Below are 144,179 nucleotides of genomic sequence, written 5' to 3'. Positions count from 1 at the left end.
TACTTGAATGGTGAGATAATAGCTAATTGAAGAGAGATTGCAGACCAGGATAGCACTCAGGAATCACACACTCTCAGAGTAAATCAGTGAGTCACAGACAAACACACACAGTCCCCTTTCTTCTGGTTAATTTCCTTTTGCTACCGTGAAAATGGTTCAAGCGTCCATGTGCCTCCACTGGGATTGTATTTGACGTTCATGACTTGCATATATTTAATTGTACACCTTAACTCACTTTTTTATCTCTCAGGTTGCTGCAAGTTACCTTTATCACTTGACTGCATTCAACTGCTCTCTTAATTTGCTGATTTGATTCAGTTTCATGTTCCACTTGTGTTTGGACCTTGATGTAATTCTGTCATTTTTTTAAAGCAAGATTTCTTAAAAAGGGCTTTCATGTTGTAATCCTTAGGGACTGCATTTGGCTACACACAACAAGCATCAGCTATCATAGTTAAATTTTCTTGGAGTCCAGAGCTGAGTAATTCTGTTACAACACAAATGTCTCAGTTTCTGTCATCTTTATGCTTATCCTTAATAATTACTTTCATCTTTATTGCTTCTTCATAAATGCATAATTGAAGTTAGTTGTGACTTTCTACCTACATACCCAGTAGGACAAAGAAGAAAGAAATAATGAGTGGATACTTTAGGATACTAAGATTTCCCTCACATTTCACAATGTCATTTTTACAGATCTTTGACTATAACTGCTTTTACTCTTGTAGTTTACCCTTATCTTCCTTTCTGTGAGATTACATATATGTAATATATGTGCTATATATATATATATATATATATATAATATATATTATATACTTTTACCCACACATATATGTTGGTGCTGTCTCCGGTTCCTGGCACAGAGTTTCTAAAACCCTAGTAGTTTCCTGAGTGGTAAGAATATTAGGATCATCTTTTGTTCTAATGAGGTCACTCTGGTTGGGCTCCTGGATGGCTCCTAAATGAGGGCTTTCCAACAACAATAACAAAAAAACCAAATAATTATTAGAGGCATGGAATTTTTAGCTCCATACCCCCATCTTCTAGAGAGAGGAGAGGGGTTGGGAATAAAGAGTAGAGTTGATCATCCCCATGTGATGAAGCCTCCATAAAATTCCAATAGTATGGGTTTCAGAGAGCTTCCACGTTGGTGAGCATGTTCAAACTAGGAGGGTGATGCACCCCACCTTGTCAACTGAAAATAAAACACAACATGAAATTGTGAGTTAAGTTTTTTCTGAGGCAAAATGAAGATTATAGCCTGGGAGACAACTTTCAGACAGCTCTGAGAAACTGCTCCAAAGAGGTAGGGGGGAGATCTTTAGTACATATGATTTTAGTGAAGGGAGATGCATGCAGTCAAGCACACATTTTGACAGCGATTTGCTGCTAGTCATGAGGAGCAGATGTCACTGTTAATGATTATAGCGTAGTGCTTTTCTAGACATGAGAAGATTCAGAAATTGGGCTCTTAAAATTGTCTTCTGAAAATATCTTCCTATCTGAAGGCCTGTTCTGCCAGTATTTTCCAGGGCACAGTGTCTCATTCATGATCTATACCCTGAGCTCCTTTCAGAATGTGCTGAAGGCCAATGGCTTCAGCGGCTAGTGACCTAATCCATGTAGAGGCAAATGGCAAGTGAAAATTTTTAGTTGGCAATCTCCACATGGACAGAAGTTCATGTGCTCAGGACCCTCCTAGGACTTGCCCTACGTATCTCTTTTTCTGGTTGTTCATTGTATTCTCTATCATATCCTTTAGCAATAATCATAAATGTAAGTATTTCCTTGAGTTCTGTGAGCTGCTGTAACAAATAAATAAAATACAAAGAGGGGGGTGGGGGTTGTTAATATATCTGACTTATAGCCAGTTGGTCAGAAGAACAGTGACAATCTGGAATGGTTTTTTGAGTGATGGGGTAGGGAGTAGTGTTGTGGGACTGAGCCCTTCACCTATGGGATTTGACAATGCCTCCAGGTAAATAGTGTTAGAATTAAGTTATGGGATGTCCAAATGGTGTCTCAAAGAATTGCTTGTTGTAGGGGAAAAAACCCTCACATGTGGTGACCAGAAGTGTCAAAAGTGTGTAAGTATTTTGTGTGAGTAATAAAGGAGACACTCAGGTGAAAGAAAAACACAGCATAGGAGACCTGGGTTTACTTCTATATAGGAGGGAAAACCTGCAATTTTTCCTGTATGCTTTCTATCCCTTATATAGTGACCAAAGCTATCATTCTAAAATAGATATTTTTCTATACAAATCCCTTGTTTAAAATCTTTAAAAGTTTCTCTTTGCTTATAATAAGAGGCATTAGTTTCTTAGAGGTCCAATAATGCCTTTATATGATGACCATATTCCCAACATCCTGCTAGAATTTTCTAGCTCCCTTAGAATATCATGCGCTGGGTTCATTACTATTGCCTTATGTTACAATTATATGTGAACTTGACATTTCTCTTGCTGCTTTTCCTGCCTGGGAGAACCTACCTTCATTCTCCTTAGTTTATTTGACAAATGATACAGTAACTAACCTTTTTGTGAAGGCTTGACTTCTTGACTTTGTTCTTTAGAAAAATTCTTCACATATTCTTCTGATTCACATAACATCCTTATTCTTTAATTTTTCTTTGTACTTAGGGCATTGCCACTATATCAAAATAGGCTATAGTTGTGTTTTTAAAAGCTCACTTTATTGCAATATTTTCTGCATATTTCATTGTAAGTGGTTAACAAATTTATTAGTTGAGTGAAATGGAAAATAGAGTAGTTTTAATTATTCTATGATATATGATGAATAACTTTAAGAAGAAATATAACTTTACCTTTGATAAAGGTGGCAAAAATACACAATAGGTAAGATCATCTTTTTAACAGGTGGTGCTGGGAAAACTGGTCAATTACTTATAAAATAATAAAACTAGTACACTTTCTAAAACCATACACAAAAATAAACTCAAAATGGGTTAAAGATTTAAATGTAAGACCAGAAACTATAAAACTCTAAGAGGAAAACATAGGCAGAACACTGTCTGACATAAATCACAACAAGATCTTCTATGACTCACCTCAGAGTAATGGAAATAAAAACAAAAATAACAAATGGGGCTTAATTAAACTTAAAATGTTTTGCACAACTAAGGAAACTATAAGTGAGGTGAAAAGGCAACCTTCAGAATGGGAGAGAATGATAGCAAATGAAACAACTGACAAAGAAATAATCTCCGAAATATACAAGCAGCTCATGCAGCTCAATACTAGAAAAACAAAAGCCCTATAAAAAAGTGGGAAAAAGACCTAAACAGACATTTCTCCAGAGAAGACATACAGATGGCTAGCAAACACATGAAAAGATGCTCAACATCACTCATTATCAGAGAAATGCAAATCAAAACCACAATGAGGTACCATCTCACGCCAGTCAGAGTGACTGCTATCCAAAAGTCTACAAACAATAAATGCTGGAGAGGGTGTGGAGAAAAGGGAATGCTCTTACATTGTTGGTAGGAATGCAAACTGGTACAGCCACTATGGAGAACAGTGTAGAGATTCCTTAAGAAACAGAAAATAGAACTGCCATATGATGCAGCAATCCCACTGCTGGGCATATACACCAAGTAAACCTGAATTAAAGGAGATATATGTACTCCAATGTACACTGCAGCACTGTTTATAATAGCTAGGACATGGAAGCAACCTAGACGTCCATCAGCAAACGAATGGACAAGGAAGTTGTGGTACATATACACAATGGAATATTACTCAACTGTAAAGATAGAGTGCTTTTGAGTCCGTTCTAATGATGTGGATGAAACTGGAGCCTATTATACAGAGTGAGGTAAGTCAGAAAGAGAAGCACCAATATAGTATATTAATGCATACATGTGGAATTTAGAAAGATGATGATGATGACTCTATATGCAAAACAGCAAAAGAGACACAGATGTAAAGAACAGACTTTTGGTCTATGTGGGAGAAGCTGAGGGTGGGGTGATTTGAGAGAATAATATTGAAACATGTATATTACCATGTGTAAAAGAGATGACCAGTGCAAGTTCAATGCATGAAGCAGGGCACTCAAAGCCATTGCTCTGGGATGATATGGGGAAGAAGGTGGGAGGGAGGGTTCAGGATGAAGGGACACATGTACACCTGTGGCTGATTCATATCAATGTATGACAAAAACCACCACAATATTTTAATTAGCCTCCAATTAAAATAAATAAATTACTTTATTTTAGAAAAGAAATATTGCTTGCCTTTCACAAAAAATAGATAAGAAACACTTTGAGAAGTGAAGTAGAAAATGATAATTAAAGCAAACCAGGTCACTTTTTTATAATGGAAAATATTTACTTCAAATATACCAATTATAGAAAGGAATATCCTCAACAAATTGTATAGACATCATTAACACTTGGAGAAAGAGCTGTTTCTTTGAGAAGACAAACAAAATTGACAAACCACTAGCTAGACTCATTAAGAGAAAAGGGAGAAGACTCAAATCAATAAAATTAGAAGTGAAAAAGGAGAAGTTACAATAGACAACGCATAAAAAATACAAAGGAATGTAAGAGGCTACTATGACCAACTATATTCCAATTAAATGGACAACCTTGAAGAAAAGGACAAATTCTTAGAAAAGTATAACATTAAAAACTGAACTAGGAAGAAATAGAATATATGAACAGAGCAATCACAAGGACAGAAACCATTCCAATAAACAAATACGCAGGGCCAGATGGCTTCACAGGAAAATTCTACCGAAAGTTTAGAGAAGAGCTAACACTTCTACTGCTCAAATTCTTCCAGAAAATTGCAGAGGAAGAAAACTCCCAAACACATTCTATGAGGCCACCATACCGAAACGAGTCAGAGATGTCACAGAAAAAGAAAATTAGAGGCCAATATCTTGGTGATGAATGTAGATACCGAAATCCTCAACAATATGATAGCAAAGAGAATCCAATAACATATTATTATTATTATTAATAGTCCAATCCAAATTACTAAAAGGATAATACATCATGATCAAGTGGACTTTATTCAAGGGATGCAAGTATTCTTCAATATATGCAAATCAATAAATATGATACACTATAATAACAAACTGAAAGATATAAACCATATGATCATCTCAATAGATGCAGAGAAAGTCTTTGACAAAATGAAACATTTATTTATGATAAAAACTCTCCAGAAAGTAGGCATAGAAAGATCATACCTCAACATAATAAAGGCCAAATATGACAAACCCACAGCAAACATTATTCTCAATGGTGAAAAGTTGAAAGCATTTCCTCTAAGATTGGGAACAAGACAAGAGTGCACACTCTCACTATTATTATTCAACATAGTTTTGGAACTCTCAGTCACAGCAATAAGAGAAGAAAAAGAAGTAAAAGGAATCCAGATTGGAAAGAAGAAGCAAAAATCTTACTGTTTGCAGATGACATGATACTATACATAGAAAATCCTAAAGATGTTAGCAGAAAATTACTAGAGCTAATCAATGAATATAGTAAATTTTCAGGATATAAAATTGATATACAGAAATCCCTTGAATTCCTACACACTAACATTAAAAATCAGGAAGAGAAATTAAGAAAAAAATACCATTCACCATTGTGACAAAAAGAATAAATACTTAGGAATAAGCCTACTTTCTACAAAGAGCTCTATATGCAGAAAACTGTAAGACATTGATGAAAGAAATCAAAGACTATACAAGCAGATGGAAAGATAAACCATGTTCTTGGATTGGAAAATCAGAATTGTGAAAACTATACTACCCACAGTAATCTACAGATTCAATGCAATCTCTAACAAACTACCAATGGATTTTTTCATAGAACTAGAGCAAAAAAAATTCACAATTTGTATGGAAACACAAAGGATTCTCCAGTAGCCAAAACAATCTTGAGAAAGAAAAACAGACCTGGATAAATCAATTTTCCTGACTTCAGACTATTTTACAAAGCTACAGTGTAGTACTATATAGTATTATAGTATAGTATAGTACAGTAAGTATAGTTTTGTACTATAGTATGTGCCAGTATAGTTCTGGCCCAAAAACAGAAATATAGACCAATGGAACTAGATAGAAAGCTCAGAGATAAACCCATGCACCTATGGGCACTTTATCTTTGACAAAGAAATGGAGAAAAGACAGGTACATGTAAAAGAGTGAAACTAGAACACTTCTTAACACCATACAAACAAACACAAAATGGATTAAAGACTTAAATGTAAGGGCAGAAACTATAAAACTCCTAGAGGAAAACATAGGCAGCACACTCCTTAACATAAATCAGAGTGAGATTGTCTTTGATCCACATCCTAGAATAATAGAAATAAAAACAAATATAAACAAGTGGGGCCTAATTCAACTTACAGGCTTCTGCACAGCAAAAGAAGCTATAAATGAGGTGAAAAGACAACACTTAGAATGGAAGAAAATAGTAGCAAATGAAACAATAGACAAAGGATTGATCTCCAAAATATAAAAGCAGCTCAATACTGGGAAAAAAAAAAAAAAAAAAAAAAAAAAGTGGGCAGGCAACCTAACCAGACATTTGTCCAAAGAAGACATACAGATTGCTAATAAACACATGAAACGATGCTCAGCACCACTCATTATTAGAGAAATGCAAACCAAAACTACAGTGAGGTAATGGCCATCATCAAAAAATCTGCAAACAATAAATACTGGAGAGGGTGTGGAGAAAAGGTAAACCACTTACACTGTTGGAGGGAATGTAAATTGATACAGCCACTATGGAGAACAGTATGACTCAGCAATCCCACTACTGGGCATATACCCTGAGGAAACCAGAATTGGACAAGACATATGTACCCCAATGTTCTATGCAGCACTATTTACAATAGCTAGGATATGGAAGCAACCTAGATATCCATCGACAGATGAATGAATAAGAAATTGCAGTACATGTATATAATGGAATGTTGCTCAGCCATAATGAGTGCGTTTGAGTTCATTCTAATGAGGTGGATGAACCTAGAGCCTATTATACAGAATGAAGCAAGAGAGAAAAACAAATATCATATTAATTAAAGCATATATATGGAATCTAGAAAGATGGTAGTGCCGAATCTATTTATTTGCAGGACAGTAATGGAGATATAGACATAGAGAACAGCGTTGTAGATGCAGTTGGGGAAGGAGAAAGTGAAGTCGCTCAGTCATGTCTGACTCTTTGCGACCCCATGGACTGTAGTCTACCAGGCTTCTCAGTCCATGGGAGTTTTCCAGGCAAGAGTGCTGGAGTGGGTTGCCAATTGAAAGGGTAACATTGAAACATATACATTACCATATGCAAAATAGGTAGCCAGTGGGAATCTGCATTTGATACAGGAAGCTCAAACCCAACCCAGTGCTCATTGACAAACTATTGGGGTGGGGGCGAGTGGGAGTGGAGAGGAATGTTCAAGAGGAAGGGGACTTACGTATACCTATGGCTGATTCATACTGATGTATAACAGAAGCTAACAGAATATTGTAAAGCAGCTATCCTCCAATTAAAACTTTCAAAAATTACTAAAGAGATTTGGAAAAATAAATTGACCATAAAGGTAAAGTTACTCATCTGTGTTTCCCCCTCCCCCCAGGTGCAGTAATGCTTAGGCCTGATAATCAACAATTTTTAAAAAGCAAACAAAAAGGAGAAAGAGTTGGGAGAGAAAAGATATGTAAATGAGATCATGACACTTTACTGGGGAGAAACTACAGCTAAAGGGTATAGTAGATTGTCAGGAAGCATTTAACAAGAGACTTCCTGTGTGCTGTTTTGGATCTGTCGGGAACCCTCTAGCCCTTATTGATTCCTGAATATTCAGGAATTAAGAGGAGAGGCACGCCTTTCCAGGGACTGAGGAATCCAGGCATTTCTCATTACAGTGATAAGTACCCTCTTCCTTTTTATGAGCCATACGGTAAAAGGTGATTGTTTGCAACTCTGTCTCTTTGATAGGGATCCTCTTATGTTTTGTAAGTCTGGAATTTTAATGTTTATCTTTGCTGAGAATTACTACAGTATATATGCCCACGCCATGTTGATTAAAACACCTTTGCTCCATCAGAGCTTTGGTCCCCATATCTTTCTTTCTTTCCTTCTTTCTTTCTATTCCTTCTCTCTTTCTCTCTCTCTCTATTTCTGGCTAATTCCTTGGAGCGCGGAGGCCCGCTGAGCTCACTTTCTTGCCCGGGCTTCTAAGACCCTCTCAAGAAGGCGCACTGTGCCTTCACCCACTGGAGAGGGCGCCTGGTGCCTACCTGCAGCAGCTCGAGCCCTAAGAACAGGACTATTGGCTTTCCGCGTAAACCAGGGGATATCAGCCTCTTTCTCTCTCTTACTCTCAGAACCACCAGGTTCCGGCCCATTAAAGGACCAACAAGCACTATCAGCCTCTTTCTGTCTCTTACTTTCTTATCGTCGACTCTGGACCACCAGGTTCCGGTCCATTAAAGGACCAACAGTAGATAAACCAAGAAAAGGTAACACATTTGAAGTTTTCTTAAAGTGAGCTTCTTCTTGCATTGACTCATCAAGTTGTTAGACTAACATTCTATCATTTTCCACCATTGACTGAGTCCCACCAGTTGGACTCAGTCTTACAAAAAGGCTGTAAAGTTTGTTCCCAAACCCTATCTTACCAGTTTCAAGTGTTACTGTAACTCTGTAATTTAATTAAATATTATCCAATCTGAGAAATAAAGGGAAAGATACTTTTCAACCTGTAGACATATGTTTCAAAAGTAATAGTAATGTAAAATAAAATTTCCTGATAAATTACATGAAAAATTCTCACCTTAAGGGCATTAAGAGGTTTACTTTTTAATGGAATCTGTGACAAATCTATGTTGAATGGATTGGTTTCTTTTTTTGAGATGTAAATAACGGCCTGATAATACAGTTATGGGTTTTGAGTAAAAGATTTTCTTAAAGGCTGTTGTATATACTTCCTCTGTGGTTCAGTGTGTCTACCCTATAACTTGAAAATCCTCTTGACAGGCATGGTGAGTTTCCATTTGTTCCATGCTGTCTGAGCTATTTAAAATTTCCCCCAAAAGAGGCAGTTAAAGTGCTGCACTCAATATGTCAGCAAATTTGGAAAACTCAGCAGTGGCCATGGAACTGGAAAAGGTTAGCTTTCATTCCAATCCCCGAAAAGGGCAGAACCAAAGAATGTTCAAGATGCCCGACAATTGCACTCATTTCTCATCCTAGTAAGTTTATGCTCAAAATCCTTCAAGCTAGGCTTCAATAGTACATGAACTGAGAATTTCCAGGTGTACAAGCTGAGTTTAGAAAAGGCAGAGGAACCAGATATCAAATTGCCAACATATACTGGATCATAGAGAAAGCAAAGAAATTCCAGAAAAACATCTACTTCTGCTTCATTGACTATGCTAAAGACTTTAACAGTGTGGATCACAACAAACTGTGGAAAATTCTTAAAAGGATGGAAATATTACACCACCTCACCTGTCTCCTGAGAAACCTGTATGCAGGTTAAGAAGCAACAGTTAAAACACACATGAGCAACAGTTAAAACAATACATAGAACAACTGATGTCCAAAATTGGGAAAAGAATAAGAAAAGGCTATATATTGTCACCCTGTTTATTTAATTATATGCAGAGTACATCATGTGAAATGCTGGGCTGGATGAATCACAAGCTAGAATCAAGTTTCCTGGGAGAAATATTAATCTCAGATATACAGATGGTACCACTCTAATGGCAGAAAGTGAAGAGAAACTAAAGCACCTGTTGATGAAAGTGAAAGAGGAGAGTGAAAAAGCTGGCTCAAAACTTAACATTAAAAAAAACTAAGATCCTGGCATCCAGTCTCATCACTTCACGGCAAATAGAGGGGGGAAACGTTGATACTGTGACAGATCTTATTTTCTTTTGCTCCAAAATCACTGTGGATGGTGACTGCAGCCATGAAATTAAAAGACACTGGTTCCTTGAAAGGAAAGCTTTAACAAACCTAGGCAGTATATTAAAAAGCAGAGCCATCACTTTGCCAACAAAGATCCATATAGTCAAAGCTATGGTTTTTCCAATAGTCCTGTATGGTTGTCAGATATAGATCATAAAGAAAGCTGAGCGCTGAAGAACTGATGGTTTTGAACTGTGGTAACTTGAGAGGACTCTTGACAGTACCTTGAACAAGAAGTAGATCAGACCAGTCAATCCTAAAGGATGGATATCCAATCCTGAATATTCATTGAAAGGACTGATGCTGAATCTGAAACCCAAATCATTTGACCCCTTGATGCTAAGAGACAACTCATTGGTAAAGACCCTGATACCGGGAAAGACTGAGGTCAAAAGAAGAGAGCAGCAGAGGACGAGTTGATTAGATAATATCATTGACTCAGTGGACATGAATTTGAGCAAACTTTGGGAGACAGTGAAGGACAGGGAAGCCTTGCATGTTGCAGTCCATGGGGTTGCAAATAGTTGGATATGACTTAGTGATTGAACAACAAAAATGCTGTTTCCATAGTTACCTTTTCTATGATTCCCACATGGACTCCCTGTGCTCTAAAGAAGTCAAACTATTTACTCCTGAGAAATTTCTCTCTTTTCTAGCCTATTCTTGGTGTATGTGCAGTTTGTTCTTCCTTGGGGGGGGAGGGGGGAGATTATCTGCAATTTTCTACATAGGAAATTATACTCCTGTTTCAGCATATTTATCAATTGGTGTCTGATAAAAAGTTCCTTCTGAGTGCTCTTAGAGAACACTTAAATAAATCTATTATAGCATTTACCCTTGTTTGGTGCTATGGACTGACTATTAGTACCCCCTTCAAATTCATCAGCTGAAATCTAATCTTCAATTTAATGGTATCTGGAGATGGGGAGGCTAAAATCTCATCTCCAGTTTGAAGGCATTTGGAGATGGGGCCTTTGAGGGAGTAATTAGGTCATGAGTGTGAAGTTCTCATGATGGGATTTGTGACCTTATGAGACATGAGAGCTCTTGTTTCACTCTCTCTACTCTCTGCTATGACAGAATAAGAAGAGAAGACAGCCATCTGCAAACCCAGATGAGGGCTTGCATCAGATGGTATTAACCATCACCTTGATCTTGAACTTCCCATCTTTGAGAACTGTAGGTCATAAATACAATCTTAAATGAGTCAAACCTGATCAGCACTAGTGGGGTACTCTGCCTGATAGATCTGTACAATCCCCGAAAATATTGACCCTGCTATGACCAATCCAATTTTTTGATCCACTTTTTAAAAATCTCTTTCTTCACATTCCCTTCTACCAATAAGGTTGCATTTTTTACAGCTCCTGGGTACTCCTTTCTACCTGCTATATTGGATGAAAGCTGATTCATGAATCACTGAATAAAGCCAATAAGACCTTTAAAGTTTACTTACTTGAATTATGTTTTTTAACACTTTATCTGTTAACTATTCTCTGAGTACATCAAATAATCTCAGATATGCAGATAATACCACTCTTATGGCCGAAAGCAAAGAGGAACTAAAGAGCCTCTTGATGAAGGTGAAAGAGGAGAATAAAAAAGCTGGCTTAAAACTCAACATTCAAAAAAATGAAGATCATGGCATGTGGTCCCATCACTTCATGGCAAATAGATGGGATAACAAAGGAAACAGTGATAGACTTTCTTCCCTGGGCTCCAAAATCACTGCAGATGGTGACTCTAGCCATGAAATTAAAATATGCTTGCTCCTTGAAAGGAAAGTTATGACCAACCTAGGCAATCTGTTAAAAAGCAGAGACATTACTTTGACAACAAAGGTCCTTACAGTCTAAGCTATGGTTTTTCCAATAATCATGTATGGATTGTGAGAGTTGGACCATAAAGAAGGCTGATTTTGGAGCCCAGAAAAATAAAGTCAGCCACTGTTTCCACTTTTTCTCCATCTATTTGTCATGAAGTGATGGGACCGGATGCCATGATCTTAGTTTTCTGAATGTCGAGCTTTAAGCCAACTTTTCACTCTCCTCTTTCACCTTCATCAAGAGGCTCTTTAGTTCTTTTCCATTTTCTGCCATAAGGGTGGTATCATTTGCATATCTGAAGTTATTGATATTTCTCCCAGCAATATTAATTACACCCTGTGCTTCATTCAGTCCAGCATTTCTCATGTTTCTCTACATATAAGTTAATTAAGCAGGGTGACAATATACAACCTTGATGTACTCCTTTTCCTACTTGGAACCAGTCTGTTGTTCCATGTCCACTTCTAACTGTTTCTTCCTGACCTGCATACAGATTTCTCAGGAGGCAGGTCAGGTGGTCTGGTATTCCCATCTCTTTCAGAATTTTCCACAGTTTATTGTGATCCATACAGTCAAAGGCTTTGGCATAGTCAATAAAGCAGAAATAGATGTTTTTCTGGAATTCTCTTGCTTTTTTGATGATCCAGTGGATGTTTGCAATTTGATTTCTGGTTCCTCTGCCTTTTTCTAAAACCAGCTTGAATGTCTGGAAGTTCACGATTCATGTATTGCTGAAGCCTGGTTTGGAAAATTTTGAGCATTACCTTACTAGTGTGTGAGATGAGTGTAATTGTGTGGTAGTTTAAGCATTCAGGTTTGACCTAAATCAAGTCCCTTATGGTTATACAGTGGAAGTTACAAAGATATTCAAGGGATTAGATCTGATAGAGTGCCAGAAAAATGTATGGGCAGAAGTTTGTGACATTGTCAGGAGGCAGTGATCAAAATCATCCTCAAGAAAAAGAAATTCAAGAAGGTTGTCCGAGGAGGCCTTACAAATAGCTGAGAAAAGAAGAAAAGCAAAAGGCAAAGGAGAAAAGCAAAGATATATCCATTTGAATGCAGAGTTCCAAAGAATATCAAGGAGAGATAAGAAAGCCTTCCTAAGTGAACAATGCAAAGAAATAGAGAAAAACAATAGAATGGGAACAACTAGAGATCTCTTCAAGATAATTAGAGATACCAAGGGAACATTTCATGCAAAGATGGGCACAATAAAAGACAGAAAGTTTATGGACCTCATTGAAGCCAAAGATATTAAGAGGTGACAAAAGTACAAAAAAGAACTATACAAAAAAGGTCTTAATAACCCAGATAGCCACAATGGTGTGGTCAGTCACCTCGAGACATCTTGGAATATGAAGTCAAGTGGTTCTTAGGAAGCATCATGACGAAAAAAGCTAGTGGAGGTGATTGAATTCCAGTTGAGCAATTTCAAATCCTAAAAGATGATGCTGTTAGAATGCTGCACTCAATATGCCAGCAAATTTGGAAAATTCAGCATTGGCCACAGAACTGGAAAAGGTCAGTTTTCTTTCCAATCACAAGGAAAGGCAATGGCAAGGTATGTTCAAATTACCACACAATTGCACTTATCTCACATGCTAGCAAAATAATCCTCAAAATTCTCCAAGCTAGGCTTCAACAGTCCATGAACCAAGAATTCCCAGATATTCAAGCTGGATTTAGAAAAGGCAGAGGAACCAGAGATCAAATTGCCAACATCTGTTGGATCATATAAAAAGCAAGAGAATTCCAGAAAAACATCTACTTCTGCTTCATTGACTACACTGAAGCCTTTGACAGTGTGGATCACAACAACTGTGGAAAATGCTTCAAGAGATGGGAATAACATACCACCTCACCTGCCTCCTGAGAAATCTTGTATGCAGGTCAAGAAGCAACAGTTAAAACTGCACATGGAATAACAGACTGGTTCCAAATTGGGAAAGGAGTAAGTAAAGGCTGTATATTGTCAACCTGCTTATTTAACTTATATGCAGCAAACAATATGTGAAATGCTGGGCTGGACAAAGCACAAGCTGGAATCAAGATTGCTGGGAGAAACATAAATAACCTCAGATATGTAGATGACACCACCCTTATGGAATAAAATGAAGAGAATCTAAAGAGCCTTTTGATGAAAGTGAAAGAAGAGAGTGAAAAAGCTGACTTAAAACTCAACATTCAAGAAATGAAGATCATGGTATCTAGTCCCATCACTTCATGGCAAATAGATTGGGAGACAGTGCAAAACATTAACAGACTTTATTTTCTTGAGCTCTACCATCACTGAAGATAGTGACTGCAGCCATGAATTTAAAAGATTCTTGCTCCTTGGAAGAAAATTTATGACAAACCTAGACAGTCTGTTAAAAATCAGAGACGTTACTTTGCCAGCAAAGGTCTGCCTAGTCAAAACTATGGCTTTCCAGTAGTCATGCATGGATGTGAGAGAGGACTGTAAAGAAAGCTGAGCACCAAAGAATTGATGCTTTAGAACTGTGGTGTTGGAGAAGACTCTTGTGAGTCCCTTGGACTGCAAGGAGATGAAATCAGTCAATCCTAAGGGAAATCAGTCCTAAATATTCATTGGAAGTACTGATGCTGAAGCTGAAACTCCAATACTCTGGCCACCTGATGCAAAGAACTGACTAACTAGAAAAGACCCTGATGCTGGAAAAGATTGAAGGCAGGAGGAGAGGGGGATGAGAGAGCATCAGATGGTTGGATGGCAGCACCGGCTTGTTGGACATGAGTTTGAGCAGGATCCGGCAGTTGGTTATGGACAGGGAAGCATGGCTTCCTGCAGTCCACGGGATCACAAAGAGTCAGACAGGACTGAGTGACTGAACTGAACCATACTGAAGAAGAATGGACAAAACTAATTTAAGTGATTCAAGTCCAGATAATTATTGAACTTGGGTCAAGCATACTGTCAGTTGGATGCACAAGGAGGACTTCTAGTATTTGGTAATGTTTTGTTTTTCTGCTACAGATACTGGTTCAGTTTTTTTTAAAAAAAAATCATCAAACTCAAGTATATTCTTTACTGTATGTACATCCTACTGTAGTGAAAAGCACAAAGTGTACTTATGGAGGGATGCACACTTATATATCCAGAACCTAGTTTAAGATCATATATATCTGTGGTTCTTAGTATTACACACATTGTACAACAACATATATTTATTTTTTAAAGCTCAGTAAACTAACACACACACCAAGGACTTGATGGTTTTATATCTTTTATCTAATGACAGCTACAATGCACTAAGAGCATCCTCTATGTAAGGACTACTTTAGAATCAGTGAGATTAAGTCAAAGGATAAAGGACCTTGAATGGCAGGCTTAATATCCACACCTAGATCTGATTCCAAGGCCCATACCATATGAAATAACTTCTGTAGATCACCTACATTTATTTTCTAGAAGAAACAGTTTTTTCTTGTTTATGAAGATATTTAATTTTCCAACAACTGGAGGTGACCAACATTACTATAGTTGCTGATATCTCAATTAGCCTCTGACAAAATTTAAAATATATCTTTTTCCTCCTTATTACTAACTGACTGGTTCCAAGTTGGAGAAGGAGTACAAAGTTGTACATTGTCTTATTTAACTTATATGCAGAGTATATCATATGAAATGTCAGCCTGGATGAATCACAAGCTGGAATCAAGCTTTCCGGGAGAAATATCAACCTCAAATATGCAGATGATACTACCCTAATGGAAGTAAGTGAAGAGAAACTAAACAGCCTCTTGATGAAAGTGAAAGAGGAGAGTGAAAGAGCTGGTTTAAAATTCAGCATAAAAAAAAAAAAAAAAACCCACTAAGATCATGGCATTTAGTCCCATCACTTCATGACAAATAGAAGGGTAAACCTTTGAAGTAGTGACAGATTTTATTCCCTTGGGCTCCAAAATTACTGCAAACAGTGACTGCAGTCATGAAATTAAAAGATGCTTACTGTTTGGAAAAAAAGCTCTGACCAACCTAGACAGTGTATTAAAGGCAGAGACGTTACTTTGCCAACAAAGGTCTGTAAAGTCAAAGTTATGGTTTTTCCAGTAGTCATGTACGGTTGTGAAAGTTGGACCATAAAGTAGAATGAGCCCAAAGAATTGATGGTTTTGAATTGTGGTGCTGGAGAAGACTCTTGAGAGTCCCTTTGGACTGCAAGGAGATCAAATCAATCATTCCTAAAGGAAATCAGCCCTGAATATTCATTGAAGGACGGCTACTGAAGTTGAAGCTTCAGTCCTTTGGCCACATGATGTGGTGAGTCAGATGATTGGAAAAGACCCTGATGCTAGAAAAGATTGAGAGCAACAGGAGGGGACAGGAGACGGGGACAACAGAGGATGAGATGGTTAAATAGCATCACTGACTCAATGAACATGAATTTGAGCAAACTCTAGAAGACAGTGAAGAATAAAGGAGCCTGGCATGCTGCAGTCCTTGGGGTTGCAAAGTCAGACATGATTTAGCAACTGAACAACAGGAACAGTAATGCTAAGTATAGAGTGTGTTTTTTTTTTTTTTTTTTGAAACCATTATTCCTTGAATTATGCTTCAAACAATTGGAGGATCTCAGTTCTCCCAAATTAATGAGTTTAAGTCTTACTCATGGGCCATATGAGCTCTGGATCTTTCATTTCTCGTTATCTTAGACCTAGAAAGAAAGATCAGTTTCTATCCAGGACATTGTCATGCTCATGGTCAAGGGTACATATAACAGACACGCAAATGACTCCTCACCCCTCTTTCAGTGTAGTATAATAATTTTTGCCCTCATTTCATTGGTCAAAGCAAGTCTTGTTACCAAACCCGACTTTGGTGGGATGGGCTCTTGAAATCTCCCCATGGGAAAATGCATCTCAAAATAATAGGCCTCAAGTAGATACTAGCATTAGCTACCACATAAGGAAGTTTGATCCTCCTACACAAAGGGTCAGAAAAAATTTGAAAAGAACGCCACATGCTACAGCAAGCCTTTTTAAGTGCTATTTAACTTCCACTGTATGAATAAGATTACTTATTATCTATTAACCAATAAAGAGACAACTGTATTGTTTTTTTACTTTATTGCTGTTGCAAATAGTGGTTACAAATGTTTCCATAAAGTCGTTTGTACAAGTTTCTCTAAGGTAGACAGCTGGAGATGAATTTTTTGGGTAGTAGTTTCATAGGCAAGTTCCACTTCACTAGATCTTTACAAAGTTTTCTCTAAAAATTACAAATTCACTTTCTTACAAGCAATGTATAGAAGTTTCAGATTCTCCACATATTGTTACCCTATGCAGTAATGCAATATTCCACATGTTGTTATCAGGTATCTTTGGAAACATTGTTCAGTCACTCAGCCATGCCCAACTCTTTGCAATCCCATGGACTGCAGCATGCCAGGCTTCCCTGTTCTTCACCATCTCCTGCAGTTTGCTCAAACTCGTGTTCACTGAGTCAGTGATGCCATTCAACCATCTCACCCTCTGTCATCCCCTTCTCCTCCTGCCTTCAATCCTTCCCAGCATTTGGGTCTTTGGAAACATTACAACACATCAAATCTGAGTGACAATAACATATTTATTATTTGTTCTGATATTTCTTTGTACAATTGAAACATTTCCTAATTCTTAATTAATTAGCATTTTACAAGAATATTATTAAAATAATGAAAAGCAAAAAGAAGGCTTGCAGAAGCAGATTGATGCAAAAACAATTCCCACATCTATTTTTATTACTTTGGAAAACAGTATAGATATAGAATTTATATAGAGAATGATATAGAAGTTTCCTTCTGAATATTCACACATAACTTTCAGTTATTTCCTTCTCTAGCCACTAAGTATTTCTACAAGTACAAATAGCTGATGAAAAGAAAATTTCTCTGTTGACTTTCAAATACTACTGGATAGGAAAGATATTATTAATTGCCTCATATCCCATGTTCCTCGACCCTCTGGAGCTCCTTGAAATCATAAACAATTCCCATACATGCCAGTGTTTTTGTCTTCCATTAAATGCTTGCTTCTCTCTGCCTGAAGGCTGCCTCTGGTTCTAGAAGGATGCCTGACTCACAAGTAGTAACAGGAAGTGCCAGGATGTTGATGTCCCCTAGAGCCACCATTCAGCTAACATGGGGTAAGTTTTCCTGGACTCTTGAACTTTGCAAGGACTGAGTTCTCCAGAGTGTTTGTTGGAGGATTCTCAAACAAAGTGGCAGGGACTGAGCCCCAGTTGTCCCCATGCTTACCTGCCCCATGAATACACCATTGTTGGTCTCCTGCTCATCCTGTCTCACTCTTCCCCTTGCCATGGTTTCTATGAATCACTCAAATAAACCACTTGTGTATGAAGTCTAGTCTCAGTCCTGCGTTGGGGTTATGTGGGAGTAAAAAGGAATTTTTCCTCTGGTTTGGGGCTTATAAATTGGATGAACAAAATGAGGATTAGCAAGAGAAAAATAAACAGAAATTAACACCTGCATGGCACATACATATGGGAGAACTCAGTGATGAGGAACTCAAAGTGATTATAACTTAAACTTATATGATATCTTCAGTTGAATTCAGTTCAGTTCAGTCGCTCAGTCGTGTCCGACTCTTTGCGACCCCATGAATCGCAGCACGCCATGCCTCCCTGTCCATCACAAACTCCCAGAGTTTACTCAAACTCATGTCCATCAAGTCGGTGATTCCATCCAGCCATCTCATCCTCTGTCGTCCTCTTCTCCTCCTGCCCCCAATCCCTCCCAGCATCAGGGTCTTTTTCAATGAGTCAGCTCTTCCCATGAGGTGGCCAAAGTATTGGAGTTTCAGCTTCAACATCAGTCCTTCTAATGAACACCCAGGACTGATCTCCTTTAAGATGGACTGGTTGGATCTCCTTGCAGTCCAAGGGACTCTCAAGAGTCTTCTCCAACACCATAGTTCAAAAGTATCATCTTTTCGGCGCTCAGCTTTCTTCACAGCCCAACTCTTACATCCATACAAGACCACTGGAAAAGCCATAGCCTTGACTAGACGGACCTTTGTTGGCAAAGTAATGTTTCTGCTTTTTAATATGCTATCTAGGTTTGTCATAAATTTCCTTCCAAGGAATAAGCGTCTTTTAATTTCATGGCTGCAATCACCATCTGCAGTGATTTTGGAGCCCCAAAATATAGTCTGCCACTGTTTCCACTGTTTCCCCAACTATTTCCCATGAGGTGATGGGACCAGAGGCCATGATCTTAGTTTTCTGAATGTTGAGCTTTAAGCCAACTTTTTCACTCTCCTCTTTCACTTTCATCAAGAGGCTTTTTAGTTCCTCTTCACTTTCTGCCATAAGGGTGGTGTCATCTGCATATCTGATGTTATTGATATTTCTCCCGGCAATAGCAAAGAATAATAAATTTGTGAAGTATTGATAAGACAATGGAAAAGGACTTTGAGCTTTAAGATTGAAGTTGTAGGAAGGTAAAGATAATGCAGGAGAAGGAAATATAACATCCTCAGACACACCAGAGTCCATAGGATGAATGGCTACTTGAGGGTCCCTGGCTTCACAGAGGTAGGAATTAAAGAGTGAGCAGAAGTAGAGTGAGAACAGGTTTACTCAGGGAGGCATACACTCTATAGACAGAATATAGTTCATCTCAGAAGGCAAGAGCAGCTCTGGGTGTGGGGTTGTTGATTTTTATGGACTGGGTCGTTTCATATGCTAATGAGTGGGAGGAATATTCTTGCTGAGGTGAAGGGACTTCTAGGGTTTAGGTCACTGTCCACTTTTTGGCCTTTTATGGTCAGCCCTGGAACTGTCATGGTGTAAATGGGAGTGTTTCTTTAGGATTCTAATGAAGACACTATGACCATACTATGTTCAAACCATGCTTTATGCCCTCTTGGTTCTAGCTGGTTTGGGCCAGTTTTTGTTGTATTATGTTTTTCTCAAATGCTGTCACCTCCCATTCTTTTAACAGCTGTGCCTGGCTCACTTCCTTCCTGTCTCAAATATGTGAGGAAACTAATGGAAGAAGTTCTTTTAGCAAAGTTTGTTATGTAGATTCCACTAGTGCCAACTCTGGGCTTAGAGTTCACAGTTGTTTCCAGTAACTAATTTTGTCTTTCTTGGTTGAGAAGAGAGAGAGGATGTCTTTATAAATTTATGTTCCTTTTTAGACAAATAGAAGGGCAGAGAGCTTTTTTTGTATCTGCCTCTTCTCAAATGTCTTCAGGTCCAAATATAAGCACACCTCATTGCACTGTGCTTCACTTTATTCACTTTATCGCACATGTGGAAGAAATCTATCAGCCCCATTTTCCCAAGAGCATTATTTTTTAATTAAGGTATAGTTGTTTTAAACATAATGCTTTTCAATTTAGTAAACTACAGTATAGTATAAATAAAACTTTTACATGTAATGGTAAATAAATGAACAAAAAATCCATGTGAGTTGTTTTATTGTGAAATTTTTTTTTTTTATTGCTGTGGTCAGCAACTGAACCTGCAGTATCTCTGAGGTATGCCTATAATAAACATGTAAGCGTATTTTGAGATGGTATGTCTTGCTACTCTTCAAGGATTACCCCATTTAAGAAAGCAAAGAAATTTAACTCTTGGTGAAACTGATGCCTTCCCCCAATTCCCACCAAGTCCTCCACCTTTTCAGAATTATTCTGTTTCATCTGCTGAAAAATGTTTCTGAGGATTTCTGAAGGAGCAGGGGGCTTGCAGCCGTCTGAGTCAGTGTGCCCTGTAGCCTAAATCCCTATCACCGGCTCAACACAAGCTTTTAGGTCCTCTGGCCACAATCTTTTCTCACCAGCTGGCTCTGCCCACAATGGTCAACACCCCAACAATTCATCTTTCCTGAAGAACTCATCACATAAGCTTCTTTCATTTAACAGTCTTTTACTGAAACTTGAAGTTAATGCAGTGGATTATATAAAAGAACAAGAAATTCCTTAAAATTGAGCACTGGACTTTCCTGTCCTAAAGAAATCCATTAATTCTTTCCAGTCATGGGAAAATCTTGTAGGTTACATTTGTCTTAATCTTATAAGTCCTTACTCCAGACCTTTCCCCCCTGTTTTTTATTTGCTTGATTCCAAAACCAAATTCCTGCTATTTACTTTGATTAGAAGTTTAGCCCAGCCCCTAATTTAAGTCTTCTGTTTTTCTTGTATTGCACCAACTCCTTAAAGTATTTTTCCAAACAAAAGGCTGTCTAATCATGTTCTTTGCCCCTGAGCCACACAAAGCACAGGCAGGACTTTTAAAATGGCATGTTTTTCTTAATATAATTCAAATTATTCTGCCAATTTCACCCTTTGTTTGGAGAAGAGGTACAGCCTAAATATTCATTCTCCTCTATTTCAACCTAGAGTTTGAGAGTTGATATTTATTTTTATCTTTTAGTTGTATTGAACTGCAGCAATACCATGGGGTATTCTAGTGCTTCATATCTTTATGATCTCCATGATTCAGGACAATTTCAGTTTCAAGTGTTGGAAACCAAACCCAATATTTCTTAAAGGAGAAGAGGCACAGTCTTAGCTCACACAAAACCTAGGGACAGACTTCGGGTACAGCTAGATCTAGGATGTTATGTATTTCTAGGACACAGTGTTTCTTTATCTTAGTCTCTCAATTTTCTTTCTTCTGTGTTGATTTCATTTTCATTCATGTCCTTCCAACGTTTTGGCAAGATGATGATGAGGCTGTATCCTGTCAATTTGGAAATCTTGGAGAAAAGAGCGCTCCTTCCAGATATCACCAAAAAAGTCCTGGTATTTTCTCTAATTATTCAAAATGAATCATATGTAAATTTAGAAATCAATGACTGTGGCCAGGGGGATCCAAATAGTTCTCATTTCTGGAAGTATTTTCAGGGTGGGAAAGATATTGTTCTCCATAAGATGCTATTGTTCTTATAAATGAGGGATGGATACTGAACAAGGTAATGCAACCCATAGAAGGGTTTAATGGAGAGTTTTAAAGTTTGCTCAGAAAACCTAACTGCATTTTCCATTATTTCTTCAGAAGAGAAAGGAAAAACATGAGAGTTATTATCAAACAAAAACATTTAGAATGGAAGCTTATTTTAATTGGAGGCTCATTACTAGAAGTCAGTTAATCACAGTTCAGGATGTGGAATTTATCTCTTTTTCTTTTTTTAAATATAGGGATTCCCATAGTATTACTTATATGTCTTTTGCCATCCTTTGATATCTATTTGCTAGCAGAAAGGAGTACTTTCCATTTTAAATTTTAATTCTAAATTCACATTTTGTACATTCAGCCAGAAACTGATTTAAAAAAATATGTATTTTTCATAGGTTACATTTAGGATGTTCCTGGGGTGAAAAAGCAGAATTATTTCTTAACCAATTCTCTGGAGAGGGATTTATTTAAAAATAATGTGTGAGACTGTGCTTGACTATATTCTTCACAGTGTAGGAGAGAGAAATTGCTATGGCTTTGAGATGTTAGGGAAGATTCAATGGAAAGGACAGTTCCTGCCTTTGAAAGTAGGTAGAATTTTATAAAGCAAAGGATAAAAATACGAGTTTGAAGTTTACATTAAATAATTATCTAGGAACTAATTTCAGAGCTAAATGTGTAAAGTAATAATAAGATTTTTTAAATTTATTTATTTTAATTGGAGGCTAATTACTTTACAATATTGTAGTGATTTTGCCATACATTGACATGAATGAGCCATGAATATACATGTGATCCCCATCCTGAACTCCCCTTCCACCTCCCGCCCCATCGCATCCCTCAGGGTCATCCCAGGTCACCAGCCCTGAGCACCCTGTTTCATGCATCAAACCTGGACTGGTGATCTGTTTCACATATGATAATATGCATGTTTCAATGCTATTCTCTCAAATTATCCCCCCCAGCCTTCTCCCACAGAGTCCAAAAGACTGTTCTATACATCTGTGTCTCTTTTGCTGTCTCACATTTAAGCAGTGATTTCAAACTTTATAATGAATTTTGATGATATATTTCTGTATTATCTTGCCTAAGTATTTATCAAAGTGAATTGAATAAAATAAATATTAATTTATTTTATTAATAAAATATTAATTTACTATTAATTTACAAGCTTTCAGGCTGCATTATTTTGCTGATGATTAAAAAGTAGAATATTTTAAAACACATATTACTTGAATAGTTTTTCATATGACTCTGGATTGGCATCTCTATAATTTTGTCCTCAGAAGGTCTCAACCAATGACATGTCTTTTAACTTTCTATTCTTGATCATGAATGTTATTTCTTGCCTGGCTATTTGGTTCTTTGGAAAACATAGAACACAAAGTGAAAAGTAACTGAAAGATTAAAGCAAATCCTAATCACTGGGTTAGCTATAGGGTCAAACAATTTAGGATATGCCTACTTTAGGGCAACCTACTTTAAGACAAACTCCATAAAGTAGAAAAATATATCATAACCACTGGATTAAATCATATAATAACTGGGCCTGCATATATCTAGCTATCAGTGGTTCTGATAATGTTGTTAGTAAATCCACCTAATACCAGTTTCAAAAGATGGTGGTCTCTTTCTCAAATATTTCTGTTGTTCTTTAGTCATCAAGTCATTTAATCATCCAAGATCCCATGGATTGTAGCATGCCAGGTTTCCCTGTCCATCACCATCTCCTAGAATTTGCCCTAGTTCACATCCATTGAATCAGTTATGCCATCCAACTGTCTCATCTCTCATGCACTCATCTCCCATGGGTTTCAAGTTGGGTTTAGAAAAGGCAGAGGAACCAGAGACTAAATTGCCAACATTCACTGGATCATAGAGAAATACAAAAAAAAAAAAAAAAATTCTACCTCTTTTTCATTGGCTAAATTAAATTCTACCTCTCTTTGATTGCTAGAGTCTTGCTTTATCAGCAGCAGAGCTTCCTAAAGCTCACTTGACTTCACACTCTAGGATGTCTACCCCTTCATGAATCACTGCCTTGTCGTGGTGAAGGGGCTTGCATAACTCAATGAAGCTATGAACTATGCTATGTAGGACCACTAAAGATGCATCCGTCATTGTGGAGAGTTCTGACAAAACATGATCTGCTGGAGGAGGGAATGGCAAACTACTCCGGTATACTAGGCATTAGAATCCCATGGATTATATAAAAAGGCAAAATGATATGACACTGGACAGAGTCACCCAGGTTGCAAGATGTATGATATAATACTGGGGAAGAGCTAAGGACAACTGATAGTTCCAGAAAGAATGAAGTGGCTGAGCCAAAGCAGAAACAATGCTCAATTGTGGATGAGTCTGGTGATGAAAGTAAAACCTGATGCTATAAAGAACAGTATAGCATAGGAACCTGGAATGCTAGATCCATGAATCGAGGTAAATTGGACATGGTCAAGCAGGAGACTGCAAGACTAAACATTGACATCTCAGGAATCAGTGAACTAAAATGGATAGGAATGGGTGAATTTAACTCAGATGACCACTAAATCTACCAATGTGGGCAAGAATGCCATAGAAGAAACGGAGTAGCCCTCATAATCAACAAAAGAGTCTGAAATTCAGTACTTGGGTGCACCCTCAAAAGCAACAGAATGATCTTGGTACATTTCCAAGGCAAACCATTCAGCATCACAGTAATCCAAGTCTATGCCCCAACCACTAATGACAAAGAAGCTGAAGTTGATCAGTTCAATGAAGACCTAGAAGACCTCCTTGAACTAGCATTAAAAAAAAAAAAAAAAAAAAGTTGTCCTCTTTATCATAGGGGATTGGATTGCAAAAGTAGGAAGTCAAGAGACCCCTGGAGTAACAGGCAAGTTTGGCCTTGGAGTACAAAACTAAGCAGGCCAAAGGCAAACAATTCTGCCAACTGAAGGCACTGTCATAGCAAAAACCTTTTTCAACAACAGAAGAGACAGCTTTACACATGGACATCACCAAATGGTCAATACCAAAACCAGATTGATTACATTCCTTGCAGCAGAAAGTGTAGAAACTGTATACAGACAGTAAAAACAAAACCTGGAGCTGATTGTGGCTCAGATCATCGGCTTCTCATAGCAAAATTCAGCCTTAAATTAAAGAAAGCAGGGAAAACCACTAGGCCAGTCAGGTGCAAGTTAAATCAAATCTCCTACAAATATACAGTGGAGGTGATGAATAGATTCAGGGGATTAGATCTAGTAAGGAGAGTGTCTGAAGAACTATGGACAAGGTCCATAATATTGTACAGGAAGCAGCGAACAAAACCATTCCAAAGAAAAGGAAATGCAAGTAGGCAAAGTGGTTGTCTGAGGAAGCTTTGCAAATAGCTGAGGAAAGAAGAGAAGCGAAAAGCAAAGGAGAAAGGGAAAGATACACCCTATTAAATGCAGAGTTCCAGAGAATAGCAAGAGAGGCAAGAAGGCCTTCCTCAATGAACAATGCAAAGAAATAGAGGAAAACTATAGAAAGTGTAAGACTAGATATCTCTTCAAGAAAATTGGAAATATCAAAGGTACATTTCATCCAAAGGTGGGCACAATAAAGGACAGATTTCTAACTTCCTTTAAAATGCTTTGATGTAAACCTTATCCTTGACTTTGTCTAAATATTTATGTCCAGAGAGAGTATCTATTCTACCAGAATAGATACTATCAAGAGTAGCTTATTACAAAGAAATCCAATAGAAAAATTGGTAGGGTGAATGCCATCATTGGAGATGAATAGATCTACAAAGGTTAGCCCACAGTGATAAACAGTGTAAGGTTTGAGTATATATGTATGTATATAAGTATATAAGTTTGAGTATATACATATATATGTGTGTGTGTATATATATATATGTCAGGTCTTATATAGTTCATGTATATAAAAAATATTTTGTTATTGCATGTTTTTCCTACTTATTAAGTTTAGAATGAAATTGTCAACTACACTGAAAGGATATGTAATCCCTTTGAAAAATTAACTTTTATTCTAGCATATTGCTTTTCCTTATTTATTTTAGGAAAAAAAAATTGAATTCCAGAAAATCAAGCAGAAATTTTGGCTTTGCTTTCTATTCAAAGATCTATTTGGGTGAAAATTTTACAATAAAACTTTTTCCTATCTTAAAATAATTTTTTTCCCATAAAACTGTGCATAATTTTCTGATTAGTTGAAAATTTCAGTTTGAATAGTTACAGGTCATTTTTTATTTTCTTTGCAAATGGTGTTTTTCATTACATTTTCTAATCATTTCTGCTTAGTGCTTTCTAATCATTTCATGTGTGTTTTGTTCTTATGTCTCATCACTTTACAAAATTATTTATTACTTCTAATAACTAATAATTGATCCTTTTGAATAAACATATTTACTCTGAAATATTTTAAATATACAAATATTAATAGAAAGCAACATAATAAAAATGTCCATTAATTCACTTCATAAAGTCTTAACATTGTAACTTTTTTCTTTAGAATTTTTTATTAAAGGAAATATTGTAAGCCTTATGCATATCAAAATTAAATTCCATCAGTCTGTCAGTAGCATTTACTATCAAGAAATTGGGAGTCATAATTTTTATTCATTTTTATACTACTACAAAAATGTATAAATACGTGTGTGTAATCATATATATAATAAGATTTTTTACAAATGATATCATTTGTACATATTATGCTATTTTAACTAAAATATGTTTAATGACATATCTACATTATAACATTTATCTATTGTGTTTCATATTGTTGCTTAAATGTATCAATGTGTATAATCTCCGCTTGAGGGACCAGTATTTTAGTACCACACATAGAGCTGTAATGGGCATCATTGTGATAGTCTTTTATCACTTTGGCAATGCTTGCAAATCTTTATGTATTCTATTCATGTTTTTCATTCCTTCTTGAATACATTTAGGTAATATTTTCATAAAAATCAAAATCCAGATTTTCAAAATTTTAGTTTGTATATTATTTTGAATTGTATATATCATTTTGTTGTAAAAATGCTAATTTCATTTGTATCTGATATTGCATCATTTTAACCTATTTAATATCTTTCACTTTGAATTATCTTAAGGTTTCAACTTGTATATTTTTGTCTAGAAGTGTATTTTGAAATGTACCTCTTGTAAACAGCATATATAGATACATTTAGTTGGTTTACTTTGCTCATGTGTTGGCATGTCAGAGTTCTATCTTTGCTAGGTAAAACCCATAAATTTGTTGTCGTTACTGACATATCTTAGACTTTGTACTCACTAGAAGTTACATGAGGCTGATAGAAACAAATGTCAAAAAATGGCTCAAACAAGTCAGATTTTTATTTTTCTTATGTAACAATAATTATTGAGGTAGCATCATTTTTGATGAGAGTCTTACTCATTCCTTCCTCTATTTTTTTCTGTTTTGGTTTTGACAGACCTTCATAACCCAGTTATGTTTCCTATTAAAAATAATATTTTTCTTTGCCCAATGGATGTTTCAGTATCTTATTATTCATGTCTGTTAACTCTCATAAATTCCATTCCCATTCCTCACTCCTTAAGAATAACCCTACTGGTCAACCCCACTGTCACTTCTGCAACTTAATACATATATTATTCTGTAATAAGATACATAATTCCTAAGAATACTGATGGCTTATTACTTTGCCATAATGTGTCTGTTCCTGATGGATGCAAGATGATTTTGTAGAGACTTAATTGAAGTTGATACCTTTCTTTGATAGTATCTTTGCTTTATTCTAATGTTTACCTATTCTTGGATCAAATACCTATTTGAGAATTAAATTGAAATTTTTAGCAAGTTTGTTCTTTCTCAACTCAAAGAATATCTTTATGTGTTTTTTGGTGAATTCAGGTTCTCGTTTTAGTGAATTCACTGGGGACATGTGTGTGCTAAGTCACTTCAATTGTGTCCCACTCTTTGAGACTGTATCCCACCAGGTTCCTCTCTGTCCATGGGATTCTCCAGGCAAGAATACTAGAGTAGGTTGTCATGCCTTCCTCCAAAATATCTTCAGGATCCATGGAATGGACCTGTGTCTCCTGTGTCTTCTGCATTGGCAGGAGGGTTCTTTACCACTAGTGACACCTTGGAAGCTTCACTGAGGACAGGCAGGGCCTACTGAAGCTTCCCCTGTAGCTTACCTGGTAAGGAATCTGCCTACAATGTAGGAGACTCTGGTTCCATCCCTGGGTCAGGAAGTTTCCCTGGAGGAGTAATAGGCTACCCACTCCAGTATTCACAGGTTTTGTTGGTGGCTCAGATGGTAAAGAATCACCTGCAATGTAGGAGACATGGGTTCAGTTCCTGGGTTGGGAAGATCCCCTGGAGGAGGGCATGGCAACCCACTCCAGTATTCTTGCCTGGAGAATCCCCGTAAGCAGAGGAGCCCAGTGGGCTACAGTCCATGGGGTTGCAACGAGTTGGACATGACTGAGCGACTAAGCATAGCATAGCATAGGACCTACCACAGAATACTGGATGCCCAAAGATTTGGTTTCTAGAGGTGAGCACTCTGGACCCTCCCAATGGCCTGGCCATACATTAACTGTGCTCTAGTCCAGCACCCACTCTAATATTCTGTGTCAGATCCATCAAATTGAGATTTGTAGTAAGAATTTAATCCTGAAGGAAGAAAGCTGTCTGATTCACATTCTGCTCAGCATTTCAGCCCCCAGTTCATGGCAAAGGCCTGACTTAGGTTGATACTTATATTCTTATTCTTGTTTAGATGTTCTTTTCTTTTCTTTATTTTTTGTACTGTGGCAAGTTTGGGAGGGGCGGTGGTAGGGAGAGGTTAGTGCTGCTTCTAAACACTCCCTGGGTCTAAGCAGAAAAGGGACATTTCTTTTCAAAGTTAGCTTTTAATTAAGTGCCTGGATGATGACCCCTGGACCTTTCTTGTTCCTGTTAAATTTTAGGGTTTCCTCTAATGCTTTGTTAGAAAGAACTGTTCTCACTGACTCCATGTCTTTTTGCTCACTATAGTTTGGATTATGTTTTACTTGTTTGGTTGTCTCCTTCCAGTCTCAAGACATCCTCTATCTATTAGAAAGCTCAAAAAAATTTTTCTTTTCTATACCTATGGTTCATTTTCCCCCCCTTTTACATCTTTTTCTGTCTTTTCAATAGTGTGGGGGAAGAGAAAGGAAACACAATTTATCCCCATGTTCCAGACACATTTCATTACTAGATACTCTTTCCTCTTGAATTCCATTGACATTGAAAGCTTTCCCAATCCACTCCATCCAGACAATTGCTACCTGGGTTTGGTCAAGATGCAGTTTATAGTCTTACATCCTTAACCTTCTATAATGATTTTGCTCTAGTTGTTATTTTGCTCTAGTTGTGTGTCTATTGACGTGATACCTTAAGCTCTATAATATGTTTATGTAGCACTAGATGATAATAATAATGTTTAACATGCATCCATGCTTATTAGGTGCCAGGCATTTTGCTGTTTTATTTGCTAATTTTCTTGAAATTTTTGAGAAATATAAACTGCCCTAATTATTCATTTTACAAATGAGAAAACTGAAATTGAGAGCAGGATCCAGGATTGCACATAGGATTCCAGAACCAGCACTTGTTAAATCTCTGTAATTTTGCTGCTCATGTACATTTACAATTATTTACCCAGGCTATATTTCACTCAAGTATCAAAAAATGAGCTGAAACACAAAAACTTTTGAAGTTTTCTGCACTAAATAGCCAAACATTAAGTGATAAAGAAAATCGCATGTGGGAAAAATTCCAGTAACTCAGAGTGAACAATAAATTGCAAATTGCCACATGGAAATATATCATAATTTCTGACAACTGGGATGATTTTTCTAGTGATTTTCATGAGAAAAAGTGTCATCCTTTTTTCTTTTGTTTATCTGGATCATTCCCTGATATCATGCTTAGATATCAGGACAAAATATCATGGCTTTTCTTTTAAATTTAGAAATATGCATCAAGCTAGGTTTCCCTTCTCATACTCTCCAGTCTCTTAGGGTCTCTCACAAGTTCTTTGGCCACTTGGAAGCTCTGAAACAACTTTTCTAGGTTACTGACTTAGAAAGTGAATAATTCCCTGTCCTCTTCCCTGCCTAAAATTAACCTAACCCAATTATCTTTAACCAATGTTCCCCTGATGAAACAAAGTTCCTACAGATTACTGTCTTAGTTTTCTCAGTCAAAATAAAGTAAAACCAACAAATGAACTAAAAGTCAGGAGCAACAGACTTGGAAGCAAAACTGTGTTCAAATCTTGTATCATCATTTATGTGTCTCTGATTATGTTTTACAATGATGTCATATCTCTGAGTTTTGTTTTCTCAATTTTTAAAAATGATAGTTAATATACTTAAGATTCTGACATTTTAACTTAAATGATAACACATGTAAGCTTCACACCAGAAACATTGGCTTAAGTCTAAAATAGAGTATCTTCCCTGCAAAGGAAATATGGGATATGAAAGTGTTTCATAAAGTAAGGTGTGACAAACACATACTAAGATAGTGGAAAACCAGCAACTTTGAGAACAGACAGTTTGACCCAAATATGTTCATAAAAGCATTGTAGCCTGGACAAGTCTCTGGCTTTTCTTCAAATCTTATTTATTTATTTATTGATGAATTGTTGTAATAAAACCACTTCAAAATCTAGATGGAGAGGAAAATATGATAGCATGTGCAAATGTTGAGTTATATGTCATTCTTGTTAAATCATGTAACTTTCTCTTATTAAAACTTTTTGTGTTGCTCCTATACAACTATCCAGAAGTTAAAAACATATGGTTGCATATGCATATATTTATACACACACATGATTAGAGAGCGAGAGAGAGAGGAAGAGAGAGAGAAAAATAACCTTTTCCCGTATTGCTGTATATACTGGAAAAACCAATAGCAAGTGTCAGTGAAGATGTTAAGTTGTGACTTCCACATTTTCTTCTTATGGGAATGCAAATAGTATAAATATTTAGAAAGCAGTATGGCAATTTCTAAAAACAGGTACAAAGAAGCATATAGCCTATGATGAAGGAATTTCACTTCAAGTTATGTCTTGTTAAAAATACCTCTAAACACATGCTCAAGAATGCCAGTTTAAAGGTATGCTTTAAATCATTATTTAAAAGAGAATATTGAGTGAATAAAATGAATTGCCCAAGAATTCATAAGGATGCTAACATATGTGTACATTTCTAAAGTGCATGGAAAATACAGACCGGACATAGGTTGTAAACTCTAAAAGCCTAAATGGGATTGATATTCACGAGTTTCACTATAGAAGTCTGGAAAGAAATGGAAATATAAATTTGATGATGACATCAAATTTATCTATAACATTGTATTATTTAAGAGACCAGAAGGTGGCATGAAAGCAAATATGTCCAAATGTCAGCATCATTTATTATATCTGGCGATTAGGTGTATGATGTTGACAATATTGGTCTCTGCATTCACCTGTTTAATGGCACAATCATGAAAACATACAAATAAACTATCTTTTAAAAAAACTGTGAAAAACCTTCAGTTGCCTTAAATTCTTTCTGGACTATGGCATGTAGGTGGCGGGGCGGTGGCGGAGTGGGGGGGGGCATGGTTACATTTACTACATACGCAATTGTTGTTCAGTCACTAAGTCATGTCCAACTCTTTGCCACCCCATAGACTGCAGCATGCCAGGCTTCACTGTCCTTCACTGTCTCCCAGAGTTTGCTCAAACTCATGTCCATTGAGTTGATGATGCCATCCAACACATGCAGTATGATTGTAGAAAGGCCGTGATATACATAGGCACACATAGTATGCATATATATGCCATATATATTGTGTATGTATATGTAATACACAGAGGACACTCATAGCATTCATACCATATGTACAGTGAATTGTGCCTGCCCTTCCTTCTAACTGCTAATTACTTTGAATTTTTACAAAAGGCAAAGTTACATTAATTTAGAGAAGTCTTTGGTCTTATTCTTGGCATCACAAAGTCACTTAATTCTTTTAACGGATTTTATTGACTTTTCTTACATAGTGTTATACTTTTTTCTCCAGCCACTGGCCAATGCAGGTCTATGATTATGCTTCAGTCTGCTTTGCTTCATTATTTTCTGTAAAAATAGGCTGGATACACTTTAATAACATTTGCTATTAACATATTTTAAGTTAAATCTGTTAACTAAGATATAGTGTATTCAGGGTATACTTGGGCCCTAAAAAGACCAGAAATCTGTCTTTATATCTCATGGAAATGTCTTATGAAATGTCTAAAAGTACACCCATCTAATTGCAATTTCCTGTAACTTAAGGGTGGCTTTTAGTAAACCTTATTCTTTTTATATTTTATTACAGCTTGACTTCTGGATTCTGTGATTTTACATCAGAAATAACAGATGAGATTATTTCCTTGAATTTTAACTCTCAGGATATGTGCAGTCACATTCTTTTTCATAATGAAAAATTAATAAAACACTCAAGAAACAAGTGGAACACAATTCCACTAATTCAAAATAATTACAAGGAGAATTAGTCTGAATCAGGAAACAAAGCAAAAGTTAAAAGAGACACCATATGCTTACTTTCAGCTAGGGGCAGTAATGGGAACCCACTTACAACAATGTGCCTAAGCAGAGCTCCTGCTGAGCCCATTATAATGAACAGAAAATGCTTTCATAGAACTCTGTTAATTATTGATCGTACAGCTGAGATTTTTAAAGTGTGTAAGAACAGTGGGTTACTAAGCAAGTTAAAGACTCCTTTCCTGCCCCCCAAATCTGATTTAAACCAAGAGTGTCTTTAAAAAGTACATTTCTCCTCTAGATGTTATGAATTCTGAAACATTTTTGTCAGGTACATAAAATCACCCACGTTCAAGAATCCACATGGAATGTTTGAGGTGTTTTTCTGTAAATCTAAAAGTATCAGGTTAGGTCACACAGAGAAGGCAGGAAAAACTAACCTAATGTTTTAGGGAACATTTTTTTTCCTTCATCTTTTATCACTGTGAAACACGTGTGGAATGTAGAAAAGAGTGCATAAAAGATAATCCTTTCTGAGTCATAGAATATCTAAAAATCTCCACTTTTGCACTGATCAAAACTTAAGCTGATTTTAGAATTTAGGTAAAAAATATTTTCTTTTTTTTTAAGGCCAGTGGAAATATTATTGAAACATTTCTTTCTGAGATCCAGAGTTAGTTAAGTATGATTTCAGTCTGATTCTTGTTTAACGATAAGAGGTCAGTATTTTGTTTCTGGAAATTTTAATGCTTTCTGCATATCCTTGGTATTCTGATAATTCATTAATTACTAAGGCATTTAAAAATATGTATATTTTGTCCAGCAGTTTATGGCCACCTTAAATCTTAAGACTTCTGCCATTCAGTATTCAGATCTACAGAGATTAGTTTTTAAACATAATTTCCTTGATTATTATTATCTCCATGTTTTGCTCTATTTCTTTTTTCAGAGATTCCTTTTATCAAATGTTGGGATGCCTATATAAATCATATTTTGTCTGTTTTAGGTCATCTGCCCCGTCCTCTCTCTCTCACACACATACACACCCACACAAAGGTAGACTTGCTCAAATTTATTTTTCATTTCTTCTGTAGAATTACTCTTCTTTTCCTTTGAAGAGTCATATTTTAAATTTCTAAGATCACTTTCTTGCTCTCTGGGTTTTCTTTTGCTCACATTATTAAGGAACTGTTGACGAAACTCTCTTCTGCCTGGTCAGACACAATAATAGCTTCTTGCATGAGTTGTCTCACAACAGGAGGCCCCACTGAAAACTAACTAGGAGAATTTAGGAGGGGCCAAAAAGGAGGGACAAACTGCCAGTCCATAATATGTCCTGCCAACCTCCCAGAAACCCTCGCACTAGAATCCATCTTGGTTGAGAGATGCGAGCACCACCAGAAAGGACCCTGAGTCAGACCAAATATGTGCACAAGCCAAAGACAGAAAGCTAGGTTGTCTCTGGCCAACAGAGAAGGCTAAATCCACTACCATAAAACTTGAGACTGTGAGCCATGTGTCAGAGCAGTTCTCCTGACTTCCCTTACCTTGCTGCTCTCCACTAGGATACCCCTTCTAAATAAAGTCTCTTTCTTTGTCAGGATGTGTATCTCCTTGGACAGTTCATTTCTGAGTGTTAGATAAGAGCCTACTCTCAGGCCCAGGATGATGTCCCCCTTCTGGAGCAATATCACATCACGTGCTTTTTCCTGCTTTTAAGTGAAAAGATTATCTTTCTCAGACAGTCATACATTACATTTTGTTTTCTTTTAATATTTTCAGCAATTAAATGCTTCACACATGTCAGGTTTTATTTGTTTGTTTTTGGATTTAAATAGTCTTTCCTATAGAGGAATGGGCTTCCCTGGTGGCTCAGATGGTAAAGAATCCACCTGCAATGAGGGAGACCTGAGTTCAACCCTGGGTTGGAAAGATCGCCAGGAGAATGAAATCGCTACCCACTCTTGTATTCTTGCCTGGAGAATTACATGGACAGTGGAGCCCGGCAGGCTACAGTCCATGGGGTCACACAGAGTTGGACATGACTGAGCAGCTTTCTCTCCACTTCACTTTGTAGAGGAGTAATTCTATATCCGATAAGTTATGGTTGTGGTGAATTGCATACCTGATTCATATCTGTCTGTTTCAACTGGGTGCTAAAAAGACCTTACATATAAACTTGTGGCCTCTTCTAATTAATTATAAAGAATATATTAGCATCATTTAAAATTATGTTTTGTTTCCACATTCCATTTCATTTACTATTCTTGTTTACTATTAGTTTTGAGGTAGGAAGGAGGCAGGCAGGGCACAACCATTAAAAGAATGGCACAGCCATTAAGAACAGAATACTATAAAAACCTGTTAGAACTTACTAGGCCCAAGATGGATGAAGATTTGACTTCTAGTAGACCTTTGTCTCATTATTTACTCATTGTAATACCTTAACATGTAAATGATACACACACAGTTCTGAAAGCTAACCATAAAAGACCAAAAAGGGGATATTGCTCCAATTCACAGAAATTCCCATCTCTTTTCCAGGATAGTTATAATATTCCTTTCACTTATTAGCTTATGAAATTATCAAGCCCATAAAAACTAACTACCCCTCACCTTGCGACCTCTCTTATCTTTTGAGATTGTCCACATTCTCTGTATGGAATGTGCTTCTCCCAGAATGGTTCTCACCTGAGACCTGGACCATATTCCCTGAGCTGCCACTCCCACTTTCTGAGACAGCTCACCCTGTCTATGGAATGTGTATCTTTCTAAATAAACCTGCTTTCACTTTACTATGCATTGTTCTTTAATTCCTTCCTGCAAGAAACAAAGGACTCTAACTTGGAGGATCATTCCAGGGACTCTTTTGAGACATGGGACATGACCATTTTCCTGTGCCCTATATTTACTTCAGATCACCTGCTATATTTCATATACCTTTGAAACCCACTGTTAGTCCTTCTCAGAGTCCTTCTGCATTAAAAAAAAATTTTTACCATGATGAAACGAAGAGTGAACTATCTGGCTACTGTCTTAATTAGCATTTTATACCTGATAGACTTTGTCCTGATATTTAAAAGATAAAAAGAAAATACCAATAGCAAAGAGTCAGTATGTGTTGCATAAAATCAGCTTTCAAAAATTTGATCAAGATAATGCTAACTAATATAAGATTTCCAAACATATTTCTTATTTCATGAACATTTCTTAACCATGTCAGCCTCTGCATCACTACCTCTTTGAAGTTATTTTGGTGTTACATCTTGTGTAGTGTTAGAAATTTCTTTTTGCTTTGGAGGAAATTATGTCTGTTAACAATTTACATATATGAAAAATAAGCCAATTAGTCATGACATTTATTTTTGCAAAGTCACATTAAAAGGATTTAGTGAACCTACAATATGAAAGTATATTAGTTGGTCTATGTATCATTTACCACAATAATGCTGCATAGCAAATCACCTCTTAAAATGAGTGGCTTAAAATAGCAACTATTTTTTATTTTACAAATGTTTTGGTAAACTGGGTGGTTCTGGTGATCTGGGGTAGTCTCAGCTAATCTTGTCTGGGCTCATTCACAACTCTGCATTCAGATGGTAAGTTGGCTCAGTCTACCAACAAAAGACATAGCAGATTGTAACTTAAAAAAAGAAGTCATGTATATGTAGTTATGTTTGTCATTTTTTTAAATAATAAAAAATATAAGGGTAATTATTTTTCTTTCCAAACACAGAATACAAAACCCATATAGAAATAAACCTGGTCTGGAATAACAGAAAAGTGAGGAAGGAAAATGAGAAGAAAAATAATAGCATATGTAATGCAAATGCATGAAAAGAAGCACAAATTCCTCACTATCTTCTCTAAACGCCCTTCACCAGGCAAAACAACAAATTTGACTAGCATGTTTCTACATCCCTTTAGCCCCTGTTTTTTCAGTTGTCTAAAAAGGGGTTGACAACAGCTAAGAAACATCAGAAGAGAAAGAAGTTTGAAAAAGATGTTTATAGTGTCAGCCCTCATACAATAAGCTGACAAATCAAATTTATGCTACAGATAACCCAGAAGAAAATTAATAAGTAAAATTAAATTAAAAATGAAAAACAAACAAACAAAAAACCCCACTATGGATTCATCGGTCAAAGAAAACGAAAGTAGAACATTAATACTATCTAACTAGCATATGTATGGATGTGAGAGTTGCACTGTGAAGAAAACTGAGTGCCGAAAAATTGATGCTTTTGAACTGTGGTGTTGGAGAAGACTCTTGAGAGTCCCTTGGACTGCAAGGAGGTCCAACCAGTCCATCCTAAAGGAGATCAGTCCTGGGTGTTCATTAGAAGGACTGATGCTGAAGCTGAAACTCCAATACTTTGGCCACCTCATGTGAAGAGTTGACTCATTGGAAAAGACCGTGATGCTAGGAGGGATTAGGGGCAGGAAGAGAAGGGGACAACAGAGGATGAGATGGCTAGATGGCATCACCGACTTGATGGACATGAGTTTGAGTAAACTCCTGGAGTTTGTGATGAACAGGGAGGCATGGTGTGCTGCGATTCATGGGGTCGCAAAGAGTCGAACACGACTGAGCAACTGAGCTGAACTGAACTAGCATATGTGTTAATTTTGATTGCCAGCATTTTCACATGTGGTAGAAAAGAGGCCAAATTTTAATTAGGATGAATTAGCTGTAGATCTTGTTTGGGGCTTGTCCTAATATTCATTCTGCTCTGTCCTATTTACTTTATTAGTAGCATATTGCTATTGATGCAGACATCCACGAATGGAAAAAGAAAAAACAGATTCTCTAATCAGCCAAAATATAAGCTGCCCAGGCACGAAACCAACAAGACCAACATTCCCTTCATGCCAGCCACTCTCCTACAAAGCCCTTCAAGGAGAGGCAAAGTGGTCACTGAGTAAAAACACCACATTTTTCTTCATCTTCAAACAAAGTGAGGAAAGGATTATCTAAGTACACCTGTAGCTGGGTTACTTTTTAGTTTTCTCAAATGGCAACCCACTCCAGTACTCTTGCCTGGAAAATCCCATGGACAGAGGAGCCTAGTAGGCTACAGTCCATGGGGTCATGAAGACTCGGACACAACTGAGTGACTTCACTTTCACTTTTCACTTTCATGCATTGGAGAAGGAGAAGGAAATGTCAACCCACTCCAGTGTTCTTGTCTGGAGAATCCCTGCGATGGAAGAGCCTTGGTGGGCTGCCTTCTATGCGGTTGCACAGAGTAGGATACGACTGAAGTGACTTAGCAGGAGCAGCAGCATAATGTCTGCTAAAAATGTTAACAAAAAATATGGTGATATGCTCATTTGAAGATGAAGAAACTTAATATTCTTTCATGGACTCCGTATTCAGAAGGTGAAGGACAGGGAAGAGAAATATCCCTTTGGGTCTTGAACACCAAATGACATTTTGCTCCTACTGTTCAAAACTGCGCAAATAGGTTTTTTTTTTTTTTTTTTTTTTTTTAATCTCTCATTTGAATGAACTCTAGCCATATATTTATACAAAATATTTTCAGACATGAGTGCTAACATGTTTCATAAGAGGTAATCTCTTCTAAAATACCTCAAAGAAAAAAGAGAGGCAAAATTATTGGCACATAATTAAGAATTTCTAAAGTGTATACTAAATAAACACAATCTGAATTCTTGAAAACAGTTTAATTAGTATGACTATAACAACTTTGTTTTCATATATATATATATGTGGCTCACTGTGAGAGCAAGATTGAAGATGTTCTGGATTCAAACTGGATTCTACAATGGGGATCAGTTTCTTCTTTTTCATAGATTTCATTTTCTCTACCCCTGCACAATTTAGTGTGTGATGAAGATTACTTGAGGCTAAGAAGAAAGCTTTTGTCTCTTAGAAGAATATTTAATCTGGACTTAGAAACAAAACTTTTATCACTATTAATAAATTATTCGTAGATAAAGCAAGCTTCAATTCTAGGACATATATGAAGACAAGATTTAAATTCCTAAATAGTCTGCATTGTGGAATACTTTGCCCAGAGCTTATTTAACTAAATAAATTATTTTTCCATTGTGATTGGGAAAAGATTATACGCTTCTTTGAAAAAGGGAGGAAAGGACACAGATTTACTTGGGCAGAATTTGTCTACTTTGGATGTCAAATACAAACTTTTAGAAGAATAACTCTGAATTGTTCTTAGTAAAGAATAAATTATCAAGTATTATCTGCTTAATTTTTCATGCAAGAATCATAAAGTTAATGGTCTTGGAAGGTACTGTTTAGTGCAGTCCTTAATACATGCTTTAATATACTCATTTATTCAATAAGTATTTGGCAAATGAATGCTTATTTTATTCTGTGGATGTAGAGTACAATTAGAGTCTCTTTTCCACAAGTTTAGAAAATAAATGTAAAATTCATTCATCCATAGATTTTTCACAATAATTAACCTAGTGTCTACTATGAAAAAAAAAATGGAATGCTTTCTTTTTTGTTTAGATAGGACTTTAAGAGAACAAATTATCTATGGAGCTAAAAAAGTTAGGTGTACTGAACTGAGTAAGACGGGAGTTGACTTATCAGCCATAAGCTAATCCCTAAAAATAACAAAACTTTATGCATTCTAATGTGATTAGAATACTGGCAATCTGAAGTTTGGTCTTCCCTGGTCGCTCAGTGGAAAAAAATCTCTCTGCTGAGAAGGAGACACAGATTTGATCCCTGGGTCAGTGTGATCCTATGAAGAAGGAAACAGCAACCCACTCCAGTATTCTTGCCTGGGAAATCCCATGGACTGAGGAGCTTGGAGGGGCTACCAGTCCATGGGGTAATAAAAAGAGTCGGATACGACTTAGTGACTAAATAACAACAATCCAAAGGCTAGCAGCAAATGATGTTTGATAGAAAGTAAATCATGTAGAACCTTTGAGTGTGGACACTGAAGAATTTTGAACAGGGGCATGAGATATTTGAGCTGTTATTTGGGTTTTAAATATCTCTTTTCATGAGTGGTATCATGAACTGAAGGAGAAAAAATGAAAACCAAGACATATTTATTATGGGGACAACAGAAATGGATATATGTGTTTCCATACACATTCATAAGAAATAAGAATAAATAGCAATGAAAATGACAGTCCATGGCAATTCTCATTTCGATAACTGGTCATGTGGTTGTAGCACTCTTTGCCCTCAGGATGCACTTCAGCTGGCTCTGGTTCTTTGCCTGGTAGGGGAATCAAAACTTTCATTCTGAAAGTGTCTGAGCCATTAGTCATTTTGTTGGGGTTAAGGCCTTGTGGATTAGGGTTAGGGTTAGCCTTGATCATAGGGAATGGTAATATAAGAGGCAACTTAAAGTGTTGTATTTCAGACACACTCTTCCTTACCTCCATTGTGGAGTACTAGTTCAATTTCCACTTGGCACTGAGGATTAATCACCTCAGTCAGCAGAGCAATTTCCTCCTTTCTCTGTTGATTCAAAGGCCAGTAGAGCCCAAGGTAGATGAACAACAGTCTTAAGTGCATAGAAATCATTATTGTGTTTCTTGGTAGAAACATTATACCTTTTGAAACTATGATCAGTAGGCCACCAGAACACAAAAGTGAAGAAACAGGAAGCAAAATTTTGCTGGCGGATCACTATGTGTAATAGTAAATGATGCCAATCCCATTTCTACTCCTTTATCCCTGGGCCCATAAATTCTTGCTATTGGAGAGAAAGTACCATACTGGATGCTAATTCAGAGCATACACAGCCTCCTAGAGAAACTTGCCTCAAGCATGCAAATAATTGCCACTTAGCTGGTGCTGTAAGAGTTTTCAAAATTCTATTAAGCCAGCTATTTCATGATGATGGAGAACATGTTAGACCAACGAATTGCATCAGCATAAATTAATTGCTACCTGTGTATGGTACCACATATACTATGGTACGATATATGATACCATATATACTATGTATGGTACCATATTACCATGTAATACCGTACCTATAGTGGATAAAGCATTCTATAAATCCACAGATGGCAACCTTGGCAGAAGCACTGCATGCAGGGAAGGTGCATCCACATCCAGAGTAAGTGTCTAGCCTACTAAGAACAAAATATTTCCTCTTGTATGCCACCAGGTAGCTGATCGAACAGGACTCAGTGGTATATCAGGACTCAGTGCTGGTGGCATATCAGGACTCAGTGCTGGCATATCAGGACTCAGTGCTGGTTTCTGCTATCGATTGATTGGGTACTCAGCAGGGGCTATAGTCAAGTTGGCCTTGATGAGTGGAAATCCATGTTCCCAAGCCTATATACAGCTTCCATTCTCCGCCACTATGGATGCATTACTTGTGAGTCCATAGAGCAATGACAAGAACGTCTGGGGAAAGAGATTGACTGATATCCAAATAATAGGTAATCTTATACACTTAATTATTAAAATCCTCTTCTGTGAGGTCACATTTTAGTGGGCATTGACACGGGACACTTCCCACCTGTCAATGCAGGAAATGTAAGAGATGCAGGTTCAATCCTTGGGTCAGGAAGATCCCCTGGAAGAGGGCATGGCAACACACTCCAGTATTCTTGCCTGGAGAATCTCATGGACAGAGGAGTCTGGCAGGCTACAGTACATCAGGTCACAAAGAGTCAGACATGACTGAAGTAACTTAGCATGACACATGACATGGGACACAAAGAACTTCACATGTTTTCCTAAGAGAGTTCTTATACATATCTGTTTCTCACACTCTCTTGCCATCAATTTTCTAATCATTTTTTATTATAAATTCCTGATCATCCAACCAAATCATTGGTCACAGTCCATGAATCAATATATGTATAACTGCATATCTGGTCATTTTTATGCCCAAACAAACAATCAAGAGGTGCAGTGCTTGAAGTTCTGTCTTCTTACAGAATTTCCTTTCACAGTTGTCCTTCAGAGATATCTCAGAAAGGAGCTGTAGTGCTACAGCTGTTGAGTTTCCAGTGGTGCCTGCATATCATGCAAAAACAAGGCCAGAATTTTCTGTTCCTCTGTCAACTGATCATAGGGAATTCCCCATGAGGCCATAGGTGCAAACTGGGAGAGAGATTATAGTATAACAAAACTGGGGATCATGGACATTTGGGCACATCTTTATGTATCTTGCTTGTGTTTTCAGGACATTCTGGCATCTGATCTTCCTCCTATGTATCACTTCCATTTGATGACGGAGTTCTGCTGTGCATGCACAACTTAATGGCTCTGTTATCAAATAACACCATGTTCATTGTAAGGAGTTGAAGTTGCATAGTAATTTGCTGGCCCATGTTCAGTGTTTAGTGTTTATAACACCCATTAGCAGACCAAATGCCATTCCTCAAAAGTAAAGTAATGATCTTCAGAGAACAGATGGACTTTGCTCCAAATTCTAAGGTTGTGTGCTGTGATTCAACGTTGGGCTCTGCCCAAGGCTCCACACAACATTTGTATCTGCTACTGACACTTCAAGCATCATTGGATCTGCTGGAACATATGGCCCAACTGGCAGAGAAGCTTGTATGGAGAGCCAATCTTGTTGTTGAGCCTTCTCTTGTTCTCAGCACTACAAGAAACTTGCAGTGTTTTTGGTCACTCAATAAATGACTCAGTATTACAGCCAAGGGAGGGATGTGTTTCCTCCAAAATCCAGAGGGATCCAATAAAGTATTATACCTCTTTTTTGGTTTGAGGAGACGACTGATGAGACCTGGGTTTGATCCCTGGGTCAGGAAGATCCCCTGGAGGAGGGTGCAGCAACCCACTCCAGTATTCTTGCCTGGAAAATCGCCATGGACAGAGCCTGGTGGGCTACAATTCATGGGGTCAAACAGAGTTGGACACTACTGAGCAACTAAGTACACTGAAAGCAGCTGGCCTGACACGGCAGGTTCTCATGTATTGTTGCTGATGATGCAACACCATCCTTTACACTAACAGGGAAATCTTCAAATGTCCAAAGCACCAGACGTCTAGCAAATAAAACTGAAGTAGAAGATTCATGAATTTTAGTTGGATTTTTCTTGTTTACATTTTGATGTTGATGGAGCATGATTTTCAACTTTTGATTCAGCCTTGCATACTTGAGGCAAATTTAACTTGGTCAAAACATATAATTTTTTGTATGGATTACTGAACTTAGTTTGCCAATAGTTGAGCATTTTTTTCATCTAAGTTTATAAAAGATACCAGTTTGCAGTTTTCCAATTTGCAATGTCCTTATGTGATTTTGTTGTTTGGGTAATGATAGCTTCATAGAGTAAGTTAGAAAGTATTCATTCTGTTTTTATTTCCTGAAAGATATTAAAGAAAATTGGTATAATTTCATCTTTAAATATTTGATAGAATTTACCAATGAGTCCACCTGAGTTTGATGCCTTTTGTTGTGGAAGGTTATTAGTTAATGACTCAGTTTATGTAACAGACATAAGGCTACTCAGAACATCTATTTCTTCTATGTGTGTGTTTGGTAGATTGTGCCTATTAAGGAATTAGTCCATTTCATTTATTAAATTGGTTGGCATAGAGTGTTCACAAAATTCCTTTCTAATTTGTTAATGTCTGTGGGATCTGTAGTGATGCCCTTCCCCTGTCATTCATTTCTGTTAGTAATTTGTATTTTCTATCTTTTTTCCTTGCTTTGCCTGGCTAGAGATTTATCAATTGTATTGATGTTTTTCAAAGAGCAGGCCTTTGGCTTCTTTGATTTTCTCTATTGTTTTCTTATTCCATTTTCATTGAGTTCTGCTCTCATATTTATTATTTTTTTTTCTGCTTGTGTTGGGTTTATATTATCCTTTTTTTCTCTAGTTTCCAAAGATGGAAGTTTAATTTTAGACTTTTCATTTTTTATAATAAAAACATTCAAAGCTATACAATCTCCTTTAAGCACTGTTTTTGCTACATCCCATGCATTTTGATAAGTTGTATTTTTATTTTTATTTTAAATTACTTAAAATTGTTAGAATATTTTTTCTTTGACCTATATGTTATTTGGAAGCATGTATTTAGTCTCCTAATATTTTATGCTTGGGGGTATATCTTTCTATTAATTAATTTCTAGTTTAATTTCAATGTGGACTTTGTTAAAATGTGTTTTATAATCCAGAATATGATCTAGCTTGTTGAATGTTTCATGTGAGCTTAAGAAGTATGTGTATTCTGCCTTTGTTGGATAAAGTATTCTATAGATGTCAATTAGATCCAGTTGCTTGATGTTGCTCTTCAGTTCAACTATATCTTTACTGAATTTCTGCCTTTAAAAGCAGTCAATAACAGAAACAGATGTGTTGAAATCTCTAGTTGTCACAATGGAATTGTATATTTCTCCTTGCAGTGCTGTCAATATTTGTACCACATGTTTTGATTCTCTGTTTTAAAGCATATATTAATACATTTTAAAAACTGTTGTTTTGTTGTAAAATTGACACTGTACCATTATGAAGTGTTCCTCCTCATCCTTGATAAGTTTCCTTTCTTTGAAGTTTGCTTTGTCTAAAATAATATAGTTATTCTAATTTTCTTTTGATTATTACCATGATGTTATCTTTTTTTATCTACTCTAATGTATCTGTGTCTTTTTATTTACCATTTTAGGCAACAAAAATTTGAGAATTATTTTTCATCCCTAAGTCAACTTTGGTTTTATTTGATGTATTTTGATCATTTATACTTAAAATGATTATTTATATAGTTTAATTAGTATTTAATCCTATTCATAACTATTTTCTAATCATTGCTCTTATTCTTTATTTCCTTTTTAATTTTCTTTTCTGTCTTCTTCAGATTTATTTAGTCTTATTTATAAGTTTATTTCTCTTCACTTGGCATTTTATATGTATATATATTATGATGTAAATGACACTATAGCACTTTATCGAGAGAATAGATACTGAATTGACCCCTCCATCTACTATACTATTTCTGTCATTTCCTCCTTATTCAAAAGCTAAAATTACCAATTATTGCTTTTATTGTATTGAAGTTATCTACTAAATAAAGTAAGAATAAAAATTAAAAGTTTTATATTCATTTTCCCTTCTTTGGTATTTTTCATTTCTTTTTGGAGATCTGAGTTTACAACATATCTTTTTCTTCTCTTTGGAAAACATCTTTTAACATTTCTTGGAAATCAAGTTTACTGGTAATAAGTCTCCCAGGTTTTGTTTGTCTGAGAAAGTGTTTATTTCTCCTTTACATTTGAAGGATAATTTCACTGAGCACAGAATTCTAGAGTCTTTTTTTTTTTCTTTCAAAATTGTAAATATTTCATTCTACTCTCTTCTTGCTTGCATTGTTTGTAAAGAGAAGCTCAATGTCTTTGTTATTGCTGCTTATTTATAGGTTAGTCTCTTCTCTTCCCTCACTTCCCCCCAACCCCCTCAGTGCTTTTTGCCTTCTTTGAAGATTATCTTTTTGCCTTTGGTTTCCTGTAGCTTGAATATATTATTTCCTGGTATAGATATTTTGGTAATTAACGTGGTCGGTTTTCTCAGAGATTTCTGGATCTGTGATTTGATTCTGCCACTAATTTTGAAAAATTTTTATCAAGTTCTAACTCAAATATTTCTTCTTTTATTTTTTTTCTCCTATCATTTTAATTGTATATATGTTACTTTTGTGTGTGTGTGTGTGATTATCCAACAGTTCTTCAATAGTCTGTTATGTGTCTTTTCATTCTTTTCTTTTTGTGCTTTAGTTTGTGAGGCTTCCATTGACATATCTTCAAGATATAGATTCTTTTCTCAGTTGCATCTAGCTTTCGCAAGATTTCAACAAAGTCACTCTTCTAATACTGTGTTTTGATTTCTAGTATCTTATTTTTATTATTTCTTAGAATTCCAATCTTATATTTATATTTTCTGTTTCTTGCACTTCATCTACTTTTTCTATTATTGATAGATCTCTTAGCATATCTATTATAGATATTTTAGATTCCATCTGATAACAAAATTTCTGCCATATTTGATGTTGTCCTGATACATGTTTGCCCCATCAGACTGTATATTTTCTTGTCTTTTAGCATGCCATGCAATTTTTTTGTTGTTGAAATATATACATGATATATTTGCTAAAAGGAACTTACAACATTTAATGTGAGTTTTTATGTTTATGTGGATAGAAATTAGGATATGTTTAAAATTTCCTGTAGCTATAAGTGTCAGAGACTTAATTTCTACTTTTCTGTTTTTGTACTTTTGTTTTTGTCTGTTAAAATTTTTGTTGTCTCTTTTAGGGTTTTGTTTTTGTTGTCTTTGATTTTTCCCTTGAAATTATCTCTTAAACAGAGCACATTTTTGGCATCTTCTTACTTTTAATTCACTCATACTGTTCTGGAGTCCTATTAATATTCTAGTAAGATGTTGAGAGAGTACATATTCTATAATCTCATGATTAACTCTCCACTTTTTTATTTTATTTTATTTTTTTTTGGTAAATGGGCCTGGACTGTGACTTTGGGATTTTTCTTTACAGTGAGAACTTGCTTGTTTCCCTGGAGGTAAAAGCCATGAAAATGTGGAGAGCTTTCCTAAGAATGGACTCCCACAGGGAGTTTTCAACCTCACAACCTACTCCACACTGAGCCTCTAGAGGTTCGTCAATTGCAGCTTAATTGTTCCTATGGGTACTGACTCTAGCAATGGGTTTCTGGTCTTGGCTTTCAGATCCTGGTAAATTGTGATTTTCTGTAGCTTCCTCCCTATCCAATTTTCCCAGTAGCTGACTGACCTATGAACTCATTTCTCTGAAGGATGCAAAAAGAGTTTTTGTTTTTCAGTTTATTTAGGTTTTTTCTCATTGTGAGCATGGGAGTGACAGGTTCAAGTCTTTTAAATGTTAGTATGGAAACCAGATGTCCCAAGAATACCTTTACAACAAGTGGTCTAAAAAAGTTGGACATCCATAGGTAAACAAAAATGGACCTGAAGCTAAATTTGTTAACTTATATAAATATTAACTCAAAATAGGTTGTAGTCTTAATTTTAACTTGTAAAACTATGAAAGTTTTAGAAAAAGCTCTTTAGAACCTAACACTGGGCAAATAACTTTTAGACCAAACACCAAAAGTAAAATCAATAAAGGAAAAAAATGATAAACTGGATCTCAGTAAATTTAAAACTTTCCTGCTAAGATAGTAAAAAGACCAACTACAGACTTGGGGAAAGTGTTTGCAAATCACATATCTGGCAAAATACTTGCATCTAGAGTGTAAAAAGAACTCTCAAAATTTTAAAGTAAAAACAAAAAAAAGTTCAATTAAAAAATGATCAAAAGATAGGAAAAACAGACATTTTGCCAAAAAGAGCACACAGATGGCAAATAAGCAAGCAAGAAGAGGTGGAACATCACTATTTCCACAATATATTATCACACACTTATACAAACACAAATAAATATTTTTAAATAGTAATAAAATCAAATTTAGGCAAGGTTGAAGAGAAAATGGGTCACACAGATTGTTGGTAAGAATGCAAACTGATAAAGCTATGCTTGCTTCCCTGGTGGCTCAGACAGTAAGGAATCTACCTGCAATGCAGGAGACCCAGGTTTGATCCCTGGGTTGGGAATATCCCCTGGAGAAGGGAATGGCTACTCCATCTTGCCTGGAAAATCCCAGGGACAAGAGGCGATTGTCTCAAAGAGTTGGACATAACTGAGCAACTATCACTTTTACTTTTATTTTTTTATTTTTTTTGTGCTTGAAAAAGTGGAAGTCGCTCAGTCATGTCTGACTCTTTATCACCTCCTGGAATTCTCCAGGCCAGAATACTGCAGTGGGTAGCCTTTCCTTTCTCCAGAGGACCTTCCCAAACCAGGGATTGAACACAGATCTCCTGCATTGCAGGCGGATTCTTTACCAGCTGAGCCACAAGGGAAGCACCAAGAATACTGAACTGGGTAGCCTATCCCTTCTCCAGTGGATCTTCCTGACATAGGAATCCAACCAGAGTCTCCTGCACTGCAAGGGTATGTCATTTTCTAACAAAACTAAACATGCATTTACTATACAACCCAGTGATTTCACTCTTGTGCTTTTGTTTCAGGAAAGGAAAATTTATCTTCTTGTAAGTATCTGTATATGAATGTTCATAGCAGTTTTATTTCTAATAGTTGAGAACTGGAAAGAACTCAAATGCTCTCCAACATGTGAATGGTTAAATAAATTGTGTTATATTCACACCATAAAATCAAGTTGGAATCAACAATGTTGGGAGAAATATCAGTAAAATATTTTATTATTTTACATATAAAATCAGTTACATATTTTATTAATAAAATATCACTTCATGGTAGAAAGTGAAGAGGAACTAAAGAGCTTCTTTTAAAAAACAATAATTTATTTTTTTTAATTGGAGGCTAATTACTTTACAATATTGTAGTGGTTTTTGCCATACATCAACATGAATCAGCCATGGGTATACCTGTGTTCCCCATCCAGAACCCCGCTCCCACCTCCCTCTTCATCCCATCCCCCAGGGTCATCCCAGTGCACAAGCCCTGAGCACCCTGTCTAAGGCATCGAACCTGAACTGGCAATCTGCTTCACATACGAAAATATACACATTTCAATGCTACCCTCTCAAATCATCCCATCCTCGTCTTCTCCCACAGAGTCCAAAAGACTGTTCTTTACATCTGTGTCTCCTTTGCTGTCTTGCATATAGGGTCATCATTATCATCTTTCTAAATTCCATATAGACGTGTTAGTATTACGGTATTGGTGTTTTTCTTTCTGACTTAATTTACTCTATATAATAGGTTCCAATTTCATCCACTTCATTAGAACTGATTCAAATGCATTCTTTTTAACGGTTGAGTAATATTTCATTGTATATATGTACCACAGCTTTCTTATCCATTTGTCTGCTGATGGGCTTCTAGGTTGCTTGAATGTCCTAGCCATTGTAAACAATGCTGTGATGAACATTGGGGTACATGTGTCTCTTTCAATTCTGGTTTCCTTGATGTGTATGCCCAGCAGTGGGATTGCTGGGTTGTATGGCAGTTCTATTTCCAGTTTTTTAAGGAATCTCTACACTGTTCTCCATAGTGGCTGTACTAGTTTACATTCCCATCAACACTGTAAGAGGGTTCCTTTTTCTCCACACCCTCTTCAGCATTTATTGTTTGTAGATATTTTGGTAGCAGCCATTCTGACTGGCATGAGATGATATCTCATTGTGGTTTTGTTTTACATTTCTCTGATAATGAGTGATGTTGAGCATCTTTTCATGTGTTTATTAGCCATCTGTATGTCTTCTTTGGGGAAAAGTCTGTTTAGTTCTTTGGCCCATTTTTTGATTAGGTCATTTTTTTTTTCTGGCATTGGGCTGCAGGAGCTGTTTGTATATTTTGGGGATTAATTCTTTGTCAGTTGCTTCGTTTGCTATTATTTTCTCCCATTCTGAAAGCTGTCTTTTCAACTTGCTTATAGTTTCCTTAGTTGCGCAAAAACTTTTAAGTTTAATTAGGTCCCATTTGTTTATTTTTGCTTTTATTTCCATTACTCTGGGAGGTGGGTCATAAAGGATCCTGCTGTGAATTATGTCAGAGAGAGTTTTGTCTATGTTTTCCACTAGGAGTTTTAGAGTTTCTGACCTTGTGTTTAGATCTTTGATTCATTTTGAGTTCGTTTTTGTGTATGGTGTTAGAAAGTGTTCCAGTTTCATTCTTCTGCAAGTGGTTGACCTCTTCCCAGCACCACTTGTTAAAGAGATTATCTTTTCTCCATTGTATATTCTTGCCTACTTTGTCAAAGATAAGGTGTCCATAGGTGCGTGGATTTATCTCTGGGCTTTCTATTTTGTTCCACTGATCTATATTTCTGTCTTTGGGCCAGTACCATACTGTCTTGATGACTGTAACTTTGAACCTGAAATCAGGCAGGTTGATTCCTCCAGTTCATTCTTCTTTCTCAAGATTGCTTTGGCTATTCGAGGTTTTATGTATTTCCATACAAATTGTGAAATAATTTGTTCAGATTCTCTGAAAAATACCATCGGAAGCTTGATAGGGCTTGCATTGAATATATAGATTGCTTTGGTTAGTATACTCATTTTCAGTATATTGATCCTTCCAATCCATGAACATGGTATGTTTCTCCATCTATATGTGTCCTCTTTGATTTCTTTCATCAGTGTTTTATAGTTTTCTATATATAGGTCTTTTGTTTCTTTAGGTAGGTTTATTCCTAAGTATTTTATTCTTTCCATTGCAATGGTGAATGGAATTGTTTCCATAAGTTCTCTTTCTGTTTTCTCATTGTTAGTGTATAGGAATGAAAGGGATTTCTGGGTATTAATTTTATAACCTGAAAATTTACTATATTCATTGATTAGCTCTAGTAATTTTCTGTTGGTGTCTTTATGGTTTTCTATGTAGAGAATCATGCCATCTGCAAACAGTGAGAGTTTTATTTCTTTTCCAATATAGATTCCTTTTATTTCTCTGATTTATTTCTCCAATTGCTGTTGATAAAACTTCCAAAACTATGTTGAATAGTAGTGGTGAGAGTGGGCACCCTTGTCTTGTTTTTGACTTTAGGGGAAATGCTTTCAATTCTTGAGGATAATGTTTGCTGTGGGTTTGTCATATATGGCTCTTAATATGTTGAGGTATGTTCCTTTTATGCTTGCTTTCTGGAGGGTTTTTATCATAAATGTATGTTGAATTTTGTCAAAGGCTTTTTCTGCATCTATTGAGATAATCATATGGTTTTTTTCTTTCAATTTGTTAATGTGGTGTATTACGTTGATTGATTTGTGGATATTGAAGAATCCTTGCATCCCTGGGAGAAAGCCCACTTGCTCATGATATATGATCTTTTTAATATGCTGTTGGATTCTGTTTGCTAGAATTTTGTTAAGGATTTCTGCACCTATGTTCATCAGTGACATTGGATTGTAGTTTTCCTTTTTTGTGGCATCTTTGTTTGGTTTTGGTATTAGGGTAATGGTGGCCTCATAGAATGAGTTTGGCAGTTTACCTTCCTCTGCAATTTTCTGAAAGAGTTTGAGTAGGATAGGTCTTAGCTCTTCTCTAAATTTTTGGTAGAATTCAGTTGTGAAGTTGTCTGGTCCTGGGCTTTTTTTGCTGGAAGATTTCTGATTACAGTTTCAATTTTCATGCTTGTGATGGGTCTTTTAAGATTTTCTCTTTCTTCCTGGTTCAGTTTTGGAAAGTTATACTTTTCTAAGAATTTGCCTCTTTCTTCCAAGTTGTCCATTTTATTGGCATTAGTTGCTGATAGTAGTCTCTTATGAGCCTTTATATTTCTGTGTTGTTTTTTGTTGTTGTTTTTCATTTTCACTTCTAATTTTGTTGATTTGATTCTTCTTCCTTTTATTTCTTGATGAGTCTGGCTAATGGTTTGTCTATTTTATTTATCTTCTAAAGGAACCAGCTTTTAGCTTTGTTGATTTTTGCTATGGTCTCCTTTGTTTCTTTTTCATTTATTTCTGCCCTAATTTTTATGATTTCTTTCCTTCTACTAACCCTGGGGTTCTTCATTTCTTCCTTTTCTAGTTGCTTTAGGTGTAGAGTTAGGTTATTTATTTGACTTTTCTCTTGTTTCTTGAGGTAAGCTTGTATTGCTCTGAACCTTGCCCTTAGCACTGCTTTTACTGAATCCCATAGGTTTTGGGTTATTGTGTTTTCATTTTGATTCATTTCTATGCATATTTTGATTTCTTTTTTTATTTCTTCTCTGATTTGTTGGTTATTCACAAGCATGTTGTTAGCCTCCAAATGTTTGTATTCTTAATAGTTTTTCCCCCCCTTCTAGTTGACATCCAATCTTACTGCATTGTGATCAGAAAAGATGCTTGGAATGATTTTAATTTTTTTGAATTTACCAAGGCTAGATTCATGGCCCAGGATGTGATCGATCCTAAAGAAGGTTCCGTGTGCACTTGAGAAAAAGGTGAAATTGATTGTTTTGGGGTGAAATGTCCTATAGACATTAATTAGATCTAACTGATCCATTGTATCATTTAAAGTGTGTGTTTCCTTGCTAATTTTCTGCTTAGTTGATCTATCCATAGGGGTGAGTGTGGTATTAAAATCTCCCACTATTATTGTGTTACTGTAAATTTCCCCTTTCATACTTGTTAGAATTTGCCTTACATATTGTGGTACTCCTATGTTGGGTGCATGTGTATTTATAATTGTTATATCTTCTTCTTGGAGCAATCTTTTAATCATTATGTAGTGTTCTTCTTTGTCTCTTTTCATGGCCTTTATTTCAAAGTCTATTTTATGTGATATAAGTATTGCTACTCCTGCTTTCTTTTGGTCTCCATTTGCGTGAAATATCTTTTTTCAGCCATTCACTTTCAGTCTGTATATGTACCTTGTTTTGAGGTGGGTGTCTTGTAGGCAGCATATAGAGGAGTCTTGGTTTTGTATCCATTCAGCCAGTCTTTTGGTTGGGGCATTCAACACATTTACATTTAAGGTAGTTATTGATAAGTATAATCCCATTGCCATTTATGTTATTATTTGGGGTTTAAGTTTATAAACCTTTTCTGTGTTTCCTGTCTAGAGAAGATCCTTTAGCATTTGTTGAAGAGCTGGTTTGGTGGTGCTGAATTCTCTCAGCTTTTGCTTGTCTGTAAAGCTTTTGATTTCTCCTTCATATTTGAATGAGATCCTTGCTGGGTACAATAATCTGGGTTGTAGGTTTTTCTTTTTCATCACTTTAAGTATGTCCTGTCATTCCCTTCTGGCCTGAATAGTTTCTATTAAAAGATCAGCTGTTATCCTTATGGGAATCCCCTTGTGTGTTATTTGTTGTTTTCCCCTTGCTGCTTTTAATAATTGTTCTTTGTTTTTGATCTTCGTTAATTTGATTAAAATATGTCCTGGGGTGTTCTGCCTTGGGTTTATCCTGTTTGGGTCTCTCTGGGTTTCTTAGACTTGGGTGGCTATTTCCTTCCCCATTTTAGGGAAGTTTTCAACTATTATCTCCTCAAGTATTTTCTCATGGCCTTTCTTTTTGTCTTCTTCTTCTGGGACTCCTATGATTCGAATGTTGGGGCATTTGACATTGTCCCAGAGGTTTCTGAGGTTGTCCTCATTTATTTTAATTCTTTTTTCTCTCTGCTTCATTTATTTCAATCATTCTGTCTTCCACATCACTTATTTCTCCCTCAGTTATTCTACTGTTGACTCCCTCCAGAGTGTTTTTGATCTCAGTTTTGCATTATCCATAATTAATTGACTTTTTTTATTTCTTCTAGGTCCTTGTTAAACATTTCTTACATCTTTTCAATCCTTGTCTACAGACTATTTATCTGTAACTTCATTTTGTTTTCAAGATTTTGGATTATTTTTCTATCATTATTCTGAATTCTTTTTCATGTGGACTCCCTATCTCCTCCTCTTTTGTTTGGTTTGGTGCCCATTTATCGTGTTCCTTTACCTGCTGAATATTTCTCTGCCTTTTCATCTTGTCTAGATTGCTGTGTTTGGGGTGGCCTTTCTGAATGCTGGAAGTTTGTGGTTCCTCTTTATTGTGGAGATTACTCCCTGTGGGTGGGGTTGAATGAGTGGCTTATCAAGGTTTCCTGGTTAGGGAAGCTTGAGGTCGTGTTCTGATGGGTGGAGCTGGATCTCTTCTCTTTGGAGTGCAATGAAGTGTCCAGTAGTGAGTTTTGAGCTGTCTATGGGTTCGATGTGACTTTGGGCAGCCTGTATATTAACGCTCAGGACTATGTTCCTGTATTGCTGGAGAATTAGTGTGGTATGTTTTGCTCTGGAACTTGTTGACTCTTGGGTGGAGCTTGGTTTCAGTGTAGGTATAGAGGCTTTTGGATGAGCTCTTGTTGATTAATGTTGCCTGGAATCAGGAGTTTTCTGGTGTTCTCAAGTTTTGGATTTAAGCCTCCTCCCTCTGGCTTTCAGTCTTATTCTTAGAGTAGCCTCAAAACTTCTCCATCCATACCGAATTGATGACAATACATATAGGTTAATGGAGAAAGGATTCTCCACAGTGAAGGACACCCAGAGAGGATCACAGAGTTACATGGAGAAGAGAAAAGGGAGGAGGGAGATAGAGGTGACCAGGTAGAGAAGAGGGGACAAAAGGAGGAAGACATATCTAGCCAGTTATCAGTTCCCTACGTGTTCTCTACAGCCCGGAATACCCAAAGAGATTCACAGCGTTGGAGAGAGAAGAGAAAGGGGAGGGAGGAGATAGAGGTGACCTGGGAGAGAAAAAGGAGAGCCAAAAGGGGGAGAGGGCAATCAAGCCAGTAATCACACTCCTAAATAAAAAGGGGTACTGAAGATTGGATTCTTAAAGGTTCAAAATTGATAACAAATACTAAAAAAACTAGATTAAAAATCTACAGTAGAGGTCAGATTCTCAAAAATACAATATTAAAAATAAATCACAAAATTATTTTAAAATATATATGAAATTTGCTTTAAAAATAGGGTCTTTTTTTGCAAGGTAATGGTTATAAAAATGAAAATTAAAGGAGTAATAAAGGACTTAAAGTAAAAAAAATTTTAAAATTAAGAAATGATAATAGCAAAATATATCTAGGAATTTCTCTGGAGCTGTTGTGGGCAGTGTGGGGTCAGTTCAGTTTCAGATAGTTCCTTGTTCCAGCTTATACGTCTTCTCGTGGTCTGTAGGCCCCTTTCAATGTAGTCAGTGCTAACTACAGGGTTTTAATCTGTTGCACCTGTCACTTCCAAAGTGGTTTCCTCTGTTTATTTTGGCTTCTTCTCTTTGCAAGTCTCTTAAGTGTCTAATTTCCACCTTGACACAAGGAGACTTAGGTGGTCACTTATTTAGGCTCACTTAAGTCATGCTATGGGGAGGGAGGAACACTGCAAATAAACATCACTGGCATGTGTGGGGAGTGCTTGCAGTGTATGGATCACACTGGGTTTGCCCCCACTCACGATGTGTGTGCTTTCCCGGTCTACACTGCTCAAGCTCCAGGTTGCTCTGCATGGGAGCTGTCTAAAGTGGGCCCTGGGTTGCATGCACTTTCCAGTTCTAAGCCGCTCAGGTTCAGGTTCTTGGGTACTCCACAAAGGCACAGACTCGGTTGGGCCTGCATTTTGTGCCCTTCCCAGGTAGCAGCTCAGGTAACCAGGTGCTTGGTGAGCACACTCTCCCCAGGTGGGGCAGTGAGTCTTATCACCTCCCTGGTCCCAGCCACTCAGTTTCCTGGGTGCAAAGTGGGAGTGCCCTCTCAGGTGTGCTGTGTGTCTCCTCTGGGGAACTGATCTCTGGCTGCGACCCTCCTGGCAGATGTCAATCATCCAGGATCCCAGGAAGACTTGGTTAGCAACTGGGAGCCTGCTTGCAGTTTGGTAGAGGATGCCATCTCTGGGGCCGAGATTGCCCTTCACTGGCTCTGGCTGTCGCCCACCTGCCTCTCTGCCTCTGGTGGGGGATGGGCCGGTCCATAGCCTGCTCGCTCTCCTCTAGTATTCACTCAGTCCTTTGTTCTGTGAGTGGGCCTGGCAGTGCCTTAGGTTAGAACTTTTTGCGAGAAAGTTCTCTCTCTCTCTTTCTTTTTTTTTTTTTCTCTCTGGCTTCTCATAGTTTGGGTTGCTATCTTACATTAGCTCCCTCAGATTGCCCTCAGGGCATTCAGGGCCAGTCCTTACCCTAAGCAATGCAGCCCGCATCTCCCTGTTCTGTCACTGCTTGCTGGTGGTGGACGTGAGCGTCTGGGCTACTTCTCTGCTGGGAGTTGTGGTTAGGCGCATAATCTGTGGGTTTTATTTATTTATTTTTTCCTCCCAGTTATGTTGACCTCTGAAATTCCAAAACTCACCACAGACTCGCTGGTAAAAGGGTTTCCTGGTGTTTGGAAGCTTCTCCTTCATGACGCCCTCCCCAGGATGGGTTTCTGTCCCTAACTCTTGTCTCTTTTTTTGTCTTTTATATTTTGTCCTATCTCCTTTCAAAGACAATGGGCTGCCTTTCTGGGTGTCTGGTGTCCTCTGCCAGTGTACATAAGTTGTTTTGTGGAACTTGCTCAGTGTTCAAATGATCTTTTGATGAATTTGTGGGGGAGAAAGTGGTCTCCCTGTCCTATTCCTCTGTCATCTTTGAGAAGGTGGTCTAAAGAGCCTCTTGATGAAGATGATAGAGGAAAGTGAAAAAGTTGGCTTAAAACTCAACATCCAAAAAACAAAGATTAAGGCATCTGGTCTGATCTCTTCATAGTAAATAGATGGAGGAATAATGGAAACAGTGACAGACTTTATTTTCTTGGTCTCCACAATCACAGTGGATGGTGACTGCAGCCATGAAATTAAAAGACACTTCTTGCTTTTTGGAAGAGAAGCTATGACAAACCTAGACAATCTAGTGAAAACCAGAGATATCACTTTGCAAATAAAGGCCCATCTAGTCAAAGTTATGACTTTTCCATTAATCATGTATGAATGTGAGAGTTGGACTGTAAAGAAGGCTGAGTACAAGAGAATTGATGCTTTCGAACTGTGGTGCTGGAGAAGAGTCTTAAGAGTCCCTTGGACAGCAAGGGGTTCAAACCAGAAAATTCTAAAGGAAATCAGTCCTGAATATTCATTGGAAGGACTGATGCTGAAGCTGAAGCTCCAATCCTTCGGCCATCTGATTTGAAGAACTGACTCATTGGAAAAGACCTTGATGCTGGGAAAAAATTGAAATCAGGAGGAGAAGGGTGTGACAGATGATGAAATGTTTGGATGACATTATCAACTCAATGGAAATGAGTTTGAACAAACTCTGAGAGATAGTGAATGACAGGGAAGCCTGGCATGCTCCAGACCATGGGGTCCCAAAGAGTTGGACACAGGTGAGCGACTGAACAACAACAAGAATAGGGGAATTAATATAAACAGGAAATGTAAACAGGAGGTGGGGAGAGAAGGTAATGAGGACTTAATAATTTACAAAAATGGAGCATTAGTGTGGGATGATGAAAAGTGCTGGAGATAGAGAGCAGTGATGGTTGTTTACAACTCAACTATGTGACTGCAATTAATACCACTAAATTGTTAACTTAAAAATGATTAAAATGGAAATTTTTGTTTTATATATTTTGTCACAAATAAAAGCTAAAATTATCTCAAAATAAAAAATTGTTAAAAAGTAGGATAAGTGGAAGGCTTTAAAAAGAACCAAAAACAATTAGTTTAAAGTACTAAAAAATTGCTTATAGTTTTATAAGAGGACAAACTACATCTGTGAAGGCTGTTTCTGAGACCCTTCACAGCCTTCAATTGTGGGGATGACAAAGGCAAAAAGCCACAGAATTTCACTGGAAAAGATGTGTAATTACCTAAATACTCTGTAAAATTCAAGATTGGTTGGTTACAGTGGAGCTTGGCACTACATGATTTCTGAATCCCCAAGTCCATTATGACTTTTAAAATTTATTTCATTGCTGTATAGTTGATTTAAAATGTTGTAGTAAATTCTGCTGTACAGACAAGTGATATACGTATATGTGTATATACATATATATGTATACATATGTATATAAGTATAAATATATACACATATAATTGTTGTTGTTCAGTGACCCAGTCATGTCCTACTCTGTTACACTCTCCCAGAGTGTGTTGAAATTTATGTCCAACGAATTCATAATGCCATCCAACCAGAGGCACTTTATTATGCTTACTAAATAGAGGCTTTTTGCTACACTGTTTATGTTTGTCATGGATTTTCTTCCAAGAAGAAATTATCTTAATTTCATGGCTACAGTCACCGTCCACAGTGATTTTGGAGCCCAAGGAAGTTAAAGTCTGTCAGTGTTTCCCCATTTATTTGACATGAAGTGATGGGACTAGATGCCATGACCTTCATTTTTTGAATGTTGAGATTTAAGCCAGCTTTTTCACTTTCCTCTTTCACCTTCACCAACAGGCTTTTTAATTCCTCTTCACTTTCTGCCATTAGGGTGGTGTCATCTGCATATCTGAAGCTATTGATCTTTCTCCCAGCAATCTTGATTCCTGGTTGAACTTTATCTAACCCAGCATTTTGCAAAATGTTATGGGAGTTAAATAAGCAGGATGAAAACATACAGCCTTGACACTCTTCTTTTCCTAATTTTGAAATAGGCCACTCTTCCATGTCTAGTTCTAACTGTTGCTTCTTGTCCTGCATAAGGGTTTCTTAGGAGGCAGGTAAGATGGTCTGGTATTCCCATCTCTTTAAGAATTTCACACAGTTTGTTGTGATCCACACAGTTAAAGGTTTTAGCCTGTCAATGAAACAGAATTAGATATTTTTCTTTAATTCCCTTGCTTCCTTTATGATCCAATGGATGTTAGCAATTTGATCACTGGCTGTTCTGCCTTTCCTATATGCAGTTTGCACATCTAGAAGCTCTTCGTTTGCATACTGTTAAACCCTTTCTTGAAGGAATTTGAGAATTACCTTGCTAAAGTGTGTGAAATGAGCACAAATACTTTGAACACTTTTGGCATTGCTCTTCTTTGGGATTGGAATGAAAACTGACCTTTTCCAGTCCTGTGGCCACTGCTGAGTTTTCCAAATTTACTGGCATATTGAGGGCAGCACGTTAATAGCATTATCTTTTAGGATCTTAAATAGCTCAGCTGGAATTCCATCACCTCCACTAGCTTTGTTCGTGGTAATGCTTCCTAAAAAAAGCCCACTTGCTTCACACACTAGGATATATGGAGCTAGGTGAGTGATCACACTATCATGGCTATCTGGGTCATTAAGATCTCTTTTGTATAGCTCTTCTATGTTTTCATGCCGCCTCTTCTTAGTATATTCTGCTTCTGTTAGGCCCATATTCTTTTTGTCTTTACTATGCCCAACTTTGCATGAAATGTTTCCTTGGTATCTCTAATTTTCTCGAAGAGATCTCTAGTCTTTCTCATTCTTTTGTTTTCCTCTATTTCTTTGCATTGTTCACTTAGGAATGAATAATTATCTCTTCTTGTTATTCTTTGGAACTCTGCATTCAAATGGATATATCTTTCCTTTTCCCCTTTGTCTTTCGCTTGTTTTCTTTTCTCAACTATTTGTAAGGCCTCCACAGACAACCATTTTTCCTTTTTGCATTTCCTTTTCTTGGGGATGGCATTGATCACAGTCTCCTGTACAATGTCATGAGTTTCCGTCCAAAATTCTTCAGGCACTCTATCTATCAGGTCTAATGCCTTGAATCTATTTGTCACTTTCACTGTACACTCATAAGGGATTTGATTTAGGTCATACCTGAATGGACTAGTGGTTTTCACTACTATCTTCAATTTAAGTCTGAATTTGGCAATAAAGAGTTCATGATCTGAGCCACAGTCAACTCCTGGTCTTGCTTTGCTGACTGTTTAGAGCTCCTCCATCTTTGGTTGCAAAGAATATAATCAATCTGATTTTGTCCATTTGTAGAATCTTCTCGTGTATTGTTGGAAAAAGGTTTTTTTGCTTGTTTGTTTTTTGTTTTACGACCAATGTGTTCTCTTGGCAAAAATCTGTTAGCCTTTGCTCTGCTTCATTTTGTACTCCAAGGACAAATTTGTCTGTTACTCCAGGTATCTTTTACTTCCTACTTTTGCATTCCAGTCCTCTATGATGAAAAGGACATCTTTTTTGGGTGTTAGTTCTAGAAGGTCTTGTCAGTTTTCATAGGGCCTTTCAATTTCAACTTCTTCAGTGTTACTGGTTGGAGCATAGACTTGGATTACTGTGATACTGAATCGTTTGCCTTGGAAACAATCAGAGATCATTCTGTCATTTTTGAGATTGCACTCAAGTACTGCATTTTGGAAGAAGTATCCATTTCTTCTAAGGGATTCTTGCCCACAGTAGTAGATATAATGGTCATCTGAGTTAAATTCACCCATTCCAGTCCATTTTAGTTCACTGATTCCTAAAATGTTGATGTTCACACTTGCCATCTCCTCTTTGACCACTTCTAATTTACCTTGATTCACAGACCTAACATTCCAGGTTCCTATGCAATATTGTTCTTTATAGCATCAGACTTTACTTCCATCATCAGTGACATCCACGGGTGGGCATTGTTTTCACCTTTGCTCCATCTCTTCATTCTTTCTGGAGTTATTCATCCACTCTTCTTCACTCTTCCTCTCCACTGGAGTTATTTCTCCAGTAGCACATTCGGCACCTAGCGACCTGAGGAGTTTATCTTTAGTGCCATATCTTTGTCATGTCTTTCAGGGTTATGCCTTTTCATATGGTTCATGGGGTTCTCAAGGCAACAATACAGAAGTGGGTTGCCATTCCCTTCTCCAGTGGATATGTTTTGTCAGAACTCTCCACCACGACCTGTCTGTCTTGGGTGGCCCTACATAGCATGGCTGAGACTTTCATTGAATTAGAAAGGCTGTGGCCCATGTGATCAGTTTGATTGGTTTTCTGTGATTCTGTTTTTCATTCTGTTTGCACTCTGAGGGATAAGGATAAGAAACTTATGGAAGCTTCATGGTGGAAGAGATTGACTGTGGGGGAAACAGTTCTGGTGCTCAGTAAAACTTTAATCCAATTGTCTGCTTATGTGTGGGGTTGTGTTCCCTTCCTGTCAGTTGTTTGGCCAGAGGCAACCAAGTCCTGGAGTCTATAGGCTTCTATAGTAGGTATAACATAAGCAGAACATATTAAGCCATGGCAAGAATACACAGAAGAATTATACAAAAGAGATCTTCATGACCCAGATAGCCATGGTGTGATCACTCACCTAAGAGCAGAAATCAAGTGGGCTTTAAGAAGCATCACAAGAACAAAGCTAGTGGAGGTGATGGAATTTCAGTAGAGCTATTTCAAATCCTAAAAGATGATGCGTGAAAGTGCTGAACATGATATACCAGCAAATTTGGAAAACTCAGCAGAGGTCACAGGTCTGGACAAGGCCAGTTTTCATTCCAGTACCAAAGAAAGGCAATGCCAAAGAACGTTCAAAGTACTGTACAGTTGCACTCATTTCACAAACTAGTAAAGTAATGCTATGAATTATCCAAGCTAGGCTTGGATATGTGTATCAACAGTACATGTATCAAGAATTCCCAGATGTTCAAGTTGGATTTAGAAAAGGTGGAGGAAACAGGAATCAAATTGTCAACATCCACTGGATCATAGAAAAAGCAAGAGAATTCCACAGAAACATCTACTTCTGCTTCATTGACTACACTAAAACCTTTGACTGTGTGGATCACAACAAACCGTGGAAACTTCTTAAAGAGATGGGAATACCAGACCACCTTATCTGCCTCCTGAGAAACCTGTATGCAGATCAAGAAGCAACAATTAGAACATGGAACAATGGACTGGTTCAAAATTAGGAAAGAAATATGTCAAGGATGGTTGTCATCCTGCTTATTTAACTTCTATGCAGAGTACATCACGTGAAATCCTGGGCTGGAAATACAAGCTGGAATCAAGATTGCTGGGAGAAGTATCAATAACCTCGGATATGCAGATGACACTACCCTTATGGCAGAAAGTGAAGAGAAACTAAAGAACCTCTTGATGAAAGTGAAAGAGAAGAGTGGAAAAACTGGCTTAAAACTCAACATTAAAAAAACTAAGATCATGGCATCCAGTCTACCGATTCACATCAAATAGATGGGGAAACAATGGAAGCAGCGACAGGATTTATTTTCTTGGGCTCCAATATAACTGCAGATGGTGACTGCAGTCATGAAATTAAAAGGCATTGCTCCTTTGAAGAAAAGTTGTGACAAACCTAGGGAGCATATTAAAAAGCAGAGACATTAATTTGCCAACAAAGGTCCGAATAGTAAAAGCTATTGTTTTCCAGTAGTCCATGTATGAATGTGGGAGTTGGACCATAATGAAGGTTGAGTGCTGAGGAATTGATGCTTTTGAACTGTGGTGGTTGAGAAGACTCTTGAGTGTCCCTAGGACTACAAGGAGATCAAACCAGTCAACCCTAAGGCAAATGAATCCTGAATATTAATCGGAAGAACTGATGCTGATGCTGAAGCTGAAGCTGAAGCTCCAATCCTTTGGCTACCTGATGCAAAGAACTGACTCATTACTAAAGTCAAGGAAAGATTGGAGGCAGGGAAAGATTGGAGGCAGGAGGAAAAGGGGATGAAAGAGGATGAGATGGCTGCATGGCACCATGAACTCAATGGACATGAGCTTAAGCAAGCACTGGGAGATAGCGAAGGACAGAAAGCCTGGTGTGTGGCAGTCCATTGGGTCCCAGAGTCAGACACGACTGAGTGACTGAATAGAAACAGTTGGTGATCTCAAAGAGGGTTTATGCTGCAGCTCCCAGGAATGTTGCTGTCAGTGCCCCTGTGCCTGTGGCAGGCCCCTGCTGGCCCACACCTCTGCAGGAGACTCTCAAGCACACACAGGCAAGTCTGGCTCAGTCTCCTATGAGATCACTGCTCCTCTCTCTTGGGTCCTGGTGTGCACAAGATTTTGTTTGTGTCCTCCAAGAGTCTCTGTTTCCCCTAGGCCTAAGGAAGCTCTCTAATCAAATTCAGCTGACCTTAGATTCAAATTCCTTGGGGATTCCATTCCCTTGGCTGAAACCCCATGGTGGGGAGCCTGATAGGGGGCCTAGAGCCTTCACAGCAGTGTGAGAACTTCTCTGGTATTATTGCTCTCCAGTTTGTGAGTCACCCACCTGGCAGGCATAGGATTTGATTTTATTGTAATTGTTCCCTTCAGTTCAGTTCAGTTCAGTCACTCAGCCATGTCTGACTCTTTGCAACCCCATGAATCGCAGCATGCCAGGCCTCCCTGTCCATCACCAGCTCCCGGAATTTACTCAAACTCATGTCCATCAAGTCGGTGATGCCATCAGTCATCTCATCCTCTGTTGTCCCCTTCTCCTCCTGCCCCCAATCCCTCCAAGCATCAGGGTCTTTTCCAATGAGTCAACTCTTCGCATGAAGTGGCCAAAGTATTGGAGTTCAAAAGCATCAATTTTTTGGCACTCAGCTTTCTTCATACTCCATCTCTCACATCCATACATGACCACTGGAAAAACCATAGCCTTGACTAAATGGACCTTTGTTGGCAAAGTAATGTCTCTGCTTTTTAATATGCTATCTAGGTTGGTCATCACTTCCCTTCCAAGGAGTAAGCATCTTTTAATTTCACGGCTGCAATCACCATCTGCAATGATTTTGGAGCCCCAAAACATAAAGTCTGACACTGTTTCCACTGTTTCCCCATCTATTTCCCATGAAGTTCCCTTAGTCAGCTATAAATTGTTGCTTACCAAGAGCATTGCCAGTGACCAAACAAGGGCATTTGCCACCTGCCTCTGGAGATTGAACCCTCTCCTAGTGCAGCTGTTAACTTTCAATGCCCTCTGAGGGAGTTCAGGGAGGAGTGAACTCCTGTGGACGAGTTCAAGGAATCTGGTGGGACTGATCTTCAGGTACCTGGATATTTTCAGTAACAGATTTTATGATCCTAATCCTTGCATCTCCTCATATCTAGAAAATCATTAAATACCTTCATGATAACACCAGAGCCTCAAGACTAGCAGAAAGCATTTTGTAAAATGAGTACTTAATTATTTTGAGCTCCCCCTTCACCAAAACCTTACATATTGACCTTCCTTTACTGCCTTTTGGAGCAGTCTCCTTTATTTCAATCTTTAGACACCAAAGTTGGTTTGGGCAAATTTTCCTTATGCATTTCCCTTAATTTACAGTTTAGTTTCAAATCACAAGGGAAACTAAAAATACTGATGACTGGGTTCCACTCCTAGAGTTTCTGATTCAATTAGTTTCAGCTCAGTTTAGTCGCTCAGCTGTGTCCAACTCTTTGCGACCCTGTTAACCGCAGCACGCCAGACCTCCCTGTCCATCACCAACTCCCGGAGTCCACCCAAACCCATGTCCATTGTGTCGGCGATGCCATCCAACCATCTCATCCTCTATCGTCTCCTTCTTCTCTTGTCCTCAATCTTTCCCAGGATCAAAGTCTAATTAGTTTAGGGTATGGATTAGACCTTTGGATTTTTAAAAACTCTGTGCAGGATTCCGTTTCATTTCTATGTATCACTTGAGAACTACTGATGTGTAAGAGTTGATATATGTTGTAATGAAATACTTCTTGTGATAAACCTCAGGGGGGGAAAAAAAAGTGTTTTCCTTCCCTGGCTAGAGTTCCCATCTCCCTCACCAATTCATTCCAAAGATTGGAAAAGCCCCAAGGAAAAGCTTTATTTCCCTATGTGTGTATGCTGTCATGTTCAACTCTTTGCAACTCCATGGACTATAGCCCACCAGGCTTCTCTATGTGATTTCCCAGACAAGAATTGGAGACTGAGGTTAACATTTCCTTTTCCAGAGGATTTTCCTGACCCAGGGATCAGAACTGGTGTCTCCTACTTCTTTTGGATTGGCAGGCAGATTCTTTACCACTATGCCACCTAAGAAAAGCCCTTAAGTTTCCCTGTAAGGAACCTAAAAACCTCATGCTAAAGTCTGTTTCCTCTCATCCCTGTTGGCAATGGAGAACAGCTGGCACCCATTCTTCTCTTTCCCAGAAGCCAGTCAACAAAACTAATGAGACAGCTCTACGTGTGTGTTGTCCTAAATAAAAAATATACAGAGGAAGCTGGTGAATTATCTTTTCTAATTAACAAATTTATTAATTTGTTTAAACTCCCAGGAATCTGATCCTTTTACAAGAGCAGATTAAGTTAATTGTGTTCTTACGTTAAAAATCTTCGATAGTGAGGCACAACCAAGAAGAGTACCTCTTTAATATTATGTGATGTGGATGTAGCAGGAGGTGGTTAAACTGATTAGAATTCTTACTAAAAAATCAAATGGAGGGTGTTTTTAATGCAGTTTCTTGGAACCACACGAACGGAACCGCACGAACTTTACAGCAAAGCTGTGCTGGTTTGTTGCTCAGTTCCCGCTGGTTTCAGAGTGAATTACATTCTATTACAGAGTTGCTAAGAACTCCAGCATCCAAGATACTTATATTTTCTTTCATGAGGACACAACTACCACCGGAGTTTTGCATTCCTCTGAGTTACATCTGCTGTAAAATGAGTTTTTCTTATTTTAGTTAATGTTTGCTTAGTTTAGATGGAGAAGGCAATGGCAACCCACTCCAGTGTTCTTGCCTGGAGAATCCCAGGGACGGAGGAGCCTGGTAGGCTGCCGTCTGTGGGATCGCACAGAGCTGAACACAACTGAAGTGACTTAGCTACAGCCGCCGCCACAGTTTAGGTGGAGACAAATGATGGCTGTTCATTCATCCTTTTTTTGTAATGAATATTTATTAAGCCTCTATACATATGAGTACAACGCAAGATCCTGAGGTAAAAATGGTAAACATGACTGTCAGGATGTTAATACAGGAGAGAGAGAATCAGTGGATATTAGAAGCTGGTATCAACCTAGCCACAGCCAAATTCTACATAAATTGTGTGTAATTTCTTTGAACTCAATTTATGCATTATAGAATTGGGAGAATAATGGTTTCTTCATACAGAGAGTAGATTTATTCAGTTCAGTTCAGTTCAGTCACTCAGTTGCGTCTGACTCTCTGTGACCCCATGGACTGTAACATGCCAGGCTTCCCTGTCCATCACCAACTCAGAGTCTACTCAAACTCCATTGAGTTGGTCATCCAACCAACTCATCCTCTGTTGTCCCCTTCTCCTCCCTCCTTCAATCTTCCCAGCATCAGGGTCTTTTCAAATGAGTCAGCTCTTCACATCAGGTGACCAAAGTACTGAAGTTTCAGCTTCAGCATTAGTCTTCCAGTGGATATTCAGGACTGATTTCCTTTAGTATGGATTGGTTGGATCTCCTTGCTGTCCAAGGGACTCTCAAGAGTCTTCTCCAACACCACAGTTAAAAAACATCAATTCTTTGGCACTCAGCTTTCTTTATAGTCCAACTCTCACATATACATAACTACTGGAAAAACCAAAGCTTTGACTAGACAGACCTTTGTTGGCAAAGTAATGTCTCTGCTTTTAGTATGCTGTCTAAGTTAGTCATAACTCTTCTTCCAAGCAGCAAGCAACTTTTAATTTCATGGCTGCGGTCACCATCTGCAGTGATTTTGTAGCCCCCCAAAATAAAGTCTCTCTGTTTCCATGGTTTCCCCATCTATTTCCCATGAAGTGATGGGACCAGATGCCATGCTACTACTTTTCTGAATGTTGAGTTTTAAGCCAACTTTTTTACTCTCCTCTTTCACTTTCATCAAGAGACTATTTCTCCTTCACTTTCTGCCATAAGGGTGGTGTCATCTGCCTATCTGAGGTTATTGATATTTCTCCTGGCAATCTTGATTTCAGCTTGTGCTTCATAGAGCCTGGCATTTCTCATGATGTACTCTACACATAAGTTAAATAAGCAGGTTGACAATATACAGCCTTTTTGTACTGCTTTTCCAATTTGAAACAATTCCATTGTTCCATGTGCAGTTCTAATTGTTGCTTCTGAATACAGATTTCTCAGGAGGCAGGTATGGTGGTTTGGTATTCCCACATCTTTAAGAATTTTCCATAGCTTGTTGTGATCCACATAGTCAAAGACTTTGGCATGATCAATAAAGCAGAAGTAGATGTTTTTTTCTGGAATTCTCTTGCTTTTTCGATGATCCAACAAATGTTGGCAGTTTGATCTCTGGTTCCTCTGTCTTTCCTAAATCCAGCTTGAACATCTGGAAGTTCATGGTTCACATACTGTTGAAGACTGGCTTGGACAATTTTGAGCATTACTTTGCTAGTGTGAGATGAGTGCAATTGTCCAGTAGTTTGAGCATTCTTTCGCATTGCCTTTCATTGGGATTGGAATGAAAACCGACCTTTCCCATTCCTGTGGCCACTCCCGAGTTTTCCAAATTTGCTGGCATATTGAATGCAGCACTTTCACAGCATCATCTTTCAAGATTTGAAATTACTCAACTGGAATTCTATCACCATCATTAACTTTGTTCATAGTGATGCTTCCTAAGGCCCACTTGACTTCACATTCCAGGATGTCTGGCTCTAGTTGAGTGATTGCAGCACTGTGAGTATCTGGGTCATGAAGATCTTTTATGTACAGTTCTTCTGTGTATTCTTGCCACTTATTTTTAATATATTCTGCTTCTCTTGGTCCATACCATTTCTGTCCTTTATTGTGCCCATCTTTACATGAAATGTTCCCTTGGTATCTCTAATTTTCTTGAAGAGATCTCTAGCCTTTTCCATTCTGTTGTTTTCCTCTATTTCATTGCAGTGATCACTGAGGAAGGGTTTTTAATCTCTCCTTGCTATTCTTAGGAACTCTGCATTCATATGGGTATATATTTCCTTTTCTTCTTTTCTTTCTCTTTTCTTTATAGCATCAGACTTTACTTTCTCTACCAGAAAATTTCTCAACTGAACTTTATTTCAGCTTTGACCCAGCTGCTTCATTCTTTCTGGAGCCAGTAGTAATTGACTTCCACTCTGCCCCAGTAGCATTTTTGACACCTTATGACCTGGGGGGCTCATCCTCTAGGGTCATATATTTTTGCCTTTTCATACTGTTTGTGGTATTTTCCAGGGAAGAATTTTGGAGTAGGTTGTCATTTCCTTTTCTTGTGGATCATGTTTGGGTCCAGAAATGACAAGTATTTCACAAACACTGAATTTCTTTCCTTGCGGTCCTCTGGAAGTACAGAGTTAGTATTTTTTTTTTCCTTTTAGCTCATTTATTATGTGATATATACAGCTGAGTCATCTTTACCCATGTGTATGGTTTTTCTTTTTGGTAATTGGAAACATTGCTTAAAATAAAAAGCTCTCTCCTAAAGAAATTTCTTGCTGCTTTTATTACTTTAATTTTATGCACAAATCCTTTGTTGTCCTAAAGGTAGAAATCAATTCAGTCAGAAAAATGGAAGGCAGGTCTTCAATCTGAATTTAAATCATTGACATTTTCATGATGTTATTGTTCCTAGAATAAGAACTTACAGAATTTTAGAGATAAAGCAGTCCTAATTCTTTTAAATATCTGATATCAATTAGTAGTTACAGAAAGAGTCCCACTAAGATATTTGATGACAATAATTGATAACAAAAGAAAGGAAATAGAAGCAAAGTCTAGTTGTGGGGTTTATTTAAGTTATAAAGAAACTACACATTCTTATAATTTATGCATATAGTTTGTTTTGGCCTCATATAATATGGCCTATTTAAACTGTATAAAAGGTCATATATAACAGAAAAGAAGAATCTAATAAGAGAAATAGATTTAAAACATCTTACATCAATATTTTATATAAATCAATGCAGATACATGACCTTTAAAATACATTTTTCTTGCACTTTTAAATATTTTTTCTAATTTTTAATTGAAATATAGTTGATTTACAGTGTTGTCTTAATTTCCAGTGTACAGTAAAGTGATTCAGTTATATATATACATGCATACATATCCTCATTTCCAGATAACTTTTCCATATAAGTTGTTATGAAATATTTATTATAGTTCTTATGGTATAAAGTAAGTTCTTATTATTTATCTATTTTATATATAGTAGTGTGTGTGTACATTACTCCCAAATTCCTACTTTATCTCTCCTCCCAACATTTCCCATTTGATAACCTTATGTTTGTTTTCTATGTCTATGAGACTATTTCTGTTTTAGAAATAAGTTCATTTGTATAACTTTTTTTACATTCCACATATAAGTAATATCATATGATATTTGCCTTTCTCTATCTGACTTATATCACTTAGCATGACAATATCTAGGTTTTTCCATGTTGCTGTGAATTGCATTATTTCATTCTTTTTATGACTGAGTAGTATTCCCTTATATATACGCAACCACATTTTCTTAATCCATTTATCTGCCAGTGGACATTTAGGTCATGTCTATATCTTAGCTATTGTAAATAATGCTGCAATGAACATTGGAGACCAGCATATTTATTAAAGTGATCTATAAGTTTTGTCACCCACAATCAATGCTCATATAAAACAATGTAACAAGAATTCTTCTCAACTAGATTGCGGTTTCTAATTCAATTAATCGCTCAGTATATAGAAGAGAAATTTTCCTTTAGTGTCTTTAATTCTCTTGAAGAAATCTGTAATCTTTCCTCTATTTCTTTGTATTGTTCACTTAGGAATGATTTCTTATATCTCCTTAGTATTCTTAGGAATTGTGCATTAACATGGGTATAACTTTCCTTTTCTGCTTTGCCTTTTTCTTCTCTTCTTTGGTCAGCCATTTGTAATGCCTCCTCAGACAAGCATTTTACCTTTGTGCATTTCTTTTTTTGGGAATGGTTTTGATCATTACTTCTTGTACAATGTTACAAACCTCCAACTATAGTTCAGATACTCTGTCCATCAGATCTAATCACTTGAATCTATTTGTCACTTTCATTCTACAATCATAAGGGATTTGACTTAGGTTGTACCTGAATGGCCTAGTCGTTTTCCATACTTTCTTCAATTTAAGACTAGAGATCTCTTGAAGAAAACTAGAGATACTGAGGGATATTTCATGTAAAGGTGGGCACAATGAAGGACAGAAATGGTATGGACATAACAGAAGAGAAGATATTAGGAAGAGGTGGCAAAAATACACAGAAGAACTATATGAAAATGATCTTAATGACCCAGATAACCATGATGGCGTGATCACTCACCTAGAGTCAGACATCTCAGAGTGTGAAGTTAAGTGGACCTCAGGAAGCATCACTATGAATAAAGCTAGTGGAGGTGATGGAATTCCAGTTGAGCTATTTCAAATCCTAAAGGATGATGCTATGAAAGTGCTGCACTCAATATGCCAGCAAATTTGGAAAATTCAGCAGTGGCCACAGGACTGGAAAAAGCCAGTCTTCATTCCAATACCAAACAAGGATAATGCCCAAAGAGTGTTCAAACTACCACACATTTGCACTAATTTCACATGCTAGCAAAGTAGCATTCTAAATTCTCCAAGCTAGACTTCAAGAGTACATGAGCCGAGAACTCCCAGATGTTCAAGCTGGAATTCTGAGTAGACAGAGGAATCAGAGATCAAGTTGCCAACATCCATTGGATCACAGAAGAAGCAAGAGAAACCCAGAAAAACATCTACTTCTGCTTCATTGACTATGCTAAAAGCCTTTGACCATGTGGATCACAACAAACTGTGGAAATTTCTTAAAAAGATGGGAATACCAAGGCACCTTACCTGCCTCCTTAGAAACCCATTTTCAGGTCAAGAAGCAACAGTTAGAATTGGACATAGTGCAAAAGATTGTTTCAAATTTGGGAAAGGAGTACATGAAGGCTGTATATTGTCACCCTGTTTATTTAACTTATATGCAGTTTAAATCATGAGAAATGCTGGTCTGGATGAAGCACAAGCTGGAATCAAGATTGCTGGGAGAAATATGAATAACCTCAGATATGCAGATGACACCATCCTTATGACAGAAAGCAAAGAGTTAACTAAAGAGCCTCTTGATGAAGGTTAAAAGAGGAGAGTGAAAATCCTGGCTTAAAACTCAAGATTCACAAACTTAAGATCATGGCATTTAGTATCTTCATTTCATGAAAAATAGATGAGAAAATAAGTGGTATCATTTGCGTATCTGAGGAAACAGACACAAACTTTATTTTCTTGGGTTCCAATATCACTGCAGACTGTGACTGCAGGCATGAAATTAAAAGATGCTTGCTCTTTGGAAGAAAAGCTATGACATACTTAGACAGCATATTAAAATGCAGGGACAGTACCTTGTAGACAAAGGTCTGTACAGTCAAAGCTATGGTTTTTCCAGTAGTCATGTATGGTTGTGAGTGTTGGACAATAAACAATGCTTAGCACAAAAGAATTGATGCTTTCGAACTGTGATGCTAGAGAAGACTCTTGAGAGTCCCTGGGACAGCAAGGATATCAAACCAGGAAATTCTAAAGGAAATCAGTCCTGTATTTTCATTGGAAGGACTGATGCTGAAGCTGAAGCTCCAATCCTTTAGCTACCTGGTGTAAAGAATTGACTAATTAGATAAGACCCTGATGCTGGGAAAAGTTGAGGGCAAGAGGAGAAGGGACAACAGAGATTGAGATGGCATCATCACCTAGATGGACATGAGTTAGAACAACGTCCAGGAGATGGTAAAAGACACAGAAGTCTGGCCTGCTGCAGTTCATGGGGTCAGGTCAGAAACAGTCGGACATGACTGAGTGACTGAACAATGACAAAAGAGGAGAACAGCTGATTGAATTCAGTGAAGCAGGAAAGATCAGAATAAGAAGGAAAATTTGCTGTCATAGAGCAAAAGTATTGTCACTGGTATCTGAAAGAACCAAAGAGCTAGCTCAAACAGAATTTTAGCTAGCCATATCATGAAGATGTCAGATTTCTAAGGAAAAATGAATTTTAAGAAAATTTATAAGTCTATATTGATACTCGAGAAGGGCAAATAATATGTTTGTTAGGAAAAAAAGATATAAATCTTTCCATAACATTAGCAAATGATGATTCCTATTGATACAGTTTAGTTATGTATAGCCTAGAATTTGTATCATAAATGTGGTACATATGGGTTTTTTTGGTAGCTCAGTTATAAAGAATCCACCTGTGATGCAGGAGATGCTGGTTGATTATTGGGTTTGGAAGATCCTCTGGAGAAGGAATGGCAACCCACTCGAGTATTTTTGCCTAGAAAATTCCATGGACAGAGATGCCTGGCAGGCTACAGCCCATGGGGTTGCACGATGTGGACACAACTTAAGCAACTAAACCACACCATGTAGCATATATCATTTTGTGTATACTGTGCTTTTACACAAATTTATTAAAATTTGTAATCATTTTGCATTTTCTGTACATTTCATTTATTTTAACATGCTTAAAAAGCTGTGATGAGCTTATCAGTGACATTTCTAAATTGAATTTAATACACCTGCTTAAGCCTTGTCCTTTTATTATAAGGCTGACGTACTGGATATTTTTAATATCTGAGAAAATCATATGCATTATATTTACAACTATAGTTTGAAATGTTTGCAGGAATACTCAGGTAGATATTGCTAAGTATTCACATGACATTTAGTCAAATAATTTTATTAATTCATTGAAATAATGAAAATAAATATTTTTTTTAATTTTTATTTTTTTATTATAAATTTATAGTAACACATTTACAGGAGACTTGAAAAATACAGAACAAAGTTACATATAGTTCCACTACATATTACATTTATTTTTTAAGTAAATAATTTAAGGTTTTTAGTTGGAGTTTCAATATAGAACTCTCAAAACTTAATAGAGAATACAGAGAAGTAGAAGGATATAGTAGACCTGAAAAGGACTGTGAATCAATTCAACATAATTAAGATGTATACAATTTTCACACAACCGTAGGATACAAATTCTATTCAAGTTCCCATAGACTGTGAATTAGGAGATACTGGAATATATCCAGGGGCATAAAATAACATTAAGAATTTCATGGTCTGACGGTATCGATCCCAGTTGGCACTATTGGTAAAGAAACTGCCTGCCAATGCAGGTTAGACGTAACAGACGTGGCTTCAGTCCCAGGTTTGGGAAGTTTCCCTGGAGGAGAGTATGGCAACCCACTCCAGTTATCTTGCTTAGAAAATCCCATGGACGGAGGAGCCTGGCAGGCTGCAGTCCATAAGGTGGCACAGAGTCAATCTATGAAAAGACTTAGCACATGCACACAAAGGTATTGAAATAATACAGAGTCGGTTCTTTTATCACTGTGGAATTATGTGACAAATCAATATTGAAAGATATTTGAAAATAACCAACATATTTTCAAATGCAATGTGACATTTACTAAAAGAGAACTTTGTTTAACTATAGAAAGCTGCAAAATAGTTAGACTGAAAAAAACACAGAGGATGATTGTGGAGGAGAAAATATTTAAATGCAAATTTAGTATCAAAATGAGGAATTAATATTAAAAACTCTTTAAACAAAATCTTATATATTTACCAAAAAATGCCCACTTTTAAATGATGGGTGTATCTAAGAAGCCATAATAAGGAAAACTAGAAAACATTTGTAATAAAATAAAAATGAAATGAAAATTTACCAGAATTATAAATTGCAAAATGTAGCTGAAACTGCTCAATGCAATCAAATACAATGTAGAGTCTTGAATCAGGTATGAAAACAAATAATGGACATTAGCACAAAATTTTGTGAAGTTTAAACAAAATTTGTACTTTAGCTAATAATAGTGTATCACTTGTTAATTTCTTGGGGTTTTTTGTTTGTTTGTTTGTTTTTTGTTTTTAGTTTTTTACAACATAGTATTTCTTTATATTCTCAAAATAAGTTTAGAAGTTTCAGGCCCCATTCAAAATTTTCTTTTATATCACTAAGGTAATAAATTTTCTAGACTTATAGCAGTAATAGTAAATGCCAAAATACATGAGATTATGCCAAAGTTTTGAGTGAATTTGAATTAGAATACTAGCATTCTATTCATACTAAGTCAAACAAGTGGAATCTAAAGGCCATAATTTTCTTTACCTAGGCAAAAATTCATAAATTTTCTAAAATGTATATATTATACATACTATATATATATATACAAAAGCTTTTCTACTATATGTATCTGAAAGGCTTGGAAAAGAAAAACAAAAACAAGAGTTGAAGAAATTGGAAAACAACCTAAATGTAATTGGAGCACTGAATATGAAATAGAAAAAGTGAAACAAACTAGATAAAAGTAAAAGATCATCATTTAGTCCAGTTGCTTTTATGTTTATGTTGTTAATGAACATGGCTGCTCATTAGAAATACATCCAGTGCTTTGGAGAAGAATAGCATAATTAGTCATTTGTATTTTACCAACACAAACATTCCAAGATAATTCTGTTATGCACGTGAGTTTTAAAAAGTGATTACAGATTTTTCTATTAAATGGTAGTTTTAGTGATATAAATTCTATTGTTTTCCATTGACCAGTCATAACACAATGGTATTTATCAAATGATAGCTACATAATCACAAGAGTAAAATATGTTTATCAGTTCTCACAATCAATCAGTTCAGTTCAGTTCAGTCGCTCAGTCGTGTCCAACTCTTTGCAACCCCATGAACTGCAGCACACCAGGCCTTCCTGTCCATCACCAACTCCTGGAGTTTACCCAAACTCATGTCATTGAGTCGGTGATGTCATCCAACCATCTCATCCTCTGTCTTCCTCTTCTCCTCCTGCCCTCAATCTTTCCCAGGATCAAGGTCTTTTCAAATGAGTCAACTCTTCACATCAGGTGGCCAAAGTATTGGAGTTTCAGCTTCAGCATCAGTCCTTCCAATGAACACCCAGGACTGATCTTCAGGATGGACTGATTGGATCTCCTTGTAGTCCAAGGGACTCTCAAGAGTCTTCTCCAACCCCACAGTTCAAAAGCATCCATCCTTCAGTGCTCAGCTTTCTTTACAGTCCAACTCTTACATCCATACATGACTACTGGAAAAACCATAGCCTTGACTAGATGGACCTTTGCTGACAAAGTAATGTCTCTGCTTTTTTAATATGCTGTCTAGGTTGGTCATAACGTTCCTTCCAAGGAGTAAGTGTCATATAATTTCATGGCTGCAGTCACCATCTGCAGTGATTTTGGAGCCCAAAAGCTAAAGTCAGCCACTGTTTCCCCATCTATTTGCCATGAATTTATGGGACCGGGATGCCATTATCTTAGTTTTCTGAGTGTTGAGCTTTAAGCCAACTTTTTCACTCTCCTCTTTTGATTTCATCAGAGGCTCTTTATTTCTTCTTCACTTTCTGCCATAAGGGTGGTGTCATCTGCACATCTGAGGTTATTTATATTTCTCCCAGCAACCTTGATTCCAGCTTGTGCTTCATCCAGCCCAGCATTTCACATGATGTACTCTGCATATAAGTTAAATAAGCAGGGTGACAATATACAGCCCTGACATACTCCGTTTTCTATTTGGAACCAGTCTGTTGTTCCATGTCCACTTCTGTTACTTCCTAACCTGCACACAGATTTCTTAAGAGGCAGGTCAGGTGGTTTGGTATTCTCATCTCTTTCAGAATTTTCTACAGTTTATTGTGGTCCACAGAGTCAAAGGCATTGGCATAGTTGATAAAGCCAAAATAGGTGCTTTTTGTGGAACTCTTTTGCTTTTTTGATGATCCAGCGGAGGTTGGCAATTTGAAATCTGGTTCCTCTGCCTTTTCTAAATCCAGCTTGAAGACCTGGAAGTTCACGGTTAACATATTGCTCACAATCAATAGCCAGACAAAAAGTAAAAGTTAATTACAGGGGGAAGTCATGATTAACATAACTATATAAAATAATTACATACAATCTGAGGGGTCAAGTATAGTGATGTGGTAAGTGGAAGTGCATACATGTACATGTTTTCATCTGCCAGTCAGTCTGTGTCTTTTGGTTGGTGCATTTAAACCATTTACAGTTAAGGTAATTATTGATATCAGTCAGTTCAGTCGCTCAGACCTATCCGACTCTTTGCGACTCCATGAATTGCAGCACGCCAGGCCTCCTTGTTCATCACAAACTCCCAGAGTTTACTCAAACTTATGCCCATCGAGTCGGTGATGCCATCCAGCCATCTCATCCTCTGTCATCCCCTTCTCCTCCTGCTGCCAATCCCTCCAAGCATCAGAATGAGTCAATTCTTTGCATGAGGTTGCCAAAGTATTGGAGTTTCAGCTTCAGCATCAGTCCTTCCAATGAACACCCAGGACTGATCTCCTTTAGGATGGACTGGTTGGACCTCCTTGCAGTCCAAGGGACTCTCAAGAGTCTTCTCCAACCCCACAGTTCAAAAGCATCAATTTTTTGGCGCTCAGCTTTCTTCACAGTCCAACTCTCACATCCACACATGACCACTGGAAAAACCATAGCCTTGACTAGACGGACCTTTGTTGGCAAAGTAATGTCTCTGCTTTTTAATATGCTATCTAGGTTGGTCATAACTTTCCTTCCAAGGAGTAAGCGTCTTTTAATTTCACGGCTGCAGTCACCATCAACAGTGATTTTGGTGCCCCAAAAAATAAAGCCAGCCACTGTTTCCACTGTTTCCCCATCTATTTCCCATGAGGTGATGGGACCAGATGCCATGATCTTATTTTTCTGAATGTCAAGCTTTAAGCCAACTTTTTCACTCTCCTCTTTCACTTTCATCAAGAGGCTTTTTAGTTCCTCTTCACTTTCTGCCATAAGGGTCGTGTCATCTACACATCTGAGGTTATTGATATTTCTCCCAGCAATCTTAATTCCAGCTTGTGCTTCTTCCAGCCCAGCATTTCTCATGACCACTGGAGAAGGAAATGGGAAACTACTTCAGTATTCTTGCCTTGAGATCCCTATGAACAGTATGAGAAGGCAAAATGATAGGATACTAAAAGAGAAACTCCCCAGGTCAGTAGGTGCCCAATATGCTACTGGAGATCAGTAGAGAAATAACTCCAGAAAGAATGAAGGGATGGAGCCAAAACAAAAACAGTACCCAGTTGTGGATGTGACTGGTGATAGAAGCAAGGTCCGATGCTGTAAAGAGCAATATTGCATAGGAAACTGGAATGTTAGGTCCATGAATCAAGGCAAATTGGAAGTGGTCAAACAGGAGATGGCAAGAGTGAATGTCGACATTCTAGGAATCAGCGAACTAAAATGGACTGCAATGGATGAATTTAACTCAGATGACCATTTTATCTACTACTGTGGGCAGGAATCCCATAGAAGAAATGGAGTAGCCATCATAGTCAACAAAAGAGTCTGAAATGCAGTACTTGGATGCAATCTCAAAAACGACAGAATGATCTCTGTTTGTTTCCAAGGCAAACCATTCAATATCACGGTAATCCAAGCCTACGCCCCAACCAGTAATGCTGAAGAAGCCGAAGTTGAACAGTTTTATGAATACCTACAAGACCTTTTAGAACTAACACCCAAAAAAGATGCCCTTTTCATTATAGGGGACTGGAATGCAAAAGTAGGAAGTCAAGAAACACCTGGAGTAACAGCAAATTTGGCCTTGGAGTACGGACTGAAGCAGCACAAAGGCTAATACAATTTTGCCAAGAGAACGCACTGGTCATAGCAAACACCCCCTTCCAACAACAGAAGAGAAGACTCTACACATGGACATCACCAGATGCCCAACACCGAAATCAGATTGACTATATTCTTTGTAGCCGAAGATCAAGAAGCTCTATAGAGTCAGCAAAAACAAGACCTGGAGCTGACTGTGGCTCAGATCATCAACTCCTTATTGCCAAATTCATACTTAAACTGAAGAGAGTAGGGAAAACCACTAGACCATTCAGGTATGACCTAAATCAAATTCCTTATGACTATACAGTGGAAGTGAGAAATAGATTTAAGGGACTAGATCTGATAGACAGAGTGCCTGATGAACTATGGACAGAGGTTCATGACATTGTACAGGAGACAGGGATCAAGACCATCCCCATGGAAAAGAAATGCAAAAAGGCAAAATGGTTGTCTGAGGAGGCCTTACAAATAGCTGTGAAAAGAAGAGAAGCAAAAAGCAAAGGAGAAAAGGAAAGATATTCCCATTTGAATACAGAGTCCCAAAGAATAGCCAGGAGAGATAAGAAAGCCTTCCTCAGTGATCAATGCAAAGAAATAGAGGAAAACAACAGAATGGGAACGACTAGAGATCTCTTCAAGAAAATTAGAGATACCAAGGGAACATTTCATGCAAAAATGGGCTCAATAAAGGACAGAAATGGTATGGACCTAACAGAAGCAGAAGATATTAAGAAGAGGTGGAAGAATACACAGAAGAACTGTACAAAAAAGATCTTTATGACTCAGATAATCACAATGGTGTGATAACTCACATAGAGCCAGACATCCTAGAATGTGAAGTCAAATAGGCCTTAGAAAGCATCACTACGAACAAAGCTAGTGGATGTGATGGAATTCCAGTTGAGCTATTTCAAATCCTGAAAGATGATGCTGTGAAAGTGCTGTACTCAACATGCCAGCAAATTTGGAAAACTCAGCACTGGCCACAAGACTGGAAAAGGTCGGTTTTCATTCCAATCCCTAAGAAAGGCAATCCCAAAGGATGCTCAAACTACCGCACAATTGCACTCCTCTCACATGCTAGTAAAGTAATGCTCAAAATTCTCCAAGCCAGGCTTCAGCAATACGAGAACCGAGAACTTCCTGATGTTCAAGCTGGTTTTAGAAAAGGCAGAGGAACCAGTGATCAAATTGCCAACATCCTCTGGATCATCAAAAAAGCAAGAGAGTTCCAGAAAAACATCTATTTCTGCTTTATTGACTACAACAAAGCCTTCGACTGTGTGGATCACGATAAACTGTGGAAAATTCTTAAGGAGATGGGAATACCAGACCACCTGACCTGCCTCTTGAGAAACCTGTATGCAGGTCAGGAAGCAACAGTTAGAAGTGGACATGGAACAACAGCCTGGTTCCAAATAGGAAAAGGAGTACGTCAAGGCTGTATATTGTCACCCTGCTTATTCAACTTATATGCAGAGTACATCATGAGAAATTATTGATATGCATGATCCTAATACAATTTTAATTGTTTTGGGTTTATTTTATGTAGGTCTTTTCCTTCTCTTGTGTTTTCTGTCTAGAGATGTTCCTTTAGTATTTGTCATAAAGCTGGTTTGGTGGTGCTGAATTCTCTCAACTTTTCCTTGTTTGGAAAGTTCTGATTTCTCCATTAAATCTGAATAAGAGACTTGCTGATTAGATTATTCTTGGTTGTACATTCTTCCCTTTCATCACTTTAAATATATTATGACATTTCCTTCTGACTTGTAGAATTTTTGTTAGGAAATCAGCTTATAACCTTATGGGAGTTCCTTTGTATGTTATTTGTCTTTTTTCCCTTATTGATTTTAATTTTCTATCTTTGTCTTTAATCTTCATCATTCTGATTACTATGTGTCTCAATGTGTTCCTCCTTGACTTGGGACTCTGCATTTCTTAGACTTAGTTTACTATTTCCTTTGCCATGTTAGGGACGTTTTCAGCTGTTACATTTTCAAACATTTTTTCGGGTCCTTTCTCTCTCTCTTGGCCTTCTGGCACCCCTATAATGTGTATGTTGTTGAGTTTAATATTGTCCCAGAAGTTTCTTAGGCCGTCTTTTTTTTTTTTTTTTCCCATTTATTTTTGTTAGTTGGAGGCTAATTACTTTACAATATTGTAGTGGTTTTTGTCATACATTGACATGAATCAGCCATGGATTTACATGTATTCCCCATCCCGATCCCCCCTCCCACCTCCCTCCCCACCCCATGCCTCTGGGTCTTCCCAGTGCACCAGCCCCAAGCACTCATTCTTTTTTCTATATTCTGCTCTGCAGCAGTCACTTCCACCATTCTGTTCTCCAGGTAACTTATCTGCTTTTCTGCATCAGTTATTCTGCTACTGATTCCTTCTAATGTATTATTCATCTCTATTTGTTCTTTAGTTCTTCTAGGTCTTTGGTAATCATTTCTTACATCTTCTCAATCTTTGCCTTGATTCTTTTTCTGAGATCCTGGATTATCTTCACTATCATTAATCTGAATTCTTTTTCTGGAAGGTTGCCTAGCGTCACTTCATTTAGTTGTTTTTCTGCGTTTTTATCTTGTCCTTTCATCTGGGACAAAATCATTTGCTTTTTCATCCTGATTAACTTTCTGTGATGTGGTTTTCATTCTAGCCACTGTGGGATTTTGGTTCTTCTTGCTTCTTCTGTCTGCTTTCCAGTGGATGAGGCTAAGAGGCTTGTATAAGCTTCCTGATGGGAGGGCCTGGTGGCTGGAAAAATTGGGTCTTGCTCTGGTGGCAGGGCTGTGTTCAGTAAAACTTTAATCCAATTATCTGCTGATGAGTGGGTTGTTCTCTCTCCCTGTTTGTTGTTTGGTCTGAGGCAACACAGTCCTGGGATCTATGGGCTCCATAGTAGGGTTAAGGACTTATGAGGACTTATGTCAAGGGGCCCCTTTAGGACCACTGCTGCTAGCGCCTCCATCCCCACAGCAAGCCTCTGCCAACCTCCACCTCCAAGGGAGACTCTCCAACAACACTAGCAGGTGGGTCTGTTTCAGTCTCCCATGGGGTCACCGCTCATTTTCCGTGGGTCTTGATGCACACAAGATTTTGTTTGTGCCATTTCCCAGAGTGGAGACACTGTTTCCTCCACTCCTGTGGAAATTCTGTAATCAAATCCCATTGGCCTTCAAAGTCAAATTTCCTGGAGATTCCCAGTCCATTTGCTGGATCCTCAGGCTGGGAAGCCTGACATGAGGTTCAGAACCTTCACAACAGTGGTAGAACTTCATTGCTGTTTTTATTCTTCAGATTTTGGATCACCCACCTGGCAGGTATGGAATTTAATTTTATCATATTTTTGATGGTTTATAGCATCCTCCTGTTTATGGTTGTTCAACAGCCAGTTGCAATTTTGGTGCTTTTGTAGGAGGAGATGAGCATCCATAACCTCCACCATCATACATTTTACTCCACCATCTTGAGCCAGAAGCCCCAATAATTATTTCCTTATGAAGAAAAATTTTATTTATAAATTGGAAGTTTATATATACACAGTTATAATTTAGAATACAATAACTATAGATATATTTTTCACTCTCAAAATCCTCTTCAGAGATTTTAATCCCCAATTGTTGACTAATACCAGGTCACCTCACTGCTTATCATCTGTGACCTTTCATGATGCTCTGCATTCTTCATTATGCCAGACTCCATTTTTCCCAATAGGCAGTAATTATCTTGAGATGCTTGTCACAAATTTAACACAGTATCAGGAACACCACAGGTTTCTCTCACTCTATAACATTTTCAGGCTTAACCCACCAAACTAGATAGATGTTGCCAAATTCAATGGTCAATTTCAGTACAAATGTACTTGAATCCTCAGTAGAGATTGACCCAGGTGTTCAGTTCACCCTTCTTTAAATACCATCAGAACACCACATTCACATCAATGCCAACTCCTTCTCATTTTACAGTGCTGAATTGTCCTCCTCTCCAGATCTCTCAATGTTGAAGTTTAGGAATTCCCTGGAGGTCTAGTGGTTAAGACTCCATGCTTCCACTGCAGACAGCACAGGCTCAATCCTTGGCTAGGGAACTAAGATCTTGCATGCCATGTGACATGATCAGAAAAAAAAAAAAGAAGAAAAAGAAATCTTGTTCATTCAGCCAACCAGCACACTTCTCCCTAATTTCTGCATAATTCCCAAAGTGGACTATTCTTCCAGTTTCCAAGGTCAAAAAGAGATAGGCTTGCTTCCTCACTTTCTAAACAATACATGTAAAATTGACAAGCAAGTCCTGCCTGCTCTATCTTAGAGTAAATCTCCAATCTCATCACTTCTTTCTTTCCCCTCATTTACTAATCACTGGAGCCTCATATTTAACTCTCACAATTCTATTCCTAACCAGTTTCTGTCTATTCTCCAGAAAGCACTCACAGACATCTTTTAAGTGTATAAACTAGATCATGTCTAGAGGGACTGGAATCATGGATTAAAAATCCTCTGAATTCTGCTGTTATTAATTGCTAGATGAGTAGTCAAGTATCAATACATTGTGAATATGCAAGGAGAAACAAAACCTCATCCTGTGAAATATCCCTCACATCTAGTCTGTAATTGTCTTTGTAGCTTCATTATTAGTTGCTGTCTCTGGCCACTCTGCTCCAGGAATATTGACCATCTTATAGCTTCTTCTTTGAAGAAAACTTTTTCCTGCCTCAGAGTATTATCTTTGTTAATTCCCTCTGTGCTTATAGGGAACCTGTTGATCTTTGATCTTCTAGCCCACCTTTTCTTATTAGGTTGCTTACTTAGTTTTTCAGTGGACAAATAGATGATAGACAGTCTTCTATAGATAGATTGCCACTTCTCACACACATCTGACATTTATTAATTTACTCACTCTTTGTGTTCCCCAACTAAAGTGTAAAACAGAATTTTTCTTTCTTTTTTTTTCTTTTTCTTTTTTATTTTTCAGTGGGTTTTGTCATACATTGATATGAATCAGCCATAGACAGAATTTTTCTTTTAAGGTTTTTATACCTAGAACACACCCTGTTGGACTCTTAGTAATTATTCAAGAAAATTCTTGTCAAACAAGCTGATTGTGGTATAAAAGATGATGATAGGGATAATTAAAATTAGAAAATTAGAATAATTTCTAATATGGATTCATGTCACCCTTTGATTAGACTCTTTAGTAATTTTCCTAGGGGAGTAAACAATAAACAAACAAAAGTGATTCATTACATGTGTCTTGGTTATCAGTTCAAAGTTCTGAAATTCTTTTCAATTAGTTAGTATGTAACAATAATTCTAGCTGCTCTTTACTGAATATGTGTTGTGCATCAGATATTTTTCTTCAATGTTTATATAAATTGTTTTCCTTTAATCCTCACAAAATCTCATATGATGTATATATTTATGTTTCCATTTTGTTTATAAGAAATGGAAACTTTAAAGAGATTAAGTAACATTGCAAATTCCACTCTTACTGGTTCATAAAGCCTGATTTTAAACTCAGGTCTCCAAGCTATAGCATCCAAGTCTTTTGAGCTCTATATCCCATTACTTCAAGGAATTACAAAAATGCCGTATAAAGTTTCAAATTAAGAATGTTTAATAGAAATATAAAGTGAACTCTGTGTGTAATTTTAATTTTAAGTAGACATATGAAAAGTAAGAAAAGTAATTTTAATAATATATTTCATTTAAGACAGTATGTAAAATATATTTTTCAGTATGTAATATAGACATAAAAATTTTTAAATAAGTATTTTGCACTTCTTTTGTTATACTAAGTTTTTTAGATTTGGTTTGTATTTTATATATGTAAAATATATCAATTTGAGCAGCTGCATTTCAATAGCTGCAAGTTGCTTGTAGTTAACATATTGGACAATCCAGAGTTTATCATTTTGCTCAATAAAGTATGTGTTTAATGTCTTTATTTTCCTATGCCTACAGTGCTGTAAATAAGTCTGCTTTTAAAATGCTTATTGTTAAAATCTAAGCATGGTAGGATACAATATAAACTAAAAAGAAAAATCAAAAGTTCACATTCAATTAAGTTGAAAACTCTAACTTCTGGGATTTCTAGAGCAGGGATTAGGGGGAAGTCCCTAATTTCTAAAGCTACTTATCAACTGTTTGATCAACTGTCTGACTAGCAGGTGATTATGTTAGTGAGAGCCTTTTTATCCCTATTGAGCTTAGGATAGAGATATAATATCCAACAACTTTGAGCAAGCATTTCTGAAATTCCAACTTACCTGTCATAATCTGACAGGAGAAAACTTGTCCTTCAGTACTCAGATCAAGGTATGAAAGCTAATCAGCTAATATAACCCAGTTAGGAAAAGAGGTAATGTGTACAACAATCATAATTTTGTAGCAAAAATAAGGACTATTAAAGTTATTGAAAGTTTGAAGAACAGGATATTGGCAAGCTCTCAATATTCCTTCAATATATTTATCTATTACAAATGGAAATATAGTAACTGCACAGAGAAATGATCATGTAATGAAGGCTATTATGATTAGTAATGAGACATCTCAACTTCATGTATAAATTCAACCTAATCAGGAAAACACGACAAATTTCTTCAAGAGTCATAGGACCAAATAACTAATAACAGCTCTTCAAAAATATCAAGGTCATGAGAGCCAAGGAAAAACTATGGAATTGCCACAGATGGAAGAGACTACAGAGACATGAAAACCAAATGCAATGTAGGATCCCTAGACCAGGAAAAGCATATTAATGGGAAAACTAGTAAAATGAAGTCTGATATTTTATCTATTTTTGTTACACCAATGTTATTTTTAATTAATCTCCATTGTATTATAATTAATGCAAGATGCTAAATTAGAAAAAGTTGGATGTCCAGGAGAATATGTGAGCTCTGTATTATTTTTCCAACTTTTCTGTAAATATAAAACAATCTCAAAATTAAAAAAAATAAGGCAAAGATTTGAACAACTCATTGGTGCTCTTTCCATACAATTGTTCTACTCTTTGTCAATGCTTGCCTATCATTGGAATAAATTATTCAGCTGCATTTTAAAAGCACAGCTAATTGTGCTATATTGTACAGGCAAAATAATCCATTAACTGGACTTTTCACTTTTCAACTAAACTAACTATTTAAGGTTGTTTAGCTTCAATCCGAGACAGTGTTCTTAGGAAGTTGATGATAATTCTACTTTCAAATATTTGTAGACTCATACAACTGTTATCAACCAAATTCTCTGTTATGCCATACATCATACATGATGATGATACTTGGAGTTTAAAATATGTCATCATGCCATCATAATATTTATTACATTTTCTTGAGCTTTCTATGGAGGAAGGACTTTTCTAAATATGTCATAAAACATTATGTACTCCAAGTAAAGAGCAATTTCTACAGTGTATTAGAAAAAATGAATACTGTTCAATACAGGTAGAAGTTAGGAAGAAAATTCATCTAATGCTTTCTTCTTACTTTGTATGCTAGATAAAGCATTCTCCAATTTAAAAGAAAAATTATATTTTCACACCATGGTATTTTTCTTCCTGTAAGCATTTTAGTACCCTAGAAGAGGCAGGTTTCAAAGACCTATTAGCAATATCAATGCTGCTCACTGATAAATGAGTATGAAGCACAAAAACCCACTCAAAGGAGTAGGGGCAGCTTAACTTTTCTCTCAAAAGGGCTTTTAAGAATGAGCAGAAGACCAAAACATATGTTTCTCCAAAAAAAGAAATACAGATGACCAATAGGGACACAAATAGGTGCCCAACATCCTTAATTATTAGAGAAATGCTAATCAAGACTACAGTGAGATACCATCTCATACCAGGCAGAATCACCATCTTTAAAAAGTCTACAACTAACAAATGCTAGAGATTGTGTGGAGAAAAGGGAAACTTCCTACACTGTTGGTGCGAAAGTATATGGAGAACAGCATTGGAGGTTCATCAGAAAAGTAAAATTAGAGTTGCCATATGATCCTGCCGTCTCACTCCTGGACATATATCTGGACAAAATTATAATTCAAAAATATACTTGCACCCCTGTGTTCATAACAACATTATTCAGAATAGCCAGGACATGGAAACAGCATAAATATCCATTGACAGATGAATGAATAGACAAGAGGTGGTGCATGTATGCAGTGGAGTATTACTCAGCCATAAAATGGAATGAATAATACCATTTGTAGCTACATTGGTGGACCTAGAGATTGTCATACTAAGCAAAGCAGGTCAGAAAAAGACAAAGAGCATGTGATGCCACTTATTTGTGGAATCTAAAATATAACACAAATAAATCTGCCTACAAAAAAGAAACAAACTGAGAGACATAGAGAACAGACTTGTGACAGCCAGTGGTGAGTGGGTTGGGAAGGGAAGGAGTGGAAAGGAAGGATTAGCAGATATAAGCCTTTAAATATAGAATGGATAAACAGCAAAGTCCTACTATATAGCACGGAGAACTGTGTTCAATAGCCTATGATAAACTATAATGGAAAAGACTACATATGTATAAAACTGAACCACTTTGCTGTATAGCATAAATGAACACATTATTGTAAATCAACTATACTTCAGTGAAAAAGAAGGAAGAAAAGAGCTTCTGAGGGTGAAATTGTGATGTTTAGTTCTACAAATGATTATCTTTCTGCAGTACCAGGAATGTTTGCAGTAGGCTATGTGGTGTGTACTGGAGAAGGAAATGACACCCCACTCCAGTACTCTTTTTTTTTTTTTTTTCCATTTATTTTCATTAGTTGGAGGCTAATTACTTTACAATATTGTAGTGATTTTTGTCATACATTGACATGAATCAGCCATGGATTTACATGTATTCCCCATCCCAATCCCCCCTCCCACCTCCCTCTCCACCCGATTCCTCTGGGTCTTCCTGGGCCTGGTGCACTGGGAAGACCCACTCCAGTACTCTTGCCTGGAAAATCCCATAGACGGAGGAGCCTGGTAGGCTGCAGTCCATGGGGTCGCTAAGAGTCGGACATGGCTGAGCGATTTTACTTTCACTTTTCACTTTCAAGCATTGGAGAAGGAAATGGCAACCCACTCCAGTGTTCTTGCCTGTAGAATCCCAGGGACCGAGGAGCCTGGTGGGTTGCTGTCTATGGGGTCTCAGAATCGGACACAACTGAAGCGACCTGGAAGCAGCAGCAGCAGCAGCATGTGGTGTGAACAATGGGAAATATAAATGAATCCCACCTTGGGTGTGTTTAATATCCAAAAGGATTCCCAGCACATTCTGGAAATCCTTTGTAATCTTACTACAAGCTTAACAGTTTCACCTCAATTTATATTCTACCCACAAAATACCTGATCAGAAAGGGAGTATCTGGGGTTTGAACCTGGAGATTGAATTTGAGTGAAAATCAAGTTTAAATGGTCCTTTGTTCTATTTGTTTTTTTCCACATAAATATAAATGAGCCTTTTATAGAAGTCATGGTAAATGCACCATTTTAGAATTTATAGAGAATGTTTATTTAAAATACTTAAACAACCTGGTCCACAGGGTTGGCTTTCCCTCACAAAATAAACAGCCACCCATCAGATAATCATTAGCACATGCAGGGAATTAAAGAGCAAGGATTCCCATTGAGTAGACTGAAACACATATTTTTGATTATGAAGTCTGAATGATGAAGTGGGTGGGATTCAGTATTTAATCATTAAGTCTGTCTTGATGCCCTTTTCTTTTAATTGCTTGAATGAGTAAATATGATGCCTCTAAATTGTTGATTTTTTTTGATAAGTTAGTTTTAAGGAGATAAGAGACAGTCCCCCCCCATTATGGTTTATTACAGGATACTTAATATAGTTTCCTGTGCTATACAGTAGGATCTTGTTTCTTTTATCCATTTTATGTATGATAGTTTGCACCTGCTAGTCCCACACTACCAATTCATCCCTTCCCCAGCAGCATACTTGGCAATGATAAGTCTGTTCTTAATGTCTGTGAGACTGTTTCATAGATAAGTCCCTCTCTGTCATATTTTATATGCCACATATAAGTGATATATGGTATTTGTCTTTCTCTTTCTGGCTTACTTTGCTTAGTCTGATAATCTCTAGGTCCATTCATTTAGCTGCAGATAGCATTATTTCACTCTTTTTAAAAGGATGAGTAATATCCTGTTTTATACACACACAATGTTTTCTTTATCCATTCATCTGTCGATGAACACTTAAGTTGTTTTTATATCTTGGCTACTGTAAATATTGCTGCTATGAACATAGGGGTGCATGTTACTTTTTGAATTATAGGTTTGTCCAGGATCCCCCTTCATGGATCACAGCCTTGTCATGGTAAAGGGGGTTGTATAAGTCAATTAAGCTATGAGCCATGCTGTGCAGGGCCACCCAAAATGGATGGGTCCTAGTGGAGAGTTCTGAAAAAAAATGTGGATCATTGGAGGAGGGAATAGCAAACTATTCCTATATTCTTGCCAGAACTCCAGAACAATATAAACAGTATGAACCAGAACTCCATGAACAGTATGAAAAGACAAAAAGATACGACACTGGAAGATGAGCCCCACCCCACCCCCAGGTCAGAAGGTGTCCAATATACTACCAGGGGAGAGAGGAGGGCAATTACTCATAACATTAGAGACAATGAAGCAGGTGAACCAGAGTAAGAATGAGGCTCAGTTGTGGATGTGTCTGGTGATGAAAGTAAAGTCTGATGCTGTAAATAACAATATTGCTTAGGAACCTGGAATGTTCAGTCCATTAATCAAGGTAAATTGTATGTGGTTAAGCAGAATATAGTGAGTGAACATCGACATCTTAGGAATCAGTGAACTAAAATGGATGAAAATGGGTGAATTTAATTCAGATGACCATGATATCATGGGCTTCCCTGAGAGCTCAGTTGGTAAAAATCTGCCTGCAATTCAGGAGACCCCAGTTTGATTCCTGGGTTGGAAAGATTCCTTGGAGAAGGGAAAGGCTACCTACTCCAGTATTCTTACCTGGAGAATTCCATGGACTCTATAGCTTATGGGGTTGCAAAGAGTCGGACATGGCTGAGTGATTTTCACTTTCATGATATGCCCCAATCTGTGGAAGAGTCCAAAATGCAGTACTTGGAGGCAATCTCAAAAAGGAGAGAATGACCTCAGTTCATTTCCACAGCAAACCATTCAATATTAGAGTAATCCAAGTCTATGTCCCAACTACTGATGCCAAAGAAGCTGAAGTTGAATGGTTCTATGAAGACCTACAAGACCTTCTAGAATTCATCCCCCCAAAAAAAGACTTCCTTTGCAATATAGGGTATTAGAATGCAAAAGTAGAAAGTCAGGAGGAACCTGGAGTAATAACCTAGTTTGGCCTTGGAGTACAAAATGAAGTAGGGCAAAGTGTAATAGAATCTTGTCAAGAGAACACACTGGTCATAGCAAACATCCTGTTCCAACAGCACAAGAGACGACTCTACACATGGATGTCATCAAATGGCCAGTACTAAAATGAAATTGATTATATCCTTTGCAGCTGAAATGGAGAAGCTTTGCGTGTGTGTGCTAGTAACTTCAGTCATATCTGACTCTTTGTGACCCCACAGACTGCAACCTGCCAGGCTCCTCTGCTACAGTATTCTTCAGGCAAGAAAATTGGAGTGGGTTGCCATGCCCTCCTCCAGGGTAATTTCTCGACCGAGGGATCAAATTTACATCTCTTATGTCATCTGCATTGGCAGGTGGGTTCTTTACCACTAGCACCTCCTGGGAACCTTGGAGAAAATCTACACAGTCAGTAAAAGCAAGACCTAGAGATGATTGTGGATAAGATAGTTAGCTCCTTATTACAAAATTAAGTCTAGGGAAAGTAGGGAAAACCACTAGGCCATTCAAGTATGACCTAAGTCAAATCCTTTATGATTATTCATTTCAGTTCAGTTCAGTCACTCAGTCGTCTCCAACTCTTTGCGACCCCATGAACCACAATGTGCCAGGCCTCCCTGTCCATCACCAACTCCTGGAGTTTACCCAAACTCATGTCCATTGAGTCGGTGACGTCATCCAACCATCTCATCCTCTGTCGTCCCCTTCTCCTCCTGCCTTCAATCTTTCCCAACATCAGGGTCTTTTCAAATGAGTCAGCTCTTTGCATCAGGTGGCCAAAGTAGTGGAGTTTCAGCTTCAACATCAGAACTTCTAATGAACACCCAAGACTGATCTCCTTTAGGAGGGACTGGTTGGATCTCCTGCAGTCCAAGGGACTCTCAAGAGACTTCACCAACACCACAGTTCGAAAGCATCAATTCTTCAATGCTCAGCTTTCTTTATAGTCCAACTCTCACATCCATACATGATTACTGGAAAACCCTTAGCCTTGACTAGACAGACCTTTGTTGACAAAGTAATGTCTCTGCTTTTTAATATGCTGTCTAGGTTGATCAACACTTTCCTTCCAAGGAATAAGTGTCTTTTAATTTCATGGCTGCAGTCACCATCTGCAGTGATTTTGGAGCCCAGAAAAATAAAGTCAGCCACTGTTTTCGCTGTTTCCCCATCTATTTGCCATGAAGTGATGGCACCGGATGCCATGATCTTAGTTTTCTGAATGTTGAGCTTTAAGCCAACTTTTTCACTCTCTTCTTTCACTTTCATCAAGAGGCTCTTTAGTTCTTCACTTTCTGCCATAAGGGTGGTGTCATCTGCATATCTGAGGTCCACTGGAGAAGGGAATGGCAAACAACTTCAGTATTCTTGCCTTGAGAACCCCATGAACAATGTGATTATACAGAGGAAGTAGCTAATACATTCAAGGAATTAGATCTGATAGACAGAGTGCCTGAAGAACTATGGATGGAGGTTCGTAACATTGTACACGAGGTGGAGATCGAAATCATCCCCAAGAAAAAGAGACGAAAAATGGCAAAATGGTTGTCTCAGAAGGCCTTACAAATAGCTGAGAACAGAAGAAAAGTGAAAGGCACAGGAGAATCGGAAAGATGCCCATCTGAATGTAGAGTTCCAAAGAATATCAAGGTGAGACAAGAAAGCCTTCCTAAGTGAACAATTCAAAGAAATAGAGAAAAACAATAGAATGGGAACAACTAGAGATCTCTTCAAGAAAATTAGAGATACCAAGGGAGCATTTCATGCAAAGATGGGTATAATAAAGGACAGAAGCAGTAGGACTTAACAGAAGCAAAATATATTAAGAAGAGGTGGCAAGAATACACAGAAAAACTATACAAAAAGGAACTTAATGACCCAGATTATCACGGTGGTGTGATCACTCAACTAGAGCCAGACATCATGGAGTGTGAAGTCAAATGGGACTCAGGAAGCATCTCTATGAAGAAAGCTAGTAGAGATGATGGAATTCCAGTTGAGCTATTCCAAATCCTAAAAGATGGTGCTATGAAAGTGCTGCACTCAATATATCAGCAAATTTGGAAAACAACAGTGGCCACAGGACTGGGAAAAGTCAGTTTTCATTCCAAAATCAAAGAAAGATAATGTCAAAGGAGGTTTAAACTATGGCACAATTCATTAGAACTGATTAAAATGAATTCTTTTTAATGGCTGAGTAATATTCCATGGTGTATATGTACCACAGCTTCCTTATCCATTCATCATTGCACTCATTTCAAATGCCAGCAAAGTAATTCACAAAATCCTCCAAGCTAGGCTTCAATAGTACATGAATCAAGAATTTCCAGATGTATAAGATGGATTTAGAAAAGGCAAAAGAATCAGAGATCAAATTGCCAACAACAGTTGGGTCATAGAAAAAACAAGATAATTCCAGATAAACATCTAATTCTGCTTCATTAACTACACCAAAGCCTTTTACTGGGTGAATCACAACAAACTGTGGAAAATTTTTAAAGAGATGAGAATACCATACCATCTTACTAGGCTTCTGAGAAACCTGTATGCAAGTCAAAAAACAACATTTAGAACTAGACATGGAACAATTTTCCATGTACTTTCCCAATTACAAACTGGGAAAGTAATACTCCAAGGCTGTATATTGTTACCCTACTTATTTAAGTTATATGCAAAGTATATTATGTGAAATGCCAGTCTGGATGAAGCACAAGCTCAAACCAAGATTGCAGGGAGAAATATCTATAATTTCAGATATGCAGATGACACCACTCTCATGGCAGAAAGTGAAGAGGAACTAAATAGACTCTTGAAGGTGAAAGAAGAGAGTGAAAAACCTGGCTTAAAGCTCAATATTAAAAAAAAACCAATATCATGGCATCCAGTCCCATCACTTCATGGCAAATAGATGGGGAAACAATGGGAATAGTGACAGACTTTACTTTCTTGGGCTCCAGAATCACTTCAGATTGTGACTCAAGCCATGAAATTAGAAGACAATTGCTCCTTGGAAGAAAGCTATGACAAAACTAGACTGCACATTAAAAAGCAGAGATATTACTTTGCTGACAAAGGGCCTTATAGTCCAGCATTGATGTATGGATGTGCAAAATTGGCCATAAAGAATGCTGAATGCTGAAGAATTGACGCTTTCAAACTTCAGTATTGGAGAAGGCTCTTGAGAGTCCCTTGGACTGCAAGGAGATCAAACCAGTAAATCCTAAAGGAAATCAGTCTTGAATATTCATTGGAAGGACTGATGCTGAAGCTCCGATACTTTGGCCACCTTATGGGAAGGGCTGACTCATTGGAAAAGTCCTGATGCTGGAAAGGTAGAAGGTAGGAGGAGAAGGGCACGGTAGAGGATGAGATGGTTGGATGGAATCACTGATTCAATGGACATGAGTTTGAGTAAGCTCTGGGAGATGGTGAGAACAGGGATTCCTGGGGTCGCAAAGAGTTGGACACGACTGAGCAATTGAGTAGTGAACTCACTCCAGTATTCTTGCCTAGAGAATTCCATGGATAGAGGAATCTGGCAGGTTACAGTCCATGGGGTTACACAGAGTCTGACATGGCTGTGTGACTAACACTAGTACTATACAGTAGAGATGACAAATAGATTCAAGGACTTAAATCTGATTGACACAGTACCTGAAGATCTATGGACAGAGGTGCATAACATTTTACAGGAAGAGTGACCAAAACCATCCTGCCAAAAATAGAAGTGCAAGAAGACAGTGGTTGTCTGAGGAGTCTTTACCAATAGCTGATGAATGAAGGCCTGGCATGCTGTGATTCATGGGGTCGCAAAGAATTGGACATGACTGAGCGACTGAACTGAACTGAACTGAACTGATGAATGAAGAGAAGTGAGAAGCAAGGGAGAATGGGAAAGATATACCCAAATGATTGCAGAGTTCCACAGAATAGCAATAGAGATAAGAAAGGCTTCTTTAATGAATAATGCAAAGAAATAGAGGAATACAAAAGAATGAGTAAAGCTAGAGATCTCTTCAAGAAAACTGGAGAATTTAAGGGAACATTTCATGCAAGACTGGAATGATAAGGGCAGAAATGGTAAGAGCCTAACAGAGGCAGATGAGATTGAGAAGCATGCTTGCTTGCTAAGTCTCTTCAGCAGTGCCTGATTCTTTGTGATGCTATAGACTGTAGCCCACCAGGCTCCTCTTCCCGTGGAATTCTCTAGGCAAGAATATTGGAGTGGGTTGCCATGGCATCCTCTAGGGGATCTTTCCAACCCAGAGGTTGAACCGCTGTCTCTTACATGTCTTCCATTGGCAGTTGGTTTCTTTTGCCACTAGTGCTATCTGGGAAGCCCAAGATTAAGAAGAGGTGGCAAGTAGAACTATACCATAAATGTCTTAATGACCCAGATAACCATGATGGTGTGATCACTCACCTAGAGCCAGATACCACGGAGTGTGAAACCTTAGGAAGCGTTACTAAGAACAAAGCTAGTGGAGGTGATGAAATTCCAGATGAGCTATTTCAAATCCTAAAAGATGATGCTGTTAAAGTGTTGCACTTAATATGTTAGCAAATTTGGAAAACTCAGCAGTGGCCACAGGCCTGGAAAAGGTCAGTTTTTAATTCCAATCTCAAAGAAGGACAATGCCAAAGAATGTTCCTTCCTAGGAAGCAGTGACAGACTTTATTTTCTTGGTCTCCAAAATCACTGTGGATGGTGACTGAAGTCTTGAAATTAAAAGACACTTTCTCCTAGAAAAGAAAGCTATGATAAACCTGCTTTTGTTCAGTCACCAAGTCATGTCCAAGTCTTTATGACTCCGTGGACTGCTGCACACCAGGCTTTCCTGTCCTTCACTATCTCTTGGAGTTTGCCCAAGTTCATGTCTATTGTATCAGTAAAGCCATCCAATCATCTCATTCAAAACTACACAGCTTATTATAAAACAAAGACATCACTTTGCTGACAAAGACCTGTGTATTCAAAGCTGTGTTTTTTCCAGTCATGTTTGGCTATGACAGATGGACCATAAAGAAGACTCAGTGCCAAATAATTGATGCTTTCACATTCTGGTGCTGGAGAATGTGCTTGAGATTTTCTTGGACTTTAAGAAGATCAAACCAATCAACCCTAAAGGAAATCAGTCCTGAATATTCATTGGAAGGACAGAAGCTGAAGCTGAAGCTCCAATACTTTGACCACCTAATGCGAAGAACCGACTCCTTGGTAAAGATCTTGATGCTGGGAAACATTGAAGGCAAGAGGAGAAGAAGAAGGTAGAAGCTAAGATGGCTAGATAGCATCACTGATTCAGTGAACATAAATTTGAGTAAAATCCAGGAGATAGTGAAGGACAGGGAAGCCTGGTGTGCTACTGTCTAAGTGGTTGCTGAGAGTTAGACAACACTTAGCAAGTGAACAATAATGCTTAGGAATGAGATTGCAGGATCATATGACAACTCTATTTTGACTTTTCTGAGAAAGCTCCATGCTGTTCTCCCTAGTGGCTGAAAACACATACATTCCCATGAACAGCATAGGAGGGTTCCCTTTTCTCCACACCCTTTCAAATATTTATTTATATACTCTTTAAAGACAACTATTCTGACCAGTGTGAAGTGGTACTTCATTATAGTTTTGATTTGTTTTCTCCAATAACTAGCAATGTTGGGCATCTTTTCATGTACCTACTGGCCATGTGTATGACTTCTTTGGGGAAATTCAGCTGTCTCTTCCTCATGTATAGCATTTCTTTTAAGTATTATTTTCCACTCAATTATCTTCTTCTCTGGACAATCATCTCAGTGTCAACTGTTTCAGAGTTGGTAGGTTCCTTCTTTTTAGAGCTGAATAATATTCCATTTCCTGACTGTGCAACAGTTTATTTATTCATTCATCTACTGAAAGACATTTTGGTTTGTTTCAACTTTTGGCAATTATAAATAAAGTTGCTATAACAATGTATATGCAGTTTTTTGTGTGTGTGAACTCCTTTAGGTAAATATCAAAGAGCACAATTGATGGATCACATTGAAAGAGTAAGCTTAGTTTTGTAAGAAACTACCAAACTGTCTTAAAAAGTGACTGTACCATTTTGATTATCCATCAGCAATGAATGAGCATTCTTGTTCACATCTTTTTTAAAAAATATAAATTTATTTATTTTAATTGGAGGCTAATTACTTTACAATATTGTAGTGGTTTTGCCATACATTGACATGGATCCACTATGGGTGTACATGTGGTCCCCATCCTGAAACCCCCTCCCACCTTCCTCCCCATCCCATCCCTCTGGGTCATCCTAGTGCACCAGCCCTGAGCATTCTGTCTCATGCATCGAACCTGGACTGGTGATCCTTTTCACATATGATAATATACATGTTTCAATGCCAGTTGATGTTCTTGGTGTTCTGGATTTTAGCCTTAGTAATAGGTGTGTAGTAGTATCTCGTTTTTTTGTTTCTCCTGAAGGTGCTTGATGTGAAGTGTCTTTTCATATGCTTATTAACTGTCTGCATATCTTCTTTGGTGAGATGTCTGTTCTGATAAAATGTTTATTAAGGTCATTGGTCCATTTTAAAACTAGGTTTTATTTTAGAAATATATTGGCCTTGCATATTTTATTTGGGTATTAAAATATTGAATTATTAAACATGGGCTATGAGTTACCTGTTTTCCTTGGAGCTTCTGTCTCCTTAAAAGCGAGGTCCCATATATATAAAGTTAATACTTCAGGCACCAGTTTCATGTTCTTCTCAACGGACATTGTTAAATAATAATAACAACAATTCTGGTGTTTTGTTTTAACAATATGTACTTAAATTCACCTTCCAAATTTTAAGATGAATTCATTTTTAATCATTTTGTTAGTATATTATTAATTTGCCATTTCCTGGGATTGCTTGTTTATAACCCTTGGGTCACTAGAGAAACAACTTTTGGCATTCATTTTTTCACTTTTCACACATGACAACAAGAATTGTCATTTATTCCGAGTAGCAAATTAGTTCTAGTTAATGGTCCTCTCATGGTTGTGGCCATATTTTAGGACCAAAACGATCTTACTGGGTACTGAATATAATTAATAGAATTTCAGTTTCTCTACCCAAACAGAAAAGGATGTTCACCTTACCAGCATCATCATCTGGGCATAATATCAATCAGAAAACAAGAGAAGCAGAGGAATCCTCTTTACTGTATAACCAAGGATATTACCTTCTCTCTCAATACAGACTTACCTCAGTAGCGATTACTCAGGTAATCACTTTTCACCATAATTGTTCTTTAGAAATAATATGTTGATGTTACAATTTCAGGCAAAATTACTTTCATTTATTTGACACAATGAGTTTCCCAGGTGGCACAGTGGTAAAGAATCCACCTTCTAATGCAGGAGATGCAAGAGATGTGGGTTTGATTCTTAGGTCAGAAAGATCCCTTGGAGAAGGAAGTGGCAAACCTCTCCAGTATACTTGTCTGGAAAATTCCATGGACAAAGAAGCCTGGTGGATTATAGTCCATGGGGTCTCAAAGAAGTGACTGAGCATGCGTTCGTGATTTGACACAATAAATAGAGTATATCACATAGAATACATTAGATAAACATGCTGTATTTAGATCAACACCAAGAGTAGTGCTTTGCATACATACATTAACAACAACAACAAAAAAAAAAATTAAGAGGAATCATCCTCTACAACTCTTCAGGAGGCTGTGTGTGTGTCCTCTTTCTATGTGTTTTGAGCCCTTTGATGAAAGTTTTAGCACTTGATTAAATCAAGTTAAAATAAACTAAAAATCTTCTGTGTTTCAATTATATTTAAATATGTTTCAAATTGATCCTCTCAATTTGTGAGAAGAATATGAGATTTAGAAAGGTTCAAATATTAGTGAAAATAATGGTACAGAAAGAATGGACCTTCCAAATGGTTGCTCTTCGGAACTCACTTGCAACTGCTAGCATCCATGCTCAAATCTTCATTTCATATTTTAACAAGTACAGTAACTTTTTATTCCATTAAATTTCATGTACATACTATTTGTGTACTTTCAAATTGTTGTTTATTACTTTTGTCATTTGTTTTTATTGGTCATTTGATATATTTTTATTTATGATATATTTATGCATATTTTTGGCTGGGATTTTATTAACCCTATAAAATCAATGAAAAAGTATTGTTTCCATTTTCTTATTTGCACTTAGTATTGGGGTCAGGAAGAGATAAAAGTCAGTGAAAAGGGGATTGGTAAACTAAACAGAAGGAGAGATAGGAAGAAAATATCTGAAATACCAGCCCACTTCCTACAAATGGCTCCTACTTTCCTTAGGGTCTCAGTACCTGTCATTCTGCTGGATGTTAAAAAATTAGGTTTGAGTTGTGGAAAACCCAGCTTTTAATGTTTGTGTAGTGCCTGCATTCTGGAAGTGTATTATTGATGCCCCTAGAAAGCACAACCACCTGACGTTAAACATAGCATAGAGGTGATGAAGATTAAATTTGTGCAGAAGCTGATGATTTTGTTGATAGGTTCATGGGTCTCACACCCATGTTGGAGGCCTAAAATTAAATTTGTTGTAGGTGATATTATTACTGAGTTGTTCTGAGAGGTGTCACTTACTCCATATAATTGAAACAGTGTATTTCTACAAATATTAGCATGTCATAAATCATATGGGTTTTGGAAAACTACTGGCTTTCAACAGAGTTTTACTCAATGAAAATTAACACAATAAAATGTCTTCATTGCAGGAATCATGCTGCAATGGAATGCATTCAAAACACATGGCTTTCATTTTTTTCTTGAAAGACTAAAATATCTTGCCAAAATAAGATAGGCAAAAATTTTTTATTTATTTATTTTATTTAACATTGCATGATTTGTAATGGATGGAGTATTAGAGAATAACAGTGATGAATACCAGAATTGATCTCATGTCACCAACTTAAGATTTTATTTTTGGTAGCATTTTACAGTGACATATGGTAAAGGTAGCTAAAGTGTTAGAACAGAAATGAGGGTTAGGGGAAAAAATCCGATTTTGTTCCATAACAATTGTGAATTGGAACAGTCTTTTAAAACATTAGTTCAGCTGAGACTTTCTGATGAGTAGGAAGGTCTGAGTAATTTGCTTTGGAAAGTAGTCATTTGAAATTGCTGGCTGTTTGTTTGAGAGCTAATGAGAGTAGGCAATGTGTAGCATACTTTTAAAGGAATCACTTAAAGCTAAGTGTTCCTTCTAAAATGACATCTTTGCTCAACCAAACTCCCAGCAGAGAATTACCACAATTGTGTACATTTACATTAGACAAGTTTAGGCTGAAAGCATATTAAATGAGACATTTGCAAGATATTCAGAAAATTAATTTATACTAAATTTGGTGAAATAACAAGAGAGGGGATATTCTCATAGATTTTTGGCATGCTCAAACATTAGGCATAACATTTGTGGAAATGTAATTAAGTGCATAAAATACACTTCATAATAGTGCAGTTGGCTATAAAGGGGAGAAAATCTTCTATTATAAAAATGAAAGCATCTAAGGCAAGGGTAGCTATCTAACATGAGCATCTTGAGCTTTGCCATTGATTATCGAAGGGATATTTTCTTTCTAATGTGGGGAAAGTAAGAAAGAATTTTAGAACCCAACAATGCACATATTCTTTGGCTTGCGACAATGCATTTTTTTTTTTTTTTGCTTTGAAACATTTAATAAGCACTTAAATACAAGAATTATATGTGTAAGAAATAAGACTTCTCATTACTGTTTCCCCTATGAATACTTTTGATATTTGTGATTTTTTTCACTTTATATAAAATTACTTAAAAGTTTATGCATTATATAATATGCAGAACAATTGGAGAGTTTGACAAACCATATTACTATAACAAGAATATTTAAATTTAGCTGACCAAAAACTGGTATATATTTAAATATTATCCATACTATTTGATAGGCAGACACTAGGTTAGAAACTATACCTTCTAGACTCACTTATCCATCTCCCTCAGCAACTTGTCACAGTTGTCTTCTAGAATCCCAGGTGAATTTGATGATCTATTCAAAATGGTGTAGAGGGAACAAACACTTTCCATTACTCCCAATTCCAAAATCTAGCTAACTCCAGTCTAAGAAGATGGAAGTCCAAATGGGGAAACCTTTATCAGTCTAGAGCAGCCACCATGGATCCAGGAAAGAAGAAAACTGTGCCTACTTTAAAGTCAAGAGTTCAATTTGCCTAAGAGATAAAGTTTAATTGTACTTGGGTAAAGGATAGATCATCCATCTTTGAGATGGGACTATCACTGGAAACTATCAAGTAAGCTTATATTTACTGCAAATTTTTCATTTGGATTAATTTTGAGTTCCTGTAGTTACATGAATCAAATTCTTGAAATAGAGGGTTTGTCTGACAATTTTGATCCCGATTTTGAAGATGTGTTACTTCTCTCACTGTTTGGGACAGTCTAGCATCACACTTGAAATTGAGGAGGGATAAAGCTTCAATGAGAGGTATAGTTGGAGGAATATCTCTTACCCTGTTCCCTAAATGTTCCCTAAATGTCTCTCTATCTTATAGCTTACAGGCTCAGCTTTAAGAACAAATGGGACTGTAAAATCTGTAATCCAACATTAGTAAACAGATTTATTACCATGCTTATGGTCAAACTAAGGCCTTATTCTTTAATTTGAATTACCAGGTTGATATCTTGCTATTGAGATGTTTTATATAATAGCACACATGCATTATTTTGATATTGCAAAGTACAATACTTCAAAATTCAGTGATGTTAAAAACAAAATTTAACTAAGTAAATTTTAAAGATCTTATTGGCTTTGTTCATGAATTAGCATGCAATCTAGTAGACAGAAGTTCTCAGGTGCTATACAAAATGAAAGACTTGCAGACAGAAGGGAGTAGGAATAAGGAGGTTATACTAGACGGAAAACACATTGGTTATGGCAAGGTCACATTCCTTTATATTGCATGGATATAGCAGGCAGAGTAGATAACTAGTGCTAATTAGGCAAGTCTTGATTGACTGACTTAAAATTCTATTTTTGAGTGAGTTGTGACTGTAATTAAGTCTCGGTTTGATGACATGGAGTTTACAATAAACAACTCCATTTTGGGCCTGTTGTCTTATTTTTAACAGTGATTTAAGCATTTTTGGTGATTCAAGAGTGTTTGTGTCAGCCAACTGGCTGTTCTGGTATAGGCTGAGTCGTGTCTGAGGAAGGCTGCAGTGTTGATTGGTCTAGGCTGTCCTCAGCCAAGATGGCTCATGCCCCACATCACCCCTTACCTTCCAACAACTCATGTGGAAATGAAATTTTTATAAGCTTTTGGATCAGCAACCTGGCAATTTCTATTAAAATTAAATATGTATAAACACTTAAAATGAGCAATGGCATTATTAGAATATTGTCATGTAGAAATAAGAGAAATGAGAGGACACCAAGCTATGAAGAAAAATTAAGAACTTTCTGGAAGCAAAAAAGTTGAGTTTACCATTCACACTTTCAGTAAAGAAACTACTGAAGGATATGCTCAGGAAAGAAGAAACTGGAAATAGAGGAAAAAAGGAGAGCAGAAGAAAGAATTGTGATCAATGACATTTATTAAATGAATTTAAAAATTGGCTATTAGAAAGCAGCATGAAGTAATGACATATTTGATGAGTATCAAAACAAGATGGAGCTAAAATACTAGAAGAACATGTTCTTAAAAAATTTATTTTAGAGTATTCTTTAAAAAATGCTGCAGTGTGCCCCAACACAAAAAGACCTTAGATTTTGTTTTTAAAGAAAGGCATGGTATTCAAGAAAGATGAGATGCAACCACAATAGCTGAAAGAAATTTTTGGTAATAAGAAGGAATCTTAGGGTGACAGCTTTATATATGTACAACATGTTCACAATACCATGTAAAACATAAGGGTGACAGGAGTTAAATAATTGTAAAATCCTAACAATATTAAGACAAAGACTTTTATTATTTTGAAATTTAGAAAAAAAAATTGTGTTAAGAATTAAGGTGAGTTAAGGGTGAATGATGTCAGTGAAAATGGCAAATTAAGGACTCCTCCAAAATTCCACTTTTCATAAAAGCAATGATACACTGGCAAAGTTGTTAAAATGTTTTTTTTCAGAATTCTGGAAATTAACTAAAGGCATGTATCATCCAGAGAGCCTTTAAGAAAAACAACTGAATCTAGGTAAGAACAGAGTTCTGTGGGATTCTCACTTACCCCAGTTCCATTTCACACTCTTCAACTTAACAGTAATCTTGAAAATGCAAGTTAACGTTTCCAATATTGAAGGGAAAGAGCTGTTGTCCTTCAGTCACTAAGTTGTGTCTGACTTTTTGCAACTCCATGGACTGTAGTATGCCAGGTTTCCCTGTCCTTTGCTATCTCACAGAATTTGCTCATACTCACACCCATTGAGTCAGTGATGCCATCCAACCATCTCATCCTCTGCCACCCCCTTCTCCTCTTGCCTTCCATCTTTCCCAGCATCAAAGTCTTTTCCGATGAGTCAGTTCATTGCGTCGGGTGGCCAAATTATTGGAGCTTCAGCTTCAGCATCAGTCCCTGCAATGAATATTCAGTGTTGATTTCCTTTATGATTGACTGGTTTGATCTCCTTGTTGTCCGAGGGAACCTTCAAGGGTCTTCTCTAGTATCACAATTTGAAAGCATCAATTCTTTAGCAGTCGGCCTTTTTACAGTCCAAATCTCACATCTGTACATGACTCCTGGAAAATCCATAGCTTTAACTATACAGACTTTTGTTAAAGTGGTGTCTTTGCTTTTTAATATGCTGTCTAGGTTTGTCATAGATTTTCTTCCAAGAAGCAAATGTCTTAATTTTGTGGCTACAGTCACCATCCACAATGATTTTAGAGCCCAATAAAATTTCTAAGGAATTATCATTATTTTGATCCATTTACTGGTTTCCTGAAAGACTTCACTTGAAAAGATTTAACCTAAGTGTTCACCTCATGCTAAAAGCCTCTTTGGAGGACCTTTATCAAAAACATTTATAAATAAATATTCCCAAGGCAATGGATAACATTTGGGGTAAACCATAGACTAATGAAAAAGCTTAAACGGAAAAACTGTGGAATGACATGTCCATAGGGTTTTGAAATGCTTTAACATACTCTTGGGAATCTAGAAAGCTGTGCACATGTGTAAGGCCGTGTATGAGCTTGTTACTGAATCCATTCTCCATTTGCTCACTGCATGACAGGCCAATAATCAAGAGACGAGTTGTCGAGGCAAGCAATAGAGATTTTATACAGAAAACAGTGGGTACTAGAAGATGGCAGACCAGTGTCCTGGAGTATCATTTTATTAGGGTCTGGATGCCAGTTTCCTTTATAGACAGGGAGAAGAGGTGAGGAAGTAAAGTAAAAAGGTCTTAAATCTTACAAAATATCTTCTGGGTTGCCCAGCATGGTGGGAGGGATGTGTTAATTTCTTCTATCCTGCAGCCATTCACTAGTGGGAAGCATCAGAATGTCTCCCTGTGAGCTGGACAAAGGCACTTTAGTTTAACATTAAAGCAGAGGGGCAGGGTTCCCAGAGTCAGTCTATTATGTATGCTTACATCTATAAACAGCATCCTTTTAGTGATTATAGTAACAAAAACAACATGCAAAGGTTAAAGTAAAAGAAACAGATTCAACATGGAGTCAGATTCTGTTCTTCCCTGTTATGTGCTCAGGTAAGAAATTAAAGACACAAATATATGGAAAGATGTCCTAAGTTCATGTATTGAAAAGCAGTATTAAGATGGCAAGACTCCCCAAATTGAGCTATAGATTCAGTGCAATCTCCACCAAAGTGTCTATTTCCTTTTTTGCAGAAATGAACAGTTGATACTAAAAATAATCTGGAAATACAAGGGACACAGAATAGTCTTTTGAAAAAGAACAAAGTTGGCAGACTCAACCCTTTTCTATTTCAAAACGTATTACAAAGCTATAGTAATCAAGTGTATGTGGTATTGATTTTAGAATAGATACATAAATTAGTGGAATAATATTAAGAGTCCAGAAATAAACCCATGCATCTACTATCAGCTGACTTTGACAATAGTGCCAAGATTATACTTTGGGGAATTTATAGTTTTTCTAACAAATGATGCTGAGACATGTGGTTAGCCACATGAAAAAATGAATTTGGAGCCCCACTCATAACATATACAAAACAACTCAAAATAGATCAAAGACTTAAATGTAAGAGCTGATATCGTGAAACTCCTAAAAGAAAATAGAGATGCATATATTCATGACTTTAGGCAAAGCTTTCTTATAAGACCTCCAAACCACAGGGAACCTGCCTTAATCTATTCAGACTGTCATAGAAAAATGACACAAATTGGGTAGCTTATAAACAATAGACATTTATTTTTCACAATTTTGGTTGCTAATAAGTCCAAGATCATGGCTCTGGCAGATTCAGGGTGGTGGCTGGTGAGGACTTACTTTCTGATTCATATGTGGTGCCTTCTTGTTATGTCCTCACATGGTGAAAATGGCTAGGGATATCTGTGGGGTCTCTTTTCCAAGGTTTGTATTCCTGTTCATGAGGGCTCCACCCTCATAACTTAAGTATTTTACAAACCATATAAAACCATCATCTCTGGGGTGTTAGGATTTCAATATGTTAATGTGACCAGGGGTGGGGGTACACACATTCAGACTATAATACAACCAAAAGTGATTAATTGGACTTCATCAATATTAAAAACTCTTGAGTACCAAAAAACACTATCAAGAAAGTAAAATAATCCTCAAAATCAGAGAAAATATTTGCAAATCGTATACCTGATAAAATTCTAAGTTTCAGAATATATAATGAAGATGTATAATTCAACAATAAAAATGCAAATTGCTCAATTAAAAGTGGGCAAAGGACTTGAATAGACATTTCTCCAAATAAGATATACAAATGGCCAATAAGTACATTAAAAGATGATCAATGCCATTAGTCATTAGGTAAATGCAAAGCAAACCACAATGGAATACCACTTTGTAAACTGTAGGATGACTATAATAAAAGGCACAGACAATAAGAAGTGTTAGTGAAGATGTGGAGAAATTGAAATTCTCATACATTACTGATGGGAATGTCACATGGTTTGGCTATGGAAAATAATTTGGCAGCTTCTCAACAAGTTAAACCATGCAACTAGGCGATTTTACTCCTAGGTGTATACTAAGGAAACTAAAAACATATGTTCATATAAAAATCTGTACACCAATCTTCACAATAGCCTCATTCATTATAGCCAAAAGGGAAAAACAACCCAAAAGCTCATCAACTGATGAATAGGTAATATAGTATACCCACACAATAGAATATGGTTCAGACACAAAAAGGAATAGAGCACTGTTGCAAGCTACAACATGAATGAAACTTGAAAACATTATAGCAAGCTAGATCCAAAAAACCTATAAATTATATGGTTTCATTTATATGAAATGTCCAGAACCAGCCAATCCATAGAGACAGATAGTAGATTAGTGGCTGCCAGTGGCTCCAGGAAGAGGAATGGAGAGCTGGGGAGTAAATATAGCAGATGGAAGGTTTCTTTAGGGATGACGAAAATGTTTTGGATTAGGTATTTGCAACAACTGTACAGCCTTGTGATTATATGAAAAGCCACTGAATTGTACATTTTAAAATAGTGAATTTTATATGTGAATTATATCTCAATTAAAAAATTAAGGCCACAACTAAAATAGTAGAAATAGGATGTACAACTTTCAAACCAACTAAAGATAGAATGTAATAAAACATGGCCTACCTGGAATCAGTAAAGACAAAGAAAGAAAGAAAAATGAAAATTTCTAAGTAGAAAGAACAACAACAAAAAAAACCATGTAGAATGAATCTAAATGTATAGGCAATGACATCAGGTATACAGATTGGAAAATTATGGCCTGCATCAAAGCCCTGCAGTTTGATTTTGTACAGACTAAGAAAGAACTGGCTTTGCATTTTAGAATTCTAGAAAAGCATGATGAGAGAGATGGGAAACAGTAGCCACTGAAACCACAGCTCTCAAAGCCTAAAATATTCACTGAAGGGCCCAATACAGAACAAGTTTGACAACCTTTGATAGCCTAAACTTTCAAAGATGACCTTTAAAGTTAAACACAAAATATAATAAAACAATTTGGCTTCCCTCATAGCTCAGTTTGTAAAGGATCTGCTTCCAATGCAGAAGACCCAGGTTCAATCCCTGGGTCAGGAAGATTTCCTGGAGAAGGAAATGGCAACCCACTCCAATATTCTTGCCTGGAGAATCCCATGGACAGAGGAACCTGGAAGGCTACTGTCCATGGAATCTCAGGAATCCGACATGATTTAGTGACTTAACCACCACAGTAAAACAATAAAATCAAAGTTCTCCTTTTCAAGTACCACCTGCCAATTTCAGAAGTGTTGCTTTCTTCTTTTTAAATTTATTAATTGTTTTTATAATGATCATTGTGCCATCTTTACAGAAACAAGTCACTCTTAAAAATAAAGAAATATATGTATCTTCCTTAGTAATAAAACTATTAGAAATTCAGTAACTCCATGATATAATTTTACACCTGATATATTTGCCAAAATTGAATAAAAGAAATATTCAAAATTGGCAGCATTTTAAAAACTTGGTATAATGATATATTGCTAATGCCAATATAAACAACTATATTTATTTTAAAAAATGGAATCTGGCAAAATTTCTTGAGTAGCAAACAGATGTTTATGTCCTTGTATCCATAAACTCATTTCTTAGAATTTATTCCATGGGAACTTTACAATAAGGGATTATCTTCCTTGTGAATGATGGCTATTTCAACAAACAATTTGAAATAATCTACCTTAGCTAAGAAAATCTTGGCATACCAACTGAATGGGGTTTTGTGCTATAATTATAAGATGAAGCATGTGAATAAGGAAATAATGTTGATAGTTCCTGGACATCTAATTAGGGAGTTAATTTGTGAATTTGTGAATTTTTTCTCAAAATTCATGGATTCACTGTTATTCAAATACCACTACACGGGGAAGCAACTTTTTGCACATAGTCACATGGCATGTTAATAAATGGCAGTATTAAGATTCCCTCCAAGTTCTAACTCTAGATCCTCAACTCTTCCTACTGAAAAAATTTTTCTTAGCTGTAGAATTCATTTCATCAAAAAAAAAAAAATGTGTAAGCAGAACCCTTTTACCTCCAAATTAAAAAAAAAAAGTAAAAAACAAAGCAAAGGCTGAGCTTATTTAGATGGATATGCTGGGAATGTGGGATTTCCCAGGTGGTGCTAGTGGTAAAGAACCCGCCTGCCAATGCAAGTCAAGCAAGAGACATGGGTTCCATCTCTAGGTTGAGAAGATCTGCTGGAAGAGGGCATAGTAACCCACTCCAATACTCTTGCCTGGAGAATCCCATGGACAGAGAAGCCTGATCGGTTACAGTTCATAGGATTACAAAGAGTTGGACACAGCTGAAGTGACTGAGCATGCACACACGCTGGGAGTGTTAGCTAGGCAGACCCACCCTAACCACTTGGCTTTAACAAAATGCTAGACAGCCACAGATACTGTTTTTAAAGTTGCTTTACTATATCATATTTCATCTGGAAAATATAAAAAATGACTTGGTTTAATAATATGTTTTAAAAGATAGTAATATAAAATATTGTCATTTGCAACTTTCAATTGAGTAGAAGAATACATGGAAATGGATCAAAACATTTCTGTGCAAAGACAAGACTTGCCTCACAGGTGGCATCACATACATCAGCCATGGGCCTGAGGAAGACATCTTTAATTGCTTTATCCACAGCTTTGAAGTTTGTCCTAAGAGCTTTATTAAGCTTGAATAGATCCACTTATCTTTGTGCCCATTCAGGCATAGTAATTCATAAAATATTATAAAGAGTGTACATTGTTTGTGAATGTAGACATAATCAGTGATGGGAGAGGAACAAGAAAACTAATACATGCATGTTTCAGATTAAAGTACATTTCCACCAAGCTTTTTGAAGCAAACAGCATGAGTCATCTCCTTCCTTCTTGCCAGTTAGGAAGCTCAAGACCCTGCCATCTGTTTCCCCTGATGCCTTACCAGTAAAAGCTGAAGATAGCTATACCTTGCTTTACCAACCTTCTTTGAAGCAATAGCATGAACATGTGTACCTTTCTTGGTCCATGAGCTTCAAGAGAAAAATCTAGTGACTCAAGGAAACATTGTTTTTTTCTGAGATGTGTAGAAAGCAGATCTATTTCCTTGCCTGCCTGTGACCTTCTCTCATAAAGCTGTGAGGTTTAAAGTTACTGCAGCTATCTTGCAAGTCAAGAAAAGAGGCAAAGTTCTGGGAAATCTGACAAATACCTTCCCATATAGATTTTGATACATGGTGGAAAGGACCTATTGTTTAAGCTCCTTTGTATTTGAACATTCTGCTATGTGTAGAAAATACCCTAATGTAAACTGCAGAAATCTACAAGACATCCAACGTTCCCAACTAGAATGTACAATTTTACATTATTGAGGCCATCCTCTCTCTCTCATTTTTTTTTTTTTTTGCTAATATAAATCAAATGTAGCTACTCTCAATATGGACATTTTTGATTATGAATAATTTCTGATAATTTCCTTCTTTTTACAGTGGTTATATCATAAACCATGAGTTTTATCTGAAGTGATTGTTTCCGATTATTGTGGCTTTCTTCTGGTTTTCACAAGGGAAGTTGCTGACTTCAAATTGCTAGAAAAAATGCTGGCAGTTTTTCAAGGAGCATGGCTATTAAGTCCTCAGAAGATGAAGAATGAATTCTTTCTTTGCCTTTCCCTCAGCTTCCCCTTCTGTTCTTTCTACTCTAGGGCCAATATTTTGAAATAGCCTTCAAATACTACTGATGTAAATCTCTGCATACTCCACTACAAGGATCAAATAAAACATGTGGAAAGTGCTTTAGAGGCAGGAGGGCATTCTGCAAAGCTGTGGGGCTGACATTATTTGTTACATCTTAACAACATTGTCCTGTATTAAAAACAGCAAACTAAAAATAGGCAAGTGATAATAAGGTCTGCCCAAATTATTTATTTTCAAAACTAGATTGTTCCAAAATCGGGATAATGTTGGGTTTCCCAGGCCAGTGCTAAGGAGACGTGGGTTCAATTCCTGGGTCGGAAAGATGCCCTGGAGGTGGGCATGGCAACCCAATTTTCTTGCCTAGAGAATCCCATGGACAGAAGAGCCTGGCAGGCTACAGTCCACAGGGTTGCAAAGAGTTGGACACAACTGAAGCAACTTGATATTGTAGAGAAGAAAAAAAGTTTCTTCAAAACTTGTTAAGGTCCCTGCCTGGGTCTGAAATTTAAACTGACAAAGATAGATTAATAGGTATAAAGCATACAGTTAGACCCGCATATTTTAAAGCTGAATTTGATGGAGCGTGGGGAGTTGTGTAGAAATAGGATAATAAACTAGTATAGGGTAAGTGTAATAATCTGGGGGGAGACTTAGCAAGGCCTTTCTATTAGAATTCTTCTTGGGAGTTCCCTTGTGTTTGGAGATGAGAATGCTTCTTGCCTCCAAGTACAGAGAGGATGTCTCCCACTTGAGAGTTTTATGATTCATCTCAGAGAAAAAGGGCAGAGGGGAGGTCAGAGAAACCTACTTTCTTGCATCTTCTGTTTTCTCAAAATTTTAAACTTAGAATATTCAATATGTCAAGGTGTAATATTTAGTGGGTAGTATGCCCTAACTCCACCAACATATAGAAATAAATTCATGAAGTCATTCACTAAAAGTGAGAAAGTGTGAACAGGTTCACCACATGCTTCACTTTGCTTTATGGGCAAGTCTGAAAAATAAAGAAAGAAAGAAAAGAAAAGGAGAAAAAAATCTAGTTGGGCCTTTTTTTTTTCCCCCCATTCTTTCATTTTTATTTTTCTTCATGTGTGTGATAGTGATGGTGGGTTTGGGGAGGATAATGAGTCTCTTTGTCTGAAAATAACCATAGCTTCATCAGTCTGTACATATTGTGAGAGGGAAATTTCAGAGAAAAACCATACTGTGAAAAGCTCCCAAATTTCTCCAAACATTAACTGAAAGATTATGGTGATGACAATAATAAACCAAAATAGACATGGAAGCCATGTCTCCAACTAGTATTATCTTCCAGCACTTCTTTTGGACCTGAGCACATTTATGGTGGAACATATTTGATTTTCTTTCCATTTTTTACCTTATATGGTCGGTTGCAAAACTTGCCAAAAATTCTTTCTCTTCCTATTTCATGACTTTTGCAGCGGGACTTTGCAGCTTCTCCCATCAAAAAGTGGAGAGTTTATTTCCCTCTCTCTTGCTCTCTCTCTCTCTTTTTTTTTAAAATTTGAATTTAGGTGTGTGACAGACTTTGACTAGCAGGGGCTTAGCAAGTACTTGAGCATTAGGCTTTTCCTGTCTTGCTATTCTTAGGAATTAGTACAGCCACCCTATGAATGATCCTCAGCTAGCCTTCTAGAGAACGAGGAGCACATGATCCAGTTACTTGCATTGATCCTGAAGCCAGGTATCACCATCAGGCATGTGAACAAGGTCATCAACCACCTACTGACTAGAGCAGAGACAAGCAACCCAGGTTTAGCTCAGCCCAAAGTGCCAATTCACACTGTTATGAGAAAAGAGAAATTGTTAGGTTTAGCCACTACTTTGGGGACCAATTTTTACACAGCAAAACGAACTGTTCTTCCTTGAAAAGGAATTGTATTTGATTCACCTTCACAGAGAGAGAAAAAAAAAAAAAAGCTTTAGGTATCAAGGTACTAAAGAAGAAGATGCATTATTAGTGGCCCTGGGAGAAGTCAAAGTTCTGATGAAGATACTGAAAACTGAAAAAATTTGATTCCAATCCTTCTCCAAGTCTCCATAGTATGCTCACTAACCTTGGGGGAAGAACCATCCGGGGAAAGTTTGCTTGAAGTTTACAGCAGGGACAAGACCCATTGTAGGCAAATGTGTTTTATTTTTCTTCATCCAGCCTTACTTTAGGCTTTTCTATGCTTAACAGCTCTTGGAGGCAGACCATGTAATGACTGCGCATTTCAGTATGAAGGATCAGTTTTAATTCTCTTAAAATATGTCTAACTTCATTGCAAAAGCAATATATTGGGCTAATGAGACTTAGGCTCCATGGCTGTGATTCCTTTCCTTCCCACCCTAGAGCTCTTGCCACTATACAGCACCTTTCATTTCCAAAGGATGTCTGAGCACTTCATAAACTTAGCCAGTGGACTTATAAACTTTATGGCCAAGAAATCAGTCCACCTCTGAAGAGTAACCTGCTTCTGGTGTGAAAAGTAGCAATTGTTTACATATGGTTAACCTGAAGGCATAAGGAGGCCCAGCATTAGGTTTAAAACCTTGAGATCCCTTGGAGCAGGTCCTGGTAGGATTTCCTTCCCTTTATTAAGTTCTCTTCTGCAGTGGGTTTAGTTGACTGAACCCAAAGGAAGTGTATCCAGTGAGTGAACTGAACCTATGACCCTAAGCACCTGGTTAGAATTGGCCTTTGTGTAATAACCTGGGATAGCCCCTCCCTCCTGTAGGGCAGGTCAGCAAGAAGAAAATTACATTTTAAAGCTGTTTAAGTTAAAATACATTTTTCAAGGAAACCTATTCATACATTATCACTTTCTTATTTTTCTGTACCTTTTACAATGAATTTCATACATGTTAAAAAAATTATTTATTTTAATTGGAGGTTAATTATTTTACAATATTGTGTTGGTTTTGGCCATACATTGACATGAATCAGTCATGGATTTGCATGTGTTCCCCATTCTGAACCCCCCTCCCACCTCCCTCCCCATCCCATCCCTCTGGGTCATCCCAGTGCACTAGCCCCGAGCACTTGTCTCATGCATCCAACCTGGACTGGCGACCTGTTTCACACTTGGTAATATACATGTTTTGATGCTGTTCTCTCAGATCATCCCACCCTCACCTTCTCCAATAGAGTCCAAAAGTCTGTTCTACACATCTGTGTCTCTTTTTCTGTCTTGCATATAGGGTTATCGTTACCATCTTTCTAAATTCCATATATATGCGTTAGTATATTGTATTGGTGTTTTTCTTTCTGGCTTACTTCACTCTGTATAATGGGCTCCAGTTTCATCCACCTCATTAGAGCTGATTCAAATTATTTCTTTTTAATGGCTGAGTAATATTCCATTGTGTATATGTACCACAGCTTTCTTATTCACTTGTCTGCTGATGGGCATCTAGGTTGCTTCCATGTCCTGGCTAGTATAATCAGTGCTGTGATGAACATTGTGGTACATGTGTCTCTTTCAGATCTGGTTTCCTTGGTGTGTATGCCCAGGAGTGAGATTGCTGGGTCATATGGCAATTTTATTTCCACTTTTTTAAGGAGTCTCCACACTGCTCTCCATAGTGGCTGTACTAGTTTGCATTCCCACCAACAGTGTAAGAGGGTTCCCTTTTCTCCACACCCTCTCTAGCATTTATTGTTTGTAGACTTTTTGATGGCAACCATTTGGACTGTCATGAGATCATATCTCATTGTGGTTTGATTTACATTTCTCTGATAATGAATGATGTTGAGCATCTTTTCATGTGTTTGTTAGCGATCTGTATGTCTTCTTTGGAGAAATGTCTGTTTAGGTCTTTGGCCCACTTTTTGGGGCCATTTATTTTTCTGGTATTGAGCTGCTTGTATATTTTGAAGATTAATTATTTGTCAGCTGCTTCATTTGCTATTATTTTCTCCCATTATGAAGGCTGCCTTTTCACCTTGCTTATAGTTTCCTTCATTGTGTAGATACTTTTAAGTTTAATTAGGTCCCTTTTGTTTTTATTTCCATTACTCTGGGAGGTGGGTCATAGAGGATCTTGCTGTAATTTATGTCAGAGAGTGTTCTGCCTATTTTTTCTTCTAAGAATTTTATAGTTTCTGGTCTTACATTTAGATCTTTAATCCAGTTTGAATTTATTTTTGTGTAGTGTTAGAAAGTGTTCTGGTTTCAATCTTTTACAGGTGGTTGATCAGTTTTCCCAGCACCACTTGTTGAAGAGATTGTCTTTTCTCCATTGTATATTTTGGTCTCCCTTGTCAAAGATAAGATGTCCATATGTGTTTGGATTTACCTCTGAGCCTTCTATTTTGTTCCATTGATCTATATTTCTGTTTTTGTGCCAGTACCATACTGTCTTGATGACTATAGCTTTGTAGTATAGTCTAAAGTTATACAGGTTGATTCCTCCAGTTCCATTCTTCTTTCTCAAGATTGATTTAGCTATTCGAGGTTTTTTATGTTTCTATACAAATTGTGAAATTGTTTGTTCTAGTTCTGTGAAAAATATTATTGGTAGCTTGATAGGGATTGTGTTGAATCTGTAGATTGCTTTGGGTTGTATACTTATTTTCACTATATTGATTCTTCCAATCAAGGAACATGGTATATTTCTCCAACTATTTGTGTCATCTTTGATTTCTTTCATCAGTGTTTTATGGTTTTTGTATATAGGTCATTTGTTTTTTAGGTAAATTTATTCCTAAGTATTTTATTCTTTTCATTGAAATGGTGAATGGGATTGTTTCCTTAATTTCTCTTTCTATTTTCTCATTGTTAGTGTATAGGAATGCAAGGAATTTCCGTGTATTAAATTTATATCCTACAACTTTACTATATACACTGATTAGCTCTAATAATTTTCTGGTGTAGTTTTTAGGGCTTTCTATGTGGAGTGTCATGTCATCTGCAGACAGTGAGAGTTTTACTCCTTCTTATCCAATCTGGATTTCTTTTATTTCTTTTTCTTCTCTGATTGCTGTGGCTGGGGTTTCAAAATCTAGGTTGCATAGTAGTGGTGAGAGTGGGCACCTTTGTCTTGCTCCTTATTTTAGAGGAAATGCTTTCAATTTTTCACCATTGAAGATAATATTTGCTGTGGATTTGTCATATATGGCTTTTATTATGCTTAGGTGTGTTCCTTCTATGCCTGCTTTTGGGAGAGTTTTTATCACAAATGGATGTTGAATTTTGTCAAAGGCTTTCTATGCATCTATTGAGATAATCATGTGGTTTTTATCTTTCAATTTGTTAATATGGTGTATCACATTGATTGATTTGTGAATACTGAAGACCCCTTGCATCCCTGGGATAAAGCCCACTTGCTCCTGATGTATGGTCTTTTTAATATGTTTTTGGATTTTGTTTGCTAAAATTTTGTTGAGGTGTTTTACATCTCTGTTCATCAGTGATATTGGTCTGTAGTTTTCTTTTTTTGTGTGTGGCATCTTTGTCTGTTTTTGGTATTATGGTGATGGTGGCCTCATAAAATCAGTTTGGGAGTTTACCTCCCTCTGCAGTTTCTGGAAGAGTTTGAGTAGGATAGGTGTTAGCTCTTCTCTAAATTTTTGGTAGAATTCACCTGTGAAGCCATCTGGTCCTGGATTTCAACAAATCTTTTGTTGAAAGATTTTTTCTTAATTATAGTTTTGTTTTCCATGCTTTTGATGGATCCGTTAAGATTTTCTGTTTCTTCCTGGTTCAGTTTTGGAAGGTTATACTTTTCTAAGAATTTGTCCATTTCTTCCAAGCAATCCATTTTATTGGCATATAATTTCTCATAGTCATCTTAATATCCTTTGTATTTCTGTGTTGTCTGTCATAATTTCTCCATTTTCATTTCTAATTTTATTGAGTCAATTCTTCTCCATTTTTTTTCTTGATGAGCATGGCTAATGGTTTGTCTATTTTATTTATCTTCTCAAAGAATCAGCTTTTAGTTTTGTTGATTTTTACTATAGTCTCCTTTTTTTTTTTTTTTTTTTTCTTTTTCTTTTTCATTTATTTCTTCTCTGACTTTTATGATTTCTTTGCTTCTAACTTTGGGCTTATTTTTTTCTTCTTTTTGTAGCTGCTGTAGGTGGAAAGTTAGGTTGTTTACTTGATACTTCTCTTCTTTCTTGAGGTAGGCTTGGGACCTCCCTCTTAGCACTGCTTTTACTGTATCCCATAGGTTTTGGGTTGTCGTGTTTTCATTTTCATTAGTTTCTATGCATATTATGCTTTCCTTTTTGATTTCTTTCTTGATCTGTTGGTTACTCAGAAATGTGTTGCTTAACCTCCATATGTTTGTATGTTTAATAGTCTTTTTTTTCCTGTAGCTGACATCTAATCTTACTGCATTATGAACAGAAAATATGCTTGAAATGATTTCTGTTTTAAAAAAAATTATCAAGGCTAGATTTATGGCCCCAGATGTGACATAACTTGAAGAATGTTCCATGTCTACTTGAGTGAAAGGTGAAATCCGTCATTTTTGTGTGAAATGCTCTATAGGTAAAAATTAGGTCTAATGGGCCCACTGTAGAATTTAAAGATTGTGTTTCCTTGCTAATTTTCTGCTTGGTTAACCTATCCATAGTTGTGAGTGGAATATTAAACTCCCCCACTATTATTGTTTTACTGCTAATTTCCCCTTTCATACATGTTAGTATTTGCCTTATATATTGAGGTCCCCCTGCGTTGGGTGCATATATATTTAAAGTCTTACATTTTCTTCTTGGGTTGATCCTTTGATCATTATGTGGTGTCCTTCTTTGTCTCTTATCATAGTCTTTATTTCAAAGTCTATTTTACCTGAAGTGAGTATTGCTACTGTTGATTTCTTTTGGTCTCCATTTGCATGAAATATCTTTTTCCAGCCCTTCACTTTCAGTCTGTATGTGTCCTTAGGTTTGAAGTGAGTCTCTTGTAGACAGCATATATTTGGGTCTTATTTTTGTATCCATTTGGCCAGTCTTTGTTTTTTGGTTGGAGCATTTAAACCGTTTACATTTAAGGTAATTATTGATAAGTATGATCTTGTTACCATTTACTTTTTTGTTTTTGATTCATTTTTATAAAGATTTTCTGTGCTTTGTGCCTAGAGAAATTCCTTTAGCTTTTGTTGAAGAGGTGGCTTGGTCAGCTTTTGCTTCTCTGTAAAGCTTTTGATTTCTCCTTCATATCTGAATGAGATCCTTGTTGGATAGAGTAATCATGGTTGTAGGTTTTAGTTTCATCACTTTAAGCATGACCTGCCATTCCCTTCTGGCCTGAAGAGCTTCTGTTGAAAGATCAGCTGTTATTCTTATGGGGATCCGCTTGTGTGTTATTTGTTGCCTTTCCCTTGCTGCTTTTAATATTTGCTCTTTGTGTTTGATCTTTGCTAGTTTGATTAATATGTGTTTTGCAGTGTTTTGCCTTGGGTTTATCCTGCTTGGGATTCTCGGGGTTTCTTGGACTTGGGTGGCTATTTCCTTCCCCATTTTAGGGAAGTTTTTGACTATTATGTCCTCAACTATTTTCTCATGTCATTTTTTTTTTTTTTTTTTTTTTTTTTTTTTTTTTTTGGTCTTCTTCTTCTGGGACACCTATGATTTGAATGTAGGGGCATTTAATATTGTCACAGTGGTCTCTGAGGTTGTTCTCATTTCTTTTTAATTATTTTTTTCCTCTCTGTTTCATTTATTTCCATCATTCTATCTTTCACCTTGCTTATCCTCTCTTATGCCTCAGTTGTTCTGCTGTTGGTTACCTCCAGAGTGATTAACCTCAGTTATTGCATTGTTCATTACTAATTGACTCTTGTTTATTTCTTCTAGGTTCTTGTTAAACTTTTCTTGTATCTTCTTGATCCTTGTCTCCTGTCTATTTATCTGTAACTCCATTATGTTTTCAAGATTTTGGATCATCTTTACTATCATTATTCTGAATTCTTTTCCAGGTAGACTCCCTATTTCCTCTTTTGCTTTGTTTGTGGGTTTTTAACATGTTCCTTCATCTGCTGAATATTTCTGTGTATTTTCATTTAGATTGTTATGTTTGGGGCTCCCTTTCTGCAGCCTGGAAGTTCATGGTTCCTCTTAATTGTTGAGTCTGCTCCCTGTGGGTGGAGTTGGGCTAGTGGCTTGTCAAGGTTTCCTGGTTAGGGGAGCTTATGTCCATGCTCTGGTGGGTGGAGCTAGATCTCTTCTCTCTAGAGTGCAATGATGTGTCCACTTGTGAGTTTTGGGGTATTTATAGGTTTGGCATGACTTTGGGTAGCCTGTCTTTTAATGTTCAAGGTTCTATTCCTGTTTTTCTGGAGAATTAGCATGGTGTGTCTTGTACTGGAACTTGTTAGCTTTTGGGTGGAGCTTGGTTGCAGGGCAGGCATGGAGATTTTTGGATGAGCTCTTGCCTATTAAAGTTCCCTGGGTCAGGAGTTCTCTGATGTTCTAAAGTTTTGGAGTTAAGCCTCCTTCCTCTGACTTTTAATCCTTCTCTTACAGTAGCCTCAAAACTTCTCCATCCATACAGCACAGAAGATAAAACCCCTAGGTTAATGGTGAAACAACTGTCCACAGTCAGGAGCACCCAGAGAAATTCATATATAGAAAAGAGAAGAGGGAGGGGGGAGATAGAGGTGACCAGGAGAAGAAAGGGGGGAGTTAAAAGGAGAGACAGAAATCAAACCAGAAACCAAACCTCTAAGTGAAAATGAATACTGAAGATTAGATTCTTAAAGGTACACAAAATTAATAACAAATATCAAAAAGCAAAGATTAAAATCCCAGAATAGAGATTAGACTCTCAAAAACGCAATGTAAAAAAATGCAAAACAAAATCAATCATAAAAGTTAAATATATATATATATATATTTTAATATATATATATATATATTGTTGTGGGCAGTGTGGGCCAGTTCAGTGTTAGATAGTCCCTTGTTCCAGCTTGTACTTGTTCTCAAGGTCTATAGGTGTCTCTCAAATGTACAGTCTCAGTATTAACTGCAAAGTTTTAATCTGCTGCACCTGCCACTTCCAGAGCAGTTTCCCCTTCTTTGTTTATTTTGGTTTCTTCTGTTTGCAAGTCTCTTCAGTGTCTAATATCCACCCTGACATGAGGTTGCGAAGGTGGCCACTTCTTTAGGCTCACTTGTTCAGTTGTGTTGTGGGGAGGGAGGGACACTGCAAACAAATACCCCTGGCATGTATGGGAAGTGCTCATAGTGGATGGGCCACCCTGAGTTTGCCACAGCCAAAGGGGGCATGCATTTCCTGGGTCCACACTGCTCAGGCTCCAGGGTGCTCTGCAAAGGTATTGTCCCAAGTGAGTCCTGGGTTTTGCGCACTTCCACGTCTAAGCCACTCAGGTTCTTGTGTGGTCCTCAGGGGCACAGATCCAGATTAGCTGTGTGTTCTGTGCCCTTCCCAGGTCCGAGCAGCTCAGGTGACTAGGTGCTTGGTGAGCACACTGTCCCGGTGGGCCTTGTATCTTAGTCACCTCCCGTGTCCCGACTGCTTGGTTTCCCGGGTGTGAGAGCACAGTTCCAGTATGCTGTGTGTCTCCTCTGGGGAGCTGATCTCAGGTTGTGACACTCCTGGCACGTGTCAAGTGTCCAGGATCCCAGGAAGACATGGTTAGCAATTGGGAGCCTCCTCACAGTTTGGTGGAAGATGCAGTCTCTGGGGCTGAGATTGAAGCAGCCCCTTGCCTTCTGGATCTGGCTGTTGCATGCCTGCCTCTCTGCCTCTGGGAACGGAGGGCCCTATATGGCAGCCGACTTGCTCTCCTTTGGTATTCACTCCTTTGTTCTGTGAGCACGCCAGGGTGCGCAAAGGGGCATTAGAGCCTTTCTCAGGAAAGTTTTTTGTTTGTTTGTTTGTTTGTTTGTTTTCTGTCTCTCTGATCATCCTATAGTTTGGGTTGCTCTCTCACATTAACTCCCTCAGATTGTCCTCAGGACATTCAGGTCCAGTCCTTATCCTAAGGACTGTTGATGCAGCCCATATCTCTCTGCCCAGCTCCCACTCACTGGTGGTGGACAGGACTGTCTGTGCCACTACTCCACCTCTGCTTGTTGTTGCAGTTAGGCACATATTCTGTGTTTTTTGTTTTCCCTCCTTGTTATGTTGCCCTTTGAGATTCAAAAACTCCCCATAAACATGCCTGTGAGAGGGTTTCCTACTGTGTGGAAACTTCTCCTCCTTCACGAGTCCCTCCCCAGGAAGGATTTCCATCCCTAAATCTTTTGTCTCTGCTTTTGTCTTTTATATTTTGTCCTACCTCCTTTTGAAGAGAGTGAGCTGCCTTTCTCAGTGCCTGGTGTCCTTCACCAGCTTTCAGAAGTTGTTTTGTGGAAGTTGCTCAACATTCAAATGCTCTTTTGATTAATTTGTGGTGGAGAAAGTTCTCCCCATCCTACACCTCCTCCATCTTGGAACAGTCACTCCATACTTTTCATCATGTGTGCTTCTCTGGTGGCTCAGACAGTAAAGAATCTTCCTGGAATGCAAGAGAACTTGGTTCGATCTCTGGGTCAAAAAGATCCCCTGCAGGTGGGCACAGCAGCCCATTCCATATTATTGCCTGGAGAATCCCCAGGGACAGAGGGTCCTGGCGGCCACAGTCTTTGGGGTTACAAAACGCCAGACACGACTGAGCAACTAAACACAACACATCTTGTGTTTTAATTGTTTAACTCATTGTTTGTTTCACTTAAGGCAAGATCTTTGAATAAGCCTGCTGACAACCTCCTTAAACTGCATCACATTGAATATACAGGAAAGGAAGCACTTCTCTCCACCTCTCAGTTCAGCACTACATTCCACCTCTTCCTAAAAAATGGGAAATTTTTTAATCATGATACTAATTTCAGGATGTTTGTTTACTGGACCACAGTTATGAGTAACAGTGTGACTGTGGATTAAATAGGGCCTCCATTTCTCTCTTCATTCACTCCATGCAGATAAACAATAACTCTCAAAGCCCAAACATTGTGCTTTCTTCACTTGCACTCTTCACAATATACTGGTCATTGCTTCCTATCAGTTCAGTTCAGTTCCATCACTCCGTCGTGTCCGACTCTTTGAGACCCCATGGACTGCAGCACACCAGGCCTCTCTGCCCATCACCAACTCCTGGAGATGCTCAAATTCATGTCTATCAAGTCGGTAATGCCATCCAACCATCTCATCCTCTGTCGTCCCCTTCTCCTCCTACCTTCTATCTTTCCAGAATCAGGGTCTTTTCTAATGAGTCAGTTCTTCACATCAGGTGGCCAAAGTATTGGAGTTTCAGCCTCAGCATCAGTCCTTCCAATGAAAGTACAGGACTGATATCCTTTAGGATGGACTGGTTGGATCTCCTTGCAGTCCAAGAGACTCTAAAGAGTCTTCTCCAACACCACAGTTCAAAAACATCCGTTCTTTGGCACTCAGCTTTCTTTATAGTCCAATTCTCACATCCATACATGACTATTGGAAAAACCATAGCTTTGACTATATGCACCTTTTTCAGCAAAGTAATTGCTTCATGTAGCTTATATCATTGTGAACAGCTAGTACTTTTAATGAATTGGCATGAGAGTTGGAAGACAGGAGACTCAGTTTTCTCAGACCTCTTTGCTAATAAGTCAGAGGCTTTGGCTGATTAAATGTGTTATTTTCCATTGGCTATTGACCAATGTGTGTTTACTTCTCTTGATTACCTCAAGATCGAAAGGAAAAGAAATTATTGGCAGAGATAGGACATCTCTGGTGCTGCTAGTCCAAATAACTTTTCTTGGAAGAATGTTTTGAAAAAAAAAAAATTAGCTGTTATTTAATTAACTTATTGATGAAGCATTCTTCATTCTTCCAGAATTAATTTTGTATTAAAAATAATCTATTACAATCCAAAATATAATTTACTACCTATAGCTATAATCTTTTAAGATCCTTGACTAAAAGTAGTCAACACAAATTCTGCATCATGTATAATTCCAGCAATATTAGAATCAATTAACTCAAGGTATTTCACATGGGAGATTTCCATGTGGATATATATGACTACTTTTTATAGAAGCCGCCTCACGTCTCAATCAAACGTCTCATGCTATGGATCTTGATTTTCTTCTGCTTGCTGGTTTCTTCTTTGTAGTAGTGAAGATATGCTGAGTTACTCTTCTAATTTTCCTTAGTGAAATGCCATTTGTTGGTTCAAATATCTCACCATTGATTAGGATGCTCAATTTTAAAAGTCTTCCTAGGAAGATGGGGTCAAGCCGAAAAGACAGACAAGCCAGCTGTCAGGGCCTCCTCCTGGCCAAATCTGGAACAATTTCAATATCAGAATATGTATGATAGTAAAGATTATGAGCCAATATTTAAATAATAATTTATGAGAATATCCTGATATATATAAATCAACAAATAATTGAAAGTTTGATGAGTAGTGGGATATTTAGAAGTTAAAAGTACCTCTTCACAAAAGAGTTCTTAATTTTAAAATGTGAAATTTACAATAGAGAATGCTAAAGACACCACTTTAACCCAGTGAACACCAGTTATTGTTCAGTCTCGAAATAGTGTCCAACTCTGGGACCTCGTGGGCTGCAGCATGCCAGGTTTCCCCATCCTTCACTATCTCCTGGAGTTTGTGCAAATTCATGTCCACTGAATCAGTGATACCATCCATTCATCTCATCCTCTGTTGTCCCCTTCTCATTCTCTGTTGACCCCTTCTCCTCCTGCCCTCAATCTTTCTCAACATCAGGGTTTTTTTGTTTGTTTTTCTTCCAATGAGTTGTCTCGTCCCATCAGATGGCCAAACTATTGAAGCTTCAGCTCCAACATCAGTCTTTACAATGAATACTGTGTTGATTTCCTTTAGTATTGATTGGCTTGATCTCTCTGGAGTCCAAGGAACTCTAAAGAGTCTTCTTCAGCACCATAATTCACCATAACTCAAAGCATGAATTCTTTGGCAATCAGCCTTCTTTATGGTTCAACTCTCACATCCTTACATGACTCCTGGAAAAAACATACATCATATTGGCTACAAGGACGTTTGCTGGCACAGTGATGTCTCTGTTTTTTAATATGCTATCTAGATTTGTCATAGCTTTTCTTCTAAGGAGCAAGCGTCCTTTAATTTCATGACTGCAGTCATCAGCAGTCTAAGAAAATAAAATCTGACACTAATTCCACTTTTTCGCCTTCTATTTGCCCTGAAGTGGTGGGACTGGATCACCAGTAAAGGGACTCATCAAAAGTGTGTGTCACACATGTGAAACAATGAGATGAATGCAGCATTAGTTTTGTGATTTTTTTTTTCCTGCCAGTGAAGCATGACAAAGTTAATTATAGAACAAAAATAAGATGAGTCCAAAGTCAAGCTGAGGAGCATTCTACAAAAGAAATGACCTTTAATCTTCAAAATTTTCAAGGTTAAAAAAGTCGAAAGAAATGACCAAGAATTTGCACAGGTTGAAAAAAACTAAGGAGACATGACAACTGCAATGCAGCATGATTCTTATCATTTTTAATTCTTATAATTCACCTACTAAAGTGTTCTATTTTTCCAGCTTATTGGGGAATAACTGACAAATAGAATTATATATAAACTATATGATATGATATACATGTACATTGTGAAATCATATAGTTCTGAAATAAAACCCTTTACTGAAGCAAATGTTGAAACTTGGATGGGACTTGAGGATTATATAGTAAAAATGCATTAATGTTAATTTCCTGATTTTGTTATACATATTGTAATTAAGGTTCCCAGTGGTAAAGAATCCCCTTGTCAATGCAAGAGATGAAGGAGACATGGGTTGATCCTTGTGTTGGGAAGATCCCCTGATGTAGGAAATGGCAACCCCCTACAATATTTTTGCCTAGAAAATTCCATGGATAGAGGAGCCTGGTGGGCTATAGCCCATGGGGTCACAAAGAGTCAGACAGAGAATGTCCTTGTTCATATAAAATACACTAAAATATTCATGGGTATTGGGGCATCAGGTTAATACATTATTCTCAAATGACTCAGGGGAGAGATATTTTTGTACTGGACTTGCAAAAATAAACAAATAGGTTCTCCTAGAATTGTAGACTCTAATTAACCATGTGCTGGTCTAGTTAATCACAGAAATGTTGATGAAACAAAATGAAGAATAAGGGACACCTTACATTTCAAAGTCAGAGGTTTCCATAGATTCTAAAGCAATGCAAGTTTTCAATTAGCTTAAAGTAAGTGATCATTCCTGTCAAAGTTTCCAAAAGTGCAATGACGGAGCAGATACTCTGGGCCCTACCATTCTCATGGTCCCCAGGAGCCCTTCAGTAAACACATCTCTGTCTATTTCCTGAAGATTATTTGGTGATCAAGTCTATTCTGCCTGGCTACACAGGTTTAATTAAGTCTCTCAGGAGCAGCCTAGGGGCACTGACTAATGGATTAGTCTATTAATATTCCAGCTTCATTGCTCCATAAATGGGAGAAATCTTGAGGTGGATATTCTATGAGGCTCCTAGAGTTCCCTACTGTGACTAAGCTCAACCTGCCCATGGTGGCAACTAGCTTGATAACACACCCTTTATAGGTGGCTTTCTCTTCCATAAATCATTCTAACTTCACTCCCTGCAATCATCTCCCAAATAAACTACATGCATTCATATCCTAGTTTCAGTGTCTTATTCCAGGGAACTCAAACTAAAACCTATTATTTTCAGTAATTATAATTATAAGTTATATATATATATATATATATATATATATATATATATATAATTATAAATTATAAGTAAAACTTAATTATTTTCAGCAGAGCCCAGCCTAAATCTAGGCATAGATCCATATAAAGTTAAAATATTGTGTTATCAATTTCTCATCTCACTTTAAAGCAGAAGCTTTTTGCCAATCTGTGTAAAATCTAAAAACTGCATTTGATGATGACACATTGTTAGCTGTTTTAAATATGGTTGAAAGCATACAAATAGCAGGATAAGATGCTCTTTCTATTCCATAACATGCATTTTATATATATATATATATATATATATATATATATATATATATATATATACACAATGGATGAATAAAACTATTTGCTACAAGTAAATGAAAGACATGAAGAAAACAGCTCAGAAAGAAAGCAAGAGTTCAAAGTCATAGTAAAAATCATCAAGCTAACCCAATAGCTTAAAGGTATAAAAATCTTTCTCCATAGATTTACTCTGAAGCTATATTTCCTACAAGAAAACATACACACACACAAACACACTTTTACTCCAGTGCCCTAAGGAAATAAGACTTTGGGTCGTCATGCATTTTCAATTTGGCTGTCTCTGTCACTGGAATAAGAACAAATGAGAAACAGTAGAGGAGAAAATACAGAGCTGAGGCAAGTAGAAGTCATTCTATTATGTGCAGTCAGACTCGAGTGTGAATAGGGCTGCACCTGGAGGAAGAGAAAAAAGGAAGCATTCATCCATCTTTCCTCACGTGGGAAGCCAGATAGGGCAAAGGGGCTATCCTGTCAAGAGAATGATTCAGGAGTCCTTTCTCACTGAAGATTAATCATACCAAAGGGCAGGGGTAAAGAATACCCTGCTCTATTTGCTTCCCAATCTCTCCCCTCTGCCTGGGTCCCTAATGACTCTATTTTCATATGTCGAGATATTGGTAGAGCAGAGCTGCTGAAAGGTCTGGGACATCTGGGAGATGAATCACTCCTTGCAGAAATGGAACAATTAGCTACATTTAGTCCAACACAAAGGCCTTGAGAGGTGTCTAATTGAGTGGTCTGCAAGAGCCAGGAGGCAATGTGGATTTTAAAAGAATCCCACAATTAATTTTTGCATTGACCTAATGGGACATAATTTGTTAATGCATCCAAAGCCCAGAGTGGGTCTTTTCCATGATGTTCATGGATTTAAAGTGCATGGCATTCCCCTCTGTTTGTGCATGCTTCGATGAGTGCATGAACAGTAAAGGATGTAGTTAAATGCAAGAATCTTTTGCAGTCCATTATTAAATCTGTGACCATTTACACATAAAATGAAACATTCTGGCATGGATTAGGCCACTCATTTCTCCAGAACATCAGGTTTGGAATTAGAAGCATTGGCAGTGAAATGGTTTTGAAACTTTCAGACATTTTATAAAAATTATATTGCCTTTGGACAATTTTAGAAATAGAAGGTAAAAGTGTTTTATTCAAAAAGTGGAAACCAATTATTGCACAAGCCCCTTTGTCCAAGAACTAAAGCTTACTTTCTTATACATGCTAAAAATATATTAACTACACAAGCTTATGTGATTGTGCTTCAGACTCCTGGTTCCCAGAGAATTAGTAGCTTGTTTGTTAGTTTTAGTATCTTAAAGAAGAAATTATAGTTATTACCTAAGTGAAGTAATGGAAGGAATCTAGAGACTTGACCGTTTAGAATAATAATAATTCATCACTATAATTAAACTTGTATTTTCATAATAATGAAATTTGATGTGAATTATTCCTAGATTTTATCTCTACTTTTTTCACTGATTTTTTTGATTCCGAAACAAGCATACTGTGTGAAGACAAACAGCCACTTTTACTGGAGTTCTTTGTGTGGAAAAGTGAGGGAATATAAGGAGTTGATTCACAGAAACCCTTCCTGGCCTGAATTCAATGATGCCATAACTTCTATAATAGTCACAAAGATAACAACTAATTATCAGTCTGGGAAGATCAAATTCACTAAACTAATCACAAATCTCCCCTTCTTTCTCATGCCTACCAGTGAAGTAGCTCTGATTTAGAATTGTATTCTTGTGGCTCCCAATCACTAGGCTCCAGGGCACAGCATACAGCAAAGGGGAGAGTGATGTGGGACTTATAATGTTGGATGTCATATCACTTCAGTTGGGGCTGCTTTTGCAGGGGAACAACCTGACTGAAGAAAACCAGAGTTGAAAATTCTTAGAGATGGGACTACCAGACCACCTTACCTTCCTCCTGAGAAATCTGTATGCAGGTCAAAAAGCAATGGTTAGAAAGACAAGGCTGTATATTGTCACCCTGCTTATTTAACTTATATGCAGAGTACATCATGTGAAATGCTGGGCTGGATGAAGCACAAGCTGGAATCAAGATTGCCGGGAGAAATATCGATAACCTCAGATATGCAGATAACACCACTCTTATGGCAGAAAGCAGAGAAGAACTAAAGAGCCTTTTGCTGAAAGTGAAAGAGGAGAGTGAGAAAGCTGGCTTAAAACTCCACATTCAAAAATGAAGACCTTAGCATCTAGTCCCATCACTTCATGGCAGATAGATAGTGAAACAATGGAAATGGTGACAGACTTTATTTCCTTGGGCTCCAAAATCACTGCAGATAGTGACTGAAGCCATGAAATTAAAAAATGCTTGCTCCTTGGAAGAAAAGCTATGACCAACCTAGATAGCATATTAAAAAGCAGAGACATTACTTTGTCAACAAAAGCCCATCTAGTCATAGCTATGGTTTTTCTAGTAGTCATGTGTGGATCTGAGAGTTGGACCATAAAGAAAACTGAGCACTGAAGAACTGATGCTTTTGAACTGTGGTGTTGGAGAAGACTCTTGAGAGTTCCTTGGACTGTAAGGAGATCCAACCAGTCCATCCTAAAGGAAATCAGTCCTGAATTTTTATTGGAAGGACTGATGCTGAAACTGAAGCTCCAATACTTTGGTCACCTGATGCAAAGAGCTGACTCATTGGAAAAGACCCTGATGCTGGGAAAGATTGAAAGTAGGAGTGAAGGGAATGCCAGAGGATAAAATGGTTGGATGGCATCACTGACTTGGTAGACTTGAATTTGAGCAAGCTCCAGGAGTTGGTCATGGACAGGGAAGTCTGATGTGCTGCAGTCCCTGGGGCTGCAAAGAGTCGGACATGGCTGAGCGACAGAACTGAAACGGTGCTTCTGTGAGTAGGATGATTTCTCTGTAAGGAAAGAAAGCATTACAAAAAGATGGGAATAAGCAAGAGAGAAAAAGACTTAGGAATGGACCATGTTTGTCTTGTGGCTCACCGCTGTACCTTAATGGTCGCAGCCAAGTGTCTTGGACATGATAAGCACTCAGTAATTGTATAATAAATGAATGTAGGCTTATGTGTCAACACAGCCCCTTAACCTAAAGAATACTTGAGGTTAAAATAAGGCAGGGCAATGAAGATATCATATGGTAGGGGAGAATTGTTTGTGAGTTTCCACTGCAAACCCAGAATCTGCATTTATATGTACAGTCTTCAACATAATCTCAGTTCAGTTCAGTCCCTCAGTCATGTCTGACTCTTTGTGACCCCATTTTTGCCATAAGTGTGGTGTCATCTGAGTATCTGAGGTTATTGTTATTTCTCCCTGCAATCTTGATTCCAGCTTGTGCTTCATCCACCTCAGCATTTTTACATGATGTACTCTGCATATAAGTTAAGTAAACAGGGTGACAACATACATCTACCTCAGTTTCCAACAATCTCAGACAAATATCTGCTCAATTCAGGTAACAACACAAGTCAATTGACTGGTTTATTGCATCAGCTGCTCATCTCAGTTTTGGTCACTGGTCACTAGGTTGGTTTTGAATGCTTCCAAGGGTGGAAATCTGAAAAGATTTCCTGGGGTAGTTACCCAAAAGTAGTGAAAGTAGAGTATTAGATAAATAATTTTCACTACACTTTTGATCAACTATATATATCTTGTGATGCTGATGGGTGAAAAACATTAAATTACTAGTAAACAGAATAACTGCTTCTACAGGTAGAATATCTAACAGTTCTATGAATTTTTAAAAATTTTTTTAGTGAAAAAAGTGTGAAAATTTTCCTTGAACATCTTAGTTGCTCAGCTGTCAATATCACACTTGGCTCAGACGGCAAATCATCTGTCTACAAGCCAGGACACCTGGGTTCGATCTCGGGTCGGTAAGATACCCTGGAGAAGGAAATGGCAACCCACTCCAGTACTCTTGCCTAGAAAATCCCATGGATGGAGGAGCCTGGATTCCATGGGTTCGCAAAGAGTGGGACAAGAGTGAGCGACTTCACTTTCACTTTCAAGCAAAAATTACCAGAAAAACTCTGTCAAGCCAAAATTTGTGCAAAGAAATGCATATTCTAAACAATTATTTCACTTATAATGATACAGAGCGAAAATGTCATCCTTGATGGAAAACTGTTGGAATTAATAGATCAACAGATATCATGTGGAAATGCTTATGTTAAGAGTTAGAAATATATTCAAACAGGCATACCCTTACTATTTTCATGATCTTCATGTGATGGCATAAAGCATCTTCCAACATTTACTTTTGATACTAGGAGTGTCTCCTTAGTCCCTTGACCCTAGTTAGAAGATTTCCTCCCTGTGAACTTTGAAATTAAAGCTAAACAACTAGCCTTGATGGCTACAGGGCAACATAGAATGTTCTTCCTTATTATTATAGCATCTTATAAAGTTTTCTCACAGTTATTACTGAATTGAAGATTCCCACATCCTTTTAATTAAAGGTACCTCCTCCCTCCATTTCTGATTCCTATATGTCTTTCCAGTGGAGAAGCCCACTCCTGTGGAGCTGTGCTTCTGAATATACTCACTTCTCTTGGTTAGGCTTAATTTATTGTTTTTATTTATAGTGTAGCCTCATTGGTTCTAAAAGTTTTTTGTATTAAGATCCATGATGTATGTAGTTTTCAAACACTGGAGCTTTTTCACTGACCACAACACCAAAAAAAAAAAAAAAAAAAAATACACTGTTATTTATATTTGTTTCTAAAAGTCCTATGGTACATTTATCTGTCAGCATTCTCTGACCCTGGGAGGTAATTTCTTTATTTGAAATATGAGTACATTCTGTTTCTGGAATGTCCCAGAATATAAGAATATTGGTGTGTGGTTTGCTCACCATGAGGCTTGATTGTGACTGTGTTGCTGAAGCAAGGTTACTTCTATAAGACAAGATATAAAATTCAACAGGCTAGCTGTTACATCATATTATGGACCAGGAAATGGGAGACATGCAGATGTTTGATTTACTGATCACACAAAAGTGCTTTATACCAAGGTTGCCTAATATGGTTATTTTGAAGAAGTCACTTCATGTATTAAACTACCTTAGTTACAGAAATACATATTCTTACTTTACTCAACAGTGATTTGATGTATGACCTGTAAGTCAGTCCACCTTGGGGAGTGTGATCCACATGAAATATTGATGTAAAGCAAGGGAAGCGGGAAGGTAGAATCTTTCAGCCAGTTTAATTTAGTCACTCAGCTGTATTTGACTCTTTATGACCCCATGGACTGCAGCATGCAAGGCTTCCCTGTCCATCACCGACAACGCTTGCTCAAACTCATGTCCATTGAGTTGATGTTGCCATCCAACCATCTCATCCTCTGTTGTCAACTTCTCCCCCTGCCTTCAATCTTTCTCAGCATCAAGGTCTTTCCCAATGAGTCAGTTCTTTGCATCAGGTGGTCAAAGTATTGGAGTTTCAGCTTCAGCATCAGCTCTTTCAATGGATATTCAGGACTGATTTCCTTTAGGATGGACTGGTTTGGTCTCCTTGCAGTCCAAGGGACTGACAAGAGTCTTCTTCAACACCACAGTTCAAAAGCATCCATTCTTTGACACTCAGCTTTCTTTACAATTCACTCTCACATCTATACATGACTACTGGAAAAACCATAGCTTTGACTAGACTTTGCTGGCAAAGTAATGTCTCTGCTTTTTAATATGCCATCTAGGTTGGTCAAAGATTCTCTTCCAAGGAGCAAGTGTCTTTTAATTTCATGTCTACAGTCACCATTTGCAGTGATTTTGGAGCTCCCCAATTTAAAGTTTCAATTTTTCCCCATCTTTCTGCCATGAAGTGATGGGACTGGATGCCATGATCTTAGTTTTCTGAATGTTGAATTTTAAGTCAACTTTTTCACTCTCCTCTTTCACTTTCATCAAGAGACTCTTTAGTTCGTCTTCACTTTCTGCCATAAGTGTGGTGTCATCTGTGTGTCTGAGGTTATTGATACTTCTCCTGGCAATCTTGATTCCAGCTTGTGTTCATCCAGACCAGCATCTCACATGATGTACTCTGCATAGAAGTTAAATAATCAGGGTGACAATATACAGCTTTGATGTACTCCTTTCCCAATTTTGAACCAGTCCATTGTTACACGTCTGGTTCTAACTGTTGCTTCTGGACCTGCATACAGATTTCTCAGGAGGCAGGTAAGGTGGACTGGTATTCCCATCTCTTGACGAATTTTCCACAGTCTGTTGTGATCTACACAGTCAAAGGCTTTGGCGTAGTCAATAAAGCAGAAGTAGATATTTTTCTGGAACTCTCTTGCTTTATTGATGATCTAGCAGATGTTGGCAATTTGATCTCTAGTCCCTCTGCCTTTTCTAAATCTAGCTTGAACATCTGGCATCTGGAAGTTCATGGTTCACACACCGTTGAAGCCTGGATTGGAAAATTTTGAGCACTAATTTGCTAGCATGTGAGATGAGTGCAACTGTGTGATAAGTCTGAACATTCTTTGGCATTGCCTTTCTTTGGGATTGGAATGAAAAATCAAATTTTCCTGTACCGTGGACACTGCTGAGTTTTCCAAATTTGCTGGCATATTGAGTGCAGCACTCTAACAGCACCATCTTTTAGAATTTGAAATAGCTCAACTGGAATGTCAGCACCTCCACTAGCTTTGTTTGTAGTGATGCTTCCTAAAGCCCACTTGTCTTCACATTCCAGAATGTCTGGCTCTAGGTGAGTGATCATACCATTGTGATTATCAGGGTCATTAAGATCTTTTTTGTATGGTTCTGTGTATTCTTGCTACCTCTTCTTAATAGCTTCCACTTCTGTTATGTACATACCATTTCTGTCCTTTATTATGCCCATCTTTGCATGAAATGTTCCTTTGGTATATTTAACTTTCTCGAAAAGATCTCTAGTATTTCCCATTCTATTGTTTCTCTCTGTTTCTTTTGACTGATCACTGAGGAAGGCTTTCTTATCTCTCCTTGCTAGTCTCTGGAAATCTGTATTCAAATGGGTATATCTTTCATTTTCTCCTTTGCCTTTCAATTCTCTTTTTCTCAGCTACTTGTAAGACTTACTCAGACAAACATTTTGCCTTTTTGCATTTCATTTTCTTGGGGATGGTTTTGATCACTGCCTGCTGTACATTGTCAAGAACCTCCATCCATAGTACGTCAGGCACTTTGTCTATCAGATTGAATCCCTTGAATCTATTTGTCACTTTCATTATATAATTGTAAGGAATATGATTTAGGTCATACCTGAATGGTGTAGTGGTTTTCCCTACTTTCTTCAGTTTACATCTGTATGTGGCAATAAGGAGTTCATGATCTGAGCCACAGTCTGTTCCCGATCTTGTTTTTGCTGATTGTATAGAGCTTCTCCATCTTTGGCTGCAAAGAATGTAATCAATCTGATTCGGTATTGACCATCTGGTGATATCCATGTGCTGAGTGTCTCTTGTGTTGTATGGAAGAGGGTGTTTGCTATGATCAGTGTGTTCTCTTAACAAAGCTCTGTTAGCCTTTGTCCTGCTTCATTTTGTACTCCAAGGCCAAATTTGCCTGTTACTCCAGGTATCTCTTGAATTCCGACTTTTACATTCCAGTCCCCTATAATGAAAAAGATTTCCTTTTGGGGTATTAGTTTTAGAAGGTCTTGTAGGTATTCATAGAACTGTTCAACTTCAGCTTCTTCAGCATTAGTATTTGGGGCATAAACTTGGATTACTGTGATACTGAATGGTTTGCCTTGGAAATGAACAGAGATCATTCTGTCGTTTTTGAGATTGAACCAAAGTACCGCATTTCAGACTCTTTTTTTTCACTCTGATATGATGGTCATTCCATTTCTTCTAAGGGATTCTTGCCCACAGTAGTAGATATAATGGTCATCTGAGTTAAATTCGCCCATTCTGGCCCATTTTAGTTCCCTGATTCCTAAAATGTTGATGTTCACTCTTGCCATCTTCTGTTTGACCACTCCTAATTTATTTTGATTCATGGGCCTAACATTCCAGGTTCCTATGTAATATTGTTCTTTACAGCATTGAACTTTACTTTCATCACCAGTCACATCCACAACTGGGCATTGTTTTTGCTTTCTCTCAGCTTCTTCATTCCTTCTGGAGCTATTTCTCCACTTTTCTCCAATAGCATATTGGGAACCTACTGACGGGGAGTTTATTTTTCAGTGTCAAATCTTTTTGGCTTTTCATGCTGTTCATGGGGTTCTCAAGGCAAGAATACTGAAGTAGCTTGCCATTGCCGCCTCCAGTGGATCACATTTTGTCAGAACTCTCCAGTATGACCCATTCGTCTTGGGTGACCCTATATGGTATGGCTCATAGTTTCATTGAGTTAGACAAAGCTGTGATCCACGTGATCAGTTTGATTATTTCTGTGATTGTGTTTTTCATTCTGTCTGCCCTCTGAGGGATAAAGATAAGAGGCTTATGGAAGCTTCCTAACAGGAGAGACTGACTGTAGGGGAAACTGGGTATTGTTCTGATGGGTAGAATCTTTTTTGCCTTTATAAATTGATTCGACTTGAATATGAAGATTTTACAAGAGTGTGTGTATTAGTCATTCAATTGTTTCCTATTCTTTGCAACCCCCATGGACTGAAGTCTATCAGGCTCCTCTCTCCATGGAATAGTCAAGGCAAGAATACTGGAGTGGGTAGCTATTCCTCTCTCCAGGGATTGAACCCCAGGTGCCCTGCATTGCAGGAAGATTCTTACTATCTGAGTCACCAAGGAAGCCCTTCAAAAGGGTAGGTGAAGATTTTTTCTTTAGTTTGAATTTCCAGTTCTCCTATTTATCCCCAAATTATTATACTTTGGAGACTCTCTACAACAATCTGTCCTTTGCCACCATATGGGTTTTTATTTGTTTTTGTAAGTAATCCTTTGTTTTCTGAAAGGAAGAAGGTGTGGAAGCAAAGAGAAAAAAGACTCATGTGCTTGTGATTTAAATCATATGTTCTCTTTTTAGACTCAAATTCAAGAAGCTGCATGCTATTATAGATCTATCTTCTCTCTTGGTGTCATGACACTGCTTTCCAATTTATTGTTACAACTTCTTTGTGATGATACTAGACAGGCCTGGGACCTGGGGCCCTTTGCTTCAGTGCTGCAAAATTTGCACCTGGACAAGACTCTCCTTGAGCAACAAAATACAAAGAAACTCAGCTGGACTAAAAATAACAACTTGCATGCACAATTGGGGCAAATTCTGGACACAAAAGAAACAAAGAAACCAAAAAGCCAAACTGCTAATTTTGAGAAGCCTGGAGCAAAAACAGGGTTTTGAGGATAAAAGCAGGGTACTGTGCATGTCTCCTGTACACAATATTATCTAAGAGGTGGGCAAAACACTAAACCACTACTCTGATCTGACCCCTGGACACACCACAACCCTCATGACACAACACTTAAGGAAAAAGCGTGCACCCATCCTTGGGGAGTAAAAACGAAAGGGAATCTGTTGTTTGTTCTTGCTCCCTCTGCTGCAGCAGGGTGCCCAATAAAGCCTTGCCTGAATTTCTTGTCTGGCCTCTAGTCAATTTCTATTGACTGGGAAAGGCCAAGAACCCTGATTCATAACAACATAAAGTCACTTCAGGATCAACAAGAGTAAATCTGGATTCAGTAACTGATAACTGCTATTTTCTCTTTTGCTCTTCATAAGCAAGTGTTTATTGCATGTACCACATAATGTGCACTATGCTGGAAAGATATGTAGGGGAGTTTTAAGTACCTTAAGAGACAAATACTTGGAAAACCAGAGACTACTTCTTCTGGCAAATGAAACAGGTACAAAGTCATCATGATGTGACTGGATATGTAGAAAAATAAAAAGAAATTCGGTGATGCTGAGATGTGATGGATGAGGTTGATAAGATGGTTAGTGTAGCAGGAAAAAGGAAGTATGAAGTAAAATTATGGAGGCCCTAAAGTAACTCCAGATGAGATTTGAGAGTTAAAATAAAGGTCATGGTGAAGCTGAGGTAGGTACAGGAACTTCCAGTGACAATCATGAAACTGTCAGGTAGTTAGGGGAAAAAAATGAGTCCAACATGGAGAACCATGCAGAGGGAGGGATAAAAGTCCATAAAAAGGGAAGTTAAGGATCTGAGTGAGAACCTTTGGTCCTGGGTATAACCAATCAGGCAAATGCTGCTATATCATCCCCTAATTTACAGATGGAAAAGAATCTGTCTGCAATGTGGGATACCAGGATTTGATCCCTGGATCAGAAAGAACCCTGGAGAAGGGAATGGCAACCCACTCCAGTATTCTTGCTTGGAGAATTCTATGACAGAGGAGCCTGGTGGGCTACTGTCCATGGGGTAGATATGACTAAGCAACTAGATATGACTAAGCAACTAACACAAAACCACTATATAACTTGGGAAAACACACCCTCTTCCCTGATAGGTCCTGGGTGTAGCCAGTAAGGCATATGCTGGGATGGTCACCTATTGTGCATAGGGTGTAACCAATCAGGCTCTGGGGGAGGAGACAAAAATGTATACAAAGAGATGCCAAGAGGACTCAGGGCCCTTTAGGATCAGCCTGTCCTTGTGTCTTGGGGGCCTGCTGCCTGCTTCACACTTCAGCTGTAACTGAGCTGTAACTAGTTTGTTGTTACAAACAGGGCCTACAGCCTGCTTAATAAAATCCTGCCTGTTTGAGCTATAAGTGGTCTGTGGTTCCAAATCTTTGTTATGATGAGGCAAGAACAGAGGGAGAGACTATCCCAAAATGACATTACTAAAGTGAATATCTTGATGAGACCATAGCTTAAGTGTCCAAACATTGTTTGTTAGAAAATAAAGCTGGGAAAAAAAAAAAGAAAGAAAGAAAAGAAAAGAAAGCTGAGAATAATTCCTAAAGTATAAAAGGACAAATGAATGGTCATACGTGAAGAGAGAGCAAAGGCAGACACCAAGTTGATTCTGAATGCCAAGGTTTCTTCATTATCCATGGGATTCAGGTCATCTTTTACTTCCTCTCTAGTCTGTATTCTAGGAATATTTAGTGACACCTCAATGTCTTCTGAGTAAAGTCAAAATTTCCTGCTTTTTTGTAGGAAATGCTGTCAGTACTCTTCCCAGGTCCAGAATATGCAAACCTGAGTAACAAGTACTAGTCTCTCCATCTCTTTTCTTTAAGGATTTTTTTTCCTGGTTGCTAGAGCCATGCTTGCTGGTGCACATGGGAAGGCAGAAATATCAAGGCGTTAAAAATTCCAACCCATGTGAAATTACTAAGGACTGATATATAGTACTCTCAAGTCCCTTCAACTTTTAGGAGCAAAGTACCCGAGGAATATGTTCAGTACTGTTTCTGAGTTTCTTCAGTTAGACCGAGCTTTAGTTGCCCAGAGTTATTTGGAAATTCACTCTGGTAGCTTCTTCCCACTCTCACTTCCCACTTCCTCATTACTGTTTCCAGATCACTTTTTAAAATAAACCACTTGCATTTGAATTCTTAACTGTGAGTCTATTTTTGGGAGAAGCCAAAACATAAGGGATTAACATCATTTGTGACCAGGTCCTATCTAGTCTTCTCTTCTTTGTCATTTTCAAATGCTACAAATGTGCCATTAACTCTCTTACCAAGAATGTAAACTCACAGAGAACTTTGCCATTTTCACAATGTTTAATCACACATACATCTGTTTCCCCTGAAAATCTCTGATGTCATGGAACCCAGGAACTGTATTCTATTCACATCAGGGTCCTTAAAACTTTGTATAATGCCTGGTACATATGAGATGCTGTGATTCTTAATTTTATGTGTCAGTTTGATAGATCACGGAATGCCCAGACATTTGGTCAAATATTACTCTGAATGTCTCTGTGAAAAAAGTTTTGAGTGAATCACTTGAACATACTGATGAACATGGAATCAGTAGACTGAATGAACTAGATTAACTCCCTTAACGTGGGTGGGCCTCTTCCAGTTAGTTAAAGATTTGAAAAGAATTTAAAAAAACTGACTTTCCTATAAGTAAGAAGGATTTCTTACTACATGACTACCTTTGAACTAGGATATTGTGCTGTTGTTGCTACTATTCTCTTCCTGCCTTTGGGTTTGAACTGGGTCTGCCTACTGCTGATTTGGGGACTTATCGACCTACATAATCATGTGCACCAATTTCTTATTGGTTCTGTTTTTCTCTGGAGATCCATAAGAACCCTAAGACATATTTTAGTACCAATGATAGATCTAGAAGAGCTGAATTTTAAGGATAAATTTAATGAATTGGTTCCATGGTTTCTGCAATTGCTCTCCAAGCTTGTTAAATATAAAATGTTAATAATTCTTTTCCCAGTAGTAAAGAGAACACTGAAATTCATGACATGATATGGCAATGCTGCTGCTGCTGCTGCTAAGTCAATTCAGTCATGTCCGACTCTGTGCAACCCCATCCCTGGGATTCTCCAGGCAAGAACACTGGAGTGGGTTGCCATTTCCTTCTCCAATGCATGAAAATGAAAACTGAAAGTGAAGTCGCTCAGTCATGTCTGACTTTTAGCGACCCTGTGGACTGCAGCCTACCAGGATCCTCTGTGCATGGGATTTTCCAGGCAAGAGTACTGGAGTGGGGTGCCATTAGAGATATGCAAAACACCACTATTGGGTACTCCTAATTAACCACTTACAAGAAGCAAGGAAGTGGGTAACATTTTTGAAGACTTTTAGCAAACTAACAAATATACAAAAATTGGGTAGTATACTCATTTTCACTATATTGATTCTTCTGATCCATGAACATGGTATATTTCTCCATCTATTTGTGTCCTCTTTAATTTCTTTCATCAGTGTTTTATAGTTTTCTACATATAGGTCTTTTGTTTCTTTAGGTAGATTTATTCCTAAGAATTTTATTCTTTCTGTTGTAATGGTGAATTAATTTGTTTCTTTAATTTCTCTTTCTGTTTTCTCATTGTTAGTGTATAGGAATGCAAGGGATTTCTCTGTGTTAATTTTGTATCCTGCAACTTTACTATATTCATTGATTAGCTCTAGTAATTTTCTGGTGTAGTCTTTAGGGTTTTCTATGTAGAGGATCATGTCATCTGCAAACAGTGAGGGTTTTATTTCTTCTTTTCCAATCTGGATTTCTTTTATTTCTTTTTCTGCTCTGATTGCTGTGGCAAAAACTTCCAAAACTATATTCAATAGTAGTCATGAGAGTGGGCACCCTTGTCTTGTTCCTGACTTTAGGGTAAATGCTTTCAACTTTTCACCATTGAGGATAATGTTTGCTGAGGGTTTGTCATATATGGCTTTTATTATATTGAGATATATTCCTTCTATTCCTGCTTTCTGGAGGGTTTTTATCATAAATGGATGTTGAATTTTGTCAAGGCTTTGTCTGCATCTATTGAAATAATCGTATGGTTTTTATTTTTAATTTGTTATTGTGGTGTATTACATTGATTGATTTGTGGATATTGAAGAATCTTTGCATCCCTGGGAGAAAGCCCACTTGTTCATGATGTATGGTCTTTTTAATATGTTGTTGGATTCTGTTTGCTAGAATTTTGTTAGGGATTTTTGCATCTATGTTCATCAGTAGTATTGGCCTATAGTTTTCTTTTGTTGTGGCATCTTTGTCAGGTTTTGGTATTAAGGTGATGGCAGCCTCATAGAATGAGTTTGGAAGTTTACATTCCTCTGAAGTTTTCTGGAAGAGTTTGGGTAGGATAGGTGTTAGCTCTTCTTTAAATTTTTGATAGATTTCAGCTGTGAAGCCGTCTGGTCCTGGGCTTTTGTTTGTTGGAAGATTTCTGATTACAGTTTCAATTTCCATGCTTGTGATGGGTCTGTTGAGATTTTCTATTTTTCCCTGGTTCAATTTTGGAAAGCTGTACTTTTCTAAGAATTTGTCCATTTCTTCCAGTTGTCCATTTTATTTGCATATAGTTGCTGTTAATAGTCTCTTATGATCCTTTGTATTTCTGTGTTGCCTGTTGTAATCTCTCCATTTTCATTTCTAATATTTTGGATTTGATTTTTCTACTTTTGTTTTTTGATGAGCCTGGCTAATGGTTTGTCAAGTTTATTTACCTTCTCAAAGAACCAGCTTTAGATTTTGTTGATTTTTGCTATGGTCTCTTTTGCTTCTTTTGCATTTATTTCTGCCTTAATTTTTAAGATTTCTTTCCTTCTACTAACCCCGGGGTTCTTCATTTCTTCCTTTTCAAGTTGCTTTAGGCATAGAGTTAGGTTATTTATTTGACTTTTTTATTGTTTCTTGAGGTAACCCTCTATTGCTATGAACCTTCCCCTTAACACTGCCAAAGCAATCTATAGATTCAGTGCAATCCCTATCAAGCTACCAACGGTTTTTTTTCTGAGAACTAGAACAAACAATTTCACAATTTGTATGGAAATACAAAAAAAAACCTCGAATAGCCAAAGCAATCTTGAGAAAGAAGAATGGAACTGGAGGAATCAACCTGCCTGACTTCACTCTCTACTACAAAGCCACACTCATCAAGATAGTGTGGTGCTGGCACAAAGACAGAAATATAGATCAGTGAAGCAAAATAGAAAGCCCAGAGCTAAAGCCACTCACCTGTGGACAACTTATCTTTGACAAAGGAGGCAAGAATATACAATGGAGAAAAGACAATCTCTTTAACAAGTGGTGCTTGGAAAACCGGTCAACCACTTGTAAAAGAATGAAACTAGAACACTTTCTAACATCATACACAGAAATAAACTCAAAATGGATTAAAGATCAAAACTTAAGACCAGAAACTATAAAACTTCTAGAGGAAAAAATAGGCAAAACACTCTCCAACATAAACCACAGCAGGATCCTCTATGACCCAACTCCCAGAATATTGGAAACGAAAGCAAAAATAAACAAATGGGACCTAATTAAAATTAAAAGCTTCTGCACAACAAAGGAAACTATAAGCAAGGTGAAAAGACAGCCTTCAGAATGGGAGAAAATAATAGGAAATGAAGCAATGGACAAAGAATTAATCTCAAAAGTATACAAGCAACTCCTGCAGCTCAATTCCAGAAAAATAAAAGACCCAATCAAAAAGTGGGCCAAAGAACTAAACAGACATTTCTCCAAAGAAGACATACAGATGGCTAACAAACGCATGAAAAGATGCTCAACATCACTCATTATCAGGGAAATGCAAATCAAAACCACAATGAGGTACCATTACACACCAGTCAGGGTGGCTGCTATCCAAAAGTCTACAAGCAATAAATGCTGGAGAGGGTGTGGAGAAAAGGGAACACTTACACTGCTGGTGGGAATGCAAAGCAGTACAGCCACTATGGAGAAGAGTGTGGAGATTCCTTTAGAAACTGTAAATAAAACTGCCATACGACCCAGCAATCCCACTGCTGGGCATACACATCAAGGAAACCAGAATTGAAAGAGACACATGCACCCCAATGTTCATTGAAGAACTGTTTATAATAGCCAGGGCATGGAAACAACCTAGATGTCCATCAGCAGATGAATGGATAAGGAAGCCGTGGTACATATACACAATGAAATATTGCTCAGCCATTAAAAAGAATACATTTGAATCAGTTCTAATGAAGTGGATTGAACTGGAGCCCATTATACAGAATGAAGTAAGCCAGAAAGTAAAACACCAATGCAGTATACTAACGCATATATATGGCATTTAGAAAGATGGCAACGATAACCCTGTATGCAAGACAGCAAGAGAGACACAGATGTATTGAACAGTCTTTTGGACTCTGTGGGAGAGGGCAAGGGTGGGATGATATGGGAGAATGGCATTGAAACATGTAAATTATCACATGTGAAACGAATCGCCAGTTCAGACTTGATGCATGATACAGGACGCTCGGGGCTGGTGCACTGGGATGACCCAGAGGGAAGGGATGGGGAGGGACGTGGGAGGGGGGTTCAGCATTGGGAACACATGTACACCCATGGCGGATTCAAGTCAAAGTATGGCAAAACCAATACAATGTTGCAAAGTAAAATAAATAATTAAATATATATATGTTATATATTAAATATATATATACACACACACACACATACACTAAAATTGGATGGTTGTTCCTAATGTTGCTGGACAAGATGGGGAAAATAAATTATGACCTCAGAGATTTGAAATCCCAGCTCAAGAACCTCATAAATGACTTAAGAACTATCACGTCTGCCCTGAAAGAGACTCTCATCTCCCATAACCTCAGGAATGAAATTTCTGACTTTGACCTGTGCCTGACTGAATTACTGTGTGAATTAAACAATGTAGATTCTCCTCAGCAGTCAATCTCCGCACCCTTCTTTGTTTCCAGACATATAGCTAGGCTCAAATCCCATCACACCTCTAACGGGGAGTTAAAGAGTGTGACCCGTGAGGAGATGAGCTACAATTAAAAAGAATTACTTGAGTTTTCCAAATTATACAAACAGAAATCCAGGGAACACTTGTGGGAATGGATTTTAAGGGTTTGGGAAATGTGGAAGGAACAGAATGTTGGATCAGGCCAAATTGATTGATTTAGACTCAATAAGCAGAGAGTTTGCATTTAATGCTGCAGTTTGGTGAGTGACTAGGAGCTCTAACAGTTTTCTTGTTTGCTTGGTTGAAACATGAACCAAAAGGTGGCCTGTAGTTACTGAGTTAGAAATGCCATACTAAGTTTGGTTTAACATAGAAGAAGGAACTCAAAGACGGGATATTGGCATAATACAGTGGAATATTTGTTATTTAAAACGTACTCATCCCTGGTGGCTCAGAAGGTAAAGAATCTGCATGCCATGAAGGAGACGCAGGTTCAATCCCTGGATCGGGAAGATCCCCTGGAGAAGGGGTTGGCAACTCAGTCCAGCATTCTGCCTGGATAATTCCATAGACAGAGGAGCTTGGTGATCTATAGTCCATGGGATGGCAAAGAGTCAGACACAACTGAATGACAAACACATCCACTCTGAGAGGGTTCAGAGCTACCCCTTTTGTAACTGTGAGAAATAAATTTGTTAAGAAAGCTCTGGTAACTCTTGAAGAGCTTTGCGATCACTCGGTAGGCAGGATCTTACAGTGGAAACCGTGGTGACTCACTTGGGAGATGCAAATACAATGACTTTGAATCTGAGAGTAACAGGACCCATGTGACTGCACTAGGTCACCAACTACAAGGTGGGCATGGTTACACTAATGGAAATGGAAGTCAAAGAACCATCAAAATAGTCTGATTCATGAAGATGGGTGGTATTGTCCAACTAACCAAAGTGTCCTTGAAGTGAAATAGATAAGGAGTCTACTAAATTCTTACTTGTTCTAAGCAGAAAAGCTCTAAGTCAATTGAACAGAAATCTAACCTGATGATGTTAGCACAGGCTTTCAGTCAATTCTCAGACTTGAGCCAATTTACAGATGCAAAATCACTTGAATGAAAGGAATTGAAAAAAAAAAAAAAGAAATAATCAAACATGCAAGAGGCTACTGGACACTGTTTCTGGACTAACACTAGTTCCAGGAGACCAAAAACATCCCTCTGGTCAGAGAAGAGACTTACTGAGGGAAGGTAATCAATGAAATTTTAACTCAGGTTCATCTCACATTGGGCCCAGCGGGTCCCTGAATGCATCTTAATGTTATTTTCCTAGTTCCTGAATACATAATTGGAAAGACATGCTCTTCAGTTAGCAGAATTCTGACCTGTAGAGTGAAGGCTTCTATGGGAGGAAAAGCCAAGTAGAGGTCACTAGAGCTGTCTCTCCCTAGGAAAATAGTATATCAAATGCAATACTGTATTCTTAAAGAGATCACAGAGATTAGTGACACCACCAGGGACATGAAAGATGAAGGTATGATGATGCCCATCACAACTTATTCAACTCTCCTATTTGGCTTTTGAAGATGGATGGTTCATTGAGAATGACGGTGGGTTATTTTAAGATTAATCATGCAGTGTTTCCAATTGCACTAGATACAGTTAATTTGCTTGAGGCAATTAACACATCCATTGATATCTAGTATACACATTGATCTGGCAAATGCTTTTTTCTCTCCACGCCTGTCAATAAGGACAACTAGAAGCAGTTTTCTGACAATGCCAGAATACACCTTCATTGTATTCCCTCAGGAGTGTATCAACTCTCCAGCTCTCTGTCGTAATTGAGTTCATAGGGATCTCAATTGCTTTCTTTTGCACAAGATATCACACTGGTCCATTACATTACTGACACTATGATGATTGGACCTGGTGGTGGTTAAGAAGTAGCAATTACTATAAGCTTATTGGTAAGATATTTGTGTGTCAGATGATACAAAATAAACCTGATTAAAATTCAAGGTGCTTCTAGCTCAGTCTTATTTTCTAGGGGTCCAGAAGTATGGGGACATGCCAAAATATTTCTTCTAAGATGAAGCATAAGTTGCTGCCTCTGGCATCTTTTCCAACCAAGAAAGAGACACAGTACCTAGTGGCAGAAATTTGAGCACTGCATGCTTGTTTACTTTGCTTGGAAGGATAAATGGTCAAATCGAGATAATATATCAATTCGTGGTTTAAAGCCAGTGGGAAGAGGCATGTGGATAGACCTCTTTGAATAGCAAAAAAGCATAAATATTTTTGTGTTCTATATGGATGTTCACCAAATAGTGATCTTAACAGAGGAAGATTTTAATAATCAAGTAGATGGTATGACCCATTGAGTGGATACCAGTCAGACTTTCTCCTGCCTCCATTTCATCACCCAGTGGCTTCATGAAGAAAGTAGCCATGGTGACAGGATGGAGGTCATGTATGAGTTCAATAACAGGGACTTCTACTTATCACAGCTGACCTGGCTATGGCCACTTCTGAGGGCCCAATTTGCCAGCAGTAGAAATCAACACTAACTCCCTGATATAGCACCATTACCTAAGTTGATTAGCCAGTTAGCTGTTGTCATGTTGATTGCATTGAACCACTCCATTACAGAAGGGACAGCATTTTGTCTTTATTGAACTAGACACTGAATACAGATTTGCTTTCCCTGCAATTGTTCTGCCTAAACTGCTGTCTGCAGTCTTACATAGTTCCGGTATGTCATGCAACATGACTTCTGATCAAGAAGCTCATTTCATAGCAAATGAAGTACAGACATGGGCCCATGTCCATGGAATTTACTGGTCTTACCATGTTCCCCAACATCCTGAAGAAACTTTTGATGGAACAGCAAAATGGCTTCTTGAAAACTGTTATAGTGCATCTTGTGGCAGTAATTTGCAGGTATGGGGCAAACTTCTCTAAAAGGCTGCATGTGCTTTAAATCAGTGTCCAATATAACAATCAGTTCAGTTCAGTTCAGTCACTCAGTCGTGTCCGACTCTGCAACCCCATGAACTGCAGCACACCAGGCCTCACTGTCCAACATCAACTCCCAGAGTCCCCCCCAAACCCATGTCCATTGAGTCGATGATGCCATCCAACCATCTCATCCTCTGTCATCCCCTTCTCTTCCTGCCCTCAATCTTTCCCAGCATCAGGGTCTTTTCCAAAGAGTCAGTTTCCGCATCAGGTGGCCAAAGTATTGGAGTTTCAGCTTCAGCATCAGTCCTTCCAATGAACACCCAGGACTGATTTCCTTTAGGATGGACTGGTTGGATCTCCTTGCAGTGATGGTACTATTTCTCCAATAGCCAGGAATTCATTTGTCCATGATTTAATTTGTGGAAATAGGAGTGGCACCACTTACTTATTATTCTTAATGGCCCACTGGCAAAAATATTTGCTTCTTGTCCCCATTACTTTATGATTTCCTGACCTAGAGGTCTTAGTTCCAAAGGGAGAAATTCTTCCACTAGAAGACACAACAATGATTCCATTGAATCACTGCTGCCATCCACACTGGGCTTCTCATGCATCTGAATTGATTGATCCAGATTATAATGGGATATTAGTCTGCTACTCCACCGTGGAGGCAAGAGCATGTACAAGAGATCCTTAAGGGTGACTCTTAGTGTTTCCATGGAGAAGTACAACATCCCAAACCAAGTAGGATAGCCCAGACCTCTCAGGAACGAAGATTTTTTTCATCCCACCTGGTAAAGGATCATGACCAGCTGAAGAGCTGGCTTAAGGCAAAAGAAATACAAAACTGGCAGTAGAAGAAGATAGTTACAAATGCTAGTTACAACCTCATGATCAGTTATAGAAATAGTATCTATAACTGTCATGAGAATTTTCATTTTTGTTATACATATGTTTGTGTGTATGAATATAAGAAAACAACTTGTTTGTTTTCTTCCCTATCTTATTCCACTATCATGTATCATAAGGTGTATTGGCTTTATATTATAGTATTTAAGTATTGTCAATTTTACATAATAATATTTAAGTTCATGGGACATCAAGGAAAAGAGTAAGCATCACTCAAAGACTTACCTCCTATCCTGGGGAGGGTTTAGTGCATTTTCAGTTGTATGTAGAATAGTTGAATCACATTAGGTGAAATTAGGATCTTTTTGCTATCTTTACTTGAAAATTACAGATGGTTTCAGGAGGTAGGTATGCATGCCAAGTTGACAAAGGTTAGACTTCAAATGATTAATTTTATGCATCAATTTGACTGAGCCATGGGATGCACAGGTATTTGGTTAAATGCCATTCCGGTGTGTCTGTGAGGTTGTTTCTGGTTGACATTTGAATTAGTCAATTGAGTTAAGCAGATTACCCTCCCTAATGTGGATGGACCTTTTTTCCAGTCAGTTGATAGTTTAAAGAAAATAAAAATGCTGACCCTCCCTTGAGTAAGAGGGAACACCTCTTGCCTGATTGCCTTGAAGCCAAGTCATCTTTTGTTTTGTTTTGTTTTTCTCTGCCATCAGACTTTAACTGAAATTTTGGATTTTTCTGGGCCTCAAGTCTTTTGGAATTTTGATAGAATCACAGTCAGCTCCCCTGGTTTTCAGCCTTTCAGACTTCATCTAGAACTATACCATCAGCTTCCTTAGGTTTCCAGTTTGCGGGCTGAAGATCTTGGTACTCATCAGCTTCCATAATTATGTGCACTAGTGCCTTATAATCCTTTGTATTTAATACATATGTGAAATCTTATTGGTTCTGTTTCTCTGGAGAACACTGACTAGTACAGGCTAATTGGCTTTGAAATTGTATTAGACAGAGTTAGTTATTTTAGTAGCAATTTTTGTAGAAGAGACTATAATGTTGAGCAGTATTTGTGACTTTTTTTTTCTGGGATTTTAAATAAGCTGACTTGAGTGGTAATTTGGTATCCTCACATGTCCAGGAGTATGATGAGATTTCAGGGCTGCACTTGATTTGTCTGGGACACCTTGACAAGTCTCAAGAACAGAGATGAGAATATGGATTGAGAAACGTCATCCAACAAGTATATGAGTGTCAAGTATGTGTTAGGTTCTGAAGTGAGAAAGTCTCACTTCATGGAGCATATCACCTAGCAAGAAATAAAGACATTTTAGAGATAATTCACAAGTAAATTAATAAGCACAAAGTCAGATTCAATTTTAAGGGATGTAAAACATTTTCTAAGAGTATGTATAATAGAAAAGCTTAATCTCTTCTAAAATGTTAGTTGCTCAGTGCCCACTCTCTCCAACTGGCCCAAAAGCAGTGCCCTGGAGGTGGTTCCAGGAAGAAAAAGTGCTTACAAAATCAGAGATCATGACTGGAAACAGTGAATTTGAGAACACGTTGCCTTAGCTGCCATCTGTATATTTGAAAATTAGCATTAAGAAGCCACTGCCACAGCTGCAACTCAACACCAGTAAAACATGGAGACTAAAGCAGCAAGCAATGAATGATGGCTTGAATGGAATTCATCTCGTGAATACAAAGTAGATCATCACTTTCCTCTCAGAATACAAAACTGGGATAAAAAGAAGACCATCACTAACAGGCAAGGAAACAAAAGCAAAAAGAGACTATATCAAACTAAAGAGGTTTTGCACAGCAAAGGAAACCACCAACAAAATGAAAAGGCAGCCCACTGAAATGGAGAAGATATTTTAAAATGACATATCCAAAGAACTCATACAATCCAATAACAAAAAACTTGATTAATAAACATGAATCCAGAGAAGACATGCAGATGGCTAATAGGTATATGAAAAGGTGTTCAACATTCCAATCATCTGGGAAGTACAAATCAAAATGACAATGAGATAGCACCTCACCATTTTCACCTGTAAGAATGGTTATCATCAATAAAACTACTACATGAGCCAGCAATACCACTACTGCCCATATACCTGGAAAAAACCATAATTCGAAAAGACACATATACCCCAGTGTTCACTGCAGTACTACTTACAATAGTGAGGACATGGAAGCAACCTCAATGCCCATTGATGGGTAAATGGATAAGAAGTTGTGGTGCATATATACAGTGTATACTTAGCCATAAAAAGAACTAATTTGATTCAGTAGAACTGAGGTGGATGAACCTAGAGCCTGTTATACAGAGTGAATTAAGTCAGAAGAAGAAAGAGAAATATCATATATTAATGCATAATATGTAATATAGAAAAATGGTACTGAATAACCTATTTGTAGGGCAGCGATAGAGACGCAGACATAGAGAAACAGACTTGTGG

This window comes from Muntiacus reevesi, chromosome 2 (genome assembly GCF_963930625.1).
Source record: "Muntiacus reevesi chromosome 2, mMunRee1.1, whole genome shotgun sequence".
Lineage (NCBI taxonomy): Eukaryota > Metazoa > Chordata > Mammalia > Artiodactyla > Cervidae > Muntiacus > Muntiacus reevesi.
This window is presented reverse-complemented; position numbering follows the sequence as displayed.